The sequence below is a fragment of the Tasmannia lanceolata genome, unplaced genomic scaffold (genome assembly GCF_043159265.1).
Source record: "Tasmannia lanceolata isolate RefF3 unplaced genomic scaffold, GAP_Taslan_0.1 ptg000023l, whole genome shotgun sequence".
NCBI lineage: Eukaryota > Viridiplantae > Streptophyta > Magnoliopsida > Canellales > Winteraceae > Tasmannia > Tasmannia lanceolata.
The window spans coordinates 2,619,425-2,745,000 of NW_027518700.1; the positions used below are offsets into that span (position 1 = coordinate 2,619,425).

Sequence of the window (125,576 nt, forward strand, 5' to 3'; positions counted from 1 at the left end):
ATGATCTGATATTCATCCAAGCAGCCTACGTATCCCCGCCTCCACAAGAATCAGAGGGATGTAGTTCTTCACACATATTCTAAACTAGGATGCCTAAGACATCTAGATCTCTATCTTAGACACAACCTAAAAGACCAGACTAGTTATTAAAACTTCTTGTGCAATTATTTGAATTCCAGTGGATTGTGAATTTTAGGACACCCTATATGATCTAACTAAATACAGGTTAGCCATAAGCTAATGTAGGTGGTTCCTACAACCTATGTGTAACTAGGCTGTGTGTCCTAAGGAAAACAATGAGATTACTAACGTATCCAAGACCTAGTCATCAGTCGACGATGTGAATCGCCTACTAACAGGACGGAGGCGTTCCTATAACTCTAGGACAAACTCCTAACTCTAAAGCAAACACATAACCACCAAAACACTCTACCTATGACATACTCCTAACTCTAGAGGAAGAACTTTTTGAAAAAAAAAGTTTTTTTTTAAAGTTGTTTATTCAAAAAGATTTAAAATGTTATTTTAAAAAAAGTTTGGCTGGACTTGGGATAAAGATCCCAAGCTGCGCTACGTACCTCGTGGAAGAGAATCAAGCCAACGTAGTTCGGAACACATTTCGAGATAAAGACGCTAAACAAGTAAACAAGTGTGATTCACAAACAAGTAAACTAGCGTGCTCACAAACATATACACCAACGTGGTCACAAACAAGTAAACTAGCATGATCACAAACAAGTGAAACGTCAATCAAATAAAACATGTCTAAATGAGGTGACATCCCTAAAATAAATGAGACAAAACTTTTCTCCAAAAGAAAAGGGCAAACAAGATAATGAAATTGAGAGAATCCTATACTATGATAGAGGGTTTTCTAAAAGATTTAGAGAATCTTCTAAAAGAAAAAAAAATAGAGAGGAACACTATATGGACTAAGCTAGTCCCCTAATGATGGGCTTGGGATGACTCCTTCATCGCCCTTAAAATGATAATTCTAATATCAAATAAAAGCATCTAAAAGACTATAAGTCTCAAACAAAGAAATTATCCCTATTGTAGTGATTTCCATAGGCTTATTAGAACTGGGTAGTGCAAGCATCAAAGTGAAGTGGTGGCTGTTAATATAAAAAAGATGTGAAAGTTGTGAATATCAAAAAGGGTATGAGCTGCTAATGTCACAAGAGTGAGGGCTGCCACTATCAGAGTGAGAAGAATAATGCCAAAATTGAAACTATAAGGAGGTGGTCATTACCAAAATGGGATAAGGCTTTCATAAACTAGTTTTCCAAAATTGACCAAGTCTACGCAATTAATAGAATTTGGAAGATCTTCCCTATAAGATGATCCTGACCATCCAACTTACGATTAGTTCAACATAATTTTAATTGGTTCCCTAAACTTCAAAATACAGATATCACCCTTTACGGATAACTCACTCCCATCATACCTTCTAATGTACTTCTACTTATAAAACTCAGGTTGAACTAAAGTATATGAAGAATCACAAACACGATTCTCCATCATATTTCAAATAATTTTTTAATTCATCTACCATACATATATTGTAAAAAAAATAATAATAATAAAAAAAATCCAAACTCCTCTCTTAAATGCACAATGATATAAACAAAAAACCAAGGAAACAATAAAATGAGCACTACCTGCTCTTTATGGAAATGTGGAAAAGACTAACATGTTCCACCAAAATCTTTTTCAAAAGAAAGTGATTAATGAGATGAAAATAAGGATTTGAAGTGAACAAGGTAATTCCACACAAGCATCCAAAACAGGGTAATGTCAATACCAATGACTAAGAACTAAAATACACACTACAACACTTTATTAATGGTACTACATGATCAGGTCAGCACCTTCCCTCATAAGCTGCAACTTTAATAATGTAACCATTACTTATAAATTAGCCATAAAGAGGTAAGGAAAATTTTATGTTAATGAAATTCAGCATTGTTATATAATATGGAGTTAATAATATACTACTAAGGATATTACCCCAATCTGAAAGTTACACTTAACTCCATTTGCTCCTTGTTATCAAGTAGCTACCATAGTTATGTTAACTTCTAGCAACAAATCTCAAAAAGGAGGATAGGTTACAACAAGGAACAGATGCCAGTGAAAATTTTATCATATAATTAGCAACACATGTTTAAATCAATGCGAGGACAAGACTTATAAAGCTATACAATTCCATCTATTTTAGCAGCGATGACCCTATCTCCTCAACCAAAAACCTCAATAGATGCAGACAAGGACAAGTAATTCTGTCATCATGTAATACTCTTATTCACACCATGGTGTCTGAATAAAAAAATTTATTGACCAACACCATACACCTATTTGCATCAGTTATTATTTATAAAAATAACTATCAAGGAATCGGCAATGAAACAACATTATTATTTCTTCGAAACATGACTAATGTCAGTAATAACATCTCCATACGCCTGACAGTTAAAAATCAGTTCAATTTAAATTTCATCCACCAACCCAATTGAAGCTAGAATACTCATCCAAATAATAAAATTTATTTAGACTAATACTACAAGTTAGTTCTATCTCCAAAATGATATTACTACAGCCCTCTCACAACTGACCCAACTCAACCTGCCTTATGGCGCTAAAAAAAATCTATCAAGTTATCCTTACCATTCCTGACAAAAGAGTTCTTACAAGATACTTTAAGAGTAGTGGAAACATCCTCAAATTCATAAGCCAATTTTGAAAGAAAACAAGGTGATGAGACTAATTCTAAGGCTGCAACAGGGGCTTTACCTTGGGAATCATGAACTTCATATGATTTGGTTTTGGTTTTGGAAAATCAGTGATAAATATGTGCTTTATACGTGTGCATGAGCTGCTGGGTGAAATGCAATGTTTAAGTCACATTGGCTTTTCTTGGGTCAGCTTATATGTGCTGATTGTGATCTGAAGTTTTATTTCTTTGAAATTATAATACGTTGATTCTTGGTTGCTCATCTTGTTTTCTGCTGTTGTGGCATTGCTTCTGGCTTTGGATGTTAATTTGATTTTTGAATGCAAGATGGCAATCTTATTTTCTGTGATGAACGGATGGTGGAGGGATGTATGCTTAACTGATGTAGGAAATCAGGCATTGCTTAGAGCTTTGCTTGCTTGGGGTCTTGGATCGTTTTCTCTCTTCTTGGGACGCTTGTTTGGTTGTTGTGGATCGTCTCTTTGAGACCTTTGTTGCATGTTTGGGGTTTCCCCTTTTTGCTTTAGGACTTTGCCTTAGTTTATGGTTATGCTTGTTTGTTCTCTATATGAGTGAATTCATCTAAAGATCCAAAAGCATTGGAATATTTTAAAATCCAAAAACATTTGAAAACTTTAAAAATATCAAAAACATTTGAAAAGCATTAAAACCCTTAAATCATTTGAAGTGTTAGGAGAGTTCGTTTCGAACTACGTTGGCTTGATCCACTTCCACGAGGTACGTAGTGCAGCTTGGGATTCTTCTCCCAGGTCCAGCCAAACTTTGTAAATAAATCATTTAACCCTTTTAAAAATAACAAAAATCTTCCAAAACATTGTTTTCGAAAAAAATTTCCTCTAGAGTTAGGAGTTTCTCCTAGATGGAGAGTTTCTTTTAGAGTTAGGGAGTTTGTCTTTGATTTTTGTGTGTGTTTGTTTTAGAGTTAGGGGTTTGTCCTAGAGTTATAGGAGCGCCTCTGTCCAGTCAGTTGGCGATCTACATCGCCGACTGATGACTAGAATATGATGCGTTAGTGATCCCATTGTCTTCCTTAGGACACGCAGCCTAGTTACACATAGGTTGTAGGAACCACCTGCATTAGCTTAGGGCTAACTCGCATTTAGTTAGGGCATATAGGGTGTCCTAAAATCCACAATTCACTGGAATTTAAATAATCATACAAGAATCTTTAATAACTGGTCCGGTCTTTTAGATCGAGTCTAGGATAGAGGTCTAGGTGTCTTAGGCATCCTAGTTTAGAATAGGCGCGAAGAACTACGTTGCCTTGATTCTCGTGGAGGCGGGGATACATAGGCTTCTTTGGATGAATATCAGACCATCCGAAGACTCGGGCTAAATCGTTTAGAGTCTTAGGATTTGTTGTTTTGTTATGTTGTGTGCTTTGCTATGTTTTCTTACTTTCATGCGCAGACCTCATACCTTTAGCTGTAGCATGCATGTGTTTGCTCACCAGAACTTAGACACCCATTAGGCATGTCACACATAACCTAGCGATGCTTAGGTGACACGCTTCTTTCATTTATGTTGTGTATGCTTATTATTTCTATTCTCAGGAAATGCATGCTTAGATAGACGACTCCTGAGGATTGTTCCCATTTCACATGATTTTTGCCCAAAACTCTTCGAGGTTAATAATAAATGGCATAAGAGACCAAGTGTTCACACTCGGGTGAATTGGGGGTGCTCTTCAGACCTTCTCCATTCGTCATCAGGCACAGACCTTTTGTATCTCTGGTTATCCATTGCAAACAGAGCATTTGTTTTGGTTCCATGGCGCATCCATGGATGGCGACTCTGAGTTATTTTTAGATATATCTTGGTTTCGAGCCCTGGCTCCGGATCAGGATGTATCTCTTTCTTTTTATATCACCACTCATGCTATGCTGTGAGGGTGGCATCCGTTTTGAGAGTTCCTTGGTAGAGCTCTCATTCACATTGTGGAGATCCAGAGGGTGTTAGGGACTCGTTCCCTCACCATCCTCGGATCGGGGTCCACAGCTGCTATCATTTCTAGATGGATAAACGAAAGAATGCAAATCAAGACATGAGTGACTTTGTAAACAAATTACACTATAATAGCATGATCCATAATAACAAGGCATTCATTTTAAAACAAACAACATTACTATGTTCATTTGCAATTACAAAATATCAGAACATGAACCAAGGCCAAACGGATTCAATGATCAAAACTATAAAAAATTCAAAGCTGAATCATAAATCAAATCTTAGTTATATTTCGAAATAAGCTAAAACAAAAGAATTTAATCAAAAATTATGGGGCTGATCCAAATTATCATGAAAAATAAACAAAAATTGAAGAACTTAACTAAAAATTCCGAATCAAATATACAATACATCATCAATCTCAGAGAGACAAATTAGATAGCAATGGAAGAAATCAAGTCAGAATTTTCTCTATCATAAAATTATTGAGTTAACGAAGAATCAGGGTCACATGTAAAAAGATAAGAAGAGAATAATACCTTAATTGATAAAACCCCTGCTGCTTGAATATTTTTAACTTCACCTTTAAAATCCATTCATTGAAAAACAGCACATTGTGCAAGGCGATCTGATCCAAGGGATTAGGGCTTGAAGCTTTGATAATGAAATAGCAAAGAGATCCAATCGAGATGAAACACGAGATCAAAAAAAAGTTTTGTCTATGGTGAGAAAATAGTCAGAATTCCGGACAAAATTCTAGCCGGAGTTTGCCGGAGAGATGATTGAAGAAAAGAAGAAGAGAACAAGGTTAGGGTTAAAAAAAAAGTAAATAGAGAAGATCAATGGATTTAAAGAAGAAACTAAGAAATATGAGGTAAGATCAAGACAAAGAAATGCTCGTCGGAGAGAATGAGTTTGCCGGCCGGAGAAGATGACAAAAAGTTAGGATTTCAGTCGTGAGATCTACTTTCTCACTCTAGAACATTCTCTTTTTCTCGCTCTTTATCTCTCTAAAATGTTTAACGAAAAAAATGAAGAAATGGCTTGTGAGGGAAGCTCGCCCTCCTATTTATAGTGTTTTAGGGAAAGTTTTCAACCGCCTAGAGTTATTGGACAACCCCTTTATGTATATTTCTACAATGCTTTGCTGGAAAGGGTGGCCCCTGGATAAAAGTTTTAATGAGGTAAAAATAAATAAATAAATTCATGCCTCTCTGGTTATCCAGGGACACCCTCCTGCAGCAAACTACCCACGCTTTATTCCCACAAGGTCACCTCCTGGTCAGGATAATGCACACCACTTCTGCGACACTGCATTTACACAACATTACCTACCCCTCTCGTTTGCTATGTAAACCGCGACAGAATTTTCTGAAATTTTAAAGGGACCTAAATGGGACCCTGACCTTTGCTAGGACTGATTTTGGGACATCAAATTCACATATTTAAAGGATTTTTTTTTAACAAAAACAAGGGTTTAGGGTTCGGTCAAAATGGGGTGTCTACAGCAATAATCAATTTTAGACTCACAATCGGGTTTCCAAAACAAACGGGGCCTAAATAATCCAAACCATTAAATTCCTATGACTTGCTTTGGACAGGCCGTGGAGAAACTTGCACCCATTTTGGACGATTATAGACCCTCCTATATGTATAGAGGTTTTTTGATTAATACAGATGACCGTAGATTTTTTCTCTCAGTTAATATAGTGGATATAGATTGCAGGGTTAGAATCGTCCAATGGGGGTGGGTTTAGCTCCATGGCCCAGCATAGAAAGATGGAGACAATTTTCCTTTTGGCGGGGTTTTTTTTTATTTCATTGATAAAAATCTAGTGACATAGGAATAACTCTTTAACAATGTTTTGGAAGATTTTTGGTATTTTTAAAAGGGTTACAAAGTTTGGCTGGACCTGAGATAAGAATCTCAAGCTGCACTACGTACCTCTTGGAAGATGATCAAGCCAACGTAGTTCGAAACAAACTTTCTAACTACGCTACTAAAAACACTCAACACTTTAGATTTTTTAAGGTTTTTATGTTTTAAATTTCTAATGTTTTTGAGTTTTCAAATATTCCAATACTTTTGGACCTTAAAATGTTTTCACTCTTGAAGGGAACACGCAAGTAATACCACAAACTAGGGCAAAATCCTAAATCTAAAGGGGAAACCCCGAACAAGCAACTAGTGTCTCAAAGAGACGATCCATAACAAGAAAGCTAGTGTCCCAAGAACAGAGAAAATAATCTAAGATCTCAAGCAGGGAAGGCTCTATATGACTGAGTTAGTCTCTAATGGAAAAACTCATAATTGATAACACTAGGGAGGGAGTACAAATGAGTCAGAAACTCTCTAATAACACTACCAAGTCAATGACTCGCTCTAAAAGAGGAGGCCACTCTAACATGAGGCTAGGTAAGCCTCCTAAAGGGGAAACTCTCTATATGAGATGATGCTTATCTCTGAGGCACAAATGATGTAAACAAGGGTTCTGATGAGACTGGGCAAGTCTCCTATATACAAAGGACGGCTCAAAGTATCCCTATCATCGCCCTTACAAAGAGAAAGGAATCCTAAGGTTTAAGGGTCTTCAAAAGACTAAGTCTACAATACAAAGGAGGGGACCGCTACTTAGACTGAGCAAGTCCCCTGAAGATGGGCTTGGGCTAACGCCTTCATCGCCCTTTCACAATGAATGGGATTAAGGTCTAAGGGTACCTAAAATGCTAAGAAGGTTTCTTCCTAAAGAAAGATAAAAGAAGAGGAAAGAAGGTACTACCATATCCAAGTAGGTCCCTCTAAGGATTGGCTTGGGCTAACGCCTTCATTGCCAACTAGGCTAAGCATGAATCAAGCATCAAAAGCACGCAATTGCATTCTACATGAAAGCTGAAAATTTGTATTTAAAATTACACTATCCAAATGGCAAACCTAGCAAAAGTGATACACATTACAGTTGTATGGGACACATCGAGGAACATTTGATTAGTTATGCAATTCGTCCGATTTTAACCGTAAAGGGCCGAAAAACGACCATCTCTGGGCAAATTTTAGATTTCAATTCTGCAGTTTTACTTTTCAGAAGTTCTAATTTGATTTTGGAAAACAGAGGCTCAAAAATACATTTTCAAAAAAAGTGTTCAACTACAAAATTTTTGTAAATTGATCCAATAAACTTTTCTCTGTTGACAAAATTGGGTGGATCTTGCCGGAAGTGGCCAGAAAACGACTATTTCCGATCAAGTCCAAATCTGGAAATGTAGTGTTTTTGGCTGATATCTTAAAAGTAGTATAACTTTTTTATTTTTCATCGTTACGAAGGCTGAAAGATGTCAAATCGAAGATCTCGGAAACCTCTACAACTTCCATGTGTATCACTTTTGCTAGATCTAACCGGATTTTAGTGAAAAATTAAAAATAAAATCTGAACAGCATGTAATTCAACACAATTTCATGATATTTCAAATCAAAACTTCATTCAAACACAAGATCTATTGGCCAATTTTGGGCCTTTATACTCCAAATCGAAGATCTCAATGAGTACTACACCTTTGTGCGTGAAATTATCACGAATTCCAACCGAAAATTGACAAAAATGGTAAAAACGAGCCTAGACAGCACTTTATTTTGCCATTTTCACATCAAAATTCAACCAGAACTCAAAATTTGAGGTGAATTGCTTTAGATCTTCAAATGAGAAATGTTTTTAAACATATTTTGGTAAATTTTAGCCCTAGGTTGCTAGATCTAACCATTTTTAAGCATTTTCCACTTAGATTTTCCATTTTAGGCTCGATTTTCAAAGAAAACTCAAAATCAAATTTAAAATCTACTAACCTTCTGCTCTTCTTCTTGGATCTCTCATTGAAAGCTTCTTTCTCTCTCTAGATCTCCTTCTTCTCTCTCTAGATCTCCTTCTTTCTCTCTCTAGATCTCCTTCTTTCTCTCTCTAGATCTCCTTCTTTCTCTCTCTAGATCTCCTTCTTTATCTTTCTAGATCTTCTTTATCTCTCTAGACTTCATTCTTTTCCTCTCTAGATCTCCTTCTTTCTCTCTAGAAAGCTCTCTCTGTCTCTAGAATCTTCTCTCTCTCTCCCTCTAGAATCTTCTCTCTCTAGAAAGCTCTCTCTCTCCCTCTCTCTAAAATTAGATTAAGAGCCATAATCATTTTCAAATGAGAGCCCAAATGCTCTATTTATAGAGTTTTTCCTTAATTTTTATCCCCCATTAATTTATAGGATAACCCATTTTCAAAAAATTTGCTTTGGTTTTGGTTGTAAAACGGTGGCCATTTGAAAAAGTTTAATGAAAAATTAAGCAAATAAATTTCGGCCCTTTCCATTGCCCAGGGACACCCCTCACTATAAATTACACACGTTTTATTTCTCCCAGGCAACCCCTTGGCCGGGATAATATACCCCATTCTACTGCACTATACCACACAACGCTACAAACTATACTCGTCTTATTTGCCATTTCTTGGCGGATTTCGACAAAATTTTAAAGGGACCTAAATGGGATCCTAACCTACTATAGGGACAAATTTAGGACTCTAATGCACTAATTTATTAAGGTTTTTATTCAAAATGACGGGTGTAGACACCCCATTTTGTTTTGTTTTAATCAACAAATAAATTAGTGTGTTAAATCCATGTGAGAACCCCCTCTATCATTGATTTATATGTTTTAGGTCATTAATATCTTGATCTGACTTTACGGATCATCAATCGGGACAAAATAAGCTAGGGTCACTTCATAGCCCGGACCCTGATTCCATTCCGAGACCCGATTTCCGTAAATCGTTAGATCAATGGCAGATCATGACCTAGGTCTAACCATCCAAAACCACCTAACCTCTCCTCTCATCCTAACCATTCAAACCTCACCTAACCTCACCTAACCTCTCCTCCCATCATAACCATCCAAACCTCACCTAACCTCACCTAACCTCACCTAACATCACCTAACCTCACCTAACCTTACCTAACCTCACCTAACCTCACCTAACCTCCTATCCCATTCTCCTATAAATACCCTCTCATCTCACCAAAGAAAAGAAGGAAAAAAAAGAAAAGAGGAGAGAACCCCTCTCTTAGAAAATTCAAGCCCTCTCTCTAGACCAAATCCCTCTTCTCCATAAGTTTGCATGGAATATCGTCTACAAAAAGGTATGTCTTTTGGAATTTTATTTTCTTTTCTATATTTGTAGGATTGAGTGTTGTTTTGCGTATATTTTGGTTGATGTCATGTTTAATTTTGTACTAGTTTGGCCTTGGTCATGTTCTCACTTATGCTAAATATGATTAATGTGTTAGGGTCATTAGAACCTATTTGCAATGGGATGTTGAAATCATTGGCTTGTTAGGGAATTTAGATTTCTTTTGGGAAAACAATTCATTAAAAATTTTGAACATTTACAAGAAAGAAAACTTGAATTTTACATGAATTATCAAAACCCATTTAATTTGGCTTACAAAACCTCCATCTTTCAATTGATAACAACAGCCCCCACTCCAATTTGATAACAACAGCCCCCACTCAATCTCAAGAACCCAATATCCATACCCCACCTTGCCAAGTAGATAAAAATAACCCCTTTTTCAAACATCCCATTCGAATCTAATCTCAGGCCCATTCAAGCCATTTTTCATATTCACCGTCTTTTAATCACTAAAAAAATAAGAACTATCAAAAGAAAACATGGGGGTGCCAATATCATTCCCGTCATAGTGCTAGCTGTTAGACTTTAAACAGATTTTTCGACCTCTAAACAACAGAATCGTGGGAAATGGTTAACTACAAAGTAGTAGATATTTTCGTGCCGTTTCCAACGAGTATTCGTGCTAGATCAGACAGCGAGCGGTTAAAAAGTTAAGTCCAAAATGGTTGCGGCACACCTTTAGGCATTTCCAGTTTAATGTTGCTGTCCTTTTGTTTGCAACACAAATTCGAACCTCTAAATCACAGATTTACAAACAATGGAGAACTACAAAGTTGTAGCCCTATAAAAGATCTTTCCAACGCATGTTTGTACGTTGAATTTGGCCAAGCGGTTAAAGAGTTACGACAGTTTTAGTGGGCTGCATTTGTCAGATCTTTTAATGGTCAATGGTTTGTCGAATTTGTGCAATTGTCAAAACTTGGTTGTGTTAACGTCATTTTCCAAACCAAAATCGAAAGACATTAATCTAAAGTACATCCAACCTAAAATTAACAAAAATAAAATTCACCCATTTAAAATCCACTGATAAAAATCCGTTAAAAGCCATTAACCAAAAGACCACTAAAAATTTCAAATGAAACTAAAACCTTCTAAATAAACAACTTTAAAAGCTACCAAACACACTAAATACCTTCAGATAATAAAAGCTTCAAGAAAACTCTAAAAGTTTCCACAAACCCAAAAGAATTCGAGATTCCCAAGAGCCGGTGGATTCAAAATTCCTTTAGGAACCCTTAGAGCCCAATTTAGGAACACTGGTGTCGTGTCGTGTCGTGTCCTAAGTTTTAGGGAGTCTTAGGTTTTAGGGAGTCCTAGAGTCAGGAGTCCAGCCTCATCACGGACGTTTGCTATGTATAGCAACCGTGCCATAGGTTTAGTTACACTAGTCACCCGATCTTTTCCATAGGACAAGCCTAGTAAACTAGGATGTAGGCTAACCTGCATTAGTCTAAGGGACAACTTGCATTTAGATAAGAATCATATAGCATCTTCGATGAAATCCTAAGATAATAAAATCCTCAACTTGAATTAAATAACTTCTCTTAAAACTGTTGAAACAGTCAATCCCGTCTAGGTCGGTGTCTTAGTTGAGTTAGGCATATGTAACTTAGCTTAGGTGCACCGAGCTACGTCGACTCTGATCCCAGTGAGGCTTGGGTACGTAGGCAGCTTGGATGTCTGACGGCATACCACCCGCGAGTCGGCACCACAACAAATTGTGGTGTTTTATATATTAATTTTCTTGTAAATGCTTAATTAAATCACTTAGGATTTTCCATGAAATTAGAATTCTAGGAGAACTGTCACTTAGATTGAATCCAGACAAATTAATAAATCAAGATACACATCTAGGATTCACATTGAAATTAGATTCTAGGATGCATGTCACTTAGTTCGCACATTAACATAGAGTTGAATGAGCCATTTAAAATAAATTTAAAAGAGTTAGCTTTTGGAATCGAAGACCGATTATCGGGCAGGAATGGTGCATGTGGCGGATAACTCCCCATACCTTCCATTCTCGTAACCAGGTAGCGAGTCTAGATTTCTGGTTAATTACGGGTCCTAGATCCCACATCTAGGTGGCGACTCTGTCAGTCTCTTTCGTGTGGAATTCGGATTGCCTTAGTGATCCCAAGTTCACAGGAAAGATTAATTCAAATCAACATTAAAATGCACACGCCAATCGCGTGGATACGAGAGACCAAAAGAGAGAGCGCGTGGCGGCTCGCGCCCCGCCCCTCTCGCGGGATCCGGGTACCACAGTCTGGCGACTCTGCTGGGGATCACCTAACTTCATTAAAATTTCAAAAGATAATTCATTTGAATTTAATTTAACTGGCTCATAAAAACTCTATACTTGATAGATTACTTTGTCTTGTTTTATTTTCTCATCACATTTTACTTGAGCTTAATTTAACAAAACCTGAAGGCATCATAGATTGCGCAAACATATTGCAAACACTTACATCACTTGCATCTAAACCATGCATCTCACGTGCACACACATCCTATTTTAGGAACCCGGAGTGTTATCTAGCATGGTTGACTGGGATTTCATCACCTGGTGCCTCTGTGCTAGAGAAGCATTCCACCCTTAGCCTAGTACCTTTATGGTACGTAAACGGATCCCTTGTTCACGTACTGATACGCCGGACACTGGTACAGTATATCGAACATGGATTCGCGCTAAGGGAACTCTTGGCCTTACCCCTAGATTAACCCACACATGCATGTAATATACGAACACATGTGCATCACGTGTGTGAGCCTAGTTTAGGATATTCTACCTATTTGTGTCTAGATTAGGCCGTAGTCCATCTTCCAATGGCTACGATCGGTCCTTAGATACACGAACAAAGGCATGAGTCGAGATTCTCTCTCCACTCCGATAGATTAGGATTAGGGTTGATGCCTTCAGGTAACACTGATAAAATGTGAAAAAAAAAAAAAAAAAAAAAAAAAAAAAAAAAAAATTTCCCTTTGGGTTAGGATATAAATCCCATCATTTCCAAAAATCTCATAGGATTAGTCATTCATGATCTATCCGTTGAAAGCAATCTTATGCTATCTCATCTAATCTTTTGATCGTGCGTCTTTCGTTCTTCTGTCATACGATTCGATCGTATCTTCATGCCATCCCCTAACTGGCAGATGCAGAATCTCACAATCTTTCGATTATGCGTTCTCATGATCTGATCATGCCTGGTCCAGATAATCCAATCTTGCTTGTACCCCTGGTCTGTTCCTCCTCTAGGGGCTACCTTTTTCAAAATTATTTTGCTAAGTCCTTCAGAGTTCACTCTCAGAATCATTGAGCTAGGGGCATTTCCCTATGCGAATCAGTCATCATTGTCCAAAATTGAAAGTATCAGCCATGATGATGTTCAGAACGAACCAGCCTTCGCCGAGCCTTCAACGCCAAACAGTTGCAGCAGTTAAAGTTTTAGTCACTTACTATTTTATGTTGAGTCAGTCATCATGGTCAGTATAATTGTTGAGTCCGGTCTTACAGTTAAAGGTCAATGCCTAGTCCAGGCAAGTTATCTTCTGTTTCTCTTTCTTATTTAGAGTTGTGAATCGTGAGCATGTTCAGGATAGGTCGTCTGATGTAATAGCTTTTCTTTAAATAAAATTTCAGTCAGTTCCAAAAAGTTCACTTGTGTCTGTTCTTAAGTGTGCTTCTGATCTTAAAATAAGACTCCCTCCTCAAATGAGGACAAAATTGACGAAACTCCACTTGAGTCACAGCAATTACTTGAACGAGAGGAGGAGCGCCAATCCCAACCTTTCAAAGATGAAATTGAAATGATAAACACTGGCACTGAAACTTTGATTCAGTGAATGCCGATTGAAAATACATTACCCTCTAAAGAGTGTGAAGAATTGATAAAATTATTTCAAGAATAAGAAGATTGTCTAGAAAAGCTATAACCGATACCAGGGGCAAGACATAGATGGAAAGCTCAAAGAAAATGAAGAAAGTGAGAAGATATATGCTATACAAGGGGCATAGAGTGGAAACAACTTTCATATTTCCAATCAATGACCTTGGTTCTCAAATTCATAAAGCCAACAAATTCAAGATGAAAAGTTCAAAAGCAAACAATGAAAAGTGATCATCAGATATCGAGAGTACGAATCCATAGATGGAGGATGTCAAAGAACAAGTTTCGCTCTATGAAAGTCAAAAGCACGTATTAGAATCTTGAAAGAAGAAGATCCATTATCTCTTACCTGGAAATGCCGTCAAACTCCGCGAAAAAAAAAAACAAAAGAGAAAAAAAAATAATCAGTACCAGAGGGACTCTAGTAACCTAGATCGATTCCCAATCTGAACATCGAAAGGCCTCCTTTGGCCGATTAAATCCCAAAATCAAAACCCAATGTCAAAAGAATACCGATTTGCAAACCCTTCGAGCCTAAATCAAATTTTCTTGAAAACCCATCAAACTTGGGGCATTCCCCCGAACTACGCAAGACCTGATCCCTATACTGGGGTACGTAGGCAACTCGGTTGAACCGAGTTCGGTCGATTCAAAAAGGAAAAGAAATTCAATCCTTTCAAAAAACAAAGAGAGGGACAAGTTCCAAAAGAAGAGAAGTTAATTGTTCCAGAAAGAAAAGAAAAAAGGAAAAAAAAATCAAACAATTTATCTTCAAACTAGGGGCATTCGCCCTGAACTACACACGACCTGATTCCTACCTTGGGATATGTAGGCGACCTGTTCACAGGTTCGGTCGAAATCTTTGTTGAGCCTTAAGCCATTCTTTGAAAAGCCCTATCCTACCTATAAAAGTCCTTCTGGTGTTCAGAACTAATGAGCTAGGTCCTGAGATACAATAAAAAAATGAAATGATGATGAATAAGAAAAATAACGGAGTTTGAAGATCTGCTAGACTGAAAACCTGAAAGGGCGGTCTAGGCAAAATTTAAGATCATTCCCCTGCTAAGTTGAAAACCCGAAAGGGCGGCTTAGGCAAAAGCTAAGGGGATAGCCTGCTGGATCGAAAACCTAGAAAGGTGGTTCAGGCAAAAGTTAAGGCTAGCGCGGTCCGCCAAGTTAAAAACCCTGAAGAGGTGACTTGGTCACGGTAAGAGAATCAGTATAAGAAGGCAACAGCCGGTATCAAGACTGAAGATCAACTGAAGTTCAAGCAAATTCAAGTGATATCCTCAAAACTGGGGGCATTGAAGCTAAGCAATCTTAGGGGTCGTAATTAAATTCTTGAGGCATTACTGTTTCGAGGAAGAAGTCCGGTGTTTACCAATTGAAAAACTATTCCTTGAAAGGATAGACTTACCAAACAAAACATTAACTAAGTCAGAAGCATCACTATGTTTGTCAGTATAGTCAGTCAATCTTTATTATTCTAAGTTCACTCCTTCAGGGCTGCTCAATCCTTTGAGTAGTGCCTTTCATCTAAGTTTTCTCTTTAGAAAGAGTCAATTGTCGTTCCTATGTCCAAATGATGTAACTGTCTTGGTGAAGGAGGCCAGGCCTAGGCAGCTCCCTGCAATTATACCTGAAAGAGCTCGAGAATTTAGTCAAACAACTTCATTTCAAAGAAGATCAGCTCAGAAAAATTCAGAAGTAGAAACATCAGAAAGCCCAGCTTCCGTAAAAAGATCATACCCCAGGAAGGCACCTTAAGCTTGGAAGAACCTCAGATGCAATGGTGGTTGAGCCAATTTCTCAGAAAGATGAACCATTCAAATTCATAATTCCCTTCCGGTTAGTTATCCTGGTCAAGAAATGTTTATCTAAACACCTGTCAAGAAGCAGATCCCGCTTTTCCATGTTAATATCCAAGAGAGTCGTTGTTCTAAATTACCAATCTCAAATGTCTTGTTCAAGGTTTCAGTTATCAAAATCCCCAGAAGACAAGACCAGCAGTCTCTTTGAGAAAAATCTTGTTGAAGTTTCATAAAAATGTTCCTAATCCATTCTTGCTAGTAATGGTTCTTCGTTCCAAAGGTTTGCCGTTTCATCATTCGTCAAAGTCCTAGTTTCCAACATCTTTGTCGGGCACGATCCATAATATCCCCGATTTCATTGAGTTCAAAAAAATAAAAAATTCATCAAATCCAATCTTACGTCAAATTCAAGTTCATGGAAAATCTCTAAATTCTTCGAGCCCGTTTGTGAACGGTACCTCTTTTCTCGAGCCCATTTGCAAATGGCCTCGTCTTCTCCTTGAGCCCGTTTATGAACGGTGCCTCATCTCTCGAGTCCATTTGTGAATGGTTTCGTCTTCTCCTTGAGCCCATTTGTGAACGGTGCCTCATTTTCTGAGTTCATTTATGAATGGTCTCATGTCCTCCTTGAGCCCGTTTGTGGACGGTGCCTCATTTCTCAAAAAATCAAAAATTCATCAAATCCAATCCCCAATTCAAAAAATCCAATCCTACGTCAAATTCAAATTCATAAAAATCTCTAAATTTTTCATTGTTGAATTCATCAATCAAAGCTATCTTGTGTCGTCGAGCCCGTTTGTGAACGGTGCCTCATTTCTCGAGCCCATTTGTGAATGGTCTCGTCTTCTCCTTGAGCCCGTTTGCGGACGGTACCTCATTTCCCAAAAATAAAAATTTATCAAATCCAATCCCCGATTCAAACAAATCCAATCTTACGTCAAATTCAAGTTCATGAAAAATCTCATGTCCTCTTTGAGCCCTTCTGTGAAAGGTGCCTCATTTCTCGAGGCCGTTTGTGAATGGTCTCGTCTTCTCCTTGAGCCCGTTTGCGGACGGTACCTCATTTCCCAAAAATAAAAAATTCATCAAAACCAATCCCCGATTCAAACAAATCCAATCTTACGTCAAATTCAAGTTCATGAAAAATCTCATGCCCTCTTTGAGCCCGTTTGTGAACGGTGCCTCTTTTCTCGAGGCCATTTGGGGATGGTCTCGTCTTCTCCTTGAACCCGTTTGTGAACAGGTTTCTCATTCTCTGAGTCCATTTGTGAATGGTCTCATGTCCTCTTTGAGCCCGTTTGTGAACGGTGCCTCTTTTCTCGAGGCCATTTGTGAATGGTCTCATCTTCTCCTTGAGCCCGTTTGCGGACGGTACCTCATTTTCCAAAAATAAAAAAATTTATCAAATCCAAATCCTTAATTAAAAAATAAAAATAAAAATCCATTCCTACGTCAAATTCAAGTTCATAAAAAAATCCCTAAATTCTTCGAGCCCGTTTGTGAACGGTGCCTCATTTCTCGAGTCCATTTGTGAATGGTCTCGTCTTCTCTTCGAACCCGTTTGTGAACAGGTGTCTCATTCTCTGAGTCCATTTGTGAATGGTCTCATCTTCTCCTTGAGCCCGTTTGTGAACGGTGCCTCATTTTCTGAGTCCATTTGTGAATGGTCTCGTGTCCTCTTTGAGCCCGTTTGTGAACGGTGCCTCATTTCTCGAGTCCATTTGTGAATGGTCTTGTCTTCTCCTTGAGCCCGTTTGTGAACGGTGCCTCATTTCTCGAATCCATTTGTGAATGGTCTTGTCTTCTCCTTGAGCCCGTTTGTGAACGGTGCCTCATTTCTCGAATCCATTTGTGAATGGTCTCGTCTTCTCCTTGAGCCCGTTTGTGAACGGTGCCTCATTTCTCGAGTCCATTTGTGAATGGTCTCGTCTTCTCCTTGAGCCTGTTTGTGAATGGTGCCTCATTTCTCGAGTCCATTTGTGAATGGTCTTGTCTTATCCTTGAGCCCGTTTGTGAATGGTGCCTCTTTTCTCGAATCCATTTGTGAATGGTATCGTCCTCCTTGAGCCCGTTTGTGAACGGTGCCTCATTTCTCGAGTCCATTTGTGAATGGTCTTGTCTTCTCCTTGAGCCCGTTTGTGAACGGTGCCTCTTTTCTCGAATCCATTTGTGAATGGTATCGTCCTCCTTGAGCCCGTTTGTGAACGGTGCCTCATTTCTCGAGTCCATTTGTGAATGGTCTTGTCTTCTCCTTGAGCCCGTTTGTGAACGGTGCCTCTTTTCTCGAGTCCATTTGTGAATGGTTTTCTATCCTCCTTGAGGCCGTTTGTGAACGGTGCCTCATTATCCAAGTCCATTTGGGAATGCTTCTTATCCTCGTTGAACCCGCTTGTGAGCGGCGTCTCATCTCCTTCTAAAAACTGTTTGAGAGCGATCTTTGTCCTTTCCCTTCAGAATTCATTCGAAAATGATATCTCATTCTCTAATTGCCCGTTTGTGAACGGCGCCGCATCGAGTTTTTATTATTATTCAAGTTCTAGGGTTTCATCTAAGGTTTTGCATTATGTTAAGGTGCGTTGTGTCTAGAGAGTCCTTTGTCGATTAAAACTACGCAAAATGGTTCTGTCATTTTTAACTTTGGTATTCAATGACTACGTCATCTCTACCAAAGAGGGGCATCTGTAGACACCCCATTTTGTTTTGTTTTAATCAACAAATAAATTAGTGTGTTAAATCCATGTGAGAACCCCCTCTATCATTGATTTATATGTTTTAGGTCATTAATATCTTGATCTGACTTTACGGATCATCAATCGGGACAAAATAAGCTAGGGTCACTTCATAGCCCGGACCCTGATTCCATTCCGAGACCCGATTTCCGTAAATCGTTAGATCAATGGCAGATCATGACCTAGGTCTAACCATCCAAAACCACCTAACCTCTCCTCTCATCCTAACCATTCAAACCTCACCTAACCTCACCTAACCTCTCCTCCCATCATAACCATCCAAACCTCACCTAACCTCACCTAACCTCACCTAACATCACCTAACCTCACCTAACCTTACCTAACCTCACCTAACCTCACCTAACCTCCTATCCCATTCTCCTATAAATACCCTCTCATCTCACCAAAGAAAAGAAGGAAAAAAAAGAAAAGAGGAGAGAACCCCTCTCTTAGAAAATTCAAGCCCTCTCTCTAGACCAAATCCCTCTTCTCCATAAGTTTGCATGGAATATCGTCTACAAAAAGGTATGTCTTTTGGAATTTTATTTTCTTTTCTATATTTGTAGGATTGAGTGTTGTTTTGCGTATATTTTGGTTGATGTCATGTTTAATTTTGTACTAGTTTGGCCTTGGTCATGTTCTCACTTATGCTAAATATGATTAATGTGTTAGGGTCATTAGAACCTATTTGCAATGGGATGTTGAAATCATTGGCTTGTTAGGGAATTTAGATTTCTTTTGGGAAAACAATTCATTAAAAATTTTGAACATTTACAAGAAAGAAAACTTGAATTTTACATGAATTATCAAAACCCATTTAATTTGGCTTACAAAACCTCCATCTTTCAATTGATAACAACAGCCCCCACTCCAATTTGATAACAACAGCCCCCACTCAATCTCAAGAACCCAATATCCATACCCCACCTTGCCAAGTAGATAAAAATAACCCCTTTTTCAAACATCCCATTCGAATCTAATCTCAGGCCCATTCAAGCCATTTTTCATATTCACCGTCTTTTAATCACTAAAAAAATAAGAACTATCAAAAGAAAACATGGGGGTGCCAATATCATTCCCGTCATAGTGCTAGCTGTTAGACTTTAAACAGATTTTTCGACCTCTAAACAACAGAATCGTGGGAAATGGTTAACTACAAAGTAGTAGATATTTTCGTGCCGTTTCCAACGAGTATTCGTGCTAGATCAGACAGCGAGCGGTTAAAAAGTTAAGTCCAAAATGGTTGCGGCACACCTTTAGGCATTTCCAGTTTAATGTTGCTGTCCTTTTGTTTGCAACACAAATTCGAACCTCTAAATCACAGATTTACAAACAATGGAGAACTACAAAGTTGTAGCCCTATAAAAGATCTTTCCAACGCATGTTTGTACGTTGAATTTGGCCAAGCGGTTAAAGAGTTACGACAGTTTTAGTGGGCTGCATTTGTCAGATCTTTTAATGGTCAATGGTTTGTCGAATTTGTGCAATTGTCAAAACTTGGTTGTGTTAACGTCATTTTCCAAACCAAAATCGAAAGACATTAATCTAAAGTACATCCAACCTAAAATTAACAAAAATAAAATTCACCCATTTAAAATCCACTGATAAAAATCCGTTAAAAGCCATTAACCAAAAGACCACTAAAAATTTCAAATGAAACTAAAACCTTCTAAATAAACAACTTTAAAAGCTACCAAACACACTAAATACCTTCAGATAATAAAAGCTTCAAGAAAACTCTAAAAGTTTCCACAAACCCAAAAGAATTCGAGATTCCCAAGAGCCGGTGGATTCAAAATTCCTTTAGGAACCCTTAGAGCCCAATTTAGGAACACTGGTGTCGTGTCGTGTCGTGTCCTAAGTTTTAGGGAGTCTTAGGTTTTAGGGAGTCCTAGAGTCAGGAGTCCAGCCTCATCACGGACGTTTGCTATGTATAGCAACCGTGCCATAGGTTTAGTTACACTAGTCACCCGATCTTTTCCATAGGACAAGCCTAGTAAACTAGGATGTAGGCTAACCTGCATTAGTCTAAGGGACAACTTGCATTTAGATAAGAATCATATAGCATCTTCGATGAAATCCTAAGATAATAAAATCCTCAACTTGAATTAAATAACTTCTCTTAAAACTGTTGAAACAGTCAATCCCGTCTAGGTCGGTGTCTTAGTTGAGTTAGGCATATGTAACTTAGCTTAGGTGCACCGAGCTACGTCGACTCTGATCCCAGTGAGGCTTGGGTACGTAGGCAGCTTGGATGTCTGACGGCATACCACCCGCGAGTCGGCACCACAACAAATTGTGGTGTTTTATATATTAATTTTCTTGTAAATGCTTAATTAAATCACTTAGGATTTTCCATGAAATTAGAATTCTAGGAGAACTGTCACTTAGATTGAATCCAGACAAATTAATAAATCAAGATACACATCTAGGATTCACATTGAAATTAGATTCTAGGATGCATGTCACTTAGTTCGCACATTAACATAGAGTTGAATGAGCCATTTAAAATAAATTTAAAAGAGTTAGCTTTTGGAATCGAAGACCGATTATCGGGCAGGAATGGTGCATGTGGCGGATAACTCCCCATACCTTCCATTCTCGTAACCAGGTAGCGAGTCTAGATTTCTGGTTAATTACGGGTCCTAGATCCCACATCTAGGTGGCGACTCTGTCAGTCTCTTTCGTGTGGAATTCGGATTGCCTTAGTGATCCCAAGTTCACAGGAAAGATTAATTCAAATCAACATTAAAATGCACACGCCAATCGCGTGGATACGAGAGACCAAAAGAGAGAGCGCGTGGCGGCTCGCGCCCCGCCCCTCTCGCGGGATCCGGGTACCACAACGGGTTAAGGGTTCGGTCAAAATGGGGTGTCTACAGGGAGTCTTAGTTCCTTGAAAAAAAATCAGTAGCAAATAATACATAGAGCCAAAATTTGCATCATTATCTTGATCTATATCCAATCATAAGTAAAAATGAAAGGGGGAGAGGATCACCTGAATCTGCCAATGAAATTCAATGAGGGTTATGATGATGAGAAGAATAGAGCGATCGGAGTTAGATGACAATAATAGTGACAATTTATTGTAGGACATGTCGGATTCCGCTTGAATTACCAAATTATGCTTCCGGAATAGGCAAAGATGGTCAGCAATAGGTGCTGGAAACCCTCTTCATTTTCTTCTCTTCCCAAAATGAGCAGAAACCCACTTTAATGGACCCAACCCAACTTCCTCAAACCACCTTCTGCAGCCAGGTCAAATATAAACCTTCTCCAATGAACCAATGTTTTGCCAAAATAAACCAAAATCGAGTTATAGTGACGAAGTGGTTGGAAATTGGAAGGTGGGTCAGTGGTTTAGCCGGAGGTGGGGAGAAGAAAGTGGAGGTGATGATGGCCGGAGATATGAGGCGATGGTGGTCGAATTCTGGGTAGAGACAATGGGGGGAGGTGATGGAAGAAGAAGAGATGGGGTAGGGTTTGATGTAGATGGGATGGCTACTCCAAAGAAGGGGATGAGGTCAGATTTGTGGGAAATGAAAAGTGGGTTGTGAGGATGTGAGATAGAGGTGGTGAAAATGAGAAATGAGAGGGGAAAATGGGGTCTGTTAGAAGTGGGTTAGATGGGGTAAGCACGGTCGGATTCCGGTGAGATTCTCGCCGGAATCAATGGAGGTTATTGATGAGGTTATAGGCTGAAATGGGAAAAGGGTAAAAATAGGGAAGGTGGATGAAGGTACAAACGGTGGTGGGTTAGGGGAGAAAATGGGTGACTATGGAGGGGATGGAGACGATCGGCGGCGAGGGAGAGGCCGGGGAAGATGACCGGCCTCTCTCTTTCCCTTTCAGCTATCTCCTCTGCTTCTTCTCTTTTGGCAAAAAAATGCGGCTCTTCTCTCTCACCCTATTTCTGATTTCCCAAACGAAAATGGGCTCCCCTCCATTCTACCCTAATCGATGATTTATATAGGAAAAGAGAAAAATGAAATATTCTACCCCCATGCTTCTTAATGGGTAGCCCAATGAAGTATACTTGTCACCACTCTTGTTACAAATAGGGGGTAGTAAAGATAAAAACAAATCTTGAGGAAAAAGCATATTCACTCCCCCAATCTATTTCTATGGACAACCACCTTCATGGAATTCGGCCTTGTGCTAATTCTAAAAAGGTGACTTGGGTCAATTCACAGGTTTGGGTTTCGAAAATTTATTTAATTTGGGAAAATTAGGGTCCGGTCAAAATGGGGTGTCTACACATACATACACATTCAACACAGAGATAACTGGTCTAGATTCCTTTAGTTGGTATAAAAAACTAAAAGAAAATATTGAAACATGATCCTTATTTTGCTTATACCCCAACAAAACACTGAAGAAAATTGCTTGCTTATGTATATAACACGAGATTAATTTCCCAGCATTCATTCACTTTCAATACTTTTTGATATCTTATGTCCAGGGATACTCACAACAATCAAAGACTACCCTGAAACCATTAATCGTGATAGACAGGGATGAGCTCATGTTATAACCGTATAAGGGTATTTTAATCACATCTTAGCAAATGGATAAGGCCCTAGATGTATTCATATGAATATTAAATAGACGACGGGGTTGATTCGCATATAGGAACTAGGGGTCTAGGCTTAATTGTAATAATTGGTTGGCCGTGTGAGGATCAAGAGGTTCCTGGTTGACCTTGGAGGATCGATTGCCCGTGATTTCTAATTGTGGTTAACAAGGGTGGATTGAATGCTATGTGATTATGATCATAGTTAGGACCAATGGTCCGTAATTTATAGTCATAGTTAGACCGAGAAGGACTAATAGTCTATTGTTTATGGTCATGGTCCATGGTTTATGATCATAATCAAGGTTTTAAATTTCGGTCGGAATCCGAAATTTTGGATTTCGGTGAGGACCGAAACCGAAATGTTCCGAAACAGAAACTTCCAAAATTTACCAAATTTCGGTCGAAAATTTTGATATAATATTAATTTTTATTCCTTTACTGAATTTCAGCCGAAATTACCGAAATTTTGACCCAATAAAACGACACTTCGTGCGCCTTTACCGAATTTTGGGCAAAATTTCAGTTTCGGTTACCTTGAAATTACCTCAGAAATCGAAATTTAAAACCTTGATCATAATTAGACTAGGATATACTGATGGTCCATTATTTAAGGGGTTATTCATGTGGGTAAAAATAATTATTTTTTACAAGGATTTTATAATTCCGGATTGTAAAATCCTAGTTTTTACAAGCTAAAATTTTGATTTTATAAGCTAAAACCTGGATATTGTAAGCCATGATGGTTTTAAATTTCAACTGAAATCCGGATTCCGGTCAATACCGAAATCTGAAATTGAAATTGCCAATACCCGAAACGGTACCGGATTTCGTCAAAAATTTTGTTTTTTATAATTTCGTCCAAAATTCGTGAAATTCAACCCAAAAATCTCAAGTGTTTTATTTATATAGCATTTTCCTGAAATTTCGGCCGAAATTTGGTCTTAAATAAAATATTATTGTTTTAATGGAGTACACGATTTCAAAAATAAAAATAAAAATGGAGTACACAATTTCGGCCAAAATCGGTCTCGGTGAGGGCCGAAACTGAAATTTAAAACCATGGGTAAAAGTCTGAAACACAGATTTTACAATCCTGAAAATGTATGATCCAGGTTTTAGCTTGTAATGCTTTTCCAAGATAAAATTTCCTATACAAACCGCTCCTTTGTCCAAGGAAATGCTTTTCCAAGATAAAATTCTTCTGCAACCAAACAGAGAATAAATATAAACCAGAATGTTGTTCACGAGAAGGCCTATCGACGGTGTTGGGTATATGACTAGATCTTACACATTTTCCCACTACTTTCTTTTCTTTCTCCCAAGCTCCTCTAATGGCGTTTTCTCCCTCCTCCTCTGAAACCCTAACCCTAGAAACCAAATCCGAAAAATCCGATCCTGAAAAAACCCTCCTTTCATCAATCAAACAAGATCCTTCTCTTCCTCCTCCATCATCATCCTCAACATCTTCTGCCGTTGTTTCATCTCCTTCACAAAACGCTAACCCTAATTTAAATCCTTCTCTCATATCTCCACCAAATCCTTCCATTCAATCCTTCTCTCCATCCCTTCCTCCTTCTGCCCCGTCCTTCCGACTCGTTGCCCCTCAATTCTCACCCCTTCCAAACCCTAATTTCCAAAACCCTAACCCTAATTTCCAGAACCCTAACCCTAATTTTCAAAACCCTAATCTGCAACCCCCCGGTGTCTCGATCATGCTCCCCGGTGTTGCTACCGGAGCCGGAGCTGTCACAGTTTCGGTCTCGCCCATGCGCCCCTCGGGTATCTACCAGATTGCCCCTGGACAATCACCCAATCCTTACCAGCAAGCTCCAAATGGATACTCGACCATGCCTGCGCCTCAAGGGATGATTCCTCCCCCTGGTGGGTTTTTCGTAAATTCTGCTTGTTTTGTAGATGATTTTATTTTATGTGTCTCTCTTCATGGCTTTGTCAATTTTGTTTTGTCGGTATTTTATTAAGAAGTTGAAAATTGGGTGATGGATTATTCATATTTATTCATGAATTATCCATGCTAATTTAAAATTTAGTTGTTTAGTTACTGAAATTCTGTTAGGTGGGAAGGATTTTTGAGATTGTTTATTTAATGTAAACATCTTATTGCCTACCAAATGAAAATTGAAGAAAATTGTCTTGGGTGTTGATAAATTATGCCAATTTGAGTGTTTAGAATTCATGGGTAGTAATAATGTGATACTTTGAGGGGATGATTTTTGGTTGAATGGACTGCGGAGAGTGCATTTGGTATCGATGACGGGATGTTTTCTCCTACAGCATCTTCATTGATCACGGTGAGAAAGGTCGGCAGGCTTCCTCTTGCAGTTCTTTAAAGACCCCAACTTCAACATCTGTGTTGGTATGCATAATTTCTTTGATTTTTCTTGAATTGTTTTAGGCAAGAACTGTTATAGAGTAGACATTTTCCTTTGTCACATCAGATTAGCTTCAGGACATTTCAAAACTCGAAGTCATTCCGTGCATACCGATGACTTTGATGACATTTTGATCATTTGTGCTTAATTACGGATGTTCTATCCTGTTATTTTTAGTTGGCTACCTTTTTCTCTGTTTAAGAATGCTTCTATTGGTTCTCTTCGTGGTTCTTGATTTGCACGACAGCAGACCATGTTTAGCAAGTGAATGCTGATTGCGCTTGTGTTCCAAGGTATTATGATTTCTTTTTTTACAATAACCTGTCTCTCTTTTTTTGCTTCTGTGGTTTCCTTCCTTCCTTTCTTTTTGTTTGTTATGTGTGCATTGGGTAGTTTAAGTTTTTAAGAGTTTTAAAGACAATTGAACGTCCGTAGTGTACTGTTGTGTCATTGATTCCCATGGTGTTAGAGAGACGCCTCATGAATACTCAATTTCACAATATAATGCCTGGGCCCCGGGCTAACCTCTGAAGGTTGTGTTCAAGAAGATAGATAAGGTGAGCCGAATTTACACAATTGTATAAAGTTTACAAATTTGGATGCTATCTTTCTCCACGTGATACATGTCCCTTCAGGTAATCTGTCCAGCTGGTGATAGTTGCCATACCTGTGCTGAGCATCTCTAATATGCTTGTATTTTGTGGTAACACCGTTTAATCATTCTAGTCTATCTGTTCTTCCATACATCAATATATATTTAGTGGGAAAGGCTATATCCTGTTTGATTTCTAAGCTTGCTCTGACATGTTTGCATAGATATTTTTGGCTTTCTCCAGGCATTCCTCGTTATCCTACACCATACACGGCTATGGTTCGCCCCACATTCCCCCCTCGTCCGCCACCAGCAATGGGTGTAATTCCGCCACTATCTCGGCCTCTTGTTCCTGGGATTCTTGGAGTGCCTCCAAATGTTACCCCTGTGATAAGGCCGTTAGTTCCGATTGTTGCACCAACTGAGAAGCCGCAGACCACTGTGTATGTCGGAAAAATAGCTCCAACTGTTGAAAACGATTTTCTGCTCTCTATCCTTCGGGTAGGTTTCTGTTCTGTTATATTGATTAGTTTTGTTACTTCATCACATTTATTATTTACATGCAACTTTGAAGCTATTTATTATGGGAAAGGTATTTCTGATGTGTATACACTTTGTGAAGCTCTGCGGACCGGTCAAGAGTTGGAAACGTGCTCAAGATCCCACCGATGGATCTCCAAGAGGCTTTGGTTTTTGTGAATTCGAGTCTGCTGAAGGAGTTCTCCGTGCATTGCGTTTGCTAAGTAAATTTAATGTTGATGGACAAGAGCTGGTGGTATGTTTGCATTCATGTGTTTTTTTGTTCTTTTTTCCCTTTCATATTTTAGTGATCTCTTCATAGTGCATGCTTCCAGTTTGTTGTTTAATTCATGCTAAGAATTGCTGCTTGACAAGAACAATTTACAGCCTTAATTGGGACCGTTGATTGGACTGATTTACGTTCTGAGAAGCTGCAGTTATCTTCCTCTTTTCTCTCCCTAGCACAATAACAACGTTTACTATCTGTCTCTGATGTATAAACATGTGTTGTTTATAAATATTTTCACTTCCATAAAAGTTATACCTATGGTAGTGTAAGCATATGTATTATGCCTCTCACATTTTGCTATGGGGGTTGAGGTCTAGATTACCATTTCAGCATTCACATCCCTCTGGTTTAAGTTTCCCGAGGTCTACATTTATGGCCCTCAAAGCTTTTGATGTCCATACCCTTCCAACATCTGGTCTGAATTCTACATTCCAGTCAACTGGATGTTCTATAAATATACCATACCACATCAGCTCCATAGGTAGCTCTTCAACATTTCCAGGCTATCCACTGCGGATGCAGATAGCCAAATTGCTGAATCTATGATAAACTAGCAAATTGGAGTGTTTCCCTAGTCAAAGGTATCTTGCCAAGAAGCGTGAAATAACAACATTTCTATAAATCCAAATAATGCAAGAGTAGAATTTCTTTACCACTAGGTCCTAATCCAGCTGCAAGTTTACAATTTATTAATGGAAGACCAAGGTATTACAGGGCAACCAATGAGACCTCTGCATAGGTCCTTGTGGCTAATCATTTTTTTAATCATTATGCCTTTATTATCTCAATTGTGATGAAGAGGACATACCTCTATTTAGCTCAGTGTTTAAAAACTCCTTGACTCGACCAGGAACTCCCCCGAGTCCACTCCTTTTTACCTTGGCCGCGTTCCGCATTGCACCACATTCCGCATTCCGCGTTTTGCCCTACAGAGTCAATAAACTCTTTTGACTCTCCCGAGTTATGACCGCGTCAACCTCGTCAACCGCGTTCTTGGCCGCGTCCGTGCGGAGTCGACAAGGATTTTTCTTGGGGGCGTTCCACTTCACATCCGCGTTTTGAAACATTGATTTAGCCTGCCCTAGAAAATGGCTTCAACAAAAACCATCATGCCATGAACATATGGGAGGTGAGAAATATAATTGGACTGCTATTTTCTGCCTTGGTGCCTCCAACCAAACTGCAAACCTTGGCTCTCGTAAGATTTTGGGGGCAATAGATTCCATCACAATTCACAAGAGTAAATAAGAAAAGGTTGAGGTGGTCACCACTTTGCTATGGTCTTCTGGGTATGTCGAGGTAAATAACGTGCCCCACCATTGACATGACACATTTATTTCCCCCTCTGTTATAGCTGAATAACGGCATAAGTCTTGCTTTCTGTTTTCTCTCCATTTTATTATAATGAATTTCCTCGCAAGTATACTAAGATATATATATATATATATATATATATATATATATATATATATATATATATATATATATTACTAAGAGTTGTAATCCTGTCAACTCTTATAAATATGCTAACAAAGCAGTTGTCTGTCAGATTCTGTATTGGACTATAGACACGGAACAGGAAGTTGATGGTAATAAATCACATTGCTTACGTCTAAGTTACAAATACTTATGGCATTGATAAGTTTTTGCCTTCTAACTATTAAGCTGACCTGGCACGGATTTGCTGTTTGGGTACTGGAAGGCTTTTTTATCTTCTGTATGACATTCTTTAGCATTGAGAAATGACAATTTGCATTAGAAATTTGCTTGCTGAGAATAACAATATTTTGGGAAATGTTATCAGCACTAACATATTTTGATGATCGCACTCCTCACTTTATTAAAGAGTAAGGTATGGCCCGCACCATAGGATGATCCAAACCGTCCATTAGATGGGCCACAGCCTAAATAGGTTGTGCCCCAAAAATCATATCCATAGGTTGATCCTAACCCTCCGATCTATAGAGGGTTAGGATCAACCCTCTAAGATTCAGTCCCTCTTTAGATCGGAGGGTTAGGATCAACCTATTGAAATGATTTTTGGGGCGCAACCTATTTAGGCCGTGGCCCATCTAATGGACGGTTTGGATCATCCTATGGTGCGGGCCATACCTTACTTTTTAATAGAGTGAGGAGTGAGATCATCAAAATATGATAGTGCTGATAACATTTCCCCAATATTTTTCATATGAATCTATCACACAAGGCCTTTCAGTTAACTACAGCTCACTTGTGATTTTCCCACTTTATCTTTCATTTACCATCTTATGCTCATTACAGTTGTTGCAAATTTTCCTTTCATTTTCTGGGTTAATCTGATGCTTTGACAGCTAAACGTTAACCAAGCGACAAGGGAATACCTAGAGCGTTATGTTAAGAAGAAAACTGAAAGAGAAAAGGAACTCAAGGAAGGCGAAGTTGAAGGTGATGAAAAAGAACATGAAAGTGCACCGGGTGTTGAAAAGCTTGAACCTCCAAAGCCTTCTTTAGAGGACCCAATAACTGATAACGGTGAATCAGTGGATAAAGAAAATCAAGACACTGCCCAGAAATTTGGTATTGTGACAGTTGAAGATCAAGAGGCAGACAGAGATGCATTGGATAAGCTTAGTAATATGATGGAAGAGAGATCAAAGAACAAACCCCTGCCCCCTCCACCACCTGTGAAACATCCTGGTGATGGATCTACCAAGTCAAATTCCGAAGTGCCTTCAAAATCGAGGGATGCAGATTCTGATGTTGATATCATGAAAAGTGGTGAGTCTTACTGGAAAAAAGAAAAGAAAAATGGAAAATTCATTTCTTCCTTGTGTCCTGTCTTAAGCATGTGATGAGAGCCATGTCAGATGAATTAAAATAGTAAGAAAAAATCTGCCAAAAAGTCTACTTGTGCGGCTGCACGTGCAAAAGCCAGGCTCGAAATGGCTTTCCACAAAAGTGGCTAGCAACTCCTTTATTATTATTATTATTATTATTATTTTTTTGTGTGGACCAATCGTGCTTGGTTCTTGTTGTTGCAGATGCAGCCGAAGATAAAAATGATGATGAAACAACGAGTGAAAGCAAGGCAGCTGCTGAGCATGATAGACCTGAAACAGGCTTGTCTGACAAGGGTAGAAGGTATGATAGGAGAAGTAGAGAGAGGGATGATAGGAGAAGTAGAGAGAGGGATAGGGAGCGGGATTTGAAACGGGAGAAGGAAAGGGAACTAGAGAGATATGAGAGAGAACGGGAGAGGGAGCGGGTGAGGAGGGAGAGGGAGCGAGAGATGAAAATCCGAGAGGCTGATCGCTTATATAGGGAACGTGTTAAGGAGTGGGAGTTGAGAGAGAGGGAAAAAGAGCACCGGCGACAGCTTGAGAAAGAGGGGGAGAAGGAAAGGGAACGGGAACGATGGAGAGAGATCATGGATCAGGAAGATGAAAGCGATGATGACGATACAAGAAAGCGGAGACGCAGGAGTAGAGAATTCGAAGAGCGGAGGAAAAAGAGGCAGCGGGAGAAGGTAGACGACTTGGCTGACCAATTAAGAGAAGATGAGGAAGTTGCCGAGTCCAAGAGGAAGATGGAGGAAGACCAGCAGCAAAAGCAACAGGCGCATGATGATTCCATGTTTATGCCTAATGGGAGTGAAAAACCCATGATCCTAGAAGAAGGAATTAGCTTTGAAGGTAGTGAAAATGTTGTAGACCAGTCTTATGAGAGTGATTCTAGTCATGCTAACCATGGTGGTACGTTTATTATTCCTTATTTTTCTTCATTGAATGGTCATCTCTCTATTTTTTTTCTTCTTAAACAACCAATTACTCCAAAAGTGTAAGCTGTTTGAGAAGACATTTTTTAATCTTTTATACTTTTAACACTCCCCCACATGTGTGGCCCCTCTTTTCAGGGTTGGCCTACACGTGGCACATGTGGGCCCTCTTTTGGGTTGGGCCATTACATGTGGATTTTTAATATCAAGGAGTTTTGAATCCAGGACCCTTTGGTCTGATACCCTCTTAACCAACCAATTACTCCAAAAGCTTAAGCTGTTAGAGAAGGCGTTATTTAATCTTTTATAACATTTCTTTCGAAATAGGGTTGGATTTCTTATTATTCCTTATTTTCCTCTACAGGTGGTGATGCAATCTTAAGAAATGACAATGGTGAAGAATTAAGTATGGGTTTACCAGATATGAAGCAGAATAGCGTTCCTGCTCGAAAGCTAGGGTTTGGTATTGTAGGATCAGGAAAACGGACGACCGTTCCCTCTGTATTCCATGAAGAGGATGACGAGGATGCAGAGAAGGAGAAAAAGATGAGACCTCTAGTGCCTATTGATTACTCCACCGAGGAACTCCAGGCGGTCCAACTGACTGTTTCTGACACACCACCAAATCTTGTGGCAGCCGCAGAATTCGCTAAGCGTATCTCCGGTGTTAACCCTAAAGAAGAGAGGCCTGAAATGGAAAGGGAAAGGAATAGACGATCTAATGACAGAGTGAGCCAGAGAGAGCGAGACCGGCATGATGAGGAGAGTAACCGTGCTAGAGATGAGAACAGAGAGAAAGTTCATGATAAGACTGTCGACCGAGCCAGGGATCGGGAACACGGTATGGATAAGCTGAAGACATCTGAAAACAAGAAGCTTTTGGATGCAAAACAGTTAATTGATATGATCCCTAAAACTAAGGAAGAATTGTTTTCGTATGACATTAATTGGGCTGTGTATGACAAGGTGAGAGGCTTTCTGTGCTCCAATTCTCTTTCTCTCTCTCAATATACTTTTTTATATGCAAATCTGAATGAATTATTGAATTTTAGTTTGTCAAGTGTATTATATATGGGGGAAAACAAGTCATTTCATGCAATGACAACCAATTATAATCTATGGAGCAGTCACATGGGTAGAATTGAGAGTTATGGTGCTTATTTGGAAGGGAAGTTGGGATTTTTTTTGGGCTGCTAGGTTTCATTTCCCTTCTTTGGATGTAGCTTGTCAAATCTATTTTGCTGGGCATTTTGTTTTTCTAAATGGTGTGATTGTCTTTGGTGTTTTTGGCTTGTTTGAGAAACAACACCCACCCACGCACACCACACACGCACATGCATGCACTCACGCATGAATGAACGAACGAAAAAAAATGATATAAATGAGAAAAAGAATTGCCAGAATATAGTGTATAATGTCGTGTTTTTGGGTCTAGGGAAATAAAAAAAATGTCTGTGAGAAAATGAGAGAATCCAAACCTACACGATCTCCAAAGGCACTCTCTATTCCTGCCAAAAGACCTGAAAATCGGAAAATATAAACCCAATTGGGAAACAATGGTTCTCGCTGGAATGGTCTGTTCCAGCTGGAAAAAGCTAGATGCTCAGTTGAGGTGGAACAGCTACATTTTCCCAGAATAGGTACTGGAACATTTCAGGATGTGTTTCTGTTCCAGTTTCTGATCTGTAAAGGAACATTCTTGTGTTCTGGATTGTGTAATGAAATCAACTACCTAGCTTTGAAGTTTGAACGCTCACCATTTGACAGAGGCATGGTTTTTGAGCCTCTAAATGACTTCGTAAAATTTTCATCTGCAAGCTATACAAATAATTTTTAGTATTATAACATATATGATAGCAAGGGATGTGTTTATGGCAATTATGTTGAATGTGCTAGATGAACTTTTACAGCATGAGCTACATGAGAGAATGAGACCGTGGATTTCAAAGAAGATAACAGAGTTTCTTGGAGAGGAAGAAGCAACATTAGTAGACTACATTGTTTCCAGTACCAAAGAGCATGTACGTGCATCACAAATGCTGGAACTTCTTCAGTCCATCTTGGATGATGAAGCTGAGATGTTTGTACTGAAAATGTGGAGAATGCTCATTTTTGAAATAAAGAAAGTGGAGACGGGCCTCTCTTTGAAGCCTAAGTCCTGACAGCCAGGTATGTTTTATTTTTTGAAGTCCAACTTTGTCTCATTTCATGGGTATATTCCCCACTGTCAATTCTGTCATAGTAGTGGAGAACAGACTCAAAAAGTGCTTTTACTTTCTGTGACACATCACAGATTTGGTTTTTTTTTTTCCCATCTATCAGATAATTTTTAGCATTTAAATGCTCCTTTCTGTTCCTGATTGCATGTGAAGTTTCCTGTAACATTTTTGTTTTCCTCCTGTTGATACTGGGACTCTGTAAAACCCAATAACATACAGGAGATGTTGTTAGTCTACTCCCACTCAATGCTGGAGATTCAACTTTCACTGTGTTTCTGTGCATGAAAGCAAAGTGCTAATGTCGATTTGTCTGATCTTTGCAACTGTAGAATCATTTTATTTTGTTCTGTTATATGATCCGAAAGAAATACTTATGTTTTCCTCGCAGTCTCCTGATATGCGGAGTGGCTTATTTTACTATGCCAGTGTCAACACTTTTAAATCATTTAATTAAAGTCCGTGATCCCATTGTTGCGAACTTGCAATATTATGGCAATACGGGAGAAATTGTTTTGATTATTTTGCCAATATTATGTCACATATATGGAGCTTAACTGGATGATTTGATTGTTCAAGATATTATGACTTACAAAGTCATGAAATGCTTTCCACGCCCTCCTTTGAACAATGTGAATTTCTACCTTGGTGGGTCATTTGCTATTGGATTTTTATTTGTAATGCTTGAGAGACAGAGCTAACATACTAATGTTATTTGGCCTTTTATGATCATTTATGTTCTACTCTTGATGGCTATCATAAATTTGTCTGGTTTCTGGATTGCATCTGTCAGTACTGGATTTCCTACATTGGCAAATGCCATTAAAAAAATAAATAAACAACTGCATTGGATGATTGAAGCTTGGAAATTGTGGACTTTCAAACATTCCAGTTGCACGATGCATGCAAGTCTGTTGCGGTTTGTTACGTGCCTAAGTGTCCTTGACACAAATAAACAAAACAAAAGATAGAAAAGAGGAGAAGAGGTGATTCAAGGCAACCGGAGCTCCTAATGGTTCAATTCGAGATGAACCATTAACCATGACTCTACAAAGTTTCATTCTTTGCTTTCTCTACGTTTTCATTAAGATACAACTCCTTGAATACAAATAGAAAGGATTTCCACATCACTACCCTATTAACCTGCTTACATGACACATAACCAATGACTAACACCCGCAACCTTAAAACAAATTCGCACAACTACACAATAACTACATTACAACTACCCCATAAACACCATAACCATATGTACATATCATTCCTTCGCCTTAGAAACGACCTTGCCCTCGAGGTCGAATTATTGAATACTCAACTCTACTCAACAAAGCCTTTGTCCCAAACTAGACGGGGTCGGCTAAATGAATCCTTTAGAAAAATTTCATGAAGAAGGAGTCTACCCAGCTCTAATCCTGGCTCTAGTTGGGTTCTTCTACGTGGATCATTTTCTTTCATTCTATCCTATCCAAGGTCATGTTCTTTGTTATGTTCCTAGCTATCAAGTCTTTCCTCATTGTTTCTACGCAAGTTGTTTTCGGCCTACGCCTACCTATTTTTTCTCCGTCAATTTGGCACGAGTCGCCTCTTCTCACCGGAGCATCCAAAGGCCTACGTTGGATATGTCCAAACCATCTTAAGCGGTGCTCTCTCATCTTCTCCTCAATTGGTGCCACCCCCACCTTTTTACGTATGTCTTCATTTTTGATCATATCTAACCTTGTGTGGCCGCACATCCATCTAAGCATTCGCATTTCCGCTACACTCATCTTATGCATATGCTGCTTCTTGGTGGCCCAACATTCTGAGCCGTACAGCATGGCTGGACATCATTTTGTTGAGCAACACAATTTAATGCTGGACTTCTGTCTTCAAAAATAACTGTTGCGATCTTTTGAACGCCACTTCCAAAATCCGTTGTGATCAAACTCGAAAAGCAATATGATTGTCCATCTTTGTCTCCATTAATTCTCACACTTTTCTCTACGTGAACATCAACTTTCTCAAGTTTCAACTTTTCATTCTTTTTGCGCATTTTCTCGATCACTATGTCGTTTTTTTCAAAGCCTTCTGCATATCGTCGGTGTTCTTCCATCAATTTCAAGACAAGTGTGTCGATCTTTTGAAAATCATTGCGCATGGAATCCAAAACCTACCAAGTTGTAGCCATGGCGCAGGAGTTGTATCTTAATGAAAAGGTAGAGAATTTTACAACAACGAATGAAACTTTGTTTTCAGGAGAGTCATTGTTCCTCCCGCATTGAACCATTAGGAGGTCCGGTTGCCTCGAATCGGTCTCTCTTCTCCTCTTGCATTCTTGCTAGACCTATGGCAGTAGCCATAGTTTTGGGTTGAAACATACATTCTTTAGTGCCAATTTCTTCACAAAACATTCTACGAGAGCCTTTTCAGTCCAACCCTCCACACGATTGGCCAACCTCTCAAATTGTGTATGATATTCCTGCAATGTCCCTTTTTGGCGTAGCTTTGATAATGCAGCGTCCAAATCCCCATATTCAGTCGGACCAAACCGATCGCAAATGGTTTAATCTGTCCAAGTGTTGTTGAGATCGTTCATACCATTGGAACCATTGACTAGTGTCGCTCTCTAAGTGAAATGAAGCCAACAACACTAGTTGACAATCGGCGACTTTATGATAACGGAAGAATTGTTCCACACGGTAAATCCACCCAGTGGGGCCTTCTCCATTGAATTTCGGGAAATCCAGCAGAGTATATCGTGGCTGGAATGAATTGATATCAGATCTTCCATAGCCTCTCCCCAGACTTCCTCCTTGCCAAGCATCATAATTCCTGGCCCGTTCATCATTTCCGGTGTTTGTAGTTGATGCTAAATGATCATATTTAAGCATTTGCAGCTGCCAACGATTGTGATATCTCTTCTAGCATTTCTTCTAATCAGTCCATCCTTTCATCATTTTTCACTGCCATTCTACCAGATTGGTACTGCTCTGATACGGGATGTTAGGATCAAAACAGAGTTAAACATAAAAGAAAGAAAATAATATATGGGTTCGTCCGTCTCGAGGGGGACGATGCCTTCCTGCGAGAGCTTTGTTGAGAAAAAACAGTCTGCTTTGCCCTCTTTCAACTGAAATTTATAAACATAATCCCACGATCTAACTACTGCCAAACCCAACAACAAATGACAATATGACAACATTCATGGCACATAACGCACTAATAAATGTAAAAGAACAAAACCAATATTATACATAACAAACCTTATCACAGTTAGAGTTGGAGTGGTTTCATGATTCTGCAGTTTTGTTAGTGTACAATTCATTGGAACACACTCCTTTCTTTTTCTATCCTGTCTTAATTGCTATGATGTTAGAAGAATGCCATTCCTCATGCCCATTCATATATTCGTTGTTCTATCCACATAATTATCATTAACATTTCGCTCTTAATTCATTGTTTGAATGCCCTTCATCTTTCAGCCTAGCCTAGGACTTGTTTGTGCCCTAAGTTCTGCTATCTTTTAGTTTGGGTGGTAATTGGTTCTTTTGCCTTCGCATTTTAGTCTCTTTCTCTGTAATCTAGTATCCTCTTATCTTAGTCATTGAATCATCTGATGTGCCAATCACCACCTTGAACATTTCTTTTTCCTTTGGTAAGGCACCTTAAGTTTTTCCTTGGTATGAACGAACATGCCAAGCTTTTTCTTCATGTAGTTCAGCTTTTTTATATAAAAAAATTGTGTTAGTACAACCTTTCTTTAGCATTTCTTTTTTCATGACGAGTCAAGGTAGATCCTCTAGGAGCTATATCATAAACTTGAATTGATGTGAGAAGAAAAATACTCTTTGTTATTTTTCTGTCTGCATTATATTATTTCTTCTTAGTCTGGTATTGTGTGCCACTTGTACTATTCTCACCCAGTCATTCTCTGATCTAATGTGATTTAACTACATGTGGATCATGATCTGATCTTCAGGTGGGGGGATGATTTTCTGCATGGAGACCACATATTCATGGGCTTTTAAATTGTCTAATGTGTTCGTTCTTTAGTTTGAAACAGTTCAAAATGTTGGATGCTTGGAACACTAGTCAGCAGCCCATCCAGGTTTTCATTTGTCAAGGTTTGCAGTAGAAAACCAGCTGAGCCCACTTCCAAATTTCATTGGTTGGTGGTCATCTAAGTACTCAGACTCTTATCGTTAGTTCAATGGCTGCCTTGGTATAAGAGATTATGCTCTGGTGAGAGCTTGGACCTTATTTGCGTCATGTTCGGGTTGAGGACGGAAATGAAGCTTGACACATTGTCGTTTGCCCTTGGTGTTGGATAGAACATTCAAAACACTGCTAACTTTGGGTGAGCAAATCTTTTATGTTAATTAAATTTGATTCAATACATGACCTAAGAGTTTGATCCTTTGAGGCACAACTGCTTGGGCTTGAAGAATAGTTTCATAGCCTTTTGCCTTGTTTCTTCTTTTAACTTGCTTGGTGCTTCCAGAGTAAAAATCTGTATAATGCTCTTGCTGTGGTGCCCTTGTTTGTAACTTGGCCATCACAGTAAGTTGTGACTTTCAATGTATAGTGGCAAACATTATCTTCTCATGAGTAGTTGCTACAATGGAGCTGTTCTCCCCGGAAATAGAAATCCTTGGATAAGCTGTCCCTGGGATTGATTCCTAGTAGCCATTTCTTCGGATGGGGTGTTCCAGTGGTGACCACCACCTGTTATAATAATTATGCAATGTTATGTTAAACTATGATCAAATCTTTAAGAAACAACATAACCAAGGACCTTATAAATAAATAAATAAACTTATGTTTATATGATATGTAGTGAGATAATAAATGTTAGAGGAATGATGAACTTGAGGGTGCCCTTCCAAAAATCCATGTACAAGGCACTGCCATTGGTCAATCTCAGCAAACTGCATTTATTTCTCCTTAAGTTCATATTTTTCTGCCCCATGATTATTACTTCTTTGTGCCCCTTATAAATGCACTTTATTGAGATGGACCCATGGGAGTTCCCTTGTAACTGGTTTTTGTAAGGGCGCCCTTGAGTTTATCATTCCTCTATATGTTATATGCACTGTTTGAAAGTTCGCATTTGATTACTAAATTAGGATGTGAGCTTAGTTTTGATAACAATAGCTTATGATAGTTTTGAATATCTTGCTAGATTTACAAATGATATATGAAAAGTTGACAAATTATTCGTCAAATTTGTGTTAATTTGGAAAATTTAGCTTTACTTGAGGAAAGATGTATTTCCTTTGCGATTAAAAAAAAATGAATTTAATCGAGAAATACATTAAATTTTAAATTATTTGGGTTTTTTGAAGTTTGAATTAGTGCATAAATAATTAAGGATTTTTTGAAGAATTTTTCAATTATTCTAACAATTTTGTAACTATCAGTGGCCAATGAAATAATATCCACATAGAAAACATTTTGTTCGAATATATTCTTGTATTTTGGCAAGTGTTTCGATTTCTTCTTTACTCTTGTCATCATCCCAAATCTCAGTGTTTAAGAAATTCAAATTTGTAGTCTATTTTGAAAACCTCAAAATATACTACAAATTTGCATCAAAAATAGTATATTTTGTGAGCCCGACGGAAAATCTTGCATCTTTGCGATGAGAAATTTTGTAATAGAAAAGTTTTTGTTTCCTCTTCCAAATCTTGACAGACATTGTTTGTCCACAAATCTGCTCATTATTGTCCTTCACAAATAGAGGGGTTAGGATGATCCTATGGAGCTAATTTTTGGTACATATCCTATCTATGATAGGGCCTTGCAAATGAATGGTTTGGATCACCACACAAAATGTGGGATATCTATTATAGGGCCTTGCAAATGAATGGTTTGGATCACCACACAAAATGTGAGACCCATGTGATTAGGCGCTTAAGCGCACCATAAGTTTGGTGAGCTTATATATATATATATATATATATATATATATATATATATATATATATATATATATATATATATATATATATATATGTGTGTGTGTGTGTGCTGGGGTCCATCGCAAAAGGCATTTCGCGGCTGGTTTGTCGCATGTCAGAATTCGCGGTGTACCTTAAACTACTAAATTGCTTTCTAATCCCCTTCTATGTCTCCCTATTTCTCTCCGTCCCTTCTCATTCAAAACAAAAGTATTCATTATTTCTTTTATCCCAGCTTTGCTATATAACAAAATCAAGAAACTCAAAAACATCATAATTCTTTTTGGGATTTGCTAGCGTCCATCGCGCTGATGGTATGTTGCACTTGACTTCGCGGAAGGCACGTCAGCACGGTCCTTTCGGATTGTTGCCAGCTTTATCAAGTTTTTCCGAGGCCTTCATTGGATTATTTTTAGGTTTTAACTGACCTAGCCATTGCTCCACATGGCATCTTGATGGAACCTAGCTGAACACGCTGGTCGATTTTCTTGAATCCAATACTGCATCCAAATCCAACTTTTCCTCTTTAGATAACTACCAGCCCTATTGTCGGGTTAGTTTTGAATCTTTACTTTAAAGAACTCATAAATCTAATAGAGAGGCATAAGAGTAGCTGGATTGTACTTGGGAATTATGCCTCAGGTATGAGAAAAAAAGAACTCATAAATCTACTATTTTCTACTTATGATGAATTTTTTAGAACTTATGATGATGAATTGTTTAGAACTTCATTATATACTATTCATGCCATGCAAACTGATTGAGAAAGTCATCCGTTTCGTTGAAATAATAGAAGTTGATTCTTTTTATTAAATGAATTCTAAGTATATGTTTTCAATAGTCCTAATTTCGGCCTTAATAAATTGGAATTGGTAATGTTGCTGCTAAAATAAGGAATGAATTATGGCTTTCAATAGTCAAGTCACATTTTCCCTTCCCATCTTTTGCCATTTTCTTGCTTTTGGATTACCATTTGAAAGGCTTTCTTATGTTATAATCACCTGCCTTGCCCCCTTTTAACCTCTCTGGATCAAAATTTCCTTCGTTTATATTCTTTCTGATTGAAATAATAATAACCAGTGTATTTATTTTCCTTTTTTTTTTCGTTAAAGAACAATATTAAGGCTTCATTTTATAACCATTAAGTTTTTTTCATGCCCGCGCATAGCGCGGGGTGCTTTACTCTCTCTCTCTCTCTCTCTCTCTCTCTCTCTCTCTCTATATATATATATATATATATATATATAGAGGAATATGTTCGTGCGCTCAAGCTCTAATAAGGAATGGTGCGCTTGAGTGCACCAATCACATGGGTCCCACAATTTCTGTGAGGATCCAAACCATTCATTTGCAAGGGCCTATCATAGATAGGGTGTGTACCAAAAATCAGCTCCATTGAATCATCCTAACCCCTCCAAAAGTGGAGGGCAAAAATGGGCAGATTTGTGGTCTGTCCATTTTGACCTCCACAAATGGATGGGTTAGGATGATCCTATGGAGCTGATTTTTTGTACACACCCTATCTATGTAAGGCCCTTTCTAGTGAATGCTTTGGATCATCCTAACAATGTGGGCCTCATTGGTTTGAGAGCTCAAGCTCACCATAAGGTTCCAACGCTCAAGCTCACAATCCTTTTCCTCATATATATATATATATATATATGAGAAAACGGTTCCTACACACATGTGTAGAGAGTTCTCTACACACTAGCTTAAAATACAGTGGGGGCCCACATTGTTTGGGTGATCCAAGCCATCCATTTTAAAGGCCCTCACATAGATAGGGTGTCTACAAAAAATCAGATCCATAGGATCATCCCAACCCTACGATTTGTGGAGGTAAAATGGATGTCTTTAAACCTTCACAAATTAGTCCATTTTTTGCCTCCACAGTTCGAATGGTTAGGAGGTTAGGATGATCCTATGGATCTGATTTTTTCTGGACACCCTATCTATGTGAGGGCCTTAAAAATGAATGGTTTGGATCACCCAAATAATGTGGCCCCCACTGTATTTTAAGCTAGTGTGTAGATAACTTATCTACACATATGTGTAGGAACCGTTCTCTCTCTCTCTCTCTCTCTCTCTCTCTCTATATATATATATATATATATATATATATATATATATATATATATGGGGGTTTCACTATTCACTGCTAAGGTGGCAGCGTGAGAGAAAAGGGGTGGATTTTTTGAATTTTTTGAAAATCCTTTTTTTGACTTTTCATTTTTCTCTGAGATTTACAGCATTGCTCTTTTACCATTGACCCCTTTACTGATATCTAACATCTATCTCTATGAGAAATTATTTGAGGGTAAAATCGTAATCTAAATACGAAAAGTACCGACCTGGGTACCTGTCTATGACAATTACGAAAAAAAACTACCAAGGAGAGGTAAGGACATATGACAATGATAAAAGAACTACTTTATATTACGCATGCAGGACACTTGCAAAATATTGACGGATTTCGAGCACCTGGAGAGGAACAACAATTATGGAAACCTCTATCGATTGGAGGGCTAGGATCAACTTATGAAATGATTTTAGGATCAGCCTATATCAATTGGAGGGCTAGGATCAACCTATCGAAATGATTTTACGGGCACAGCCGATTGATGTTGTGTTCATTACATGGACGGTTTGGATCAACATATAACCCGATATAGATCGGAGGGTTCGAATCAACCTATGAAAATTATTTTTGGGGCACAACCTATGTAGACAGTGGCCCATCTAATCGACGGTTTGGTGGTATGGGCCATACCGTACATTTTAATAAAGTGAGGACTGCGATCATCACAATATGGTGCGTTGTGGTATTATAAAATATGGTAGTGAAGACATTAGCACTATATAATTTAAAACCATCGTTGTTACTTGGATGTTCCCACACGGGTCGGGTTCAACCCGAATTTGGGTTGGGTCGAGTTGGGAAAAATCAACCCGAATTGGAAATCGGGTCGGGTCGGGTTGGGCTGTCGGGCAACCCGACCCGACCCGAAACCCGAATTTGGGTTCTATCTCAAGAAGTTCTGCATATGTGTTTTTCTTTTTCAACACTTAAATATCATCCACAGTCCACAATGGACGGTTTGGATAATCCTATGGTGCGGGCCATACCGTACTTTAATAAAGTGACGAGTGTGATCATCAAAATATAGTAGTGCGGATAAAATTTCCCTTTGTTAATTGTTAGTCCCTGTTTGGTTTGGATTTTGAGAACCGATTGTCAATTAAAAACGGATTATTGCTGACTCACTATTGCTTCTCAAAATCCAAAACAACCCGGCTTTAGTTGAGGTCGTCAACAATTTCAACCATATCAAATCGGGTCAACCCGACCCAACCCAACCCGAATTGGAAATCAGGTTGGGTCGGGTTGTGAAATTTGCAGATCGGGTCGGGTCGGGTCGAACCCGGTCGGGTTGGAAATCGGGAACTACTTTTCCTTATTCACTATGTGCGGGTCAAATTACGAAAAGTTTGATCTTACGAATGCAGGACACCTGTAAAAATATTGACGAATTCTGGGCACCTTATGATGTGGTCTGTACAATTCTTTCTCGATCCATGCATCGTACGGTGTTTTTTGCTACATGGGGGTTTCACTATTCACTGCTGAGGTGGCAATAGGAGAGAAAAGGGAAGGATTTTATGAATTTTTAGAAAATTCTTTTTTTGACTTTTTTAAACAAAGGCACGCATTCAACCCACATATTTTCAATCCTACCCCTCCTTTATGCTTTTTAACAAAGGCACCCATTAGAGCCACATAATTTCAATCATACCCCCCTTGTTTATGCTTTTTAAATAAAATAAATCTAATGGGTGATCTTAACCATCAGATTTAAGAGGAGCAACATATTATGGAAACCTCTATAGATTAGAGGGCTAGGATCAACCTATGGAATTGATTTTTGGGGCACAGCCTATTGAAGTTGTGTTCCATCACATGGACGGTTTGGATCAACCTATGATGTGGTTCGTACAGTTCTTGGGCCAAGTACGGGTCCAAGATTCGTGACCCGTAAATTTCCCCGGGTCATTTTGACCTTCCCCGTGTCACCAGGACCCTTATGGGTCGGGTCAAACCCTCCATTTTTTTTCAAAATCCTTCAGAGGAACAACATATTATGCAAACCTCTATAGATTGGAGGGCTAGGATCAGCCTATGGAAATGATTTTATAGGCACAACGTATTGATGTTGTGTTCCATGACATAGACGGTTTGGATCAACCTATGATTTAGTCCGCACAGTCTTGGGCCGGGTACGGGTCCAAGATTTGTGACCCGTAAATTTTTCCGGGTCATTTTTACCTCGCCTGTGTCACCCGGACCTGTACGGTTCGGGTCAAACCCTCCCATATTTTTCAAAATCTTTTTCATGGGCCCGAATATTAATTTCTTCAAATCTTTGAACTGGTCTATCCCCCACAGTTCGTTGGCCCAAAAATTAATTTCTTCAAATCTTTGAACTAGGCAGGCCCCACCTGTATTTTTCAACATTAATTGTACGCACCACCCCATGATCCAAACCTCCATTTCATAATCTTAGCCCTCCGATCTAAATAAAAACTGCATATTACGGAAACCTCTATAGATTGGAGAGTTGTGATCATCCCGTGGAAATGATTTTGGGCCACATCCTGTTTACATTGTGGCCCATCAAATTAATGGTTTCAATGATCCTATGGTGTGGGCTGTGCATTAACATTAAGGCCAAATTTTACGCCCCACCCATATTTTTCAAATGAAGTTTGCAATCAACGCCATAGGATAATCCAGGCCGTCCATTTGATGGGCCGCAATGCAAATAGGTTGTGCCCCCAAAATCATTTCGATGGGATGATCGCAACCCTCTGATCTATAAGGTTTCCGTAATATGAAGTTTCTCTATTGTCTATTATGAGAAGTTAAATATAATTTTCCCCCACTCTCCGTGCATCGCACGGGATGTACCACCTATATATCTATTATAATATAGCTAGATGGGGCGTGGACAGCCTCCCCATCCCGCTTACGATCTACGTGGCAACCTCTAAAATTTTGGTTTGTCTACTATTTTCTCTCTCTAAAGCGCCTAAAATTTCGAGATTACTTGGAGAAAATCTCTCTCTCTCTCTCTCTCTCTCTCTCTCTCTATCTCTTACGTTATAAGTAGGTTTACATAATGTGCCCCTAAAAAATTCGGGTTCCAGTCCATCGGTGAAAAATTCTGAAAATAGAATTGTCACAAATCTACGTGGCAAGTATTTTCTCACGTGTCATTCGTATTTTAAAATTGAATTAACCTTAGCTTAACAAAAATACCACCTATTCCGTTTCAGAAGTTTCTGTTTTGAATTTTATTAATCCTTCAATTTCGCAATTAAAGCTTTAATCTAGCAGTTAATCGCTTGAAGAGAATAGGAAATCTAGGCTTTCCTCGGCCCATATCTCTCGATGGGACTCATGGATCGATGGATTATCCAGGTTACTGATCTTCCATTCTCAAGACCAGATTCATGGCCGGTAGGAGAGAAAGGAAGTGAGGAAGGAGGGTATGTATTGGGTCTCTATGTTTATGAGGAAAATTTTGCAGACATGACGGTACCCCATTGAGAATTTGAGTTTCACATTAGAAATTCAAATTCTAAATTTTATAACAAAACATCTGTTAGTAAACCTAAGAAGTTACAAATCTCTCTCTCTCTCTCTCTCTCTCTCTCTCTCTCTCTCTCTCTCTTCTTAGATCAGATTCTCCCCCAAGGTAAATTTTTAGATATTTCTGTCTATCTTCAATTTTTATTGTATTTTTACCTTCAATTCTTGGTTTCTTCCCTTTTTTGTATTTATATTTCTTTGTTTTTCAATTTACTCTGTATATTTCGTTGTTGCTTTTTCTATGCTGGGCTTCGGCAGATTTTTGCAGGGATTTTCATGCTCATAATTTTCTGTATCCAAATACAGGTTAGACCTACTTATTCTTTTTTTGAAATGGTGGACCTACTTATTCTATGATCCCCAAACCATTTATCAGTTTGGTTTTTCCATGGATCAAAATCTACACCATGGGCCCACTTTTCCTCCATTCATCTCTTAACCCTTCTATGGATCACAACTCATAGAAGATGGCTTGGGTTGGGTTGGGTTAAGGTTGAGAGATTTAGAGGCAAGTTGGGATAGGATTGACCATCTTCAACCCGAGGCTCGGGTTGCGTTTGAAAGAATGCTATCTCCGGTAGGGTTACTCAACCTAATCCAACCCAACCCGAGTTGCACCCTTAATTAATTTTCTTTGTTGCCCCGTGTACCACTAGACCCTGCACTGACCATCTTACACATTGCACTGATACTTGCTCTTTCTATTTGGGGCAGCTGCCATGACACCACGAAGGCACACACAATCACGGGCTTCTTTGTTTGTCAGGATGTCTCAGGTTTAAACCGTTCACCGTTTCAACACCTTATCTATGACTCATGCTAATTTTTGGCTTATTTCTACCTTCCATAGGCTGTAACAAATGGTTATATTTTTTTGTTTTGTAAGTCATGTTAATGTTATATCAAATGTATATAACAGAATTCAGATTCCTCTTATGACTTTATTAGCCCATATGCTACTCTCTTAAACACCCCGTGTATCGCACGGGTTTCCCACTAGTATATATATATATATATATATATATATATATATATATATATATATATATATATATAGCTAGAGAAAAAAAGAATTTCTTTTCTTTTTATCTAGGATTTACACCTCAGCATTACTCTTTTACCATTAACCCCTTTGCTGATATCTAACATCTATCTCTATGAGAAATTATTTGACGGTAAAATTGTAATATACATACGAAAAGTACCGACACAAGGTACATGTCTATGACAATTACAGAAAAAACTACCAAAAAGAGGTAAAGACATATGACAATAACGAAAGAACTACTTTACATTACGCATGCAGGACACTTGCAAAATATTGACGGATTCCGGGCACCTGAAGAGGAACAACAATTATGGAAATCTCTATCGATTTGAGGGCTAGGATCAGCCTATATCGATTGGAGAGCTAGGATCAACCTATGGAAATGATTTTACGGGCACAACCGATTGATGTTGTGTTCCATCACATGGATGGTTTGGATCAACCTATAACCCTCTATAGATCGGAGGGTTCGGATCAACCTATGAAAATTATTTTTGGGGCACAACCTATGTAGGCAGTGGCCCATCTAATGGACGGTTTGGTTCATCCTATGGTAGGGTCATACCGTACATTTTAATAAAGTGAGGAGTGAGATCATCAAAATACGGTGAGTAGTGCCATTATAAAATATGGTAGTGAGGACAATAGCACTTTATATAATTTGAAACCATCATTGTTACTTGGATGTTCCCACACGGGTCGGCTTCAACCCGAACCCAACGGGTTCAACCCGAATTTGGGTGGGGTCGGGTTAAGTTTTTTCGCAAATCAGGTTGGGTTGGGTTGGGTTGGGAAAAATTAACCCGAATTGGAAATCGGGTTGGGCTATCGGGCAACCCGACCCGACCCGAAACCCGAATTTGGGTTCCATCTGAAGAAGTTATGTGTATGTGTTTTTCTTTTTCAACATTGAAATAGTCTCCACAGTTCACATTGGATGGTTTGGATAATCCTATGGTGCGGGCCATACCGTACTTTAATAAAGTGAGGAGTGTGATTATCAAAATATAGTAGTGCGGATAACATTTCCCTTTGTTAATTGTTAGTCCCTGTTTGGTTTGGATTTTGAGAACCTATTGTGAGTTAAAAACTAATTATTTGTGACTCAATATTGGTTCTCAAAATCCAAAACAACCCGGCTTGAGTTCAGGTGGTCAACAATTGGTACCATATCAAATCGGGTCAACCCGACCCAACCCAACCCGAATTGGGAATCGGGTTGGGTCGGGTTGAGGAAATTGCAAATCGGGTTGGGTCGGGTTGAGACCCAAGTTGCATCCCTAACGATGATGAAAAAACTACTTTTCCTTATTCACTATGGGCGGGTCAAATTACGGAAAGTTTGATATTACGAATGCAGGACACTTGTAAAAATATTGACGAATCTTGAGCACCTTAAGAGGAACAACAATTATGAAAACCTCCATAGATTGGAGGGCTAGGATCAGCCTATGGAAATTATTTTCCGGGCACAACCTATTTATGTTGTGCTCCATCACATGGACGGTTTAGATCAACCTATGATGTGGTCTGTACAATTCTTTGTCGGCCCGTGCATCGCACGGGGTTTTTTGCTAGTGTATATATATATATATATATATATATATATATATATATAGCAAAAGAGAAAATGAGAGAATTATTTGAATTTCTTTCAAAATTCTAACAGAATAACACATCACTTTTCTTTTCCTTTTGTTAACAAAGGCCTCCATTAAAGCCTCATATTTTCAACCATACCCCATTCACAATACCTATTTTACCCTTCTTTATGAATTTTATTATACATTTTGTCCACAAAGTCAACATAGTAGCGTTTTTTTTTTTTTGCAAAATTACGGATTTGGTGCATATGTTACATAATACTACGGATTTTTGTAAACAAATTACATAATACTATAGATTCAGGACACCTTTAAAAATATTGACAAATTCCGGGCACCTTAAAAGGAGCAACAATTACGGGCACAACCTATTTATATTGTGTTCCATCACATGAACGACTTGGATCAACCTATGATGTCGTCCGTACAGTTCTTTGTCGGCCCGCCAAAAATCATTTCCATAGGCCGATCCTAGCCCTCCAATCTATAGATGTTTTCATAATTCCTCTTATCTTAAATCGGATGGTCAAGATCACCCTATAATTTTTTAATTAAAAAACCATAAATGAGGGGGGTAAGATCGAAATTATAGGGCTTTAATGGGTGCCTTTGTTAAAAGCATAAAGGAGGGGGTAGGATTGAAATTATATGATTTAATGGGTGCCTTTGTTAAAAGCATAAAGGAGGGGGGGTAGGATTGAAATTATATGAGTTGAATGAGTGCATTTGTTCAAAAAAGTCAAAAAATGTGACGTGTAATTCTCATGTAATTTTCAAAAAAATTGAAAAAACTCTCATCTTCTCATCCCAGCTTATTGTATTATATATATATATATATGAGGAAACTGTTGGTGAGCTTAAGCTCACCAAACTTATGGTGAGCTAGCTTGCCCAATCACATGGGGGCCCACTTTGTTAGGATGATCCAAACCATTCATTTGAAAGTCCCTTACATAGATGGGGGGTGTACCAAAAATCAGCTCCATAGGATCATCCTAACCCCTCCATTTGTGGAGGACAAAAATGGACAGACACAAATCTGCCCCATTTTTGTCCTCCACAAATGGAGGGGTTAGGATGATCCTATGGAGCTGATTTTTGGTACACCCCCTATCTATGATAAGGCCTTGCAAATGAATGGTTTGGATCACTCCCCAAAATGTGGGACCCATGTGATTGGGCAAGCTAGCTCACCATAAGTTTGGTGAGCTTAAGCTCACCAACAGTTTCCTCTATATATATATATATATATATATATATATATATATATATATATATATATATATGTGATTTGTGGCCATTGTTTCGATTTTCTTTTGATTCTTAAACCAGTATCAAGATACCAAATCAAAACCAATTATCAAAAAAATGAATTTCATGGGCAGAGAGATTTACTTGTTTCCTAGAGTTGAATTCAAGCTGATAATGGTGGCCACCTCTTCAAAGGAGAAAAAAATCACACTCTCAAAATGTTCAACTGTTCTTTCATATTATTCAATCTCGATTCATCCAAGTGAAAGAACATATAGAAGTTTGTGGGTATAACAAATAAAAGTTTGTGGGTGGTGTTGTATCAACACCCAGATATCTACAAAGTCCATGCATATAATGTGAGTGGATAGACAGACAGGATCAATTTTTAGGTAGGACAAGTCCTTATAAGGCGAGCCTTGGCGCAACGGTAAGGTTGCTCCTTTATGACATGGTGGTCACAGGTTTGAGTCACGGAAACAACCTATGCAAAGCAAGGGTAAGGCTGTGTACATCTAGCCCTACTCAGACCCTGCAATGGTGGGAGCCTGGTGCACTGGGCCGCCCTTTTACAAGTCCTTATTAAAATAAAATGAGGCATACATGCTGTTACACTATGGCCCCACCTTTGATCAATAGAGACCATTCATCTGATGCGGCTTATGTTGGATCGTCATGGCCATAAAAATCATTTAAATAATTAAATGGTATGTTTGTAGTTTTGGTCTTTGAATGAGGGTCATTGCGAATATCAGTTTATTATAGGGAAGTGATATATTTGCCCCTGGAACAGCCCCCCTCTAGTGTATTTATGACTTCCTTTTTACACTAGAGAGGGCCGTCCCAAGTAAAAAAAAGGGGGCGTATATCACTTCCCTTTTTTGTAATAAAAACATATATTATTGGACATTATGATTGACTTGTTGGTGTGAATTGACCTATTAGATATGGAACACAGGGCCAACCTAGTAAATGGTCCAGATCTATTGATCCTTTGCGGATAGATCATAGATCGAAGAAATCTTCAACAGGAGATAAAAAAACAAGGCCTATCAAATGGACGGTTCAGATCAATCCAAAGTGAGACCCACTATGCCAGCATCATGTGTGCCTCATTTGTGTTACATCGAGGTCATGCCTTAATGAAGTATTCCTCAAAATAGATGAGATACCCCACAAGAATCACTCCCTAAGCATGGTGTTTGCACAATGGTAAAGGTCTCTTGAAATTAAGGAGATACCATACTTGTGAACCTCTACCTCTCTCAATAAAGAGGGATTTGCTAGGGTCCATTGCAAAAGGCATTTCGCGGCTGGTCTGTCGCATGTCAGACAACGCAACTCGTGAATGGAGACAAAAGATGCTAGCATTTCCCCAACAAAAATAGACAAACCAACATTTTTTAAATGAAAATAGACCTTTATTTTCAGCTTATATTCACAAACCAATTCAAGCATGCTCTTCATTTATCAATTGGTAGCCAAGTAAAATAAAGGGTTTTCTTCACTCAAAAGCTTTCTTCCCTTCAGTGCAAATTCTCTTGTGTCCAAAGGACTCTATTGACTAGCCTTTGGAACTATAATCATTACCTTTATATCCATCAAACCCAAGCTTAAAATAAATTATCCTCTCTTTACATAACAACCCTAATCCCAAATTCCAAATCTTAGGTCTAGGGTCTGGGATTTAGGTTAGGGTTTAGGGTACATTTCCATAGCTTAGTTCAAGCATTAAACCCCCTAATCTACAATTTCTCCCTACCATATTCAACCAAGAACCCTCATTTTATGAAATATGAATCCCCCCTTGATATAAAACTCTAACCACTTTCTCATTAAACCAAGGCCCTAAGCTAGGTTCCTTGCCTCCCACACAACAAAAACCATTTTTGTCCATCCTTTCCTTTGAATCAATCCCTTCTCCCTTGATCAAGACTCAAAACAAACCTTGCCACCGCCACAATGCCAAATACTAACTTCTCATTAACATCTTCATCACCAATCCAAATTTCTACCATCCCATCAACAATTCCCCTTCCACCTCCAACCTGCTCCAATCCATTCCAGTTTTTAAAGATCTCCTTCCTCTGTCTCCCAACAAAATCCAATATAAAAATTCCATGCCCACATCATTCCTATGACCAAATTTCAAAACTGTTAACAGTCTTAGTCAACCACCCCCCCTTCCCAACCAATTCCCTCCACCTCCTCACCCATCTCTACAAAATGAATAAAAAACTCAAAAAAATCAAAACCCTTCTCTCCAAAAGCTTTAAGAAACTCCCCAGACTCTCAAAACGACCAAATCAAAAAACCCCTAATCAAAGCCCCCCAAATCAAGGCCCCCCAAATCGCCCTGAACCCACCTCCACCATGCCACCACCAGCAAAACCCACTAGTCCTTTCCTCTTCCCTAAAACACCATCATCTATTATCCCTGACCCAACTGTTTTTTTCTCCCCTCACCTCCTCTCTTCCCCTCTCCCCACAAACTCATTCTTCCAAAACTTTGTTCTAAAAAATGGTGACCAACCTGAATACATCCACCCTTATCTCATCAAAACCTCATCCTCCTCCCTTTCCCTCTCATACCCATCTCGTTTCTCCACATCATCTTTCATATACCAAACTTTCACCCCTGATCTTACCATTTCCGCCCCCCAAAACACAACCCCCACAAACCATATAATCTCCTCCTTCAATGATCTAAGTCTAACCTTAGATCTTCCCCCTAGTCTCAAATTCTTCCTAGTCCGGGGCAGCCCTTACTTAACCTGCACCACCACAACCCCCACCCAACTTTCAATCTCAACCGTCCATGCCATCCTCACCCTCTCATCCAACCCTTCACTCACCAAACACACCCTTACACTCAACAACAATCAAACCTGGATTTGTTACTCCTCCTCCCCATTGAATCTGACCCAATCCACCTCTCTCCTCACAATCTCCAATTTCTCAGGCGTACTCCGATTCGCCGTGGTCCCACAACCCGACCCGCTTTACGAAATCGTCCTTGATCGATTCAGTTCTTGCTACCCAATCTCAGGCAATGCTGAATTTACCAAACCATTTTGTCTCCAATACAAATGGGAGAAAAAGGGTTGGGGAGATTTGCTCCTCCTTGCTCATCCTCTTCATGTTAGGCTTCTCTCTGATGAGGGGGATGTCGCGGTCTTGGAAGAATTCAAGTACAATAGTATTGATGGAGAACTAGTCGGCGTTATTGGAGATTCGTGGGTATTGAAAACAGACCCAATTTCAGTTACTTGGCATTCAGTTAAAGGGATCAAAGAAGAATCATATATGGAAATTGTGTCTGCCCTTACAAAAGATGTGGAGGGGCTAAAATCTAGTCCCATAACAACATCATCATCTTACTTTTATGGAAAGGCGATTGCCAGGGCGGCTAGATTGGCATTGATAGCAGAGGAGGTTTGTTATCCTGATGTGATTCCTGTTGTGAGACAGTTTTTAAATGACTCAATTACTCCGTGGTTAGATGGAAGTTTTAATGGGAATGGTTTTTTGTATGATCCCAAATGGGGGGGGATTGTTACTAAACAAGGGTCTTTAGATTCTGGCGCGGATTTTGGATTTGGAATATATAATGATCATCATTACCATTTGGGTTACTTTCTTTATGGGATCGCAGTGCTTTCGAAGATTGATCCAGCTTGGGGGAGAAAATATAGGCCTCAGGCCTATTCAATGATGGCGGATTTTATGAACTTGGGTCGGCATTCGAATTCGAATTATACACGTCTGAGGTGTTTTGATATGTGGAAATTGCATTCTTGGGCAGGAGGGCTGACTGAATTTGCTGATGGGCGGAATCAGGAGAGCACTAGTGAGGCTATAAATGCTTATTATTCTGCGTCGTTGATGGGTTTGAGCTATGGGGATTCCCATCTTGTAGCCATTGGATCGACAATGGCAGCAATGGAGATTAAAGCGGCACAAACATGGTGGCATGTGAGAGAGGGGGAGGGCAGGTATGAAGAAGAATTTAGTAGGGAGAATAGGGTGGTGGGAGTTTTGTGGGCTAATAAGAGAGATAGTGCGCTTTGGTTTGCGCCTCCTGAGTGGAGGGAGTGTAGGTTGGGAATTCAGGTATTGCCATTGTTGCCAATTACTGAGATTGTTTTTTCTGATGTTGGGTTTGTGAGGGAATTGGTGAAATGGACTTTGCCAGCTTTGAAGAGGGAGGGTGTTGGGGAAGGATGGAAGGGATTTGCGTATGCTATGGAAGGGGTGTATGATAAAGAGACGGCGTTGGAGAAGATCAGGAGCTTGAATGGATTTGATGATGGGAATTCGCTCTCGAATTTGCTGTGGTGGGTTCATAGTAGAGGTGATGGGGATGAGGAAGGACATGGAGGAGGAAGACTTTGCTTGTTTGGCTACTATTGTCATTGAAGGGGATTGTTGCTTCTTTTTTTTCTTTTTTTTTTCCTGTTTATAGATTTGCTTTTCTGTTTATGGGTTATGGGACTTGAATAAAGCTGTGAAGGTATTCGGGGAACAGTGAGATGGTGAATTAGAACCTGTTACTGAAATTACCAAGGTGGGTAGCTTCTCCAAGTGATAAAAATGGAAATCTAAGTAGTTATTTGCTAGTTTGGCTGGTATTGAAAATGAAAAGTTTGGGTGTTTGCATACCGTGTGATTCTATTTTGTTATATACTTAATTTAAATTGAACAGTTATGAATGGGTTCTTAGGGAGGAAATGAGGATAAAAAGAAAGACCAAGAAGACCTATATTTAAGCAATTTAAGTTGGGATATGAAGGATATATTTGTTTATGTATATGACTGCATTGATCATCATTTGACTTGTACAGAAAAAATTCTCACAGAAGTAGAGAATTGTGGGTTCAGAGGGAGTTAATAAAAAAGACTGATTGCTATTGTGTCATGGTGCTAAAAGAAATCAAACAAAATATTTGATTATATTGCCATTTGGCCATCTGCATGAAGTTTTGAACTTGACAAAGACTGTAAATACATGTTCCTCTGAAGCTCTATGGGTGCTATTGCACTCCTCAACCATACTCTCAAGTCCCATTTAAAAGAATGCTGTGGATTTTAAAATGGAGGCATTGTTTGGATCCTTGGAACCAAGGTTCAAAAGAAGCTGTTAACATTATTACAAGCAGGGACTATGCTGTTAATAACATGTTCTTTTTCTGTTATACAAATTTTCCTCCAGGAAAACGTGTTTCTGGGGCAATTCTTGGAACCTTATGTATGTACTCGAAATCCGATCTCATCTGCCGGAGTTCTTAAAAGGATCGGGTAGATCTAGCAAGGACGAGTCACTGACATGAATTTGTTGAACTGCATCAGCATCAGTTTTATTTGCAGCTCCAATGCCAATTACCAATTCAGTTCAATATCAAAGCTCTGTCAATTTATTGGCCACGGTATTTTTAGAAGCTTTGTCCTTAGCAACAGCTTATGTTTTTTTTTTTTGGAAAAGTAACAATTTTATTAATGATGCGAAAATCGGGTTACATCTATTGTCCCACTCATGATAACATCAGCAATGCCAAACCCAAATTTGTATACAGTTAAGAACACGACCCCTTTCCCAAGATTGCAAAGCTTGAGCAAATTACCCGAGAGATCCCCGCCCCGCTAAGCCCAGCCACTGACTAGTGTTGGAACTCATTTAATATTAAATACTAGTGGCAAATTCCTGCACTGTTTTTGAAGTGGTAGCCATCAAGGGGAAATAGTTGAACCAATTGGTTCTGAAATGCTAGTCTTACTCAATCCCCATTTTCACCTGAAATATAGTGAGCTTTAAGCTTTCATGTCTGCTCAAGAGCTGGGGAGAAATTCTCCGCAAGCATTTGGCACAGTGTGTTAATTCATCTATGAATCATATTTGAAGACCCTGTCAATCACAAGCATAAGCCTTTGGTCACTATGGGAGGTTTGGGATCCAGGTTTGAGTACTGTACTTCAATGGATAGCGGATTTGGGATCTTTTATTGCACCCAAATGAAACTTTACAAGACAACAAACTACTGACATTTGTACAGCGAAACGGATGGAAAGTGAAGAGCATAGATGTATGTGAAATCCAGTATTACAGAAAACTCTTTTACAATTAGACCCTGATAACTTTTCACTTCTCTTTAATTCCTACAAAACATTCCATTTATGGAATTACATGAACATTTACAACAACAATCATTGCTTGAAGTTTATAAACCCAAAAATCATTTAGCTCAAAATATGACCCCACCCATCCAAAAACAAACCTCAGGACCATCAGGAAGTTCAGGATATAATGTAAAGTTGCTATGACAATGAGGTTTCAAGGATGGAATGCAGTACTTCTTGGTGTTCATGTGGAAACACTGTCAACATGGATGTAAAAGCTGTAGGGTCATTGGTTGCTTTAAATTATGTATTGGGCCACACATCCCGGTCAACATTTCTTCATAGGCAAGGTCACCTCTAGCAATTAGTATCTGTTTCATTGAGAAAAAGTAGACAGGTAAGTAATAGTTTAGATATTTTACTGGTAGTAAAGCACTGAAATCAACCAACCTCAGCAAGTACTGAAAGTATGCTGGGAAAATTCGGCCCAACAATAATGCATCCAACCCGGATAGTTGAAACTTGCGAGCTTGGAGGCAGTAAATTGACACGAAGTTCTCAATATTTTCAATATGTAATCTCGATATACCTCGTCACCATAAAGAAAAGTAGTGGATGCACAAATTTGGGTTCCTATAGATCATTTTTAATGTGGAGATAGCTAAGCCAAACTGGAAGGATCTGCAAAACATTCTAAGTGAGGGAGGCTCATTGTGAGCGCCTGTTCAACAGTTTGCTTTTTGTGTAAGTGCTGCATTTGCATGCACTTCATCTACATTCAGATGTGAATTTCTATGTTTTTTTTAATTACATCGAAGAGAAAAATACATTTACTTGGATACGAGTATTCTGAAGAGCAAGGACAATTTCCTTGTTAAAATGTTTGTGTCAATTCTGAATCAAAGTCTATACAAACCTGACTGATTGCATTGAGAGCTGCCTACCATACTCTGATACGAGGATCACCAAATGGAACCAATATCATATTTACAACAGATTAAAGACTGCAAGTTATAACCTGCATATGATAGAGATAAAAAATGAGAACCAAATAGCTTCCAGTTATTTACTTCAAAGAAAAGATAGAAACCATCACCTTTTGACAGCCTATAGTCAAGGTTATTCAAAATGTGATGAGTGCAGCATGCCGCTTCCTCCAGTCAAGGTTAGAAAGGAAGAATTTGAGAAGCGATTGGGAGTATTAATTTGCCACCCAGGGAATTAGAGGTAACGCAAGCCCTCTTGTACTTCTTCATAATTGGTGAAAACACTAGCACTCGCATCCTTCACGTATGCATCATGCCATAAAGCATTCTCTTCAATGGCAACTAAAAGGTTGACCAGCGAAAAAATAAAATAAAATCTTATGATGGACTTGTGTTAGATAGAATTAAAAATGAAGACAGAATGTTAGGCCACCAAGAATCAGCATGTGCATAAGATGAGTGTAGCGGAGATGCGAATGCTTAGATGGATGTGCGGCCACACAATGTTAGATAGAATTAAAAGTGAAGACATCCGTAAAAAGGTGCGGGTGTCACCAATTGAGGAGAAGATGAGACAGCACCGCTTTAGATGGTTTGGGCATATCCAATGTAGGCCTTTGGATGCTCCAGTGAGAAGAAGTGACTCGTGCCAAGTTGATGGAGTAAAAAGAGGTAGGGGTAGACCGAAAACAACTTGGGTAGAAACAGTGAGGAAAGACTTGATGGCTAGGAACATAACAGAGAACATGACCTTGGAGAGGAGGGAATGAAAGACAATGATCCATGTAGACGAATCCAACTAGTGTCAGGATTAGACTTAGTCAATTTGAGCCTGGTAGATTCTTTCACCTTCTTCATGAAATTTTCTAAAGGATTCATTAGACGACCCCAACTAGTTTGGGACAAAGGCTTAGTTGAGTTGAGTTGAGTATGGACTGGGGAAGCTTCCTCGATCATTCCTGATGCAAAGCCCCTGGCCTCTGCAGGAGCCAATAGAAATCCCACCGCAAGATTCCTTGTTCCATCTACTCATTGGAACTTCGGCGATATTAATCCTAAAACTCGAAACTTAATCCAATTGTTGAGAAGAAACCACAGTGATATATCTGAAACTTCGATTTATGCTTCCTGTGCAAGATTCTCAGCATGGACATCAAGTGAACAAGTCGGCATCTGAAAGCAAGTCATGAAACATGTATCCCTGTTTTGAGGATTCCAGTGACTCTACAAAAATTGCAATAGCATTAATTGTTGCTAAGTGAACTTGGCCACACATAGATGGGGCAAGACCTTGACAGAATAAGTCATCAATCAAAGGAAGGTGCTCATGCAACTTTGAAGTAACATGATGTTCAAACTGCCCCAGCATAAGGAATGCCTTTCCTATCACGGAATAATTTTCATAATTAATGTATTCATGCAAGAGAGTAAGTGTATCTTGGCTTGAGCTTGTGCAGCATTACTCAGTTTTGTCCAAAGATTAATATTTTTCTGAAGGAGTACGTATCCGATAGATCTTGACCTGGCCTCTGAGCCATGTTGCAAAATATGGAGAAGTTTCATTAATCAAGTTACGGGTGTTTCTGCTTTGCAGACAGAGAAAAGATGCTCAGCTTGAGCCCATGACTCACTATAAGCACTCATAAGATGATCTATAATGTATTTGAAAGAGGTTCCATCGACGCCGAGAAGTATCTGAACCTGAGCATCTATGTGAATGGAGTAGTGGAAGATGGAAATGTAGGGCTGCCATTTAAGGATATGTTATGGAGAGAGATAGCATCATCACATAATTTCTTCCTAATATAATGGGTATCCCATTCTATGAGGTTCTCATATTCATGAAGAACTTGACTTGACACAATCTTACATGCACTAGTAGCATCACTATAATGAAATCAAAATAAATACAGATTTCACTTTTATAAGTCAGCAACACTAATGCCACAGCTAAAAATACAAACAACAACAACAAAAAAAACAAGAAACCACATTGCTAGCTACCCCTTTTTAGATCCCTCGAAAAGAAAACAACCCAAAAACTAAAAAAGCTAAAAAAACTGAACAGCTAGAGTTTTCTTGCAAAGGCATTCATCTCATTCCCTCCCTCTTCTGCTTCACTAATACATTTCTTATGTAAAATCTTTACAATGCCCCAAGCAACATGACGTGTCTCCAAAATTTTCTATAGTGAGCTGAAGGATATCAGCAAGATAAGATGTGACTAAAAATACAAGAAAAAAAATAAAATGTGGGTTTTCACTGTAGTTACTGCAATTAAACAAGTATCAAGGAAATTGGGGGAAACTAAAGGTAGTTAGTAGTCTGTTCACAGTTATTGGAACCCCTCTCATCCATGGGCCCATTTTTTTTTGGACAGTTAAGCTGGGGTTTAGCCGACTCCAACTAGTTTGGGACAAAGGCTTAGTTGAGTTGAGTTGAGTAAGCTAGGGTTTAACAGCCTGTCCCAAGGCGGGATAAAGGAGGAGGTTTGGCGTTAGGTTGGCAGCCGGCCGTAAACTGTCACTTTTCTATAAAACGTATCCTATAAAAAATTAACTGGGGCGTATCACCTTCTTCATGAAAATTTTCTAAAAGATTCATTAGCCGACCCAACTAGTTTGGGACAAAGGCTTAGTTGAGTTGAGGTAAGTTGGGATTTGGAGGGGACACCTCCCCCCCCCCCGCAGTTTATTAGAATGATAAAGATGATATAATCAGCCTACAAACTCAAACCCTATCACAAGAATAGGGGTACAGACCAAGAGAACAATGACAAGATCTATCTAACCTTAGATGTATTATCTAAGGAAAGAAATTGAAAAACTCCTAGTAACTAAGGGCATCTATCATCCTCTTACTCAACTTCCTGGCTCTTCTGCAAATTCTTACCTACCTCCTCTCTTCATTTTCTTGAGGCTTGCGAGCGATATGATTTATGTGGGCCGATTTTTGACCTGATACTAACACTTATTGCACTGAATGACAATCCTATCGACCCCATCAATGAATTCTTGTCACCAAGTGTGTGAATTTCCTTTGGACTACCCACTCCAAGGCCACTGATCGGATAGATAGGATAATCAAGCCAAGTAATTTTTTGGATTTTTGGCCATCCATGATGTCTTCCGGTGATTGACCAATTACAATCACCATATAACCAAAAAGATACTTAACTAAAACTGGGTCACAAGGAAAGAAATATTTTGATAATAAACAAAAGATTTTTAACTCAAAGTGCCAAACCCAAACATTAGTAGTGATATTTAACTACACTGTCAAAGTGAATAGGGAAATGATATCAGCACAACCATGTATTAATGATTGCCCAAACTCAGTTTCTCTTTTCTTATCTAATTGGCTTGAGAGAGCTTTTTGGAAACTGCAATAATCTTTAACAGTTCTTTAAATAATAAAAGACAAGATGGGTTAGTGTAATCATTAAAACATGGTTGTGCTGATATCATTTCACAAGAGAATATACCCATAAAAAAAATCATATTTTGATCTTATGAACACCAAACTGTTGGTACCCATAATTTCATAGAACAATGAAACTAACACTCAATTCAAGACCAAAAATCTTTTTCTTTTCTTTTTTTCAAAAGAAGAGCGAAATTGAGTTATTTTTAAGGGTTTTCTGACTAATTTTGTGATGTTTCTGCATTTTACTGCAGCATCCATATGGGATACAAAAGGAAATATAGATGATATTGTGACTTATGTACAACATAGTGGAAAAAGCTGGAACATCTGAGTTTCAGCTTATTTCAACCTTAGACTGAGATTCTCATGTTCTTGGGATCTTGAAGGCAAGCTTCCAATAAAGGGAACTGCTCTTTAAATTGCTTTGGGAGTTATATATTAGGGTATTGAAATAGGGAAACTGAGAGAGGGAAGGGTGGGCCCCAATCTCAAGATATTAGGATCTAGTTGGCCAAACTACATTGTGACCTACAAAATCAATGGTCCTGATCATCTTACATATGTGCAACACATAAGATAGAGTCATTAGTGACAAGGAACTCAAGAAATTATATAATTGGGAGGAATGAAGTGATTATTTAATTAAAAAAAGGAAAAAAAAATATAGAAGAATTTATGATTGTTTAATTAAAAATTAGGAAAATACAAAAATGAAGAATTTCAAAAGGGACCCACCAACATATGTCACTTGTTTTGTCACATGGGTGGGCCCCATCAGAGAGCACCTAGGCCTCTAAATACCTCTTTCTCATCCAATATGATCAAAATTACGGTGCAATTTAGGACCAGGTTGGGTTAAGCTTTCGCTAAAAGATGAATTAGAATCAATCAGAACCCAATCCAATTTTATAGTAAAAGTTAATACGGCGCTTGGAAGAGAGAGTTAATTAATCTCGCGTCCGGGGAGATAACCCCAAGAACAACAGAAATATAGGGGAAGAAGAATATTATTTTTCATTCGTTGATATCTTGAAAATGACAATTACATGCTTAATAAAAGATCTCTTCTACAGCACTTTCCTACTAAAAGAGAATCGTAATAAAGCTAAATAAAGAAATAGCTAATAACAATGAAGATTCTTACTAAATATCTAAAAATTAAATAATTATTAAATAGTAACTAATAGATATTATTAGAGGATTAAATAGTAACTGGCAGATTATTGCTAATTATTAAATAAGATCATATCAAAAGCCCAACCCGGATTCTCAAAAATTGACCCAAGTTGCACCCTGACCAAAATGCCTCTATCTCATGAAAAATGAGATAGGGGTACTTGGATCATTTTACCATTTGGAAATATGGGTTTTATAATCCTAGATTTTATAAACTATAACCTAGATTTTACAATCCTATAAAGTCCAGGTTTAAGCTTATAAAATCATTGTTTTGGCTTCATAGAGGCACTCTGCTCATCTTTCCTTAGATATGAGCATTTTAGTCAATTTTTTTTTATGAGATATGAGTGGATATTGAGAGGACACTCTGATTGTATGGAGCAAAGTGAGTGCATTAAATTTGTGTAGTCATGGATAGATCACTTTGACATGGTTATAGTGTTCTTTTTTAACTTTGGGAAAAGAAAAGCAGCACTAACTTATGCTCCCACTTTATCATCCTATATCTCAAAAGTATTGTTCTTGCTTTGATTTTTCCCATCAACCTTGTATTAACCCCTTCTTCATATCCACCTTTCTTCAAAATCAGAATATTGTCGATTTTTAGGAATTTTGGTTGAGCTTTTGCCATAAAATTGAGTCCATTTTTAAGAATTTAGTTGAGCTTTTGCATAAAACTCAACCAGACCAAACCCAAATTGCACCCTATCTCCGGTCCATCATCAGTGAAAAGATCCCATTTAATCAATCGCTTAGCACCAAAGAAACCGAAAACAAAAGTTTCCTCCCTCCATTTGTCACTTATTTTTAAATTTACAAACTTAAATCTCTTGGAATGAGAGAATGATTCATTGGATAAAATGGTATTACACTGAGATTAGATCTATAATCTACATCAACCCACATTTTCTTATGGATGGGTTATCAATGGTCATCTTTTAGGCTGTCAACCAATACAAAAAGCAATGGTTGGCAAATAAGCTATTGATTGGGTGGTTAGGATCATTACAACAAGGCGATTCCACACTGGCCCATGGAATCTGTGGTGGTGGTATATAGTTTATACATTGAAATTTTGTGTATACACTAGCAGGATAATTGCTCCAATAGGATATCATTGGTTATGATTTTGAGAACGATTTAGGTCATGGTGAAGATGAAAATTTTGAGCTTAAATAGATATTAGTTATTTAAGTGCTCGGACATTACCATTTATCCTTTTTTCCCATATCCATCGTGAAGGAAAGATTTCATTGTAATTTTCGTAGCTTAAATCATGGGAAATGATATTTACGCCCCTTTTGATCACCAGGGACACCCATTCACAGTGTACGAAGCAATCAAAACCCCTGAATTTTTCTGACATCAAGTACATTAGGCACCTTTTTGTCATTGATACACTGACACTGGGTGTCCCTGGTGATCAAAAGGGGCGTAAATATCACTTCCCTAAATCATGATGAAGACAAAAATTTAGAGCTAAGAAAGTGATTAGTTATTTAGGTGCTTGAACTTTACCTTTTTTTTTTTTTTTTTTGAATGGCATAGAATAATAATGATGGGAAAAGAAACACGGGAAAAACCCCGACGATCAAGAAGATCAACGCAATACAAACCAAATCACAAAACTAATACAAGAAAACGCATCGAGGGGGAGGAAATCAAAGACTTCCAAAGTCGACCTCGAGCAACCATCCCTTGCTAGCCTATCGGCATCAGAGTTTGCTACTCTCCTTAAATGATGATATGAAATGTTGGAGCCTCCCACCGAGTCGGATATTTCATCAATCCAACAGGCAAACTGCCACGGATGAGATGCTCTACCCTCTACCCACTTCATCACATTTAAAGAAACGCCCTCCACTATTACTCTTTCTAAGCAATCTTTCTCCAACATCCTTATTCTTTGGTGTACCGCCGTCATCTACATCTCATTAGCATTGGCATTGGTGACTCCAATAGGGCTAAAAAAAGCCCATATATTATTGTCATCTTCATCTCTTAGGACGCCGCTTATCCCCAACGCCCTTGGGTTTCCCATGCTTGAGCCGTTAAAGTTCAACTTTAGGAATCCGCTGCTTGGAGGCTCCCACACCTGATCAATCACCAGCTTCGCCTCCCTACTATTACACCACATTGCCCATTTTTCCATAATTTATGAGCTAAAACAAATTGAAAGCTAGGCAAGGCTTTGATCCAAGCAATTGTAAGCGCAATGACTTTTATGTAGAGAAAATGAGGGGATTTCACAAATCCTCTGAACACCCTAGCATTCCTCTCTTCCATAAAACCCACATTACCGCTAAGTTGCTAAACAATATCACCTTCCACAAAATCTTACCTTTCCTCCCCAAGATACCAAAGACTAGGGGTGGTTATTCGGTTATAACCGAACCGATAAAAAATTCAGTTAGTTCGGTTAACCAAATAGTGTGAGAAAAAGAAGAAAAACAACAAAATCTCAGTTCGATCGGAGGGCTAGGATCATCCAATCGAAATGATTTTTTTTAGCACACTATAATTAAGTTGTGATCAATCAAATGGACGGTTTTGATCATCCTATGGAGTGCCCATATAGAACTTTTTTTTTAAAAAAAAATAATGGTTTTTATCAAAATTTCAGTTATTTCGGTTAACCGAATTTTTTTGAGATAACTGAATAACCGAATTTAAAAAAAAAAACCGAAACCGAACCGAATAATGAACACCCCTACCAAAGACCATCTGTCTAGAAGCTGTGAAAGTTTGGATGGAAAAACCCATGATATACCAAACCTTTTAAGAATTCTACTCCACACATACCTTGCCGTTTTACGGTGGAGGAAGATGTGATTGACCCTTTGCCCTGCTTCTACACACAATGTGCAGTGGCCTATGATCCACATATGTCTATGTCGGAGGTGATGACAGTGAGGATTTAATATTTTATGAAATATCAAACCCTGTGCTTTGAGGATTTAATAGCAAATAATCCAGACAAGGGCTGTTTCCTATATTCCATTTAGGTGACTAAAGTGAATTTAGGAGATTAGGGACAATGTTAATCCCCTTTGAAAAATTATTCCTCTTGTTTTGTTGGGAAAAATCTTCCTTTTTTTTTTTTAATTAGTAAATATGGATAGGGAATTGACATCTTCAATATTTGATAATGACACTAATCTCTTCAATCAACATCTAATCAGGAAAGCACTAAAAAAAAGTGAGGAGTGCCATTATCAAGATATGTGAGTGTGGATATCAGATCCAAGACTTATTCCCTTATTTTTATGTCACTGATTGACAGCTGGCCAAGACATGGAAAGATGTAGCATAAAATATTTCTCTAGATCCAAGACTTTTTATATGATGCCCCCAAGTATGTGTACCTATTATAAAATGGGAAATGAGATATTCTCCCCCTTTTTGTACTTGGGACAGCCCACTGTGGTGTAGAAGAGTAGTCATAAACACATATGCTAGATGGGACTGTCCCAAGTAAAAAAGGAGGCCAATATAGTAGAGCCCACAATTTCCAATGCTACATACCATTCATTTGTTAGGCCCTAATGTAAATATTAGGGCCGCAACTCGGGTCGGGCGGGTCGGGTTTTGGAGAACCCAACCCTACCCGAGAAATATCTAGGGTCGGGTCGGGTCGGGTTTTTTTTCGGAAAACCCACGATTCCCAAACCCGGTCTTACCCATGATAAATCTCGGGTCGGTTCGGGTTGGGTCGGGTTTTTTCACGTTGACGCAAATTTTAAAGGAAAATTCTTATTTGGCAAGGCAACTCAACTCATAGAAGTAGAAATTACACTCACATTACACTTGAATCAAACAATGATGTAATTACACTCACATCACACTTGAATCAAACAATGCTGTAATCAAACAATGTTGTAATTACAATCAAACAATGCTGAATCAAACACTTGAATCAACTCAACTCATAGAAGCAGAAATTACACTCACATACAGTAACAGTGGGTGCGTGAGTTTTCATTTTTAACTTTGGGATAATTACATTTACACCCCCTCTAGTTTCTGACACATCCACTTCCACCCCTATAGTTTAAAACGTGACAAATACACCCCTGTAGTTTCAATTTGTTTAAGGTTTGCCCCCTCAGCTGAAGGTTCGTCCATAGATTGAAGGGTTAGGATGATCCGATGGAGCTGCTTTTTTGGGCACACCATATCTATGTCAGGGCCCATCAAATGAACGCTTTGGATCATCCAAATAATGTGGGCCCCTACCCGAATCCAAACACAACCAAAAAATCATCCAAATAATGTGGGCCCACATTGTTTGGATGATCCAAAGCGTTCATTTGATGGGTCCTGACATAGTTAGGGTGTGCCAAAAAAATCAGCTCTATCGGATCATCCTAACCCTTCAATCTATGGACAAACCTTCAGCTGAGGGGGCCTACCTTAAACAAATTGAAACTACAAGGCTGTATTTGTCACGTTTTAAACTATAGGGGTGGAAGTGGATGTGTCTGAAACTAGAGGGGGTGTAAATGTAATTATCCCTTTAACTTTCAACTAACAATAGAAAAAAAATGTACATACTATAACTTATGTAACTCGGGTCGGGTCGGGTCGGGCCCCTTCAAACCCGGCTTGACCCGAGATTCATGCGGGCTTTTGAATGCTGAACCCGGCTCGACCCGAAACCCATGAAACCTGAACCCGACCCAGGCTATTTTCGGGTCGGGTCGATGCGGGTCGGGTTTTACCCGGCTCGAGTTGCAGCCCTAGTAAATATGCCGTGTCTTGAAAATCATCTCCATAAGATGATCCAAACCCTTTGATCTATATAGTGATTAATTTCTATAATGTGACTCATTTAAGATCTAAAATGGAAAAAGGGCAGCTCCCATTACGAGAGAGAGAGAGAGAGAGCTGCCCCGGGGGGTTGGGGTGCGTGGGTGGGGTGCAACCCAGGTCAGGTTGGATCGGGTTGAGGCCAACCCTAACCCAACTTGAGATAGCATTCCCTCAACCCTATCCCAACCCTATTCGAGCCTCGGGTTGAGGAGGATTGTCAACCCTAACCCAACCCGCCTCTAAATCTCTCAACCGTAACCCAACCCATCTAACCCGAAATCAGGTCGGGTTGAGTTTGGTTGGTTCAAGTTCACCTTGAGCCAAATATAAAAATACTATTTATACAGCAAAGGTGGGGTTCGAGTCTAGTCGCCAAGACCTCAACCCTAAATTAAATTGGGTTGGCTTTTCCCAACCCAACCCGAGGAAATGCCAACCCAACCCGATCCAAAATCGGGTTGAACCCGTCAGGTTCGGGTTGAGCCCCAACCCAAGTTGCACCCATATAGAGAAAGAGAGAGCTTAAACTAGGGAATTGGGGTGGCCCTAGAAAAAAAAGGGGGCGAATATATATGATCCAATTGTTGGCCCCTCATGTACGAATTTAGGCGCTGGCATTTTGGCACGTAGTTGAACACTCGAACTTATCAATCAATAAAATTTCGGGGCATAATGATAAAGTTAGATGGGTATTTTAGTGAACATGAAAAATAGGAAGAAGGGTATTATCGTCATTACATAACCATCTCCATCTATAAGACAACCCCATTCCTGTTTCTCCAATTTTAGTAACAAAACTCTCAAAGTTGCAAAACAGCTTAAGAAGATCAAAACAAAGTCTTCAAAATCCCCTCAGAAAGCTCTTAGAACACACCTTTTTTTTCCTTAGAATTCCAAAACAAGAAAAAAATCCTTGTAAAATTTTGTTATCTCTCTCTCTAACCATGATGGGATTTTCCATTTCTCCCTTACAAACCCCAACTCGTTTGCTTTGGAGTACCAGCTTCTTTCGTCATAAGATAATGATCTTCTGAAAGAGAAAAAGTTTTTCCTTTGTTTGGTTTCTTTTTAAATTTTCCCTGGAAAATCAGACGTTCATGGATTCTGGGCGTCTCATCTTCGATGCTTCCTGCCATGACAACATGCTCTTCATCGGAAACAGTGATCATGTTTTTCGAGGTGATATTTCTTTTCCCTATTTTACTCCTGGTACAGATTCTATTTTACCTATATCTCCCTCACTGTTTTTAGCTTGCTTTTCTGATATGTGTCTCATTTTTTTCCTACTTTTTTCTCTATGAAAAACCCCCCACAGTCTTATTTAAACTTGCTTTTTCTGATATGGGTCTCATTTTTTTCCTAATTTTTTTCTCTATGAAAAAACCCCACTCTTATTTAAACCTGCTTTTTCTGATATTGGTCTCATTTTTTTCCTAATTTTTTTCTCTATGAAAACCCCCACTCTTATTTAAACTTCCTAATTTTTTTCTCTATGAAAAACCCCCACTCTTATTTAAACTTCCTAATTTTTTTCTCTATGAAAACCCCCCAGTCTTATTTAATCTTGCTTTTTCTGATATGGGTCTCAATTTTTTCCCATGAAAACCCCCACTCTTACTTAAACTTGCTTTTTCTGATATGGGTCTCATTTTTTTCTCTATGAAAAACCCCCACTCTTATTTAAACTTCCTAATTTTTTTCTCTATGAAAACCCCCCACTCTTATTTAATCTTGCTTTTTCTGATATGGGTCTCAATTTTTTCCTATGAAAAACCCCCACTCTTACTTAAACTTGCCTTTTCTGATATGGGTCTCATTTTTTTCCTATGTTTCTCTATGAAAAACCCCCACTCTTATTTAAACTTCCTAATTTTTTTCTCTATGAAAACCCCCCACTCTTATTTAAACTTCCTAATTTTTTTTCTCTATGAAAACCCCCCACTCTTATTTAATCTTGCTTTTTCTGATATGGGTCTCAATTTTTTCCTATGAAAAACCCCCACTCTTACTTAAACTTGCTTTTTCTGATATGGGTCTCATTTTTTTCCTATGTTTGTCTATGAAAAACCCCCACTCTTATTTAAACTTGCCTTTTCTGATATGGGTTTCATTTTTTTCCTAATTTTTTTCTCTAAGAAAGCCCCCACTCTTATTTCAACTTGCTTTTTCTGATATGGGTTTCGTTTTTGTCCTATTTTTCTCATTGAAAAACCCTCACTCTTATTAAACTTGCTTTTTTTATATGGGTCTCATTTTTTTTCCTTTTATAACCCACAAATCCTTTTTTCCATTTTTAATTCTATTATCGACTGAAAAAAGATTGGATATTAGCAGGGTCAAGATCGGTGATGAAAATGGAAGAAACCACCATGAAAAGGCACCCTTTTTTCAGCTCTTCAGAGGAATATATTGAAGAAGAATATTACGACGAGCAATTGCCGGAAAAGAAACGAAGACTCACACCTGAGCAGGTGAAAAATCATCTCTTATTTTGGTCATAGAAGAAACAAAGAATCAAAATAAGTAAACCCCACCGTTTTTGTAGAGAAAAGTTAGAAAACTACTAACAAACCTCTGTATCAAAAGATATCTTACCTTGCGGGGTGCAACTGTGGTCCGGTTCAACCCGAAAAAAAAGTGTCTTCGGGTTGACTTTTCCCGACCTGAGTTGAGTTCGGGTTATCCGACCCGAGTAAAGCCCGACATTTTTTATGATTTTAAACTCGGGTCGATCTCGGGTCAGTTCAGGTTGGAAAAAAGGGTTCCTCGGGTTGGAAATCAGGTCAGGTCCAATTTGGGTTGGAAAAAAAGGTTCCTCGGGTCTGATCGGGTTGGCCTCAACCTGACCCGGGTTGCACCCCTAATATTCTACGAATCACCCCCTAAAAAATTTAATTACTAATACGAGTTTTTATATGATGCTCGACCAGGTACAACCCTTGATATTTGATCCAACAGCAGCCCACTTTTTAAGAGGCTACCCTTGAATCAAATATCAAGGGGTAAGACCTTGACGGGACTTCACGGTCGGGCATCATATAATTTCTGAGGGTCTTATGCTTTATATGGCTATCAAATCTTTTTCTTACAAATTTCTAATAAATCTATTAGCAACCGATCACAATTCACAAGAACCATATAATGAAGTGAAAAAAAGTGAGGAGTGTCTTTATCAGATTAAAGGAATGCAGAGAGAGATGCTCACTTTAAGCTTATATACGTTGACAAGGGATCCCATAAAAAATAAAAATAAAAAAACATTGACAAGGGAGAGATTTTAGGAATTTGTATATTGTTATTTTTAATCATCTAATAGGAAGTAATTTGATCTAAAAGGATCTGCTAGGGAATTTCGCAGCTTAGATCAGATGAATTAAATAGATAAGAGAAAATCTGATGAAAAGTGAGCCTGAGTGGCTTTTCTCTCTTGCAAAAGTCGGCCACTATATGCCTTTCTGCAAAATTCCCTAGCAAATCCCTTATCTAGAATTAAGGATAAATTTTATAATGAAAAAAGAAATAAAAGTCATTAAAGGTAAGATAAGATGTTGAAAATGGTAATTAAGAAAAAATTTAGGGTTTCTGGTACACATGTTTTTTTTTATGCGTAGGGTTACGTGGACCCTTATCAGTATATTAAATAAAGAAAGTTGATACAATAGCATGAACAAGACCAATGCCCAATCCTTGGAACAATGTCTAAGGAAAAGGGCATAAAAACTAGGGTCGTGGTACCCTTAAAGACAACCTCAAAACAAACAATAGAAAAGAAATACGATAACTAGATTTGTGCAATTGGTGAGGCTTGGGACACGCATGAACCCTAGAACCAGACCCCATACTCAAGTGAAGCCATTTTTTCTCTGATCCAGGAGGTCTATCATCTTCTGGCTATACTTCCTTATTCTCTGGCTTTTCCTCAACTCCTGAACCTTTGGCAGTTCTGTTTTCCTTTCTGCTACATATGTTATGCATGGGTTTTTAGTAGTTTTTCTTTCCGGCACATATGATATTTCCACGTCTTGAATTTGGCAGGTTCATCTGTTGGAGAAGAGCTTCGAGGTAGAGAACAAGCTCGAGCCGGAGAGAAAGAGTCAGCTGGCCAAGAAGCTGGGGCTTCAGCAGAGACAGGTGGCAATCTGGTTCCAAAACCGGAGGGCCCGGTGGAAGACAAAGCAGCTTGAAAAGGACTACGCTCTTCTCAAATCCTCTTATGACTCCCTTCTCTCTGATTACGATCAAATCAACACCGAGAATGAGAAGCTCAAATCTGAGGTAAAAAAAAAAAACCATCAGACTCTTACATCTTCTACACATTATAACTACCCTAAAAGCCTACAAAGACTTTACACAAAACCATAAGCATTGATTTTGATTTACAGCTTCAAACAAAACATGACCTCAATATTCAACAACTTGTGTCTTGGAAGAAGATGAATGTCAGAGGATCTAAAAAACAATAACATCTTAAATGAGGCGCAGCCTATGGCCCACCAGTTGGATTGTAGAGTGAGTCATGTACAAAGTTTTAGGGTACATTTGGCTACCATAATTTCCCCCAAGAATATTAGCTTATCCAATGGCCAGGGACAGTAGGAGAGGGCTAGATACGAGAGGGACTGAGTGAGTAGAGGGCAAGGAAAGCCTGAAAACCTAGGAAACGAAAAACCCCACTCAAAATCTGATCGACTTTTTCTTGTTGAATAAACATAATTCAGTGGGAAAAAAAAATCATGATTGCCAAAAATTTCATTATTTAGTCGTCTATTTGCAATGTATCGCATCATACTTAGCCAAGGGGACAATAAACAGAAGGAATAGAACTTCGATATTTATAAGTCGACGTGCTTCTCACTCTTCCTTTGATGTTGTGTCGACTGTGGAGTATAGAGGGGTGCTTTTGTATAGTCAGCCAAGATGACATGGACCATTTTGTTAATCACAGGGGCAATAGGAACATTTCATCCATAATGGGCCAAGACCTTCTAATAGAGATATAATTAGAGGCTAATCAGACCACAGTGAAAGTTTGTGTTGATCGAACAATCCCAACCTTCCAAAAACGTGCAACAATTTACATAAAATGGTTAAAATTGTTAAACAATCAATTACACCAAAAGCTTTAGCTGTTAGTTTGTGTTATTTAAGCATTTATCCTAATATTCCCACTCACATTTGGCCCCTCTTTTTTGGGCCAGCCATACACATTGAGTTTTTAATAGTAAGGAGTTGTAGGGTTTTTGAACCCAGAACCTGCCTTGAGGCAATTGCTCCGATACCATGTGAAACAACCAATTACTCCTTAAGCTTAGTCATTGGTTGTTTCACATGGTATCAGGGCTATGGGTTCAAAAATTCAAAACTCCTTAATATATTAAAAATCCACATGTAATGGCCAACCCAAAGAAGGATCACGTGTCACATGTAGGCCAACCCTAGAAAGAGGGGCCACACGTGAGGGGAGTATTGAAGTATTAAAGATTAAATAACGCCATCTCCAACAGCTAAAGCTTTTGGAGTAATTGGTTGTTTCAGAAAACTCTCTATCGATATCAATCGGGCGGTTAGGATTGTCCGATCATTGCAATTGTTATTCCCAGGCCCTTCGCCCAAAGAACCTAATAGATGAAAATTCAAATGTTGGAATGCAGGTGGTCGATCTTACTGAGAAGGTGCAGGTGAAGGGGTTGGTGGATCAGAAGCCCAATCCTCCACCAGAGAAAGCCGACATTACCATAAAGGCTGAGGATCGTCTGAGCTCCGATACCGGAGGGAGTGCTGTGGTGGACGAGGATGGGCCCCAGCTGATTGATAGTGGGGACTCATACTTTCCCGAAGGCTACCGTGGCTGCATGGGGACCGTAAACGGAGTTCAATCAGAAGAGGAAGATGCGAGCGATGAAAGCCGAAGCTATTTTTCGGATGCTTTCGCGGCTGTAGAGCCACAACAGAATGAGGAGGCCCTCTTCACCTGGGTCTTCTCTATGTAGTAATCTCATATTTCCTAGTTCCTATCCAATTGTAATAAAAATAGAACAACTTTCTGCTCTTATCTTCCTTTTTATTGCGTTTTTGGTGTTTTATTTCCCCAGTATGTGGTGGAGTTCAGCTTATTTTGAACTTAGGTAGTTTTCCAACTTGTTTTTTCCAATGGTGCAGTGCAACTCGGTGAGGCCAACCCCTAACCCAATTCGAGGTAGCATTGCCATAAACCCTAACCTATGGTTGAGGAGTGTCAATCCTAAACCAATCTGCCTTTAGATCTCTCAAACCTAGCCCAACCCATCTAACATTTTTTTTTCCAAATTGGGTCAGCTTGGGTTCAGGTTGGCCAGGACAAAATGGGAAAAATACCCAAAAAATTAGGGGAGTTGTTGAGTTTGGGTTAGGTGGGTTGCCCAAGGCCTCAACCCATTATTAGAACATTTTATTTTTTGGTAGGTAAGCTGGGGTTGAACGCAATACATCAAGGTTGACAAACAAAGCCTAAACCATTGAGCTACAGGCTCAGCCCCTACACTATCAAAACATATTACTGAGCATCATGGGTATTTTAGTCTTTTTACAGGGCAATTTTCGTCCTATTGCAAATTGATTGGGGGCGAATAAGAATATCAGCTCGTAGGGCAGGATACAAGATTTCGGTATTTTTCCTCCTTTAATTTGGCCCTCATGTCAGTTCCACCTCCTGATTCCATTCTTTTGTTTTTAACCAAACACTAAAATCAGGCAGAATCTGAATCGGATACAGATTCCAGTGCCCCATTCCGGCAATTCAAATTCATTCTAAGGGGATCGTAGTCATATCTTAAAGGCAGCAGTTATCTGGGCCAGTTGGGTGCAACATTTTGGTCACAGTCGAGTGCGATGGGGTATCAAATCCAATTAAGATATAACCTCTTCCACACTCAATTTGATTAAAATACACTGGTTTTCTTTTGTCTTTTGCTAAGCACTCCTTTTTTGGATGTTGACACTAAAGATTATCCGGATTAGCTGGCTCTGTTCACTTTTTTTCCCGGAAAGGAAAGGAAAGGATGTCATTTTCCTTTCCTTTACAGGTGACATGGCAGAAGGGAAAGGAATGAAGAGGAAAAAGGCTTCGTTTTTCATGGAAAGCTTCTTTCCGATATATTTAATCGGAAAGCAAATCTCAAGCAACAGGGAAAAAATCAATTTTCACGTCATTTTTAGCTTTTGAATAAGAAATTCCACATCTGATAATAGTTTTCCCTGGAAAAGAAGTGAACACAGAAATTCTGTCTTGTCAAGGTCTTGTCAGGGAAAAAAATGGCTGTTTTTCAGGGAAAACAGCACCAGGGAAAAGAAGTGAACAGAGCTTGGGGAATTTAATTGGCCCTAAGATTTGTAAGACTATTTTCAAAATAAAATGACTTTGATAAAAGTTTTGCAAATTAAAGGTGTATTTTATTTGGGAAAATGGGTGCCTTATTGAAAGAAGTGTTTGTGGGAAGAGCAAGCACCATAATCCTTTCTAGTTCTCTCTCATGTTTTTGTACCACATGTGGGTTTTGGTAAATGATGCGGAAATTCGAATTTGACAAATAAAGCAAATTTCACTCTTTCAAAAGTCTTTCTAAGTTCATTCTTTACATTTTTTTTTTAGGAGTTTTCTCTAGTCTTATGTTATTGTGCAGAAACAGACATTAGCATATGGGAAAAGTGAATATGAGCGGCCCCTCATATAAGCTATATGAGGTGACGGCTAGAAACAGAGCTGGGGCTCATATTTTTGCAGTGATCCAAACCGTTCATTTGATAGGCCCTGACATAGATAGGGTGTGCCCAAAAAATCAGCTCCACAGGATCATCCTAACCCTTCGAGCTGGGGAGGTGAAAATGGGCTATTTTAAATTTCCCCAAAATTTCCCATTTTTCACCTCCAGAGCTCGAAGGATTGGGATGATCCTATGGAGTTGATTTTTTTGGAAACACCCTAACTATGTCATGGCTTATCAAATGAATGGTTTGATCAGCCAAAAAATATGAGCCCACCGTGTTCTAGCCGTCACCTCATATAAGCTTATAAGAGGGGCCACTCATAGTCACTTTCCCCTTAGTATATTGCATTCTTGTTTATTCGAAGGGTGATCCGGGATTTGTTGTGGTTTGGGGCAAAAAGTCGTCAAACATTGTATGAAGATCCACCGAGCTTCATTGTTGTACCTTGGAGGAGAATTCGTGATTCCCTTTTGTACTATTGGTGGGGGCGAATATCGTCTCGAGTAAAATGACTGAAGCATCTCAACTTTCATTTTCCACCATCTCCACCGTCAAAATTTTCCCTGACAGAATTCAGTCACTTCCACCCATATCACTTTGTCCACTGATTTGTAGGGTGACATGGTGGCAAAACCAGCCCCTTGAAAAAAAAGAGGGATATTTCAGTCAATTCAATTGGCTGGTGTTGGGTTTTTTGTGGGCTTGGTTTTTTTTTTTTTTTTTTCTTTCTGAAGAGGAGACACATTAATGAAAAAGATTGGATTGAGGATAAGATTGAAGAGAAGGTTGGTCCCACCCCAAAACTCTCATGGGTTGTGGTGGTGGTGGGGTGGAGAAGGTTTGGTTTTTTATTGGAAAGAATGGAGGACATGGCCCATACTTTCAACAGAGAAATGACATGCCTTATGTCCTCACAACTACCTACTCCCATTCTCTCTTGTTGCCTTCTTCAGTGGAATTGTCTACTCATCTTAAAACCAGTCCTCTCTCTCTCTTTCTCTCTAGGTGAATAGTTAATATCACACAAGCCAAAGGTACAAGGCAGATGCTCATGTAATACTTTGACCCAGTCTCACATTGAAGAGAGAGAGAGAGAGAGATGATATGTGGACCCTCTTGTGATAATGGTACTCCTCATCCTGCTAGTTTTGGATTTAAAGAACCTATTGTGTCCAAACTGATTATTGGACTCAAATTTACCTTCAATCTTTAGTCCAATAATCAGTTTTGGACCGCAATTAAGTTCTAAAATCCAAAACAAACAGGACTTAAACAGATTGATGTGCACTAGAAAGCTTTGTAGAATCTGTGATCACCTTCTATAACTAAGTCCCTGCTTGATTTGGATTTTGAGAACTGATTGTAAGTCCAAAACTAACTGATTATTGTGAGTTCAATAATCAGTTTTGGACTCACAATCTGTTCTCAAAATCTAATCAAAGGCCTAAGATGTCTTATTGCTACAATCTCTGCATGGTGGCCCATCTTTGTGGCCGACTAGATGGACAGTCTAGATCGATTATCAGGCAATTCATGTGTCCTAAGCAAGGGGCAGTACAGTTGCAGATCATCTAATAAACATCTACGTAATTTAGAAAAATGAAATAAAATGGAATTTGTGGATTCAGTCAAAGTCGATGTAGTGCATCATTAAAGATTGACTTAATCCACAATTAAGGAATAAATAAATGGTGCATATGAATTGAAATGTATGTCTTGTAAAGATAGTGATGAGGAATTTGAATTAGGATTTTCTTCTCTTTCATCAATCCCTTTGTAAAGATGTCCGCTAATTGATCATCTCTCTTCTATTACTCTAATTCAATTTATTCTCTTTCAATAATCTCTCAGATATCATTCCTACTGTCATGGCCAATAGGATTTCTTGCAATAACAATTACAGATTATCACAAAATATTTCAGTTTCTTATATTTTGGTCTCTCTCTTCTAGAAAAAATTACTTGAGAAGCTGATTTTACTGTTGTTGCATACTCTATTTCAGCTGAAGACTCAGATGGGCATAAAAAAACTTCACTTCCAAAGGAAAATGCACAACTAGATTTTTTTTTTTTCAATAGAGCTTGCCCAATTATTGTCACTGTATCCAAAACTACTTTGAATCTGATGTAGAATTATACCTTATTCCAAAATTAAGAGTTCCTTGCAAATAATTGAGCACTCTTTGTGGCTCCACAATGGATTTGATTGACTGCAAATATAGTAGTTGGTCTAGTGGCTGTCAAGTATAATATGTTTCCAATCAAGCTTCCATAGTCACTACCTTTCATGCACAATCGTCCTTAATCGATATCTCATTTGCTATTAAGTGGAGTTGCAACGAATTTGCTACCAAAGCATCTTGAATTTCTTGATAATATTCTCAGCATTTCTTTTGACAAATAAAAATTTCATCTTCGTTTTGACTTCTCAATTTTCTTCAGTAAAATAGACCATTGAATTTGAACATCTGGGTCATTAGGGTGGCTGTTTGGGAGTAAATCCTAAGAGCAATGTGGCTTCCTGACATTTTTCTACATGCATTATGCCTGCTATATGCTGTTACAGTTCATAAAAAGCTATCAGCAGTCAATCAAAAGAATGGAGTTTCAATATCATTTCTCCCTATAATATTGGAGAGAGAGAGAGAGAGAGAGAGAGAGAGAGAGATGAGAGATAAAGAATGATATATTTGATTACACCAGCTCAGTTTCAGCTTCTTTTACATGGTTAACTTAGTGTGTTGATATGAAGCACTCCCTACTGGGAAGCATTCTCATACAACAAGAACCTACCCGAACATTTCCTATTCATGTACACCTCAATAAGCACTCTAATTCTTTAACTCACCATTTGCTTGTTAGCATGTCAGTTGTGCTCTCTCTTTTATATACAGAGTCGCGACAGCGTCAACATCACCAGCGTGCCCGAGTCCTCCCCCTCGTCTGCAAGGAAAACCCGAGTGCTTTCCTCAAAAACCCAAGTGCTTTCCTTGAAAATAGTGAGCCCAAGGTGTGGTGTGATCCTTCACATTTACAGTGTAGCCATGCAATGGCACAAGATTTGAATCCTTAAAATTTTCAGGTGGAGGTCTCAAAATCATCCATCTGGGTCCTTCCGCTTCTTTCCGGGCTTGCTAGACTTTGTGTTGTCTACCAGGTCTGAACTGGATGTGTTCTTCTGATATACAATAGCAGCATCCAATCCATATATTCGAAGGGAAAGTGCTGAAATAGTGGGGGTCTTAGCTGCGGCAGTGAGAGATGACCAGTACCACCATTCATTTTTCAAGTACTCTGTCTTGATCATGCTTTCGAATATGATCGTCACTTGAATCATCTGCACACATTCCAGTAAGAATAGTTGAAATCATGATCCATGGGCAGCACTTAAGAAGAATAAAGACCTATTTATCGCTGCCGCTCTTCATTGAAACAAAAGTGGATGATGAAATCATACTAAAAAATTCATGAAGATGGATAATACTCAATGATAGTCCATAAATTTGTTGGCATAAATAGATACATAAACCATAAGCTCAGTTAAACATTGTGGTTGATATATTCTGTGGTTCTTTCCTTTTCTATTAAGGCTCTATGTTCTTTTTTTTCATTCAAAAAAAAAAGGAAAGAAAAAAAGAAAAGCCTAATAAAGATATAGAACTGCAAGAATAGCATCCTCGGAATGATGATACGTGGGCGTGTATTTCCACAGAAACTGACGCAAAATGCAGTGGGACTTGCTTGTTTTGATTATCTAAAGTTCTAAACCATTTGTTTGGTGGTCCCTGCGGTAGATTGGCCGTGGCCCAAAAATCTTAACAATAGGATGATCCCAACCCTTCGATTGCTGGACATTCTTAAACTGCCTTTTTTTTTACTCTCTGTTCTCTTTCAAAAAGAATTGAACTTTCTGAGTGCGTCTTATACTATGGATGCGAAATATGAGCATGCAAAGTACAACTGGGGCCAATTTGTTCAATGAACAAGTTACAAAACTGTTTATCTGGTAGGCCTTGCTATGGATGGGCTATATATCAAGATTCACTTTCATTGGAGGGTTAAAATCGTCAGATGGGAGTGGATTTTGATGCACGGCCCATCCATAGCAAAGCCTAACATTTAAATGGTTTGGATCATTGAACAAGTGGGCCCCACTTGCACTTTTGCCTGCTCATATTTTTCATTGGAAAAATGTGCATCCATTATCTATGTGTGTATCCATTTTATATGATAGGCCTATAAGATGAAGGGTCTGAATCAGGCTAATATCATCTGAGTGGGCCTAGATTACACTTCGCATAGTATAATTTTACATAAATATGTATGCATGTATATACATTTGTATGGATGCAAAATATTATTTCCAGCAAGCTCAAAAAAAATGTATAACGTCTATGGTATTAAATGATGAAACACCAATATAAGAGAACAATACAAGAATAAACAGGATATAAGTTGCAAGTGAAAAAGGAAATGATGAGACCCAACACACCTCGAATATCGATTCTGCAGATTTAACAAATGCGCGCCAAGCACATCTTCTTGAAAAATGAGCCCTTGATGGTTTTAGCACTTCCTCAGGCAAGGCAGCATCCATATCCAGTAAATTGATCTTGAGACGCCTGAGGATTTGAGAAACCTTACCGACAAGAGGACTCAATGATGACTCTGGAACTGTACAGCATTGACCAAGTTCCAATTCTGGAATTCTATTATCTGATAAAGGCACTAGCTCTCGGTCATTCACACAATTCAATGTGCATCTCTCAGTCTTTTTTGCTTCCTCATCAATAACATTTGCCACACATCCTTGAGGTGAGTTAATGTTTGCAACATTACTAGGGCATCCATTGACTGCCCCCGTGCCTTGAGATGAGGATAATATCATTGGTTCGTCAAGATCGGCTGACCCAAGAGTCGGGCCCACTTCATCTTTGTTAGCATCGATCGTCATAACGTTTTGTTCAAGGAAGTATGCAGGTGGAGAAGAGATGAAAGATGGAATCCCCTTTGTACCAATAAGTCCTATTTCTTGCACCAGTTCCCTATTAGAATTTTTTGTAATGAACTTACTGCTAATCTCATCAATGTCATAAGGGCAGGTTAGATCCTTCTTTTTAAATTTAATCAACCTAGTACTAAAGTCAAATTTTCCACTCTTTGATGCCTCGATGGCATCCACTTCCCCGGTATGCTCTTTTTCTCTTATGCTTTCAAGTCTCATCCCCTTGCCTTCTCTGGAGCTTTCATTTTCTTTACTTTCTTCAGGACCCGGAAAGTTTGAATTGCATCTTCCCTCATTATGCCCCTCGAGCTCTAAGCTAGTGGAAAACGTCTGGTGACATGAAAGACAGTGATATCTAGAAGGCCATACCGGTTCTAAGCACTCGCATCTGTACATTCTCTCATCGTAACTCGCTTTTGCCTTCTTCCCACGCTTTTTCAGAATGTCATTGGTTTCCAGCTCCATGCAAGGCCCGTACCTTTTCTCCAGTATGGTTGCGGCTTTAGTAATCAAACATTGAGGTGGTACATCTTTTTCACCATTGGAAGATTTTGATGCACTAACTTGAGGAGCATCATGAGCGTAGTTATCAGTTTGTTGGGACCTTACCCTTTGCCACTGTAGAATGGACTCCTTCAATTCTCTCTCTCTTGAATCACTAGCTGTCAACCTGCCAATCAGTTCATGAATTTCCATATCGGAATCATATGAAACCCATGTAAAAGAACTCCATATACCATCATTCAACTCATTATCAGATGAACTAGAACCATTAGAAGCTATAACACCAGAACTATTTGCACCGCCTCCATTCAATTTCCTCCTCTTCCTTTGGACAGGAGTACTTGCATCAACAACCAGGCAAGGACGTTTACTGAGCCTACTTAAAGCCCAGTATAAACGACCAGCAGAATCCGTACCCAAAAAGTCCCTTCGCAGAGACACTTTCCGAAGCTGTGACTCTAAACTGGCAATGGAGTCCTGCAGAAGTGAAATCTCATTCTTTAAGGACTTCAACTCAAGATTGCAGGCAAGTTGAGACTCGGCTGTATCAGGACGGACATTGTAGCGATGACCCACAAAATTATTATCAGCGTTAAGAGGCATTGTAGAGCCCGTAGGCAGAGGAGCTTGCTCTACCAGATAAGTTCTTGCAATATCTGATGAGAGAGAAGATCCCACCAAAGGAACTATTGAACCATTTCTTTCCACATTTGAATAATGATTTCCATTCACATCACTATGCTGCGCACTGAAGAATAATGTTTCCCTGTCAAACCCATCACTTTCTTGTCGCTGGACAATTGGCATAGGCTGTTGATTTTGCCTGTTAGAATCTTCTAGATTAGAGATCATGCAGGAAAGCAAATTTTCGAGTACCGGAGCCTTATCCATAACCGGGCCACCTTTTCTCGGAGTTCCAGTTTCTGTAAGCTTCATATTTGATGGGTCATAATGGACCAATGTTCCATTGTTACTACCATTAAGATGTTTCTCTGGCATGCTTTTCAGGTTAAACTGGTCCTGATGTTTATTGACATCATTTGGCCCATTCCCCCCGGGCCCACCCTCTATGTTTCCATGTGATCCATGCTGCAAATCAACAGAAAAGGCGTCACAATAGTTCAATCTGTTGCTCAAAGTTTGAAGCTGTCCCACCCATCTACCATGGTTTGCAAACATGGTAGCCATCCCTTCTCTTACGGTATCGCCAATTCCATTAAACATCCCTGTAACTTCCTTTTCAGTTCTAGCAGTCAATATTTCTTCTTTGAATTTTAGATTTCTCCATTCTATAGCAAGAGAGCGCAATTTCTGCTGGAAATCAGCTGACATGTCAGCACACTGGTCGAGGTGCTCACGAATAACTGCTGAGTTCAGCACTTCATCGCATAGAAACTTTAGCAAGAAAGTCCTCTGTATTGAACAAGAGCACATAATGTTATTTCTTTTTCATACCATCAAACGTAAATTCTATGTAGCTCTCATGATAAAAGGATACTAACAGTATAAAGAACATCGACAGGGAAGTTCAAAATAAAGGTCCTATGCACACTCACCAATGAAAGATGGTGTCTTTAACATTTGTACATTATTAATAGATAAAATATTATACCATATAATAGACTTTAAATAGAGCATAACTCTGCAAAGGCAGCCGTTCTACTAATCACAGCACACCTGGATTGGCCATGGGTCAATAGGCGCAAAACACATTTGTTAAGGGGGAAAAAAACTAGAAACAATGTAGAAACAAAACACGGGATGCACTTAAGTTTTTGTTGAGTTTCTAAACAACTGCGAAGGGCGGCCAAAAAAAGGCGCTCCCTCCCTAGGTCGACGAAAGCCATAGGAAGGGAGGCGGGTTCCCTCTCTCTCTCTCTCTCTCTCTCTCTCTCTCTCTCTCTCTCTCTCTCTCTCTCCTTTGCTGGTAAAAGTTGAGCCGTAGAGGCCGGATCTGGAACCATGGAGGCCAAATCTGGAGTGTGGCTCTTCCGTGAAGGCCAGATCTAGGGCCGTGGAGGCCGAATCTAGAGCCGTGGAGGCCGTGAAGCCAAATTTAGAGCCGTGGAAAACCGCGGAGGTTGCCGGAGGCCGTGGGTTGCTGGAGCCGTGGAAGGCCAGCCATAGGCGGTGCGAGGCCGTGGAGGTCGTGTATTGTCGGATCTGGAGGCCGTGGAGGATTTGGGAGGCTGTGGGTTGCTGGGTCTGGCTGTAGGAGGCCGTGGTTTTCGGAATCAAGATCGTGGGTGGTAGCCTAAGGACGGGCGTGGTGGCCAATGGCAATGGAGGTCGCCGGATTCTTGAAGATGGTGGTGGTGACTGAGATTCCTCTAGCGGAGATGGTTTTTGTAGAGGAGATGTAGGAGGGATTGGAGGTGATGACCGTGGAGAAGGAGGTGGTCGCGGCGGGGAGGCTTGCCGGAGAAGACCACCAGCCGAATTTTTCTGTGATACTGCACCCGAAAATGATGGCTTGGCGTACGATATGGCTATCATGCACGGTTACGAGCGCACAATAGCTATAGGTCTTAGAGTGGGATTTTTGAAAATCGAATTCGCCAGCTAGAATGTGGTGGAGAAGTCTGTGTGGCATGGCGGCATGACTTGATGGGGCCCCACAAATATGGCACTTTTGTTGGATTCGATACAAGTTAGGCTGTTGGTTAATGTAATGGGAAATGGAATGGGTAGCATACAACAGATATTTCTACTGTATGTAGAGGTTGTTATTGTTGTAGCCTGTTAGGGGACAACTTGTCCCTTCTTTGGCACTCTCTAGAATAATAAATGTCAATTTTAAAAAAAAAAAATTTGTAGAAACAAAATACAGTAATGAGCAAATCATAGTGACCACAAGTTAATTTTACTAAGAGAAAAATGTTAGGCACGATAGCATAAAGGGATCAATTTCAGCATTGTCAATCCCATGATGGTAAACAGAGAACGAATTGATAACAGAGAACCTCGCTATTCCATATATGTGTGACGCTAGGTGTTTTATCTTGTTAAACTATTATATATGGTTGTCTTGCTTATGCGAGTGTTTCTAGGTGTGTATTTGCGTGTATTCTAGTATTTCATGAACTTTTATCTTAAATTTATCTCGTTTCCATGCACTTCCATAAACTTCATGATTTTTAAGATTTCTATAGACTTCCATAAACTTCCACGAATTACTTCCACTTCTATGGGGGCCGATGTATCGACCGAAACCAAAGTTTGATTCTTTGATTGGACGTACGCAAAAGTCATAAAAGTACAATTGGGTACAAATGATAAATAGATAGCATGATATCAATCACTACATTGAAAAAATCCAAGAAAATAAAAATAAGAAATATAAAAAGCATAAACATATACACAGCAAAGGAAACATTAAAAATTATTAAAAAACAACTCTTTTCAGAGAAGAAGCCATCAAGAAATGCCACAAACAAACCTCTTCTACACTGAACTCCCAATACTCTTTTTCTTCCATCGTGGCTGCTAACTGATTTAGTGACTCTGAAAGAATACGAGAGTCATCTCCCTGATACCTCCTTCGTAGATGTTGATCAATGACCTGAATACTATGTAGTGATGCATCTTGACCTCTACATGGACCAGTAACACAAGAAGGACAGTACCAGTTCCCTTCGGGAATCCGTGCAAGTGGTGGATTCAAGCAATAAGTATGATACTCAGAATCACAAATATCACAGAGCAAGACAGAGTCATCATCCTTGTCAATGCCGCACACTTTACAGACTTCGTCTTCCCAGGGAGCTTTAGGAATTTCACTCGCACATGCAATAGCATCGTCCAATTCTTTCTGTGATGCGGCATTTAAACATTCAGGATCAGCACGCTTGGCAAATTTCTGGACAAGGCTGAGCACCTGCATTAAACAATGTGCAAAATTAACTCATGATAAGATACATACTGAGATACATGACAATTGGAGAGAAATAAACCAAAGATAGCTAAAAGATATCAATGATATATGGTGAAGGTTCTTTTAAATTTTGGCTGATGGGACCGAAATCTGAAAATTTGGGATTTTGGTTTGGATTTTGGCCGAAATTTGGTCTTTTGACCGAAATTGTAAAAATTTCAGCCGAAATGACCGAAATTTGAAAAAAAAAATTTGTTTTCGGTAGGGACCGAAACCGAAATTTAAAACCATGATCATGACTCAGCAATATCTTTTGCAAAATATCGAAACATGATATTGTCTTGTGACCGCGACCATACTACAGATTAAACTATGACAACCAAGACACTTAAAATTGGTTGGAATCTGTGTTGCTCGCTTTTCCGATACTTCAATATTAGTCATAAACTCCACAGACTAGCCATTAAAAAAAAACTCTATAATAGCGATGTCGCACAATTGCATTATAGGATAAAATATTGCATGAATACAAACCAAAGACGCCTTGTAGTTGTCAGAACACCATTTGCAGTGCTAAGTGGCAGAATAAAAATACCAGTCTCAACAATGGTCATGCTTATGGTCTTTACAAGGCTGCCTGAGTTATATACAGTATCTGAAATACGAGATCACATGTATCACCTCTACAAATTTATGTTGGTCTACAAGATCAAAGGTGCTGACAATTGTGTACAATTTCATGAACCTACATGTATGTTGATGAAAATTTTGAAATAACAATGTAACAAACACCAATAATATACAATTTTTTTTGGGTGTGGGAGGAGCAATGTGTCAACTTTATATTACCTCTAATATAGGTGCATTAAGTGAACAAAGACAATTGTCCATCCGTTGACCTTGTCTGCTACTTTGGCTATGAGCGAGGACCATTACCTACTTCCCACCATGGTTTTAAATTTTCATTGAAACTGACACGAAATGACCAAAATATTTCTGTTTCCATCCTCAGCGAAAAACAGATTGAAACCAAAAACTACGAGCTAGAGTGCTCAAACACATGGGTCCCACATTTTTTGTGGTGATCCGAACCATTCATTTGCCATCATAGATAGGGTGTGTACCAAAAATCAGGTCCATTGGATCATCCTAACCCCTCCAAAAGTGGAGGGCAAAAATCGGCAGATTTGTCGACAAACAGTGTCAGTCCATTTTTCCCTCCACTTTTGGATGGGTTAGGATTGAACGTATGGACCTGATTTTGGTACACACCCTATCTATATAAAGGCCTTCCAAATGAATGCTTCGGATCACCACAAAAAATGTGGGACCCATGTGTTTGTAGCACTCCAAGCCCATATAAGCTATATGAGGTCAAGCTCACGAACAGTTTTCCCTATATATATATATAAACTTATGGTGAGCTAGCTTGCCCAATCACATGGGTCCCACATTTTGGGGAGTGATCCAAACCATTCATTTGCAAGGCCTTATCATAGATAGGGTGTGTACCAAAAATCAGCTCCATAGGATCATCCTAACCCCTCCATTTGTGGAGGGGTTAGGATGATCTTATGGAGCTGATTTTTGGTACACCCCCCATTTATGTAAGGGACTTTCAAATGAATGGTTTGGATCATCCTAACAAAGTGAGCCCCCATGTGATTGGGCAAGCTAGCTCACCATAAGTTTGGTGAGCTTAAGCTCACCAACAGTTTCCTCTATATATATATATATATCTGTGTGTGTCTGTGTGTACATTTATTACATATGAATTATCAGACATGAGCAATAGTTCATATCACTAGGTGTTTCATCTTCTTCTTTTTTTCTTTTCCTTTTGTTTTTTGAATGGCAGGTGTTTCATCTTCTTAAACCATTACAAGTGATTTTTTGCTTATGTGATGTTTTTTTGTGTGTAATTGTGCTTATTCCAGAACTCCCTGAAGTTTCATCTTAAAGAGAAATTGTATGGTGCCCGACTGTAAAGTCCTGTGTGGCTGTGTGGGTGATACGATAAAAGTACCACCCTTGATGTTTGATCCAACAGCAGCCTCTTAAAAGTGAGCTGCTGCTGGATCAAAATATGAAGGGGTGGTCCGATAAAAATACCACCCTTGATGTTTGACCCAACAGCAGCCTCTTAAAAAGTGAGCTGCTGTTGGATCAAATATCAAGGGCAGTACCGCCCACAAGGGACTTGACTGTCAGGCAAAGGAGATAAAGCAGTCTACTGGAAGCTTTGGATAAGCTTGATAGTTTATGCGAGCAACCCAATTGCAATTTAAGTGCAATTTATAAGGAAACCCAACCCACTAGTTTGCGTGAACAACCAAAAACCATAAGTGTATTGGTGGTATACTATCCCAGTTACATAATTATATTTATATGAATTGCATGTAAAATGTGATGTATGTATTATGTATAAATATTTATATGAATTACATGTGTTATGTGGTATATACTGAATTATCAGCGCATGTCACTAGGTGTTTGGTCTTTTTAAATCATTACAGGCATTATGTGCTTTTGTGATTGGTTTTGTCCATATTTGTGCTTTTTCTAGAACTTCCTGAATTTTCATCTTAAACACCCACCATTTGCATATATTTCGTTACGTTTTAGTGATTTTACAGGAATTCCACCGAAGTTTCCATTCCAAGAAAACATGTTGCATTACTACTACGACCGGAATGCATACCGAAACCGAAAACGAAACCTAAAACATTGCTTCCCACTTGGGTTTGTTGGCATCCATTGGGAAGCACAAAAAGTGCTTTAAGTTTCGATAGCAGAAATAAATAAAGTGCATTCACATCCTGGAAGAATCACAAGGGCTCTTTCCAATATGTCAGTTTGCCTTGTGTCCCTTCCAGTTTTGTGCAGGGTTTATATGATACACTATGGAAGTTTAGAGCAACTACTATGTAGCATGCCAGTTTAATTCGTGTCCTATGCCCACTGTGCGAGACCATTTGATAAAGCTTCAATTGCTCTTATTATAGGAAGGTGAGGAACGCAATAAATTTCATCATGTTAAAGCCATTGATGCCTCAAAAATTTGAACAACGTAACCTGTCTGTAAACAAGGAGACATAATACATAGCTAGCTATAAAAGAAACAGAGATACAAAAAACAAACCTCCTTTTCGTATAATGACTCAAAAGTTTGGGATAAAGTTTCAGCTAGTTCAATAAGATCAGATCGATCCTGGTAAGCAGTACATATATTATGCCAAACCTGCATATAGAAAGAAAGGTAAGAGATAGTGATATGGGTTTCAAATATTAAGATGCATACAATACTAACATGAGTTGACCATGAACAAAAATATCAATGTTATGAAGCAAAACTACATTCATTAAAATTCCAATGAAGCTAGACAAGAAAATGAACCACCAATAATTGAGACGCATAACATCATAGTATACAATTATACAACCCTATCTTTATCAATAATAAAACTTCTAAGTACCAAATTATCGATCCAACAGAGAATTCAGTCCATCCAATCCAGAGAGAATCTAATTAGAGAAATCAATGAACCAATGTGCTCCCTCCCGCAGCACCCTGAATACAAGGAAGAAAAACCAAAACAGCCCTGATAGTTGACCTCGTTATTCCCCTTAGTTTTGCTTCTTGTGGACGAAAAAGTTGAGGCTTATTTTCCCATAGCATCATCTCCTTTGAATGGGCTATCTTCTCTTGGGAGCCCAAACTACACACATTCCAAGGTAAAATCTTCATGCGACAACAATTAGAGAGATTCCCCTCCAGCAATCATGTCCCTCCCCCCCCCCCCCCCCAACCCAAAACACACACACACACACAGAGACAGTTACTTTTACCTCAATTGCTCCCTGACTGTCTACTAGAAGATGTACCATCATAGTTCGCAATGGTTAGGACACCCCATCTTTAGAGATCAAGAGGGTACATGCACTAAACACATAGTGACTAGTGACTAATTCATGAATTGAAGAAAATGGTCTCGGTTTCTCAAGAGCAGAGCGAGAGCGGCTAGAGTTCACTTCAGGAATAGGGGTTGTTGATGTAGTTGCTTTTAGTTTTCTTTTCTTTTTTCTCGAGTTGGTGTATATATAATATATAAGAGAGGGGTCAGAAGAAAGAATCAATCGATTGTAGTAGCCTCAACTCTAAATCAACCACCTGGAATTCTCGCATCTTGTCTGTGCAAGAGGCTCTCTCATTTGTTTGTCTCTAATTTCAGCTCTAAGGAGAATGCCTTTGATTTCCTTTTTCATCCAAACAAACAACAACCCCAGAGCTTTCCTGACCACTATGATATGATTATCCACAAGATCACAAATTCCCTCCATTCTAAATCTCAATAATTTGAATTCTCCGGCCCTCTCCAATAAAAAGGTCAATAATATCCTTCGACCACCAGACAATGGCTAATGGCTAATTCTCTGGGAGTCATGTCCCCCACGGCTTCCACAATCTCTATATTTGCTAACCGATCCTCACATTGTAGCTAGGGGTGCAACTCGGGTCGGGTCGGGTTGGGTTGAGGCCAACCCGAACCCACCCGAAGTAGCACCATCTCAACCCTAACCCGACCCCCAACCCGAGGAGGGCCAACTAGGGGTGTTCATTGTTCGGTTATAACCGAATAACCGAACCGAATTGGTTCGGTCGGTTCGGTTTGGTTTTTTTCCTTTTCGGTTCGGTTTGGGTTTTTTTTTTTGAAAATTCGGTTATTCGGTTTCGGTTATCTCAAAAAAAATCAGTTAACCGAAATAACCACAATTTTGATAAAGACCATTATTTTATTTTATTTTAAATGCTATATGGGCACTCCGTAGGATGATCAAAACCGTCCATTTGATTGATCACAACTTAATTAGGGTGTGCTAAAAAAATCATTTCGATTGGATGATCCTAGCCCTCCGATCGAAACCGAGATTTTGTTTTTTTCCCTCTTTTTCTCACACTATTTGGTTAACCGAAATAACCAAATTTTTTATTGGTTCGGTTTTTTAAAATTTCGGTTCGGTTTCGGTTACCGAAATTTGATAACTGAAATTATTTCGGTTATCAAATTTCAGTTATTTCGGTTCGGTTATAACCGAATAACCACCCCTAGGGCCAACCCGAACCCAAACCCGAAACCAAACCCCTAACCCGACCCGACCCGAATTCCAACCCGAGGAGAGAAGAAGACAAAAAGAAGAAAAAAACACAAAAATGCTAAGACGAGAAAACTTACCTGCTACCGTGGCTTGTAATCTTCTTTCCTCCTTATTCTGGTTTGGGTTTACGATTAGAAAGCTTTGCAAAAGCCATTGTTGTACGTCGAAGGAGGAGATAACTTCTGTGGGATTTTGCTTTTCTCAAGAAGGAGATAACTCATAGACTTTTTTACAGTTTATAAAAAAGAGAGAGTAGCCTTTTTTACAGCTTATCAAAAATAAACAGCTGGCAGTTTTAGGTTTTACTTTTCGGTAGTGGTAGACAACTGGAGTAATTGAGCAAGTAAACGGTAAACCAAAAGTCTATAACTCATTTATGAGAGTTTTGACTGTATAAGAAAACAATAAAAAAAGGATGCTCTCCCTCCAAGTCTCCCCTGTAATTACTAAAAATCGGTAAAAAAAAAGAAAAAACCTCCGGTTGAGAGTCGGGTCGGGTTGCCAACGCCTCAACCCTAACCCAACCCGAATTAAACTCAGGTTGCCATTTTCCAACCCGAACCCTAACCCGACCCGACCAAGCATCAACCCAACCCGGGCAAAAAACCGGATTCAACCCGTCGGGTTCAGGTTGAGCCCGCCCAAGTTGCACCCCTAATTGTAGTTCACTGTTCTCCAAGTTCAATCTTCTTTAAAGTCCCGTCTCATTATCTACTGAATCAGGCTTGTTTGTAGGAGCATTTGAAATATCCCCTCCAAAAGCCACTTCCCCCTCTTCCCTCACAAGGTTGTTCATTCTTTCAAACATATTCTCAGACCAGGACACACTATCGTGAGGCAAAATAGAGTATAGAATAATTAAAGTCCTCCTCATCAATGTGAACACCAACCTCATCTTCATAGCAGATGCCACCCTCGAACGAAGCAACTCAGAACTCATTGCTAGCAACTACCTAAACTCGAGCTCGAGCTCATAACTAGGAGATAGCGAGAAACAAAGGGAAAGCGCAAGTCCTCCTTCGCCTCTATCTAAGCAATTAGTCTATGAACTAAAGAGCTTCCTATTCCTTTAGAGGAGGAAGACATGAGGAAGAGTAACTCTAAAGGTCAAGGAGTAAGGGAGTAAAGGAGTACTCGAATTGAATATAACCTTTCTAACCTTTACCAATAAGACCTTTAAGAAAGACAGGGAACAACAGCAGGAATAACAGAACTAGCTGCCTACATGAACTAGTTGCGGCTAGCTCACTAGCTGATAGAGATTGAACTACTGACTTTGAAACCGAGTAAGTTTATCCATGTTCGGAAGAGGGAAGTCGTCCTTTGGGCAGGCCTTGTTGAGGTTTTGGTAGGCGACGCAGATCTTTCTCTAGCCATTTTTCTTTTTGACTGAAATGAGATTGGCCAGCATGGGAATAAAGGTCTCATTTCACAAATTTTGCCTAGACAAGATATGCCTTGCAAGATGGAACACCGGTGGATATGGTCTTCAACCCATTAGGAGTACCTTCGCGAATCAATGTGGGACAGATATTTGAATGCTCGCTCGGGTTAGCGGGTTTGTTTTGGCATTCCCCTTGCCTTATGTCAATTCCCTGCCAAGCGTCCCTCTTGCACTCAGGGGCATAGCCGTGAAATTCTCTACCATCCGCATCATGCAAGGACTCAGGAACATCGTTCTGGTTAGGTGTGCATAGCAGATCTGTTACAGGATCAATTCGGATTGGCTCTGGTTAGTTTAGAAAATGCGGTTCAAGGAACTACATGTGGAGCAATCAGGCATAAATTGATACTGACTCCTCATAAAGAAATGGCTCCCCAAGGTCAAGGAGACCCTGAAAACTATGGAAAATAATATTTCCTATAATTTTTTTCTGGAATTTTTCCGTACTGTTTGGTTGCCCCGACGGATCCATTTTCTGGATTTTTTTTTAATATTGTTTTGTTCTGTTGGGTAGACAATGATGGGCAGTGAGGGGACTATCTCTAGCCAATGTCGATCTAGGTCAGATATGCCCAGTTTGGAATGCTATTCCATGCACTCCCCTGCCCTCTCCCCATAATGGGATCACCATTCCTTTTGTAATGATTACCCACTTTTTCTTTGGTGTCTTATTGCGATGAACCCAAACTGAAAAGCCGTCAACCACAAGCCTAAAAGGTGGCGCAAGTGGAAGAAGTCTTTGAAAGCAGACCAATTTTGTTAAACGATGAACCAACAGTTGATTCAACATTTAGCAGTTCTATCTGAGAAAAATCATCTACTACAGGCTTCTCAAAAAAGAAATCCCGACCTCTACCTTCACTGTCGTTGTAGTCTCTAGCATCCTTTGAACCACCACTCCATCCCATTTCTTCAACATCAAAACTCTGCCTCATACTAGCCCTTTCAAAAAGATCTCTCTCTTTGATTAAAACCTAGAAAAATGCAACCAATTACGCTCAGCAAGAAAGAAAAAACCAGTTGGGGAAAAAAAAAAGATCGATCCAGTAATCAAAAAGTAAAAAAAAAAATCAGAACCAAAATGTATTAACTATTAAGGCTTGTTGTATATTTGCAAAGGTCCAGACACAGTACCCCTAAGACTGTCGGAAAAATCAAAAGTTTTCATTTTCCGACCTTTTTCCAGTCGACATTTCAGATCTTTCTCCTCAGCTCTGTACCGGCAATTCTTTTGTCGTTTTCCTACTGTCGGCCTGGTCTACTGCCGGCAACTAGAACCAAGCTGCACCCTACAATAGATCTTATCTGGCGATAGTCGAATGGCCGGAAAACGGCTATAAAAGGGAAAACGACCGGCGATCTGTTGGTTCCAGCTTGTTCCCCCCAATACAAGCAAGCAAACAAGTAGCAATAATTTTCATCATTGGAAGAGGGTGGATTTTTCAAGGTCAGATGTGAAGGTCGCACAATTTACTTTGAATGACCAAGAGAAGGTGAGGAAGATGGAGGAGAGAATGGAGGAAGGTATGGGAAGAATGTTGGGGTAAATAAAGTTTCTAAAAAAACTCCCAATAAACAAGAATTTTAATTTTCTTGGAAAAGAAAATAACAAGTCCAGGTGAGTTTTCTTCTTTCCCTAATTTTTTTATAGAAAATTTAATTCTAGAATTCTAAAAGTCTGATAAAGTGGTTAACCAAAGAAAGAATTGTCTATTTTTCAGGAAAAGTTTTTTTTTCCAAAAAAAAGAAGAAACCCTAGATCCAAACATCCAATAAGGGTCATTTACATAATATATAAGGCAGCAGCCTAACTGCAAACTAAACAACACACGGAAGATACTACAGTGATCTCCAATTTATTGTTATGTTACAAGGAAATAATTCCCAATTTTCAATGAAAGACGATCAATGCCCTCTTCAGCCAATGCAGTCCAACCATGGCAGATGTTGTCGTTGAGATGCCAAAAGACGCAGACCCTGCTCCTCCCAAAAGAACAAAGACAAGAAAGCCAATGAAGCAAAAAGAAGCAACAGCAAATGAGACCGACATCTTAGCGGGAAACCATTCCTCTTCTTCCCAACTTCTCTCCTTCGCAGATGCCAAAACAAAAACCGAGGTCTTTCCTTGCTTCTCTTACCAAAGAAAGCAAAACTAACAACAAAGTCAAAGGATGGCAAGCAATTTTTTGCAAAGGAGTTGCAAAATGCAAGACAAGCTCAAACATATGCATCTCAGGAAGGAGAAGGCCAAAGAGTTCCTGAAAAAGAGGGACAAGATGTTGAAAATAAAAGAGGAAGAACTTGAAACCAGGGAAAAAGAGCAAGAGAAGCTTCAATCAGAGCTCAACAAATTGCAGAAACTAAAGGAGTTCAAAGTTCAAACCAAGCATGAGCTTTCCTTTTGTCCAGTCTCTAAGGGACAAGGAACAAGAAAAGAATAATGTTTGTCCTGAAGAAGCCATGTCCAGCGTATGGCGTAAAGATCAATGGAATAAGACAAAGAAAGAGAACCCAGATGTGAGGTTTAAAGAAATCTCGAACATCCTAGGAGCAAAATGGAAGATCCTAAGCCCGGAAAGAAAAAAAACTATGATGAAAGGTATTATGCAGATAAAGCAGCTTACTTAATCATAGGGAAGGAGAAGCCTGAGAAAGCAATGAAGCTTCCTGAAGAATAGCAAAAACACTAGACATAAATGGAGTTGTTTAAACAATATCTTCAGTTCAAACAAGAAACAGATAAAAACAGCACAAAGACAAGGAGAGAGAGAGAGAGAGAGAGAGAGAGACCCTTTAAACCCCAACAAGCATCCGTCAGCTTTCTTCCGGTTCAAAAATGAACGCCGTGAGGCTCTGCTTGCAGATAATAAGACTGTCTTGGAGGTCGCCGAGATAACAGGAGAGGAATGGATAACCATGACAGAAGAAAAGAGAGCCCTTATAAGAGATAGCAAAGAAACAGAAGGAAGACTACCTGAGACAAACAGAAGTTTATAAGCAGAAAAAGGATGAGGAAGCTGCAATTCTACAAAGGGATAAAGAGCAGCAAAAGAAAGTTCAGACACAGAAAGCCTTGCAACTGCTTAAGAAGGACAAAAACAGAGAATATCATTAAGAAAATGAAGGAAGAGAAAAACAGAGATATCATTAAGTTATTTTCTTTTATTTTGATGGCGGGTATGACTTAAATTGGTTCGATTGAACATAACTGTACTGATCTTTTCTTGTCAAGTAATTTTCTTTAATTTTGATGATACAATGAAAAGACATTCAAAAACTTTTTTTTATCTCTGATATAAATTTAAAAAAAAAAACTCAAACATGCTCCTAGGAAGACATTTGAAATAAGGATTTAACTCTTGCCGAGGTCTGAAACTTGTTCTGCAGACATGGAGATGGCCTCTTTTCCTAAGCAATTTCTTTCGATAAATCTTTCTTCCACTAACAAGTACCCGGCTAAGCTTCCATTAAACTATGAAGGCCCATAAAAAGAGCTCCACCTTCTGCTTCACATGAGTATGAAAACACCTTTAAAATCTCACCTTTGTGATTTCTAAACCCAACAATCAACAGCCCCCGCCCCAATGCTGTCTGGACCTGGATTGCCTTTCAAACTCCCATCAAAATTAAGTTTTATGGCGTTCAACAGTGGGGGTTTCCATCTTGCTACAATTTTTTCAGATCTTCTACTACTCCAACTCTCCAACTGCAAAGAGCATCGCCAGAGGAAAGACCCTTAAATCTCCCTACAAGTGCCCAATTAGCTATGGGTATTTAATGCCCAAAACATTTATTGAGGATGTAGTCAAAACACGCACAAAAAAAAATCAATTATACATATGAAAAATAAATGGAAACAGAACCCAACGAAAATATAACTGGAAGGAAATAGTTCTGGCATTGCTATAAAGTTCCTCGAGATTCCTGCAAGAAGATACTAGGAATTAAACGAAAACTCTAGCAGAAACAGGATAATTTAACTGGGAAAATCCAGCTATAACACATATCATTACAATATTTGATGGAAAACTTGAAGACAAGCACAATACACCAGCAGTGTTGCATGGATTCGGATTCGCGTGTCGGGATCCGACACGGATTCGAGATGTCAGATTTGGCAAACCCCCAAAATTAGGATTCGGATTTGGTAATTTTTAAATAAAATAAATTTTAAAAAATTTTAAAAAAAATAAAATAAAATATATATATATATATATATATAGAGAGGAATAAGATTGTACGCTCGACCGTACCTAAAGTTAGGTACGGTAGAGTGCCAAATCACATGGGTCCCACATTTTTGGTGAGCATCTAAACCATTCATTTGCAAGGCCCCATCATAGATAGGGTACATACCAAAAATCAGCTCCATAGGATCATCCTAACCCATCCATTTGTGGAGGCCAAAATGGACAGACAGTGTTTGTCCACAAATCTGCCCATTTTGGCCTCCAGTTTTGGAGGGGTTAGGATGATTCAATGGTGCTGATTTTTGGTATGCTCCCTATCTATGATGGGGCCTTGCAAATGAATGGTTTAGATGCCCACCAAAAATGGGGGACCCATGTGATTTGGCACTCTACCGTACCTAACTTTAGGTACGGTCGAGTGTACAATCCTTTTCCTCATCTCTCTCTCTCTCTCTCTCTCTCTCTCTCTCTCTCTCTCTCTCTCTCTATATATATATATATATATATATATATATATATATATATATATATATATATAGAGAGAGAGAGAGAGAGAGAGACACACACATATATATTCATGAAAATTTTGAGGGTACAAGGTTGAGGCGAGTTTTGTATTAAGAGAGTTGACGGAGGAAGGGGGTCGATGTTCGAGGGTCGAGGCACTAGGATTTTTATTAAAAGAGTACGCGTTGTGCTTTCATATAAAAAAAAGTTAAGAAAATACGTTTAAAGGGAAAATATATAGGATTCGCATTTCAAAAGAGACAATTATGAATCGGATTCGCCCGAAAAAAAAAGGATTCGTGCGGGACACAGCTACGAAAAGAATTCGGGTGTGTCCCACGTGAATCCATGTCCGATTCAGATGCGGAGACGTGTCGACACGGATTCAGCATAGGGGGGCAAAGAATCCATGCAACATAGTACACCAGTTATCAAGCATGTAAGGAAAGCTTATATTCCAACTAACAAGCAAATGTGGTATCAAAGAAACCTTGAATTAAATATTAGTTCAATTGAACCAAGTGCAAACACATAACGGAAAACAGACCTCCCGAACATCCTCGAGGAAAGCCTCATGAGATCCACCATAGGCCCCAACAGCCAATCTTAAATCAATTGTCCGAAAATCCAGAGGACGAGACACCATAGCAGGCGATCCAAGAATACCCTCATCCTCATTATCATTAGGGTTTAACATAGTTGTTCCCAACAAATTACAGAAGACTTTTCCTTCATCTGCAATAGCAGCACGGCGTAGTATGCTCCGACATTGTTTCATAATCATAGTTGAAACAGGATTAACACTTTCCTCTTTTTTTACTTTAATGGATTTCTGTTGCAAGCTTTCACCACATACCTCTGCCAGCACAGCAAGAACAGCTTTCTGTACTCAATCAACAGGAAACAATACTTGAATCAGACTAAGATCCACTAACCATTTCAAAAAAGAAAAAGAAAAAGAAAAAAAACAGAATAAGATCCACTATAAAGAAAATCATTGCAGGGAGAATAATAAACAAGAATATGTACTAAACTAGGACTGCTCGGTCACATTATAGCATACATTGATGGCAAATAGAAATTCCTTCACGTGACGGGAAGATTCTAATGCTTAGAAGATATGCAACGGATCCATGTATAATTGGATGGACAAACATTGAAAGAGGGAACTGAACCACCAACAATAAAAGCAGATTACAAGTGAAAAAAATATGGTTTTACAGAGAGTTAACAAGAACATACTAAGCAATATTCACCGTCACACATTCTGCAATTCCCATTCTGGGCGTTTAGCATTGTTGCACAGATATTAAAACTAAAAGAGTAGGTAGGATGGACCATTTAGACTGCTCCTATTAGACTTTTAAACAAATAACGTTTACTAACTTCGGGCTCATATATACACAAAAAAAATCAAGAGCAAGGAAAAGTAATAAACTCACGAAAAACTGACAAAGATTTATAGTAGAGTAATGGCACTCTACAAAGGTCACACGTGCATTATCATGTCACCACTTCCATAGTGGAAGGATATTATAACTAAAGGACAAGGTAGGATAGACTATGTAGACTGCCCATATTAGAGTTTAGAAAAATAACTTTCATTAACTTCGGACCCGTAAAAACCAAAAAAAAAAAAAAACGTTAAAAAAAATGCAATCAACTCATAAAAAAAATGAAACTGAGATTTATAGTGCAATAACAATACTAAAAAAAAAAACACATAACCTTTCCTCCCGAACGAATCGCAAGGTTTTACTACAAATATTGGCCGTGGTCTTTGTATTAGGGGAACTCAATATCTCTATACACTTTAATAACAACAGATGAATGAGCTACCTCCCATGCCAGGGCCCAAAAACTGTAACAAAGCACTGACCAGGTAATTGTCAGCAAAATATCAACCACCAAAGCACAAGCTACATGAAAAATCATTATCAAACTGCCATGAACTAATTACAAGTGTCTAATAACTTTAAAAACTGTGCACAAACAAATTCCATAATAGTCATTTGCATGACCATATTATCAACATAAATCACATCATTCAGCAACAAGAAATTTCAAGGATACAATACAAGAACCATCAAACTCCAAAGCCTGGTTTAAGCAATTACAGCAAGAACTAATATGGCACGCGAAAACTTAGTAAGAAAATAATGGTCCTTATCAAAGCATGCTACCTACACGTATATTAAATGCATATGCTTACACATTAATTACAAAGCTAACCCCATGACCAGGTCTGATTTCTGAAACACAACAAATTTGATATAGAAAAGTTACTACACCTTGGTAGGCCCTGATGCATTGCCCTTGTAAACTTCCTTACTGATTGAGTGCTCCAAAATTTTCCTTGCCCACTCTGGTGGACCTCTATCCAAAGCATCATAAATACACTTTCTGATCCTGGTTCCAACATTTGTGGGTAGTTTCCTCACAGGTTCCAGCACTTGTGCCCACTCAGGAAGACCACTGCCACTCCTTGGAATGGTCTCATAAGCACCATTTGCTTCAGAGTCTTTGTAAGCTACAGGCCAAACTTCATTTTCCCTCTTCATAGAATCAGAAATTTGCCTTTCAGCCTCTGCAAGCAGCTGATAAGCACGTAAATTAGTGCACCCACATCCAATAATAATTTTGCAAGAATCTTCAGAGTTCTAGCATAATCAAAACTGTTAATTTTGCAGAGTATTTTTTTTTTTACTGGTGTGGAAGCATTTGACTTGCTACACATAGAAAAAATACTGTTTGACACGAATTTCAAAATACAAAATAAACAATATAGATTGTGTCTATCAGACAAAAGAACCAGCACTGCAGTTCTAAATAACAAATATGTGAAAGAACAAGGTCAAAAAGTGGTGAAGAGACAAAAGTATTCGCTGTCTTTATGGAATTTTAAAACAGCAGAAGGATTTGCAAAAATGAAAAAAAAAAAAAAATTCAATGGATGGGAAACAGAAATGTAAATCAGGGCACATGTAAAGATGTACTGAGAGAAGTAATCATTTCATGTGTGGTCAACATGAAGAAGATGATAAGACTATCTAGTCTGGATTTTGTCAATCGCTTGAGAAAGTTTGAGAAAGTCAGGATTAGTATTCACACTTGATACTAATCGCTTGAGAAATTTTTGCTAGGAATTTGCAGATTTATTTGAAGCTTGATTACTTAGTATTAAATTAAATATATAACAATATCTAGCCTGGATTTTATTATTTTGGAACTTGTTTCAATGGATAATCTTGATTGTCAATTGAATTGCAACTGATGAGCGGTTCAGTTTGCTTTAGATTGGAAGATTAATAGCACTGTCAATTTTCCTCGATGTTTTTGCTATAGTTCGGAAGACTAATAAGCCCTATCAATTTTCCTGGATGGTAATGGGAGAAATACCCAAGGTGCAAATAAACTAAGAGACTAACTCTAAGTTCATGACCCTCAAGATCAGAGATTGTAAGGCTGGTTTCCAATGCATGCAGCCTGCCATCTAATTATAAATCTCCAAAAAGGCAATACCGGCTGATTTGTGACTCATAAGAAGCTGACTGCAAACTTCGCAAATCTTCACCTATTCAAATGCATATGCTTTGAACAATAAGAAGAATGACAGGATGTCGGCAAAATGCAAATTAAAAGCATAATTAATTGCTCTTGCACCACCTGAATCTTATGAAGTTACTAATCTTTTGAAAATTGAACAAATGCCAGTAACATAAAATTATAAGAGGAATGCAAGACTGAATGGCTCCCTTACAAAAATAGGATTAAAGGGCGCCCCCATTGGTGGAAAGTCACCAAAGTGCATTTAATGTTCAATGACTATTACATGTTATAAATGCACATGCACTTTGGGGACTTTCCACCTATGGGGGTGCCCTTTCATCAAATTTCTGCAAGTGCGCCCCTCATTTTAGCATTCCTCAAATTATAAAGATGATTTAACACGTTGTTTTCCATCTTACCACTGCATCTGCTTCCATGCCAGCCACACCAGCAAGGGACCCACAAAGTACCCCGCCATCACCTTGTAAGCAGCGAAAAACTTTTCCACCCTCTCGACTGTTTATCTCGGCAGAATCAAAGTTACCATCCATAGCTGAAACAGCTAAGATGTATCTCCGAGCTAGTTCTGGCCAAGTCAGTTCATTAATAGGAAGCATATCAACCTTTGATTTTTTCACAGAGATTGAGTTCTCTGCATCTTTCTTTCTTCCTCGCCTAGATTTTGATTCTCCGGCAACGAAATTAGGATCCGCGAATCCTGCAACCTTAGATTGCAGTTCACCTACCAAAACTTTCAGAAGTGAGACATGAGCCTTTGTTAAGGCGACACCAGTGCATCTCCCATAAGTACGTGATGCTAATCTAGCTTGAGCAGCTTCCTTCATAGACACTGTTTCCATTTGAATGAATGTGCACGGGTTCTCCGTAGGTTCTGTTGAATCACACTCTCTGGTAGGGGATAAGTTGTGACCGCCCGTATTCTCAGTTCTTACCAAACCAAGGTCCTTACCTTCTTGAATTTCCTTCTCCAGTTTCTCGAGAAAATTTGAGCCATCAAACCAGGGATCTATAAGTTCCTCTTCAAGTTCCTCGAATGATAAAGGTTCTTTGAGACCCAAAATCTCATGAAAACGTGATAGTAACTCCCATACCTAAACAGACAAATAAGACAAAGGGTAAAGAAAAGGGACCCAGCACATACAGTTTTGTATCAAAATGTGGAGATTAATTAGTTCCTTGAAACAAAGGATCAAAGTTTTAAATGCCGGTTTCAGCCACCCGGTTTCGGTGGAAATTTAGCCGAAATCATGTAACACTTTGACAAGAAATTCGGTTTGTTTTTTTTAATTTCCACCGAAATGTATAAAATTTTGGTGAAAATTTCGGTGCAAATCTTAAATTTCAGTGAAATTTTGTAAATAGTGAAAAACAAAATTTTCAGGGAAATCCATTAAAAATCCGATTCAATTTACTTTCGGTTTCGGTCCAAACCGGAACCGAAATATTTCGGCCGAAATTTAAAGCTATGCAAAGGGTATTGAAGTGGATAAACCTGGACAACATCGCCAACCAACTCAGCTGGAAGCTTGCTGCTCAAAGGCCGGCCAGGAGGGAAATAGTGATCCAATTCAGGGCCTTCAACCAAACCCTGTTTCCTGGAATTTCTACCTCTTCTAAGCCAACCATCAGAGGCCTCGATCCCCTCACGTTTTCGTTTATCCCAAAGAAGACCATTTCCATCTGTTTGAGATGTTGAATAGCAGTTTCTCTTGTTCAAAACTTCATATCGAGAACAGGCCTGAGCTCCAGGAAGCTGCTCTATGATTTCCTGCACAAATTCCAAATCCAATCCAAACCTATCCTGTTCTAACCATTTTGCCAAAGCAACACAAGACGTTTCAAGCTCATCGTCACTTCGAATTACACGTGGAGTGCCAATAGGACCAAAAGAATTGCAAAATTTAGCTAATTGACCAAGACTATCGGCAGTTTTGGCATTTGCATCATCCAAGTGTGTTCCACCTATACCGTGCTCGCAGAAAAATTGAACACTACCTGACTGCTTGTAGACTTTACGATAAGCATCAACTAGGGTGTCTGATACCATTCTCCATGCCGAAAATGACGAACTTCCTTCAACCCAGAATTCACCAATTTCATCGTTCAAAATTAATCTTTTTTTAGAAATTTCACCAGATCGCTCAGGAAGGCAATTAAATTGAGGTTGCAAATTATCCCCCGTCTGTGTTTCACAACATAACAAAATATCTTGCTGTGACGGACTAGGATCAGAGAGCATCATTTGAATATGATTATCCTCATCATCTTCCACATCAATAGCAATGCTATGGCTTTCTACCCTCTCTGTATCTTCGGCTTTGTTGAGGTTCAGAAGTGAGAGGACTGTTGACCCACTCGGGACACCCTGTCCCGGACATGGAACTCTTCTAACCTTGAAAACAGGCCCAAAATCACCACCATCTGATACCTCACAATTAAAAAGCGACCCTGTAATCCTATCGTGCCAACAGGATCTATAACCTATAGGCCATATCTGGCTGGTGTCGTGATATGCTGGTCGCAAATCAACTTCTCCCGTACAGAGAACAAAGAAATCTTCATATTGAACGGGAAGGCCAATCTGGATAGACATTACAAACATGCAAAGCAAAAATCCATGAACAGCAAACGGAAACATCAGGTAAACGCATTATTGTAACTCAAAAATCATGAAAATAGCATAAAATTAGACCATGCCAGAACATTGAATAAGACACATTAAAACTTACATTGAGGTGGTGGGCCCCACAGCTCCCATTTTCCCAAATACCAGCTGCTGTAATATTTCCATTACTCTTGACATCGCAGGACTGGGATTCGATAATCTCAGAATTGCATGCAAGCTCCCCGCTACACACACTCCTTACACTGTCTTGATTCTCAGTGAAACTATTGATTTTTGTAAGTCTAGCTAAGTCCTTTCTTCTTCGACGGAGAGGCAGCCCTTTCTGTACCAAAACAAAACCATCACTTCTATCTTCAATGTCTATAGAAGCACCGTTTGACACCATCAGATTTGATGCCGTTACAGCTGTATTATTAATGTTAGGCCTCCGTCTAGGAGGGGTACTCATCGTTGCATCTTCAAAACTTCTACTTGAAGGTAGCCCATGGGGCAATATTTCATCTGACCCGGCTTTTAAAGCGGAATTCACCAAAACAGATCCCTTCCCTGTATCAAATCCATTCCCCGCATAACCCATATCCGAATTCGACATTTGTGCACGAAATAAAATGCCTGTAAAGGGATCTTCATCCGGGGTGTGCATTCTACATGGCATTACAAATGTGATCAGTAACTATTTATGGCAATGAGCATTTCAGATCTTTCTTTTTACCACTGAAAAAAGATATATTTATTATGACAGATAACAAAGATATATATTACGACATCTGTCACAGCAACGGAACCTTATTTAGCAGTAGCATAGTCCATAAAGTAACAAGGTTTTGTCGTCTGTGTCGTTTCCATCGACTAGGGGCCTATTTGGATGCCACAAAAATCGATCTTTTATGTGTGAATGAGATTATTTTTTGCAAATGGGACATTAACGCTGCTTCCGAATCCACTAACTAAGGTAGATAGAAAACTATTATCACCAGTCTTTGCATATAAGGTTACATGCAAGCAAATAGCTTTTAGGGTATCCAAAAGAGGTCATTATTTTATCAACAAAATTTCATTTTTTTTTTGTAGGGCCTATTTGGATGCCACCAAAATCGGTCTTTATACGAGACTACGATTATTTTAAGTTAATCTAATTTGCAAATGGGATATCAATGCCACTTCTGAATCCACTAACTAACGTAGATATAAAACTATTATGACCATTATCTGCATATAAGGTTACATGCAAGCAAATAACTTTTTAGGGTATCCAACAATGTTTCAAAAAACGGATGGGGGTTAAAACGCAGGGAAAGCAAATCCTAGTCAACTCGGGACAATGCGGTTGAGTACTTGGTTGACACAGCTAAGTACTCGTTTGACACGGCTAAGTACTCGGTTGATGCGGTTATAACTTGTGAGAGTTGAAGGAGTTCTGATTGAATTTGTATTTCAAAATACGGACTTGGACAAGAACGGGGCCAGCGTAAAAGGGAGTTGACTTGAGAGAGAGAGAGAGAGAGAGAGAGAGAGAGAGAGAGAGAGAGAGAGAGAGAGAGTCCGGTATGACGCGGGGGAGTTTTGAAACTATGGTGTCCAAAAGAGGCCATTATTTTATCAACAAAATTTCTTTTTTTCTTTTTTCTTTTTGTATTTGAAATACCTAAAAAAACAAATGAAGGGATATAATGTAACCAGCATATTAATCAATTTAAAACACCATGTTCCAAAAAAAATAAAAAAATAAAAAAGAAAGAAATGAAACTAGTGTATGAAAAAAAAAAAAAAAAAAAAAAAAAAAGAGGAAAATTCCTGAGAAATGAAACTACATTTCCATCATTAAACAAAAATTACATACCATGTTACCACCATAATTATACAGAAAAAAGTAAAACAACAATAGAAAGTTAATTTACCAAAAAAACCAACAAAACATTCAAAAGGGTAATTAATGTATGGAAAAATCAGAAAAAAGAAATAAAACTCATAAAAGAAAACAAAGAAACAAAAAAGCATAAAAAAAATACCTTCTACTATCTAACTCTTCCCTTCCTTCCCCTTCACCTTCCCCATCACAAGGAGGCAAAGCATTAATATCCAAAAGCCTAACAGAACCTCTCTTCTGACCGGCCGTACCAAGTTCCCACCGGTTACTTCCGGTCCCATTCTTCACACAATCTTCACAAACCCAATCCTCAAGGGGACCCACTTGACCCCGCCCCACTCTCAGACAGTAGAGGTGGAACCCACGCTCGCACCCGTCACAAATTAGGGTTCCAGCGATCGATTCAGGCCGGGTATAAAGGCCGCAGAGGCCGCAAGGGAGGATTCCGGCAAAGCCAACATCGCCGGGGAATTCAGCCGGCGGGCCGGAGGCCGGGAAGGGGTTGGATTGGTATTTGAGAACGAATTCTAGAGCGGTGGAGGCAGTTTCGAGTGGCGGAGAAGGGATCTCGTTTAGATCTATGGAGAGGATGATCGGACGGTTCTCGTTCGTCTTCACGTCGTGAGGGTTTGGATTTTTGGGCTCCATTTTAGAGAGGAGATTTGGGGGTTTTGTTTTGTGATGGCATGTTTTTGGAGGAGGAGAAACGGAGAAATCGGAAGGTGGAGATTTTAAGGGGGGCTGAATTTGGAGTTTGGTAGGGTTCGAAAGAAGTTTGTTTGTTTTTTTTTAATCTCTCTCTCTCTCTCTCTCTCTCTCTCTCTCTCTCTCTATCTCTTCGAGTGGAGAAGGAAAGGAGGGAAATGAGGCGGAGGGAAGAAAGAGCAAGGATCGTGGTAGATAGAAGGGAAAAAGTGAAATTGAGACACGAGAGTTTGTTTATATGGGGAGTGAGTAAAATGACCAAGATACCCCTCGTACGAGGAGTCACAAAGCTTGACCAAGACAGGGATAGTAGAGTTGCATCGAGTGCATTCTAAATTGTGCCCCGCAGGAATAATATTTTCCACGATAGGAGATTTTTTGGGTTCTCACACGGGAATGCTGAAAGAGTAAGCCATGATTCTACAATAGAGGAGGCTGTCACTCTTTCTTTCACTGGGCCACTTCCATGTACCTTATAAAGAGCATGGTTTAAAATCTCGGTTTCGGTAACTGTTTCGGACATTCGGAAAACCGAAATTCTGAAATTTGGTACTCCTGTTCGAAATTATGAAATTTCGGCCGAAATTTTGTAACGTCTTTTTTTTTTTTTTTTTTAAATAAAAATTGCATTTTTACCTAAATTTCGAAATTTCGGCTTAAATGGCGAAATATTTAATTTCTCCAAATACTGGTTTCGGTCCCCACCGAAATTCGAAATTCGGTCGAAATTTAAAACAATGATAAAGAGTAGCCATAAATGCATTAGAGGGGTGGCTGGAGAAGAATAGGGGCTGAATATAATTGCGTTTGTGGGAGAAGATGTAAGTGTGGCCTTTTGGAAGGACAACTTTTAATATGGCATTCCACTTTTCCTATGAGAACGACGAGTCAATAATTAGGATCAATTCTCTCATACGGAGATATATATATATATATATATATATATATATATATATATATCCCTCACATAGTTACCCTACATCAATGTGGCATTCCACTTGTGTGTAGAAAACGGTTTCTACACACAAGTGTAGATAGGTTATCTACACACTAGCTTAAAATACAGTGGAGGGCATATTATTTGGGTGATCCAAACCATTCATTTGATTAGCCCTCATATAGATAAGGTATCCATAAAAAATCAACTCCATAGGATCATCCCTACCCTACGATTTGTGGAGGTAAAATGGACGTGTTTATCCTTCACAAATCGGTCCATTTTGTACCTCCACGGTTCAAAAGGTTCGGATGATCCTATGGAGCTGATTTTTTTTGGACACCCTGTCTATGTGAGGGCCAATCAAATGAATGGTTTGGATCACCCAAACAATGTGGGCCTCCATTGTATTTTAAGCTAGTGTGTAGAAACTCTCTCTCTCTCTCTCTCTCTCTCTCTCTCTCTCTCTCTCTCTCTCTCTCTCTCTCTCTCTCTCTCTATATATATATATATATATATATATATATATAGAGAGAGAGAGAGAGAGAGTTCTTGCGCAGCTGCACAAGAAAGCGATCCCTGCACTTAAGTGGCTTAAAAAGCTACCGATTGATTCGTATAGCGGATCTAATCGGTGGCTTAAGTGCAAGGAAGCTCCCTGCGCAGCTACACAGAAACACTTTATGCTGTAGCATATGAGTCGTGTCGAGTTTTGGGTTTTGGGTTTTATTTCTTTAATCCCGGCCCCCTACCCAAGATTGAGTCAGGTTTTCCAAACCTGGCCCTATGCAAGACCCATGATTTTAAACCCTACATATGCTATTTCACGTCGGGTTAATGCGGGTTCGACCCAAGTTGCAGCACTACGTACGGGCCGGGTCAAATTTCAACGGAATTTAGTGACCCGGACCCGTAAATTACAGGCAAGCCGGGAGGACCCGTGAGTCCGGGTCACTTTTGCCACGTCTAATATTTTGGGGCTCAATTAAAAAGTTAACAATTCAAACTGTCAAAATTACATCCCAACTAGTATTCTCAAATGTGATGATGGTGCCATTTGTTAGTGATTTTGGTTTTTCAAAATCATGTATTTTGCATGTTTTAGTGTTTTGGAAAATATTTCATCAAAAGCGTCTGGGAAAAAGAAAATGTTCTCGTGGAAAGATTTACTTTTTACAAAAGGATGTAGAAGTGTAGTTGAAAAGATAATCCCATACCGAATGAGAGAAAGGAAAGAGGATGGCTTATAAAGCACTATACTTCTCTACTACTTGTTTGATTGCACATTAGGTTGAACACATGGTTGGACCTGCGAGACTGTGCAACGCACCGTTAGCACAGGCGCGGCTTGGGCAATGGGTTATAGGGCGCATAGTGGCGCTTTTTAGGCGCACTTTGCACTTTTTCACACAGAAAAGACATCAGGTGGTCTATAAAACGTGCAGAATTCGGTCATTTCATGACCAAGAAAAAAAACAAATTGGCAATTCTGACAGACTTTAAACTCTCTTCTACACTCCTGTCTGATCCCCAAGTATTTCTACATACTATTTTTTCTTTTATTTACTGTTCTTCTGCAGAAACAGTATCTATAAATTTCTCTAAGGCTTGAAATTTCGGGTTTGATTCCGCTGGTGCGAGGCGTCATCAAACATTAGTAGGGCTTCCTTACTATGCTTCATTGTATCTTGGAGGCAATTCGCGGATTCCCTTTGCACACTACTGATGGGGGCGAATCTTGTCTTAAGGAAAGTGATATCACGCCTTGAAGCAACAATTTCTGTTTTTATCACCAACAGTACCAACAAATTCTCCAGCACCATTCAGTTGATGTAGCATGAAGATGGAAACGAAATTAAGAAAAAAAAATAAAAAACCGCACGTCGCATAAGGGCACAAGAGCAAGACGAACGGTATGACCCTACAACTGAACAAAGGAATGAACCCCACATTATGCTAGGCCGTCCCACAACTTGCCCTCGACGTAAAGGTTTTTATTCGCCCCCTTTATTCTCTGGGCCACACCCTTCTGCCCTATTTATGAATTATGACTATTATTTTTTACAAAACTTCGAAGTCCTCCACGAAGATAGGCCCATATATCATCTCCATAGAAGGTGGAGGGTTAGGATCACCATCCTATGGAGATGATCTTCAGCGTACATCCTATTTATGTTGTAAGGTCAACAGATGAACGATTTAGATTATCCTATAAAGTAGGCCCCATTATACATTTTTGAAAGCTCTTTTTTGGAGAAGGACCGACCAGCCATGAAATTTTTGCATGACCAGTCATGGGTTTTCAATGGGTGGTGAATAACCGACTCTAGAGAAGGGGCACCATTTTGAGTGACTCGGCGGTGTACCAACTCTTTTTCCCTCAATCACTGAATTCTAAATTTCCTTTGTTTCTGCTTCGCATCTCTTTCTAATCCAATTGGTGGGCCCTTTTACTTGGATGCCACCAAAATTGGTCATTACTCATTATTATTTTTAGCATAATCTTATTTATAAATTTAACATTCACCGTCTCTAAAAGGGAAGTGATATAGTCACCCCTTTTTCCTTGGGCCAGCCCCATCTAGTACATTTATGACTACCCTTTTACACCACAAACTGATGGCCCAAGGAAAAACAAATGGGGCGAAAATATCATTTGGCAGTGATAAATTCACCCCCTATAAGGATGACTTCACCCCCTTTTACAGGTTTACAGGTTGTGAAGTAAAACATGGCACAATCATTCCTCCTCCTCCTCCTCCTCCTCCTCTCTCTCTCTCTCTCTCTCTCTCTCTCTCTCTCTCTCTCTCTCTCATACGGTTCAACCACCGCACACCGATGACTCACACACTCTCTCAGCGTGAACTTTCGGTGGGGCCTAGACCCACTTGTAAGTACTCTCTTCTCTCCTTACTCTGAGGGCAAATCCTCGGTGGGCTCAACAATAAACGGTTTAGATCATTGGAGAAGGTGGACCCCATAAAAATATATATTTAGAAAAATTACTTGGGACTACCTGGTTCAAAGAGCCAAACCATTCATTGGTTGGGCTCCAATGTAAAGAGGCGTCATCCATAAAATCATCTCCACAAGATGATCGAAACCCTCTGATCAACCTCTAGAAATCGGAGAGCTAGGATCATCATATGGAGATGATTTTTCAAGAAAGGCCTATTTACAATGGGGCTCATCAAATGAACGGCCAGAATATTGGAATAACGTGGGCCGTAATGGAATTTTTAATAAATATGCGTGCACGTATTTTTGTAAGAATAAAGTGGAGCCACCTTGTTGAAAGATCTAAACCATTCAACTGTTAGACCCCAACATAAATATGTCGTACCACAAAAAACAATACCCATTCGATGATCCTAACTCTGTGATATATAGAGGCTTTTATATGCTGTAGCTTATCAACACATTAGAGGGTGAGGCCTCTTTACTTTGGCGCTCGGCAAATGAATGGTTTGGATCTTTGAACTAGGTAGGCCCAAGTGATTTTTTTCTAAATATACATTTTACGGGGTCCACCTTCTCCAATGATCCAAACCCTTTATTGTTGGGCCCGCCAATGGTTTGCCCCCAAAGAGAGGAGAGAAGAGATAGTACTTACAAGTGGGCCTAGGCCCCAACAAAAGTTTGCTTTGAGAGAGTGTGTGAGTGAGTGATGGTGTGTGATGGTTGTACCATAAGAGAGAGAGAAAGAGGGGGAGAGGAATGATTGTACCGTACTTTGCCGTACCAGTTTTGAAGCCGCAATCGGTAAAAAGGGGTGAATTCATGCTTTAAGGGGGGTGAATTTATCAATGCCAACGGCGATTATTTTTTCACCCCCTGTAGGATAACACGCGCCCCTTTTAACGTGATTTGACGTCAAAGAGTGTTAAAGTCTGCCCACATTCATGTTAACAGGGGGCGCATTATCCTACAGAGTGGCAAAAAAATCATCTCCCTAAATTTATCATAATCATTGCTCGCAAGTGGGTAATGCTAGTGAAGCCCAACAAATCAGTTTTTTTTTTTTTTTTTTTATAATGACGTAGGATGTCCTCACCCCCTTCGGGAGTAGGACTAGTCCCTACGGATACACGCAACGACACACACATCACGTGTATCAGGTAAGTCGGGGAGGCGGGAGTCGAACACTCGTCAACAGGGAGCATACCCGTGACTTTATGCCGCATTACAAGTCGGTTATTTCCACCGCATTACAAGTGACTACAATTGTTCCTTCGGTTTTGGAAACTCACGGAAAAGTTGATTACTGTAAATAATTGTATTCTGATTCGTGGTTTCTCCTACAGTCTCACTCCGGGTTACAATGTCATTTCCCTTCCTAAATAATTGTGTTTAGCTTTAAAGTCATTATATCATATGATTATATGCTAATAGTTTTTAAGGGGCATCTAAAGAAGCACTGAAGTGATGGTTATTGACAAAAAAAATAAAAAAAGTAGGTTGATTTGAATGTCGAGGGCGACTTAAATTGTTTTAGGCTTGTTTTTACTATTTCCTCTTTCTGTTAATACTCAGATGAAGTTTTAATTGAAAAGTTAACAAATAAGTAGTAGGCCTGAAATTTGTTAGCATTTTAAATTTTTCTTCTTACGATTAGTATTTATAGGGAAAGTTCCTCTAAAATCGTATTATCTTGGAGAAATTACTTCAGAATGGCACCATTATGACGTTTTACACTTTCATTTAGTAAAAAAACGGAAACACGAGAAAATGAGCTAAGAATTTGGTCATTTACAAAATATGGTGGGGGTAGAATTGGAAAGTTGGTTAAAAATCGTGTTTAAAACATTTAAAATGTTTGCCTAAAAAATATGGAGTTTTAATCGTTGTAAAAGTTTTAAACGGAACACCAATAAAACACGTTTTTTTTTTTTTTTTTTTTAAATCCGTTTAAAATGGAGTTTTGCTAACTATCCGGAAGACATCAGAAAAATGGAAAATAAATAGAAAGAAGAAAGGAAAAGGAAAGTTAGGGTCGTGTTGGTGAGATTTGGGGACGACTCTATAAAATGTTGGGTCTTTTAGTCATTATATTATATGATTATATGCAAATAGTTTTTAAGAGGCATCTAAAGAAGCACTTAAGTGATGGTTATTGACAAAAAAAAAGTAGGTTAATTTGAATGTAGAGGGCGACTCAAATTGTTTTAGGCTTGTTTTTACTATCTCCTCTTTCTGTTAATACTCAGACGAAGTTTTAATTGAAAAGTTACCAAATAAGTAGTAGGCCTGAAATTTGTTAGCCTTTTTAATTTCTCTTATTTCGATTAATATTTATAGGGAAAGTTCCTCGAAAATCGTGTTATCATAAATTACTTCACAATGACACCGTTATGACATTTCACACGTTCATATAGCGTCTGATTAAAAAAAGGCCAAAACGTCCTCTTCTTCTCTTTCTTTGTTTTTTCCGATTGGTTTTTCAACTCCAGCCCTGTTGACGACTATCGCAACAACTCGAAAGAGGAAAAAGAGAAGGAAAATTGGAGGAATAAGGAAAAAAAGAATTGACGCCATGAAAAAAACGGAAGACCATAGTTAGCAAAACGTGATTAGGAAAGAAAACGAGATGGCAAAAATTCGAGTTCAATACGGCATTGGTTAAAAAAACGTAGTAGAAAAACGGAAACACAAGAAAATGAGTTAAGAATTCTGTCATTTACAAAATATGGTAGCGGTAAAATTGGAAAGTTGGCCAAAAAAATGTGTCTAAAACATTTAAAATGTGCCTTTCTCTGTAAAAGTTTTAATGGCAAACCAAAAACGCCGTTTAGTTTTGCTAACTATGCGGAAGACATCAGAAAAATGGAAAATAAATAGGAAGAAGAAAAGAAAAGAAAAGGAAAGGAAATTTAGGGTCATGTCGGTGAGATTTGCGGACGAATCTATAATCGGACCGACTTGGTAAGATGTGAGGTCCACCCCTCCCCCACCAAATTTTTGCCTTTGCTCTCATCTCTTTTCTTTCTCTTTCTCCTAAGATTTTTTTCTTCCTTCCTTCCCATATACCCTCCCATTGTAACCAGGCAAAGTGGACCTAATTTTAAGAGCTGGCACAGTAATACTGAAAATGTCCTCCGCATTAAATGGGTAATTTTACCATGATCTATGCATTTGATTTGCTAGGCTACAGCTGGTATGACACATTGCCTTTGGGTCACTATGCTTGGATGATCCTAAGCCGTTGATCAACAAGATCAATTTCGGTTTTGGTAACCGTTTCGGACCCCACCAAAAACCAAAATTTCGGTCCGAAATTAGGTAATTTGGTTCCAAATTCCGGACCCAAAATTTGGAATTACGGACCGAAATTCCGAAATTTCTGCTGAAATTTTGTATCACTTTTTTTTTTAATAAATAATGTCATTAAACCGAAATTTCGGACTGAAATTACCGAAATTTGGTAAAGGGCGAAAAATGAAATTTCGGAAAATTCCGGTTTCGGTCCCCACCTTTATCCGAAATTTCGGATTTCGGTCGAAATTTTAAACCATGGGTAGGATAATCCGATCATGGTGTAACCCCTCAAATTAACAGAGCTGATCACCATAAAATGCCACACGTAAGTAGCCAGGACCACGTTAACAGAAAAACGACAATATACACTGCCATCTGGTGTATTCACTCTTAGTTTTTTGTTTTTTGTTGATTGTTAAACACACACACGTTTTTGCCGTCTAGTCAAAGAAGATCCTCGGATTTCCCCATCAATCTCAATTGACAATTAGAATATACACCAAATTACCGAATATTCTCCTTTATGCCTGAGATCATTGCCTAATTAATTGATCACTAACTCTTAAAGCAAGATTTCAAAATTCAAAAGATTACTGATATCTGTACGAATATGTTTTGATAATGGAGCGACTAACTTTGTTTTACACCTCTTATTAGCTACTGAGAATTTTGGGAAGCGAAATGATATCAGCACCTCGGTATTTTAATAATTGCACAAACCCATCTTGTTTTTGCTGTTTTTAATTGGCTTGTTAAAGCTTCCTGGGACTGTAATAATACCAATTGACAGCTATTTGAATAGTAAAAGACAAGATGAGTTAGTGCAAATATTAAAACATGGTTTTGCTGATATCATATCTCTCTCTGGGAATTGTGATAGGCTTTGAGGCTGGTTAAAAAAATGTAAAACAAGGTGAGTTCGTCCCATCAGCAGAATATGTTCGAGGTTGGTTAAAAAAGGATATATGCTGATATTGGCACTACCATTTTTAATAATTCATAAACATAGTTTGTCTTTTCATTTTTAAATTGGCCTGAGAGCTTTTTGGGAACTGCAATAACACTTTGACAGCTGCTTAATAATAAAAAACAAGATAAGTAAGTGTAACTATCAAAGCTTGGGAGTGCAAATATCAGTGACGGTTAAAAAATGTAGAACAAGGTGAGTTTGTCCCATCAACAGAAATGTTGGAATTGAGATATCCTTTGAGAGCTTAAGGCTGGTTAAAGAATGTAGAACAAGGTGAGTTCGTTTCATTATCAGAATATGTTCGTAAGATTGCGATGGCCTTTTGAGGCTGGTTGAAAAATGTAAAACAAGGTGAGTTCGTCCCATTATCAGAATATGTTCGAGCGAATATCACTTCCTAGTCGAAACCTTCACAGTGTGGTATAATACGTATTTTCCATATAAAGACGGGCATACAAAGGACAGTGATAAATTCAGCCCCTTCTAGGATGAATTCACCCCATATTTTTCAAAATGGACTGTACACCCCATACCCCATACCATAGGATGATCCAAACCGTCTATTTGACAGGCCTCAACGTAACTTAACTACGTTGTGCCTCCAAAATCATTTCCATAGGATGATTCTACCCCTCCGATCTAAAGAGGAACTCACATTATGGAAATTTCTATAGATCGGACGGTTGAGATCATCCTATGGGCACAACCTATTTATATTGCGGCCCATTAAATGAACGGTTTGGATCATCCTATGTGGGCTGTACAGTCCATTTTGAAAAAAAATACTGGGTGAATTCATCCTAGAAGGGGGTGAATTTCTCACTGCTCTTTCACAAAATCTTCACATTATTCCCTCCTCTCGTCGGTCACATGCAGTCTCTCTCTCTCTCTTCCACATTTTCATACTATTTCAGACACTGATGCCTCTCTCTTTCTCCTTCATTTCTCTCTGTCTCTCTGTCTCTGTCTCTCTCTCTCTCTCTAGCCATTAATCTTATTCTCTTCTCTGGTAACTTCTCTTCTCTTTCTCTTCATTTATTTTTTTCTCTATAACTTATTTTAATTAGGTTACTGTTTTAGAACTTCAAATCCGTCAAAGAAACAGTAGAAATTGATTCAGAAACGTTGTTTATATGATTAGATTTGGATCTGTTGATGTCTTAAATAATTCGATCTTGCATTTCCTAATAGAACTCTCTCTGATTTTTCAGTTCGATGAATATTTTTTTTTCACTTTCTTTCATTTTTAGGATTTTGTTAGTTCAGATCTCTGTTTTTTCCTGCTTATTCGAGTTTTTGTAGTCTTTTGGAAGCCCTAGCGTTCGTTTTTTTTGTTTTTTGTCTCTTAAAACTGTTGCCATTTGAAATGTTGACATTTACACTAGTTTTCTACTGTGAGCAAGCCTTCTTCCCCCCCCTCTCATGGTGATTTATATAAAAAAGCATTGTTACAATTGCACTTTCTATATTGAAATTGGATTTTATGGTTATGATATAAACACGTTTAGTATGCTTTCTTGTTTTTATGCTTGGGAATGCGCACAATTGGATGGATGCTTGTGGTTCTTGAATTTTGTCTGGATCTGATTGTGCCATATTTTAATGGTATTTTCATTTGGATTCTCAGAATGATTTTTGGGTTTGCACTGTTAGAAACAGCAGCCATGTGGTTGCCAATCTTAAATTGGAGTTAACAGTCAATAGTTTATTTTAAAGTTGAGTTAATTCATCATTTTATAGCTACATCGCATTAGAATTGTTGACAGATTAATATATACATTGTTGTGGATTTAGAGAATAATACGGCTTACCAGACTTCTGTTGAGAAACAGAAACAATCAAACAAACGATGTTAGTGAAACCTTATCAAACAAACGATGTTAGTGAAACCTTTTTTGATGCGGCGAGATGAGGTATGGACTTTGTCGCTCTCTTTAAGATGAATTTATGCCTCTGCGGAAACTAATTCAGATGCAGCAGATTACTGGCCCCAACCACCCCCAGGATACAATAGCCCGACGCACCGTCGATCTCCAAGAACTGCACGATCTCAGAGATTCGAACCCCCGAACACTCCAATTGCCCAACAAAATACGTAAAATAAAAGAAGAAGAAAGAAATCTCTGTTTACAGTAAAATAGAGAAAGCAAGAAGAAAACAGTAGTTTTTCGTTGTGAAGTTCTGTTTATAAAACACAGAGAACTTCTTCTTTTATAAACCAAAACATGTCCGTTCAATGACCCTTTAATGAAGTAAAGACGACCTTTAAGAAAAGAGCCGTAAAACGTTACAGATGCGAAGAGACACTTCCCCAACTGTCACAACGATTAGGTACGCCGGCGGTCCGTCGGCTTACCCGAGAACTGCGCCGTTATTTACCCAGTTAGTTGACGTTCCAGTAAGCCGGCTTACCTAAACAATAACGGCGAAGGTAAAGGGAAGTTACACGGACAGTAACAAAAATTAAAATGTAGGGGAAGTAAAAACCTTGACTCACACGCGCAGCCGGCCGAGCCGGACGGCGCGTGTGGTATAGCTAAAAGCCCATCGGGTCCACTTGGTGGCTCATGCGCGAAGGCCCACTTTCTCCTCTTCTCATTCACAAAGCTAAAGAAGTGAAAAGCTATATAAACCCATGAAGCTTTTCTCCACTTTCCAATACGGGACTATTCGCTTTTGTGAAGAAAGTGAGCAAACCCATTTTCCAAAACCAAAGTGGCTTGTAAACAAAAGAACTTCGTAAAATACCAACAAGGGCTATTTTTGTATTAAAATACCAACATACATGCTTCTAATAAATCAGTCTGTTTTAAGACATGTATTTGATTTTCAATTTTTCTGTTTTTGTTTTGTTTTATCTTTTCTGGTAGATAGCACAATGACTTCATTAATGAATGAAAGGCTTATGCTTAGCCCTAATACAAATAAAACAAGGGACATTAGTTTCCTCCCGCACACTTCTTGGCTGGAACAAATGCATCCACTATTAGTCACAGATGAACTTCCAACTGATGCAAAAGGGAGATATTTCACTTTTAACTGTTTTAGAGTAAGTAGAATATGCAAAGAGATAAGGTTCAATGCCCCATCTGGGAAGTTTATGCTGCTGTACTTACAATGGTAAGGTCAATATTGAGAGGATACCATGCTCATGAACTCCTAATTCTTACAACTGTTGCATCAACAATCCCCAAGGACCACAATAAAAAGTGTCAACCCTAGTTATGGTACTCATGAATAAATTTCACACTCCTGATGGTATGGGCTTGTCATATTTCTACCATCAAATGAAGCTTTCTCACATCAATAGGAATGAAAATTCAAAGGCCTAGACTCTCTCGTAGAATTCAAGCGTTTCACATGCCCCTAATCAGGTTATATAAGTTTGAAAGTCCTCTTAAAGGCAGGTATAAATGGTATCTTAACTTGCACGCTTGGGATCACATTTCTTATACTGTCAGTACTCAGTAGCAACATACTATTACAAATCTATAACTATTTCCTTATTTCTACCCGTTCTTTCACAAAATACAATGGAAGTCAATTGGCCATCCATGATTGCAAAATCCTGTCTTTACCATCAAAATCATCACTGCATGCCATACATTTCCCAAACATAAAAAATTGTTTGCTGGTCATGCTGTGTTTTACAATTCACTGCAAGCCCAATGAGAGATAGCTCTATCTCATTGCATCTTACTAAAATTGTATGAATATTTTGTTGTTTTATTTTAGAGTGGTATGAATATTTCGTTGTATGAGTGGGGTTTTGTGAATAAAGTTTTTGATCTCCTCAAAAGAAAGGAATATGGAAGAATGGCCAGTGAAGAAAAAGAGTCAAAATTCTATGTACCCACATGTGTGTGTATTATATTTTTTGTGATTTTGCATACTATGGGTTTGTCCCTTTTACAGTGTAATTAAAGGTTTTGTACTCAAGATATGCACTGTTTGATGTTTTTCCTTGCTTCTTTCACGATGCATGTGGGAAACTTTAAATTAGTTGTGTTGAAAAATTTGGAATAGGGCTCCCCTTAGAAGTTAGAACTTAGAACACAATATATGATTTGAGGAACAATCTAGAGCACTGAAGCCTCATAAAAAATGGATTTTGGGTTTTAGACACAGATGTTGATATAATTAATGCTTATTTACTTAAAACCCTAGGAAACCAATGGAGAATTTTTTGTTATTAGTGGCTCCCTACTTATAGGACCAAGTTATCGTTGACACAAAAGAATTGCATGTATTAATTTTATGCTTAAAATCTCTCTCTCTCTCTCTAGCATTTCCCATATCATTTGTGTAGTTAATTTCATACGTTTTCCCTTTCATTCGACATGGCTTCTCTTACTTTATAAAAAGTGGATGAGGTTTGCATTCACGAAGGGTACTAGAATTGTCTAGGTTACTTAACCTCTGTCACTTTCCAAAAAAATGGTATAGTACAAGCTGTTACAAATCAAATAGATGTGTGTAGTAGGAGACGAAGAAGAAACATGGGGAGGGAAAATAAATTCGTCAGAGTAAAACTGACCCCACAAAATTCAACTATAATATGTATTATGAAACATTCAATTGATTCCAAGGATGCCGTTAATATGCTCTCTAATGATAATCCCCATCCTATACAAAGTACAAACATCATCATAAATTGAACACTTAAGTGATGGGCACCCTGAAATTTACATGTATTTTGTAACACTGCCCCTCAAGCTGGAGCATTAATGTCATGCACACTTAACTTGGAACAAATAAAATCTAATCTACTGTAGCTCTTATAGATTTGATGAAAATATCAGCCAACTGATATTTTGATCGAATGAATAGACTATGCACTTCCTTATTGTTCACTTTATCCCAAACAAAATGATATCGTCAATCTCAATGTGTTTGGTCCTCTCATGAAATATTGGATTATTTTCAATGTTCGCAGTTTTTATCACAATATAACCTCAATGGAACACCAATACCAAGTTCTTATTTGCTGCTTGTTGTACTTGCCTTACTTTACAGCCTCAATTTTGAGAACTTATTTTTTTCATTTTTAAACATCAGGGATGTATCTATGAGTATCTCTAAAGTAGTTTAACGTGAGTTGAACCACCATTTTATCTTTAACATGAGCCATGTCATTTCTTTCTGTTCATTTATCTTCTTGATTGTGAGAAGTTTGCTATGCTTGAAGAACTTATTTTTCATTTTTAAACATTGGGGATGTGGCTATGAGTATTGTTAAAGTAGTTTAATAACCACCATTTTTGTCTTTACCATGAGCAATATGCCATTTCTTTCTTTTCAGTTATCTTCTTGATTATGAGAAGTTTGCTATGCTTGATTGTGGGAATATTTCATTTCTCTATCCTCAGAAATATTAAACACAGGCAATATTGTATAATAATATTATATAAAATTTTGTAAGCGAAAGCACATTAGTGTATTTTGTTATGGTTCATGCTTCTAAGTTCTAACTATCAAATTCATGTGCATACCTGCCAGTCAATCCAACCTGTCTATGTTATTATGTTTTTTTTTTCAAATATTGCTGCATTTTGAATTGGCGTCTGTTCCCTGTTTCAGTCCTCTCAGCATAAAAGGGATGTCAGGGAAGGCTCTCAGAGTTCTCAACACACTACCAGGATCCGAGAAAAAAATTGAAAGTTCTAGTAAAGGGAGCGTTACAAAGGCTTACATTGAGAACATCAAGGGAAATCTTGACAAGCGCAAGGCTGAAAATCCTGTTTCCTTGACCTCTACTCCATTAAATGAAGTTGAAGTTAGGAGCACTGGAGTAGAAACAGGAAATTCGGAAGTAGAATATATAGAGTCTGAGAACCTGAATGATCTTGAGGATTTCAGTACCAGTCTTGATGTATGAGTTTCTCCCTTCCCCTTAATGATGATTTTTCCGGTTGTATAGCTAGAATTTCTGATTCACATTGCATTTGGTGTCATTGAGGATCATTTTATTTGATACTTAAGGGGTAGTAACTTAATATGTCCCTGTTGTTGATTGCAGACATTGTTAGCAAGACTAGACTCTAAGGACTGGGTAATGGTGTGCGAAGCACTCAATCATGTGCGCCAGTTATCAATATATCACAAGGAAACCATGCTCGAAATACTGTAATTTCCTATTCTTTTACAATTATTTTTTTGAGGATACACACTGGAGCTTTAGGAATTTAGTTTTTGACTGAGAGTTTTTGGATTCTTATTTTGCTTATTTAATTTACTTTGGTTTATAGATACGGTTCCATTTTATTTCTTTCATATTTTCATTTGATATTGTATGTTTCTATGCTGACCATTAGGGGGAATGTGATCTCACTCATAGTGAAATCCTTGAAAAATCCTAGAAGTGCTGTCTGTAAAACTGCAATTATGACATCTGCGGACATATTCAAGGTTTACAGTGATCATATAGTTGATTCATTGGACCCTATGGTAAGTTCTTGACTTTGATTCTGTAATGCTATTTATGATGCACACGTTCTTTAGTAAAACTTACTTTTGTTTAATTTATTCTCGTTATATGCCTTGCTTTTCTATCTGGACAAAATTTTCCATGTTATAATAAAGTTATACTTTTCCATTAAAAAAATAAATTATACATTTAATTTTACTCTCTTGTTTTGGTTCAGCTTGTACAGCTGCTTCTCAAGTCTTCACAAGATAAACGCTTTGTATGTGAGGCTGCTGAGAGGGCTCTGATAACAATGACCACTTGGGTCTCCCCAACTCTCTTATTACCGAAGTTGCACCCATATCTTAAGCACAAGAATCCTCGAATACGGGCAAAGGCATCTATGTGTATTTGTCGAAGTGTCCCACAACTGGTAAGATTAACATCTCTCTCTCTCTCTCTCTCTCTCTCTCTCTCTCTCACACACACACACACACACACACACACACACACACCACGCCCGACCACATTGTGGGGTGGTGTGCTGACCAATTGTGCTAGAGCTATTTTACACCTAACATTTGTACTATCGTTAGTTTATACCTAACATTTCTACAATTTAGATTGAAATGATACGATTATGGTTAATTTAGAGGGATATTATTTTAACCCCATATTTGCATCATAGCATCATCATTCATCTTGGAGTATATCATCTCCCAATAAAAATTGAATAGGGTTGGTTCACTATTTTATACCCAACTACAGCCAATGATATGGGCCTCAACAGACTTGTATCTAAAGGAGTGTAAAGTAAATGCTCAATAGTGTGCTTACGATTTGTGATTCAAATCTTACGATTCAAATCAAATCTTATGGATTTTGAGTTGAATACTATGATTGAATCTAATTTTTTTATGAATCTTGTGATTTTCGACTGAATCATAAGATCCGATTGTAAATCATACGATTTATGCGATTTACCCTAATTAAGTTCTGTATAAAACTAAAAGAAAATAAAGTTTTGTTTTTGAAGACCCCATTTAAAAGAAGCCCTCGAAAATCCTATCATGAGAAGGAATAAGAAATAGGAAGAGTTTGAACGAACCAAACTAGTTTGAACTAGCTAGAAGGAGAAGAGGAAAAGGCAAGATAGATGGTGCAAAGAGGTGATGTTAATGACCTTTTCTCCTGATCTCCTCTCAGTGACTTATTAAAAAAAAATGCTAGTTAAGAAGACATAACGATTGATGAAGCTTGTGAAAAAGCGGTTTTGTTTAGTTCTTTTTCTGAAAATTTTCAATTGAACTCCGTTGAAGAAAAGTTCTTCACCTTCTTCAGCTTGTTTGTGAGATTTCTTAGGGATTTCCGCTGTATGTGAAATCTAGCTCAGTATGCCAAGATGATAGGCATCAACATGATAGTCTGTGCCACTATAATATGTTGATGTATTGAGTTCAAAAAACAGAAGTTTGGTAGCAAATAAGCGATTAGGGTAGCCAGTCTCTCATTCTCGGTGTGTAATCCTTGAAAGCTAAAGAATCCAGGACCAACAGGGAATGCCGAATGAGTTAACAGCGACAACAATCAGAAACCCGCAAAGAAGATCTAGAGGGTTGCAAGAGGCAGCTGATCCAGAGGGAAGATAAGATGTGGTAAAGAACAGAAAGGAAAAGCAATCGGAGAGAGTGGCAAAGGCGAGGAGAGAAAGAAAGTTTGGGCCATTGGTTAACTGAGGACAGATTCAGTCACGGAGGAGTGACAGTCTCGAGGGATATCATGAGGCTTAGATAAAAGTTCACTAAAGGGACAAGATTCAGATTGCCGATAATCTTACCACAATATTTAGTAGGCACCCCTCAATGTTCTTGGTCCAATCGTGCCTGCAATGTTTTTTTTTTTTCCATTAGTCAAGAAGTGAAAATCATTCACGAGAGATATAAGGCAAACATCTAAAAGAAAAAAGAAAAGAAAATAACCAGATGAACATGATGAACTGCACAAAGAAGGGTTGTATAAAACTGTTAAACCAGCCAAAAAACAAGTTGTCGTGCCCCCTCAGCTAGAAAGTTTGCAACCTCAATAGCCTCCTCATGAAAATGAAGAAACGAAATCTCCAATGGTGCACGCAAGTTCAAAGTCTCCTCACTTGACTATGGAAGTGCCTACAGGAACTGGTCCCCACACAACCACCTAATGACACTTGGCAATTTTCCTTCTACTGTAAGATGCCCAGAATAAGAATCTAAACAAATCCCATTACCCTGAATCTTGGCATCACTAGCATCCTTGACACGCTTAGAACCATAAAGATGACAGTTCCACTCTAAATTACTGCCTCTGATCAAGCTGTCAACTATTGCTTGGCACAGACTTCCAAAATTTAGAGGAACCAATGAGAGGAGGCTTCTATCTCCTAATCATTTTTCTTTTCACTTAGTCATTGTCTTTCCCTCTAAATATTCTATCATTGCACCTTTTTTCTGATTGCTAAGATTACCACTGGGCATGTTTTCCACAGTATCCTCCCCTTGGAACTTAAAGAAACTATTCGACCATATCGTCAAATGACCCAAATGGTCCCTAGCATCAACTACGCCATCCCCAAAAGCAAGTCCTCCACAAGAAGTGACAATGAAAGGGTAAGGAGTCGATCCTCTCTTCAATCTCATATATTTTGAGAGAAAGAGAGCCTTGATGATTAAGTTGGTTGGTCGTAGGAATCTGATCCTTGATAGTGGTCCAATGAAGCAGTAGTGCCCTAGGAGCCATATCCCCCACTCTTGCCATGGATCCTTGACTATTAAAGGTACCGATCAATACGTCATAGAAGGAAGCTGGTTGCTTGCAGGAACCTTGTTCTTGATAGTAAAACAGTATTGTCCTAGGAGGATCCATATTCTCCATTGTTTGCATATGGATCCCTGACTATTAAAGGTATTGATCAACACGTCATCAAAGGACCTAATCGTGAACACTCCTTTACTATCATCCCATTCCCCACCTCATAGGAGCTATACAACTCATTCCCACAACCTCAAACAAATCTAAAAATCCCTAACACCCCTAATCGAGACTATAGGAGATGCTTATAAAACGCATTGTCACCCCAAATCTAACCTTTCCAATTAGCCTTATAAATAACTTGGGGGCTGTTTGGATGTGCGTAATTCAATTGCAGGTGTAAATCAATTTCACCTGAAATATCGACGCAATTAGAGATCTTGTTTGCCTTATTCATCCACATATATTGCATAGGAGGAGGTATGCAAATACTGGGGTGACGAGTTGGATAAGGCGGGTGTTGATCGAGATATTTCCCCGGGTGGTGATGCAGTTTTGGTGGGGGCCTTCCTTTGATCTATTTTCATATTATTCCTGGTTGTAACTGCTGACCTTTCTATTGGTCTAGCTTCTTCGGGCACATCTTGTCCCCTGTTTCTGTCTTTTTTCTTTTGGGAATAAAACTTTCGTTATTTTTTTTTTTTTTTAAAATCACCTGAAATTGATTTCAGCTGAAATATATTTACTGTTCAATAGTTTTATTCTGTTTTTATGACATCCTTTCATTGTTCTTAGAAATCAAAGGGAAGCAATACACAGACACTTGTTTTATGATTGTCCTGAAAACCCTCCTTATATTGCCACATGTAGCAACACAGTGGTATGGCCGTATGGCTGCCATTTTATATAAAAAGAAACACATTCTTGTCATGTAAAACATTTATTTAGAATGTAGCCTTGAGTTAAAAGAGTTCTTGTAGTTTCAAGGCCAATCTTACATAAGCCCTTAAAATTATTATACTAGTTAACCAAACAGTTTTTTCTGTTCAAAGAACTGTACCTTTCTCTGCTGTGGCTGTATATACAATTTTTATGATATTTATATATGGCTTTGTTCCTTTTCCCTCATCTAAATTGGATTTAGAATAATGGTCCACACAGCCGATCCTTACGGGTTTTGGCTTTGACTTTGGGATTGGTGTTGATTATTTCATTCAAATTCTTGGCATTTCAGTTGGTTTTTTTTTTCCAGCACGGCTTCACAATTTCTTCCCTACAAGTCTATAACTTGTGCTAACTCCAAAGCGATTTTTTTTCCACTAAAGCATTGTGCACATTTGGCATATGATCTGCAGGGTACTGAAGGAATTAAAGCTTATGGGATTGATAAATTGATACAAATAGCAGCTTCTCAACTTAGCGACCAGCTTCCCGAGTCGAGGGAGGCAGCTCGTACCCTTGCTTTGGAACTGCAAAAGGTATATGAGAAATCAATGGTCCCACAAACAGAAGAATCTGAACAGATGGAGTTGGGTGCTTGGGAGGATTTCTGCCAAGCAAAGCTGCCCACCTTAAGTGCACAGGCTATCCTTCGTGTTACCTCTATACTGTAAGGGAGAGTCCGGTCATAGGTTGCTAGCATAGAAGGTACACCATAGAATACACACCTTTACGATATAACATTTTCATTTGTTTTTTCGTTTTACCTGTAAATGCTTTGTTGAAGTGAGATGCCTGTGTTCTGGCCATCTTTCTTCATTTTTATCTGAGTAAGATAAAATTGCTCATATAAACCACTATCTTCTTTTCTCTTGTTTGGTTAGTCATGGATAATTTTATCAGCTTCTATCATCAATCATGTTGGCTCTGCTATCCTTCATAGTCCCTATTTCTTGCTGTTTTAAGGCAGCAATGGCTCGTTTCTTTGTGATAGATAAACCCATTACTAGAACTTTTTCAGCTTCTATGATCAATCATGCTGGTCTGGTATGGCCTCTTAAAGTTCTATAGTGCAATTTAATAACATTACTTCACAGGAAAATCAGCCATTCACTTTTGTTCTGTGAACGGCTCAGAATAAAAGCATGGCTTTTAGTGGGATTAATCTCAGCCCTTCACAAAAAAACTAACGTAACTGATCCCATCATTAATTAGATGATCTTTGAAACTTGATTCTTTAGAGCCCTAATAAAGAAACTAAACCTTCAATTTTTTTGGGAGGGGTCATGTTGGTGAGAAATTATATGGTGTAAGGCCTTACAACAATAAGGCCTTTAATTTGTACGGTGGAAGTACCTCCCTTGGATCAAATATCAAGGGCGGTACAAATCATTTATCTCTATCACAAAGATGTATGTTCAGTTGGATCCGAGGTTGATCATTAAGGCCCAGTTTGGATTGCAGGAAAACATTTAAAGAGAAATGATAAAACAATGGAAAAACATGAAATTATCCAAACTTTTCCAAAAAAATTCCTACAATACGAACAGGCTATGATTTGAGAGCTCCTAGGCAGACACATTGCTTGTGAGGAACTTCCTAAGAGCCCTCCCTAACAAGCCACATAGACACACATCAATGTTAAATTTTTTTTTTTTTTTGGGTTAAAAATACCCTCATCTTTTTTATTATATGACCAACATGCCTCTACATTAGGGACTGTGGATTTTATAATCCAGGATTCTAAAATCCTGAATTTTACAACCTAAAACCTGGATTTTATAAGCTAAATCCTAGATTGTACATTTTTCAGGATTATAGAATCCACGCGTTTGCTTGTAAAATCCGGGATTATAAAATCTATGCATCCAAACAAGGGCTCCTCGTAGCCGCCCTGACACTTTCGCGTCTCCATTTTGTATCCCTTCATATTATATCTTAACATTGATTGTTTGGGTAGTAAATTTATAAATTTAGGGTCTCTTTAATTGGATACGACAAAATTAATACTTAATTGTAAACAAGATTTTTCAGTCTTATTTGCAAATGTGACATTGACTAAGTTATAAAATTATTTAGAACCATTATTTGAATGCAAAATAACAGGCAAATAAGATTACATGCATATAACAGTAGATGCAAATAAAATTATTAGGGCTAACTAAAGAGGTCTTCAAGCTCTCAATTATCAATGTCTCTATTTTAACCTCACAAAAATTTAGTGAGAAAGCACATATGCATGAGTCATGTTCTTGCCCACTGTTTTTTTTTTTTTTTGAATGGTAGAAATAAAAGGTTTCACATGCTGTTTTCTTGTATCTATAGTGAAGTTTACATTTAGTCATAAATCATGTATGAATAAATTTAGTTTTTTATAGTATAGATTCCATATCTTCTCATGGAAAATGACTGAATTTCTGCAAGGGAGTTTTGTTCATACACTTCTGTTTTGTATATATTGAGAGGACAGTAGGAGAACAAAGCTTGGCTCAGGTCGGAGTCTGAGGAACTTCTATAAAATCCATAGAGATAAGCAACTTCCCCACTAAATGTTAAATATCTCCTATAAATCCTTCCATGGTGTCATGGTCAGCACAGGACTCTCTCTCTTAAATGACAAATGGGTTTTGAGTGTTAATCAGTACTTGTTAGAGGAATTAGGTCAAGCAATTGCTTGAAGCATTACACCCAAGGTATCTAGTTTGGAATACCAAGTTTGTTGCCTCCAGCCCCTATATATAGAGATACACTAGAGTTATTGACTAGTTAATGGACTCTAGCCCATGAAGGCCCACTACACCGGTCCATTATCTTATTGGGCTTATATTAGAACATATATAGGGTTATACTATATACCCAACAGTACTGTGGGTTTCAGTTTTTAGAGAGAGTGGTATTATGGAGATATCAGTTTGATTGACAAATGAGTTTTGATTTCCATGGATATTTGAATATATTGGTGGTGGATTCTGGTGTTTAGGAAACATGGGATAGGATTATGGTGATGGGTTTTCTTAGAGTTTAGAAGGAATAGATGGGTTTTGGATATTCATGGGTATTACAATGAACAAAATGAAGTATTTGGCTCTGTTGTTTAGGGGGGTTGGATGGTAAAAGGGTTTATGATATCTGTGGAGTTTGGGTGAGAAGTAGAAGTCTAGGTATTTTATAAAGATTGATTGGAATGAGTAATAAGGTTTTGGGCATTGCTACACAGATATTGGCGATGACAATTGTGTTCTCTGTGGGGTTTATGATTGTGGGAATTGGGATTTTAGTTTTGATTCATGTTTCTATTATGGGGGAGGGCTTTAAGGAGAGGGTTCAATGCTGGTCATAGGAGAGAAAGGGCAAGTTGATAATGGTAGTTGCATGTCAAATAATGATTTAGAGAGGCTTCCTTGCTTCCATTTTAAGGGAGGAGAGAAAGGAAGTAGCTCAGTAGACTGTGCTGTTTGTTTGGAAAACTTTTCCAAATGGGGGATAAGTGCTGTTTGTTGCCTGTATGTAAGCACAGTTTCCATGCTCATTGTGTGGATTCTTGGTTGTTAAAGACACCCATTTGCCCAATTTGTAGAACTAGTGCTGATTCCCATAGAAAATGTATCATCTGATTATGGGTTAGTGGGAAATCAGATTCTGACCTTGAGAAACTAATAACTGATTTTGTTACTAATCATTCGTGATAAATATTATTAGTTAATCCTTGCAATGAATTTTGATTTGCAGAATTATATACTAAATGTTAGTTTTTCCTTTCTTGTTTTTTCCCATGGAAACTTTTTATTAGAAATTTATTTTCCAGCATTTTGTAAGCTATTTATCTTATCATGGACATTATATTCCAAAATCGAAAAATTTTCCCCTTGAAAATTGCAAACCTAATACTAGACTTTGGGATTTTTGCATGGGTGGGGCCCACCATTTTACACCTCATGTTTTGATGGGTGAGGTCCACCATCTCCAACCAACCCATGCATAGAGTGGGTCCTGCAATTTTACACATGCTTTGCTAGCTAGGTGGGTCCCATCATTTTACAGCAATGGCTGGGCCCACCATCTCCACCCAAACCCATGCACAGAGTGGCCCCCATCATTTTAGGCCTCATGTTTTGACGGGTTGGGTCCCACCATCTCAGAGTAGTCATAAATACACTACGGGGGCTGGCCCAAGTAAAAAAATGGGCCGAATATAGAACTTCTCATGTTTGGACGTGGTGGGGTCCAACGTTTTACACCCATGCATATCATGGGCCAATCTCCTAGGTGATGTCTTCGTGCTTTGTTCTTTAGGTAGAACTTTTCATAGGTCTTCTCGTTTGTGTAGTCTACTCCATGACGACTTTCAACCTAGTTGCTCAAGGTAACCCTTTTTCGTATATAGGTCATCCTTTCCGTGACTCGAATATGAGACTATTCCAAATGTTAGATACTTTACCTGTATGGAATCACTGATATAACATGTTAGGCTAGGCACTTAAATCACTTGGGGGTTTTGCTTAGCATTTGGGTGCCATTCATGTCAACAAAACCTCTTGTTTGATTGCAAATATAACCTAGACATCCTACTAGAGTACCATGGATGTCTCATGGTTAATCATTCCATGTCTGTTGATGTGTCATCCTTGTCCCCTCCTTATGAAATCCACGCAATGTTCCACTAAAAAGGTGGAATTTTGCATGGATTTCTTGGGAAGGATGCTTTTTCCTCTCTCTCTATATACATTAGTAATGACACCCCATACCCCTACTCTCCTGCATGCTGACTACTTACACCCATGGTTTTAAATTTCGTCCGAAATGCTGAAATTTTGGATTTCGTCCGGGACTAAAATTTAAAACGGAAACCGAAATTTAAAAACTTTGGCCAAAATTTTAAGATTTTCACAAAAATTTCCACCGAAATTTCATTTTCGGCTGAGCCCGAAATCGTAATCGAAATTTCAATCCCTGCTTACACCACAAATCTACAAGGTAAATATACTTGCAACCAAACAGAGCCAGGCTTGTAACATATTCCTGTAGTTGAATCAAGCTGGGGTGCAACAAAAAAAAGAGAGTGTGCATTGTGCTATGCTCTCGCACATGCAAGGAAACTACACGGTGGGAGTTGGGGTGCTTCTTGTGAACCTTCTTTTGCATTCTTTGAAAGAAGAAGAAGAATACTATTGGATTTTAATAAGAGAGTATGTATAGAAGAATTGCTATAAAAAATAAAGTGAAACATTAGTATTGCCAAACCGTAAAAAGTACCTCAGGACGAAAACGTTAAAAGCTGCACTCTAGTCTTTTATTCATGTTTAGCTTTCAATATATACATTGCAGTTGTGGTGTGAATCGGTAACCACAAAGGAAACCTACTAAACCAATAGAACTTTTAAACCAATCAAAACA

General features: G+C 38.7%; 5 protein-coding genes and 1 pseudogene across 8 annotated transcripts; 5 read left to right on the plus strand and 1 right to left on the minus strand.

Annotated features, from left to right (window-relative positions):
• Positions 1-24,219: 24,219 nt before the first annotated feature.
• Positions 24,220-37,277, plus strand: LOC143856705 (RNA-binding motif protein 25-like). 4 transcript variants are annotated; one of them, XM_077366976.1, is made up of 9 exons: positions 25,292-25,877; positions 25,956-26,023; positions 26,137-26,413; positions 26,535-26,687; positions 29,051-29,477; positions 29,741-30,451; positions 30,839-31,440; positions 32,385-32,643; positions 36,649-37,277. In XM_077366976.1, exons 3-8 carry the CDS (start codon positions 26,189-26,191, stop codon positions 32,634-32,636), a joined length of 2,370 nt encoding a protein of 789 aa, XP_077223091.1. In that variant the 5' UTR covers positions 25,292-25,877; positions 25,956-26,023; positions 26,137-26,188; the 3' UTR covers positions 32,637-32,643; positions 36,649-37,277. The 4 variants fall into 4 exon arrangements, with proteins under 4 accessions (XP_077223088.1, XP_077223089.1, XP_077223090.1 ...); XM_077366973.1 differs by lacking the exons at positions 25,292-25,877; positions 25,956-26,023 and adding an exon at positions 24,220-24,811 and having other exon boundaries at positions 26,157-26,413; XM_077366974.1 differs by lacking the exons at positions 25,292-25,877; positions 25,956-26,023 and adding an exon at positions 24,220-24,811 and having other exon boundaries at positions 26,157-26,413; positions 36,723-37,277.
• A 12,741-nt stretch (positions 37,278-50,018) lies between these two features.
• Positions 50,019-52,890, plus strand: LOC143856409 (glycosyl hydrolase family 81 protein). The gene has a single exon (XM_077366610.1). It carries the CDS (start codon positions 50,145-50,147, stop codon positions 52,599-52,601), a length of 2,457 nt encoding a protein of 818 aa, XP_077222725.1. The 5' UTR covers positions 50,019-50,144; the 3' UTR covers positions 52,602-52,890.
• Positions 52,891-65,475: 12,585 nt separating this feature from the next.
• On the plus strand, positions 65,476-70,782 carry LOC143856287 (homeobox-leucine zipper protein HAT5-like). Its single transcript, XM_077366468.1, has 4 exons — positions 65,476-65,878; positions 67,034-67,170; positions 68,735-68,974; positions 70,351-70,782. Exons 1-4 carry the CDS (start codon positions 65,797-65,799, stop codon positions 70,687-70,689), a joined length of 798 nt encoding a protein of 265 aa, XP_077222583.1. The 5' UTR covers positions 65,476-65,796; the 3' UTR covers positions 70,690-70,782.
• Positions 70,783-75,112: 4,330 nt separating this feature from the next.
• LOC143856733 (methyl-CpG-binding domain-containing protein 9-like) lies at positions 75,113-102,013 on the minus strand. Its single transcript, XM_077367011.1, has 10 exons — positions 101,329-102,013; positions 99,423-99,963; positions 98,186-99,274; positions 97,092-97,784; positions 95,415-95,720; positions 93,671-94,006; positions 84,968-85,066; positions 81,391-81,828; positions 76,935-79,364; positions 75,113-75,779 (listed from the first exon to the last, which is right to left on the minus strand). Exons 1-10 carry the CDS (start codon positions 101,832-101,834, stop codon positions 75,540-75,542), a joined length of 6,678 nt encoding a protein of 2,225 aa, XP_077223126.1. The 5' UTR covers positions 101,835-102,013; the 3' UTR covers positions 75,113-75,539.
• On the plus strand, positions 90,364-91,614 carry LOC143856149 (high mobility group B protein 6 pseudogene; annotated as a pseudogene).
• Positions 102,014-110,909: 8,896 nt separating the features above from the next.
• Positions 110,910-121,117, plus strand: LOC143856425 (uncharacterized). The gene is made up of 6 exons (XM_077366630.1): positions 110,910-111,062; positions 115,634-115,925; positions 116,073-116,179; positions 116,368-116,500; positions 116,698-116,892; positions 120,599-121,117. The coding sequence occupies exons 2-6, from the start codon at positions 115,653-115,655 to the stop codon at positions 120,854-120,856; spliced, it is 966 nt and encodes a 321-aa protein (XP_077222745.1). The 5' UTR covers positions 110,910-111,062; positions 115,634-115,652; the 3' UTR covers positions 120,857-121,117.
• Positions 121,118-125,576: the final 4,459 nt, after the last annotated feature.

Coding starts and splice junctions, on each gene's coding strand:
- LOC143856705 (XM_077366973.1), top strand. CDS start 24,262: ATGGCGTTTTCTCCCTCCTCCTCTGAAACCCTAACCCTAGAAACCAAA. Junction 26,414..26,534: donor TTCTGCTCTCTATCCTTCGG/GTAGGTTTCTGT, acceptor CACTTTGTGAAG/CTCTGCGGACCGGTCAAGAG. Junction 30,452..30,838: donor TAGTCATGCTAACCATGGTG/GTACGTTTATTA, acceptor TTTCCTCTACAG/GTGGTGATGCAATCTTAAGA.
- LOC143856409 (XM_077366610.1), top strand. CDS start 50,145: ATGCCAAATACTAACTTCTCATTAACATCTTCATCACCAATCCAAATT.
- LOC143856287 (XM_077366468.1), top strand. CDS start 65,797: ATGGATTCTGGGCGTCTCATCTTCGATGCTTCCTGCCATGACAACATG. Junction 65,879..67,033: donor CAGTGATCATGTTTTTCGAG/GTGATATTTCTT, acceptor GGATATTAGCAG/GGTCAAGATCGGTGATGAAA. Junction 68,975..70,350: donor ATGAGAAGCTCAAATCTGAG/GTAAAAAAAAAA, acceptor GTTGGAATGCAG/GTGGTCGATCTTACTGAGAA.
- LOC143856733 (XM_077367011.1), bottom strand. CDS start 101,834: ATGGAGCCCAAAAATCCAAACCCTCACGACGTGAAGACGAACGAGAAC. Junction 99,964..101,328: donor GAAGAGTTAGATAGTAGAAG/GTATTTTTTTTA, acceptor AATGCCATGTAG/AATGCACACCCCGGATGAAG. Junction 85,067..93,670: donor TCCTCGAGGATGTTCGGGAG/GTCTGTTTTCCG, acceptor TTCTATATGCAG/GTTTGGCATAATATATGTAC.
- LOC143856425 (XM_077366630.1), top strand. CDS start 115,653: ATGTCAGGGAAGGCTCTCAGAGTTCTCAACACACTACCAGGATCCGAG. Junction 116,180..116,367: donor GAAACCATGCTCGAAATACT/GTAATTTCCTAT, acceptor GCTGACCATTAG/GGGGAATGTGATCTCACTCA. Junction 116,893..120,598: donor GTCGAAGTGTCCCACAACTG/GTAAGATTAACA, acceptor TATGATCTGCAG/GGTACTGAAGGAATTAAAGC.